The following is a 144,179-nucleotide window of genomic DNA, read 5'->3' on the forward strand; positions in this document are numbered from 1 at the left end:
TCTTCTTACAAATCCTCTTATTCACTCCTAAATAAAGAATTGAATATATTTTTTGTTATTATACTTTGTAAAGTATTAGAAAAATCAATAAGATAGAGTACACTTTTACTAAACTTGTAACAACTTTTTCTTTTTAATCTATTGGAATCAAATTTAGTATCAAATTATTTACAAAACTCACTTACCCACTCAACTAACTTAGTTAAGCTCTTTAACTACAGATAACATTTTATGAAATAAGTTTCCCACTCAACCAAGTGAGTTAAATTCCTTTACTACAGAAAGCGTTTTATGAAAGGAAAATCGATATAGCACTGCTGTTTATGAAATAGGTTTGGAAATATTTTTTTATGGTATCCCATATCTATCATCTTTTCAAGACATTTAATCCTGTTTGAGACGTTGTTGGACATTCAATGTAGATACCTCTTTTAATAAGAATTTGAACCATGATTCACTCTATTATAAGAGACTAAAATTTTACATTTACAAATGAAATATAAAATGGAGTATAATATATGAAAATGGTTACTGACCGAGTAGTAGGGTGAGGCACATACTACACTGATTGGTTCAGGTGCATCATTGGGGGAGAGCGCATAAAGAGCAGCCAGAAAGAGCTGAGAAGAACCTGTTCCAACAACAATGTGACGCCCTTCTGTGACTGCATTGCCAACCACTTTGTGCAACCTCACCACTTCCCTCGCAAACTCTGCCTCCAAAAACCAGCAAATGTTGCTCACATCAGAAAAATAACTCATTGACTGCCACCCTGGGATTATGATCGTGCTCTTGTCACCCGTTTGTCTCCAAAATCTCTCATATACTCTCGGGTCTCCACTGCAAAAATATATGACAATTTACCATGTTACAATCTTTAATTTAATGTAACGTATTATCCAAATCATGCATTGTCATGTCCAACCATGAACAAACATTTATTAACAACTATAAAATTCAAGGCTTCCATAATACCAAAAATATAAAATATATCATCTCTACTTGCTCTCCGCTATCCTTCCCAAGTAGACCATGATCTGAATTTCGAAACAAGGGGTCCTGTACTGCTTTTGCAATCAACAATCTTTAATGTTTTCTCTTTTTTCTAGTTCAAATACCTTTTAAGATTTATGTAATGAACACATTACTAACAAATAGTTCAACTGATGGTATTGAAATCGATTTTTTCGAGGAAGATTTCAAGTTCAAATATTTTGGATAGCAAAACATATTGATGAAGAAAATTTTCCTAAAGAGTACCAAGTTTTTTTAAGTAAAGATTAGTTGTCAACTAAGTTAGTTGATACTTCATACTTTATAACGTGATTATAAATACTATGATTGTAATCCAAAAAAAAAAAAAGATGGTCTAAATCTATCTAAATTTATTTTATTCAATAATTTATATTTTATATTAAATTTTAATGATTTAATCATTAAATTAAAAAAAATTATGTATAGCTTAACTTTGTAAATTTTAAAAAAATTAAAAAATTATTTGATAATTTATTTTATTAATTTAAATTAATAAATAATTATAAAAATATTTTATACGTTATTTAAATTAATGAAATAAAATATAAAATAATTTTTAATTTTTTTAAAAAAATTACAAATTTAATTTATATATTAAAAAAATTTAATTTAACAGATAAAATTTAATATAGAACATAAATTATTAAATAGAATAAATATAAAAAAAACTTATTCTTATAATAAGTGAGTCTCCTTATTTCAAAAAAAAAAAAAAAGAGTAAGTGGACCATCTCTTGTAAAAATAATGAAATAAGCATGGTTGATTGTAAGAACCTATATATACTATAAATGAAAATAATAAAAATCATGCTCTATTTTTTCTTAAAAAAATATTATGCTTTAAAATCTTAAATGGACTATAAAATATATTATGTTTAAATAAATCCTGAAAACCATGTTTTATCTTAAATGGACATTAAAGATAAATGATTTTTTTAATAAAAAAATAAACAATACTAAAAAAGTATAGATAAAATTTATAAAAAAAAAATAGAAGGTCAGAAACATTAAAGATTTAATAAAAGTTGATGGACATGGGCAGATACATTTAACCCTTCTGACAAGTAGACAAAACACAAAATCATGTAACTCTATTGGCGATTTTTTTTTGAGTAAACTAAGGCACAATTATTTAGTTCATAAATGGGTAAGATCTCCGCCAATTAGGTAAAGAAGGAGCAATGAAGAAACATGTTGAAGACAGGGCATTGAATTAACAAAGGGCTGCATCTGCATGTGTAAAGTCATGGGAAAGGTAATCATGGAACTGTATTAGCCAAAACAATGATTAGATAGGTTGAAAAATCAACGGTAGTCATGCATGAGTGAAGGGGACAAAATATGTTGGTGGTGGATTTTCAAATTGCGTGGGGCCCACAACAATGCAGTTGATATGCAGATCCAGATTGCACAGGGCCCTTTGGAAATCGAAAAAACGAAAAATGAAAAACAAAGGACATTTTGAAAGCTTATGCAATTGAGTGACTCACGATTGGGGCGGCCAAAAGTTCTAAAAATCTCATATCACTTCCATAATAGTTCTATGGACACTGCCGAAAGAGGCTCTTCATGCAGTGTGCACATAGGGCATGTGGCCCACCAACTTCTTCTCTATTCTATAGGTTTTTCTTTTTTTCTTTTACACTAAGCTTGCTTTTTAAATGTTTTAAGTTTTTTATTCTTATAAGATGAAAAAAAGAAATTGAATGTATATTTAATATCTTTCTTTGCTTTTGAATGATTAAAAACACATGCTATAAACACATGTAGGTTCTAATGTTATATTTTAAAGCTCAATTGAAACCGGTCTCCTCCTCCTTTAAAATGACTTTTAGTTTGCAATTATACAAGTGTCTTAAGAAACTAATAATTTGTAGAGCTTTTTATAAAAGTTTCTTTTTCAGATTTCAATAAAATTATCTGAACAAAGAACAAATCCAAGACGAAGTTAATGTACATAATGATTTTGGGATGGCAATGTCAATGGAATGGGACTGATGCAGTGGAGCTAAAGTTAGACTCCTACTAAGCTACTACCGTCGACCATGCTCTACCACAAATGAGACACTACTTTTCCCAACTAAATTTCGACCCTTCAACTTCGGAACAGAGACTACAAAAATAAACATGACTTTTTATTTTTGGTTACATTGAATGTGAAACACACTTAAGAAAATGACAGGCCCCAACATATAGCAATAAAATATGCTTAAAAGAATATACTCTTGATCTTAACAAAATGAGCAACTTCATAATGTAACTTAGAAGTTAAGGAACCATAAACTCATTCAATTCATGATATAATCGTGGTGATGAGGTAAGGGACTTCACTAAGAATAGCTAAGCAGAACATCAATAAAACCAATAAAAGAACTATCATATATCTATGGTCTCGTGTAATCCGAAGTAAATTAATAAAACTCAATTTCATGTTATGGAAATAAAACAATTGTATGTCTTCACATGATGACACGGTGTATTCAAACGATAGAATCAAACAAATTTTGAAACTGTATTCACTGATATATTCCTGACATTTTTGGGAAGAGGTGATGTTAGAGACGATGACTAGTCCCTGTCTTGTGAAGGAACAAGTGCAGGAAAAGGAAGCAAAGAACGGTAAAAGAAACAGAGGCACCATTGGCTCAAACAAAACAAAAATTTCAATAACTAACCGCCAAAGTTATCTCCCCCTCCCAGCAAATGTCTAGAAACATGCAGCAAGAATCTCCAAAGTTTGTGTGCTTTGTTTAACAACACAAATAGTAATAGAGCAAGTTAGAATCTGTGCTTACTGGTCGAGGTTGATGACTCTATTGGTGTCTGATGATGATGATGATGATATGAGAATCGGTGTGTCAAAATTAGTTGTTGTTGTTGTTGTTGCAAAGGGTTGTGTTTGGTGGTAGAGCATTAATCTGAGTATGAGGGTGACGTTGAAGGCGAGGGAGAGGATGAAGAAGTGCCTCAAAGAGAAGAGAGTGGGAATAGGAAGCTTAGCCATGTGGTGAAGGTGTCGATGTGTGCAAGAAAGTAGCAACTGCCACGAATATAAAGTGTGTTTGGTTTGGGGTGGACCTTTCAGTTTCAGAGTGAGAGCCACACTATAAACTACAATCCACTCTGCATTACGAACTTCCCTTCAACATCTTGCTAACCAATACAACCAAATCTCCCAATTTCCACTTTATTTTACTCTATCATATCATCAAAATGAAATTTGTAAATCTAAAAATAATATAGATTAAATTTCACTTTTAGTGTTTTTATTTTTGTTTATATGCAATTTGATCCATTTATTTAAAAGAGTTAATCACATATATACCGCGTGTAAAGTTCTTTTATACGGACAATTAATCATATTTTTTAATAGTGTCATGTCTTTTACTTATTTAATAAAATAAAAATAAAATAAAATAATTTAAAATATATGATTGGTTGTCCGTATAAAAAACTTTACACTGACAGTGTATGGATGATTAACTCTATTTAAAATACTTCTTCTATTTTTAAAAGTACAAAAAATTTAATTCTATCATCAATTTAATATTTATTGATCATTAAATTTTATTAGTTTTCGATAACTTGTCATTACTCTAAGTGATGTAATATTTTAGGATATAACATATATAAAGATCAAAATTAAAAAATAATATATAAAAATATTTGTTTTACATATATTTTAATGATTAATTTATATTTATTTTATTAATAAATTTTATTTATATATTTTATTTTTAGTTTTTTTATTCTAAATATCATGTTACTAATTATTAAATGTCACATCATTTAAGTATGAGTAAAAATTAAAATTTAACTATTAATAAATGTCAATTTGACTATAGGACTCAAATTTCATTTTTAAAATTAAAAAGATAAAATATCTTTATTTTAAAATAGAAAAATCAAAATTGTAAATTGATAAAAATAAAGAAATTAAAAATATAATTTAATCAATAAAATATTATTGATATCATATAATTAAAAGTAAAATATTATATATATTAAATGATTTTAATAAATTTTTCCATAAAAAATGTTGAATATATTTGAATAATGGAAGAATAGTTTGTCCTAGAAGTAGGGATGGCAACAGGGCGAGGTGGGGGCGGGTTTTACGTTCCCCGTCCTCGCCCCCGGTACTTGATGGGAGTAAAATCTAGGTACCTATCTCCGTCTCCGGCGGGGGGCGGGTTTTAAATATGAACAAATTTTTTTAAAAAATAAAAGAAAAGTAAAATAATACAAATTTTTACATATAAATATTTCTAATTTTGGTTTATATATATATAAAAATAATTTTTTAATTATATTATTAAGCGGGGCGGGGCAGTTATTAACATCCTCGTCCCCGCCCTCGATTTTATCAATCGGGAAAAATCCGAACCCAAACTCGAACCCGATAAACACGGGTTTTTCCCGTTTCAAATTGGTGCAGGTTCGGGCAAGTACCCACGGGATGGGTTAAATTATCATGCCTACCTAGAAGAAAAGATGAGAATATCCGCAAAACACGAGAGATAAGATAATTTAAATTAACTGCGAAATTTAGGAGAAGTTATGATCACAACTATTTATTATGAGCGCACAAAAAGGTCAAATCTTGTCACAATATATTTTGTTTTTAAATAAATAAATAAATGATAAAAGTAATTGAAAATAAAAATGAGATCCATTAATATTGGTATTTTGATTTGTGTATTTTATTTGTTAAATATTTATTATATATAACTAAATTTTATAATAAATTATACATATAAATAAATATTATTTAAATATAAAAATTATATTTAAAATTTATATATATAAGTATTAATAATTATGATAAATAAAAATTAAATTAATTAAAAAGTTAAAAAAAAATCCTTAAAAACATTTATATTAAAGAATAATTTCTAAAAACTTTCTCACCTAAAATAGCCCTTGACGTTTAATATAAAGGTTGATGAATGTAAGTGGTAATAAATAATTATAGAAATTGTTAAAAAAAATTATATATCAAAAAGACATATGATTTTTATTAATAGTATATATATATATATATATATATATATATATATAATAATAATAATAATAATAATAATAATAATAATAATAATAATAATAATAATGGTATCATATAAGTAAAGTAAATTAATATTAAATGATTTTGATAAAATTTAATAAATTTATTTATTAATTATTAAATATATTTAAATTAATTAAAGAATAGATTTTTACATTTGTCATCAAATAAAAGATAAAATGTGAAACCCTAAACCCCAAATGTAAAAGATAAGACAATTTAAATTAGATAAGAGTTGGAACCAATAGAGTTAGTTTAATGATTTGGAGAAATGGTTGGGATAGAAGGGTGAGGACCTAGGGTTCCATCTTCATTATTTTTTTTACAATCTTTTATATGAATAAAAAATAAATAAAAGTTAAAGGTTGTATTTGGATAAAAAAAATTTAAAATTTTAGAGAAGTTGAAATTCTTGAAATATGAATTTTTTTCATTTATTAAATAAATTAATTTAAATTTATTTAATTATAAATTCATATTTGAATAGGAAAATTCAATTTGAAAAAATTATATGAATTTAAATTTTAATATATACTTTATGAAAATAAAAATCAACTAATTTTAAAATATTTAATAATTTGAATTAATTCTAAATATTTAATAATTTAAAATAATTATACATTTTATCTCGAGATTTATGACATCTTTTTACTCCAAAATATTTATACAATTTCATAATGAAATAAGACAATTTATAATTAATAAAGATTGTTATCATGAATACAAGAATACATATTAAATGTTTCCCATATAAAACTCCATAATTAAATATCAAAATAAGTTTCAAAGTAAAAAAGATATTAGGCATCAAAATAGTCTTTACAAATTCCAAAACAAGGTTGTCACTATAAACTAAAATTAAGTTCAACAAGTAATAAGCAGAACAAACTAAGCACATATAATAAGTTATTACTCTAGATGTTGATGTCACACTTGCATATCAATCCTATCAAAATAAGAATGATAAAAGCCTATGTTATTCATCATCTGTAGGCTTGCTCTCCTAAACATGATAACACTTGAAAGTGGAGTTCAACCTAACCAAAGAAATAAAACATAACACAAAGATGTGAGAATATATCTTATGCATGTAGAGTGCACATATAAAAAAGACAGACGATATCTAATTAAAGAACTCAATACATATCATAAATCAACTGCAATTCTCATTCTTAGTTCAAAATATAAGACCCATGGACTTGTATGCTTTTATCTCTATATGCATGTTACACCATTTCACCTCACATAAAGCGCACATATATGATGTAGACTAGGAGCACATTAATAAGAAAATGATGTCCACACTATGGGCAATCAACACATGGTTCATTCTCACTAGAACGAAATCTATTAAGATCGTCAACTCAAGTACTAGAGATGTTCATGGTTGCCCCTCATCAAGGGGATTCCCACCATAGCACCCCTAGGACCAAGGTAGAAAGACATAGAGAACCTCCCACATAGACTTACATTCACCTCAAAATAAACTATGCATGAATGCATGAACTCTATCACAACACACAACACAATGCACATCACACATATTTTATGCTTTTCACATTGTTGGACGAGCCTAGACTTTCACTCGGCTGGACCATTGTTTAGACTTCACTAATGACCAAGCACAATCTTAGATTTCTCCTTGCTAAACAACTACTTAGACTTAGTTCACATCATACTCATAACTCATAACATGCATTTGACTCAAAACACAATTTCTCCTTATATAATATCCCAATCACATAACACTTTAAACTCTCATACTTTTCTCTAATTCATAATTAATCATAGCTAAGTAACCCAACCAATTCCCAAGGTTAGACACCACCTTGATAGGGAAATACCCATAAATCATATCAGGAAATTTGGTTGGGTCAAACTTCCCTTGCTTAGACGATTATCACACATTGGTTGAGCCAACTTCTCTCACTAAGCCAAACACCACTTAATGTCACACATTGGCTGAGCCAACTTCTCTCGCTAAGCCAAAAGTCAGAAATTGGCTTGCTTAGCCAAATTAAAATCACCATCTTACAAATTTCTTATGGAGACTTAAGTTCACTTAACCAAAATTAATGGTCAAGTAAACTTCTCAAAAAAAAAACACAGTGGCTAAAATTGACTTAGCCAAACAATTTGGCCATGCCATACTATGAACATTCCAAAACTCTAAAGGACCTTGAGTTGGCAAATTTCATTCACGTTAGCCAACAAAAAACCATTACTCAACCAATATTTTTTGCTTAACCAACACTCACTAGTTCATCATTTTGGCTCAACCAAAATCCCTTTGCTGAGCCAAAACCCAAAACTAGACCCATCAAGTTTGATTAACAAGACCTCCAATCTCCTTCAAATCCATTCTTTCCTAACACCAATAAATCACTTTCAACCAGCCAAATACTCCCAAATCAATCCTATAACACACGTATAACCTTAATTTCATTAATAAGTGTAATGTCTTAAATTTTTAGATAACAATATTCTCAATATTATTATTAAGTGTACTCTTCTTAAAATAGTAATTGAAATTTTTAGTTATTATAATATATATATATATATATATATATATAATAGAGAATAAGTATAGTATTTTCACAATATATATATATATCAAATTTTTATTAAAATAAAATTATAAAATATTTATTCCTAATTACATAATTATTATGATCTAATTAATAAAATAGAATCATCTAATATTTATAATTTTATTATTATTATTATTTTAAAACAAGCTCTTAAATTTTAGTTTGTATATTTAAAATGAATAGGTAAATACTAGTAGGCTATTTTTATTTATATTTAGTAAACTAAATATATATATATATATATATATATATATATATATATATATATATATATACACACACACGTGACTACCAATGCTATTTCAATACTATTTATATAACGGGAAAAAAATGTGCTACGATTGCAATTACTACCAAAATAATGTGCAGTTACGTGACTACCAATATAATGTGTTGTGCAAGTTCCGTAAGCATTTACGTGGCAAAGTTACGTGAGCATTTACGTGGCAAGTTACATGGAGGGAGTACGTGGGCATTACAATAAATGAAGTGCACAGAGATAAGGAATTTGCATAGAGATAAAGAATTTACAGTGAGCAGCACAGAGATAAGAATTACCTCATCTGATTACGTATATAGCGGATACATGTAAGATAAGCTGCAAGTACACTAAATTATTACGGAGATAAGAATGTTATCCCAAATCAGTGAATCCTATTGTAAATTTGTTTCAACCACTCATGTAAATATTATAATAGAAGTAGAAAAAAAAAAACTATGATGTGTAAATAGGCACGTATGGGAAATGTTTTCAATAATATGTAATATATATGTAATTTCTTAAGGTTGCAGAGTTCATATGAAATTAAGTAACAATTTATGTTGGTACTCAATGTAATGACGGAGAGTTTCTATGACATTTTAATCTTATTATATACAACATTTGAAAAATATAAAAGTCTATTTAATTTATTTTCTACATTATATAATGTTTCTACCACACACTAGTGCAAAAAATTGCCTCAGGTAACAGTGCATGACAAAAACATTCTCGATCGATTTCAAACTCTTAGTCTTTTAACAAGTGGATTTTTTTTTACAGCAATTTTAAAGTGTCAAATTCAATTTTGTGGTAGTCCTAGAGAACCTAAAGGTAATAGAATTACAAGACAATTGATGAAAAAATTAAAACATTAAAAAAATGTTCATATAATAGTGAGAAATACCAAAACTTTTGAAGTAGCAAGATTAAAATGATTGAAATTATGCAACAAGATTTGATGCATCATATACCCAAATGTTTTATATTTTAAGTGACAACATAAATTCTTATTTGTAGGCTATATCGTCTTAACTTACAAGTGCCTCTAAATCCTTTAACCTTGATACCCTTCCATTTAATTGAGTTAACAAAAATTGGTTGATGTAAAAAATTTAAAAGAAACATATAACCCACAAAATTAAAGGAGGAAGAAGAAAGGAAACATGTGTCTTAGTAGAGACCGAAACATTAAAAAAATTGTTCGTAGCAATAAATGATTTTTAAGTACGAAATTAAAAGGTATAATTTGTCAAATTATTAAGTTCGGATAACGAGATAAACCATTATGATATTAGTACTATCATTATGCATGTGTGTGAGAGAATACCAGCTTAAGAAATAAAAATAATTATACGTTTATTTGTGTAGAGAATATCTAATCGGTCTAAGCACTTCCTAAGTAAATCTAACTGAGATAGTTAAACATAGATTCCGTAATAATGAGTCCAAAGTCCAAACACTTGTTAATGAAACATAGCATGGTGATTGAGTTGTTGTAAATTTATTTGATTCAGACAAATTAAAGCACTTGATATGTTTTCCATGATTAAGTTAACTGAAGTACAGAATATTTTATAGTCAATAAATCAAAACTTAATAAACAAAGGTTGAGTTTGATTATGATATTTAGATCACCGCATTGCAATGTGCAAACACAATTACATAAATGCCTGAGACTTACCGGTAGAACAACACCGTGGTTGAGTCATTAATTGAGCAACAGATCTTGATATTATAATTAATAAATTAAAAATAAGAATGGCTGAGAAATTAACATGGTCATGGTCACCGACATGCATGCATGGCTAGCTGTCATGTCTCTGCAATCTGCATGAACGTAGGGTGCTCTAAAACCTGTGTTGGCATGAACGTGGAGTGGTCCTGGTCCAAGTCCAATGCCCCGGAAAGGTTATCAAAGACAAGTCTTCTCTATCATCTTCAACCCTAGTACTCTTTCAACCTACCGCAAACTCCAACTTAAAACTTATTAATTAATCTATCATTATAAAAATCAAGAGACAACTAATAGTATAATATATATATATATATATATATATATATATATATATATATAGTATTATAATAGTATAATAAACTATTAGTATATATATTATTATATTATTATTAATTTGCAATTGATTGTTCCATGTGAAAAGGTTAGCCAAATCAAATCCAGACGCTTTTATTTATTATAATATTTGCAATTTTAATTTATTCAATTGAAATGTTCTAAAAATATTTCTTTATTATTTTTTTACATTAAAGTCTTTGTTTTAATTTTCTCAACAACCAAAATATTTTTTTAAACATAGATAGGATATAATTGAATTTGAATTTGAATTTATATTTGTATTGTCCAAGTCTACATAAATATTATACTTAAAATTTTGTTCATTTAATACATTTGTCAAAAGCCTAACAATTGTCACATTACACAAGTGATGTAAGCCTAGTTATTATAGTTACACAGAAAAGCTTCTTAGCTAATCTTTTAAAAGAGCTAGTGTCAACATATAACACCAAAATTATTAAATAACTTGGTGAAGCAAAAAATGGTTTTGAAAAAAAAAATGAAAACACTACTACCAATAGGATGGTCATGGATTGAATTGAATTAAAATTGAGATATAATTTCATTTGACATCGATCAATTTTGATCGATTTGAATTATTTAATTTTTTCATTTGCCAATCTTCGATATAAATCAATTTAATCCAATTATATTCTATTTGATTTGAATCATATCATTGAATTTTATTATTAAAATAATAAAATAAAAAAGAATATTTCTTGTTAGTTATAACATTACTATCAATATGTGTTTTGTTATCAAACCTAACTAATGAAACATTCAATATTATAATTTTGTTTGTTGAAAATATAAAGTACATTTTTAATGTATTTTTTTAGTTTAGTTTAATTACTCTTTTGATCCTTAAAGATTCATATACTTCACATTTTAGTTTCTATAGTTAAAAATATTTATTTAGTCCCTATACATACCATTTTTGCTCTCTTTTTGTCTCCACCTTCTATTTTTGTTCTCATGAACATGTGAAAAAAAAATTGATGAAGACAAAAAAGATGGACGTGGTAGTCAACTCTTTTTACAAATAAGATCCATCAAATGTGAGATAGGTCATAACTCCCCTATTAGTCCTTTTTATGTCTTTTCATTATTGGATTTGAGCTTGTTGAGCCTCACTTGCTTAAGCAACCAAGATGGCTTGCTTAAGCAAGTTTTTTTTTGTCAATCTTCAAATACTCTCAATTAGACCTCCTCAAACAACTAGAGTGACATACTCAAAGGTTAACACTTTTGACTAATTTTTCTCTTCTCATGTTCTTCTCATGTTTAACAACACCAAAATCATCAAAATATCTAATAAAAAATAAAATACATTTAAAATAATCTATTATAGTTCTATTACTTATTCCAAGTAAAAAACAAGACCCCAAATCATGAAACATGATTGATAATTGTCTAATATTACTAAAAAGTATACACATATTTAACTATCTTCAGCAATTCATCACCATACTTTAACTACTATGATGTTGGAATTGTAAATAAAGTTTTCATTAAGATACATCATGGATTTTATAGGCCAAAGCCTTTCTCTCCCTTCTTTACTATCATTTTGGATACAAATTTTTTAATGATATAAATTAGGGAGGAGAGAAATATTAGCCACACATTATTTAATATACTATTTTTAACATAATATTTTATATTATTAATTAGATAAGATTTGTTGTAAATTATACTGGTAAAAGGTTATTTCAACTAACTAGTGATCTCAGGTTCAAGTTTTAGATATAGAGTTGTGTTAAATACTTGGAAAGAGAGTTTTGTTGTTCATAGTGATCTTACTTAACTCAAATAGGATTATCTTTAATAGAAAATATATGTAATTTAGATAAAAATAAAATAAAATAAAACTATGAAAGTCTTATTCTTTATTTAATAAATCTCATTCATAATTTGATGATTTTTTAATAATTTATAGACTTAATTTATATATTAAAAATCTTTAATTTAACGATTTAATGATTATAAAATGTGATATATATATATATATATATATATATATATATATATATATATATATATATATATATATATATATATATATATATATATATATATATATATATATATATATACGTTCCCCACCCACCCAATATAATTATGAAAATAGCAGCTTAATTGGAATTTTCTTTGAAGAAAGATGTGCGAATTGATGGGAGTGGTGTTAAATTAAGAAAAATATGGAAATCACTTGTGGAAAGAATTACTAAAAGAATTATAAATAACAAGTCTAATCATATTCCATTGACACTTTTATAGGAATTTGTATTCACGCTGATGAGTGGTTTTGGAAAATCATGCCCACCTTGAATTGTACACAATACACAAGTATTTTTAAATTTAAACCAAAAAAATTAAAAATTACTCCCTCCGTTCTTTTTTATTTTTTAGGTTTTTAATTAAAATTTATTTTTATTTACTTATTATTTTTAATTTTTAAAACAATATAAATTATTATATTATCAATTATATCCTTATATCAACTATTAATTAATTTATATATAACAATTAATATGTATTTATTATGATGTAAAAAAGGAATAAGATATAATAAAAAAATATTAAAATCATTATATGAAAAATAGAAAAAAAAATTATTACGTTTCTTAATTTATATAAAACAACCTAAAACAATTATTATAAAAACACGAATCTAGTAATAAATATTTTCATTATTAATCTACTTTTATATATAAATTAGAATATACGATTTAAAAAAAAAAACTCACTTTTTTACTTAATCTCAAATCAATTCACCATTAATGTTTTTCCTATTCTTTTATTCGAGTGTGACATTTATTCTTGATCAGTAAGAATATATATTTTTTCTCTTACTCTGTTTAACTCCACTTGACATTTTTATAACAAAAATTTAAATTATAAAAATTTAATATTTTTTTTACACCATAATAAAAATTATTAAAAAGTAGAAAAGTTATTTACCAATACAAATTAAAATTTAAATATATCATTATATAATATTATCTGTCATTTTTTATTTATTTAAAATATTTATCTTATCAAATGCTATTCACATGAGTTTTCATTTTATTTTAAATTATAATTAAAAATAATTAATCAATAAATCATTAATGTAGTTTATCAAATTATAAATTAAAAATTAAATTTAAATTAATGTTGATTAAAATTGTAGTAATCTTAAATCTTAATTTATGTAAAAGAAATATTTTCTTAACTTCTTTGACATAATATACGAAGATCTAAAATTTAAGTCAAATTAAATTCAAAAACAATATTTAAAAATTAAATTAAAAATAGATACTCAATGAAGTAGTTAGGTGATCTAACAAAATGAAAATAACTATAAAAACACTAGTTTAGAGAAAGAGTACTATGATTTAAAATTTAGAAATTTAAAATATCATAAGAGTAGATTATTTTTTAGCAGTACGAGAATTGAAATTACCAAATGCCGCTAATCTCTTACAACATGACAAGTTAAGATTTAAAATCAAATTTTAAGCAGAAGTTTGCAAGCCCAGCCTATTCGATGAGAAGAAGAATTATATCAAAAACACATAATACTATATATTCTCTTTTGTTTGTTTAAAAAGAAAAGGTTGACTTTTAGAAACAATATTCAAATTTATTTTCCTTTCGATATAAATTTCAAATTTTTCTTTCACTTCTCTTCCAATATAATCAACTAATCATAGGGTTAGATTAGATTGAATGGAAACACATACTAATGCTACCGAAAAAAGAGTTTGAATCTAATACTTAATTCGGTGTCAAATAAGATTATCTCTCCAAGATAATACAAGTGAAAACTAAAAATATAGACAGATATTGCTTTATAAAAATGATTAAAAAAAAAAAAGAAACAAATGAACTCGACTCTTGTTACTTAAAAACATAGAATCCAACATTAAAGATCCCAAATTCACCTTGCTAGGGATTAAAACAAAAACTCAAGCATTGACAATTTTGAAGAACTAGGCCATGGAACTTGCACCCTCACCATCTTATCCTCGTAATCAAATTTCACAGCCACCCCATCAATTGTGCAACTAAGTGGCTTCTCTGAAGCAAACACCCTCATCTCCCCACAACCCCTCACCCCAATTTTGACCAAATCCGTGTGGTCATCAAACTCCAGGGACTGAATGGCACCACCCGAGTTAAGCATGTTCACTAGTCCAATTGGAGCAAACTGAATTAACCTTTTTGGTAACACTGTCACTGGAGACACTGTCAAAAGCTCAAAACTAAATGGCTCCAGTGAAACCTCCAAGTTCTCCGAAGACTTCATGAGCTTTAGTTTGTTGTCCTTGAGCAAATATAGAGCAAACACTTCCACTTCTTTTATGTCTATTGGACTTTTCCCGTTGCTCCATTCAATATCCCCAGGACTCGCTAAGCATGTCACAGTGCGTGAAAATTCAGAGGCACTCTTGTTTCGCCGAGTCACAGGGCACCACCCACCTCCTTGGCAATTAAATACTCCCAAAACACCTGTATACTGTAAGAAAACACAAAATAAAAGGTTCACTAATGATTGAGTAAATTCTTAATAATTTCAATGTTGCTACGGATAAAATATCCTAAAGCCAGAACTGCACAAATCGGCAAATGATTGAAGCATTGTGCAGACTACCGTTATGGAAAAGTCTTCGATAACCAATATCTGTTGACATGTGGATATACACACCGATTTGGTCACATAGGAGCTGACTTAGTCATGCCTAAGTTGATCTATTTATGCTTAAGCTCACTTAATCACATTTAGACTGATTTATTTGCATTCAGGCCAACTTAATCCCAATTAGGCTAAGCAACTCACACGTGATGTAGTAAGTTTTGTAACAAATTATTTACATAGAATAACAATTTTTTCTCTAGCTCTTACCTTTGGCTCTGGTAGTTATAGAGAGGGACTCAAGTCACATGTATGGTTATGTTTTTCATACACTCATATTGTTACTATGCTAATCTTTCAACCACTTTGATACAATCATTACTCTATGTAACTTCGATAGTATTTTTTTTCTTATGCAGCAAAATTAAACTTGATACCAAGAGGATTTACATTAACTCATGCATTAGATCCCTTATAATTACCCACAGTGCATTTAATCAACTGAACTAGACCCTTTATAGTGTGTAAATAATTGATGGGGGGGAAGAAAATTAAAAAGTGGGTGGCTTACTTTGTTGAGATTCCAAATTTTGAGCATTGTTTTGCCATCATGTAATGGATCTTCAAATAAAGAGTCTCGTGTGGGAAGTGCATAATGTTGACAACGCAAGATGGAGCCATCAGGCAAAGCGAGGGTCTTGAGCAACTTGAAGTTGTGCTTTCCAACACAGTCGCTAACGTAAATGGGTCCACCAGATATGGCCCTAGAGGCAGCATGGAATTCGGCACAAGGGTGAGTGGACTGGAACATGTCCCAATCCGGCTGAATGAAATTTCCCATCCACAAGCTGTTGTAGGCACAGTGCACCATGTGACATCCTTGGAGCCAATACGTACCATTTGGATCCCCAGACGGATCAGTGCACCAAAAATCATCTCCTGTATTAGCTATTATGCGTCAGAACTCAGAAATATATACTCAAGTTTCGTTTTCTTGTCACCCAAATTTTTAATTTGTATATTTTGTCACGACTTTAAAATTTCGCACATAATCATATCACTCATCAGTCAACCGTTTTATGTGACACATTACTGATATAATACATTGATCATTGGTATAACACATTTGTCATGTCATCAATTCATATCATTAAGTCATTTAACATATTGACAAAATGTGTGAATATTTTTAAGTTAAGTAACAAATGTGTAAAGTAAAAAAATATTGAAATACAAACAAGTCTCACATCGATAAAATAAAATAAGAAATAACAATTTATAAAATATACACATACTCTAATGTTAGAAAAGTCTTTTGGGTGATAACTAAAAGTAAAATCGTGAAGACTAAGGCTCAAAGCGGACAATATTTCATCACATCATTGTGGAGTATGTGTAATAACCTTATAAAAACAACCCTCATAAAATATTTCCTCAGACAAATACTATAAAATAACCCTAAAAAAAAACGTGTGTTCGGCAAGATATGCAGATAAGCTTTGAAATTTTTATATTGTGAATTTGAAATCATCTTACATCTATGGAGGGTTGGAATTTGGAATGGTTATTACCTACGCGCCCAAGGGATATGGCTTCGGTGCCAAGGAGAAAGAAGTCATTACAATGCTCCATGCTGGCAATGACTCCGTTGCCTTTGAAATGCTTCTTCACCGAAGCAGTAAGTGCTTTGTAATAAGCTTTGGCTAACTCAACACGCCCACCGTATTCCTCCGCTAGCATCTCAAGCAACTGCAAAGCGCAAATCGTGCAATATTAGACTTCAAATTCATCTATAATCATCGACATCTATGTTTGGATCAATGTTTCGCTTTCATTAAAAAAATAAAAATAAAATAAAATAAAATATAAATATAATTTCTTATATTTGGTTAATATTGTTTCTGATCAAAATTAAAATTTTATTTCAATAATATATTCTTGCAAAATATATTTTTTATTAATATATATTTATGTATATTATAAAATAAAACTCTAACCATGATCGGATAATAATATTCATCAAAGTTAAAGAATTTTTACATAAATTTTGTTCCAATAAAAAAATTATCCGCTGGAGACAGGGCAAACACGTAAAACTAGCATTATAGAATTTTGGGTTTGATAGTCATTACTGATCGAACTTAAGTCCCACCCACGTCATCAATATTAAAAAATGACATTTTTAGTAAAATGATACATCCAAGTATGAAACGAAGTTGGAAACCTCGTTGATACTAATTTTGGCAAGGTCCTCGTATACTCACCGGATGAGGTCCTATGAAGGGTACAAGTGCCACGGGAAAGAGACACTTCTCAATCTCATAATAAACCATTTCTAGTTGAGACAATTTGGCTCAAGTTTCAAGTTTCAACCCTGCAATGACGACAACTGTAGTGTTTGTACATCGTTGGTCCTATTAGACTAACACGTAAATACAAAAATACTATTGAACGTCCAAAATGTTACATTATAAAAATCATTGTATTGCGAATATTTGCCTAGTGAGGACATTTGATATGTAACCATTTACAACGAAGTCAAATGATTATGAAGTGATCAAAGTCAAATCACCACTAACTTATATTTTTTCTTTTATCTTTTTTCTTAATCTAAATAATATGATCTACAAATAATAATAATAATAATAAAGGAGATAACAAATTTTTGTTTTCATTTTTTATCAAATTATTCTCTAACTGTACAGTGTACACTTTCATTTCATAAACTTAACTGTATACTTTTATTTTCTTATCCATATTTATTTTTCTCTATTATTTATTTATTTATTTAAAAAATAGAAAGAAATATACCGAATGTCTTATTCTTTTTTTCCGGTAACAATAATATTTATTTATTTGTATAATATTATTTTTCATGTCTATTTTTTTCTTCTTGTCACTTCATATTATTTATTAGTCACCTTTCACTTTATTTTAATTTGTTTTATCTCTTTTTTTTCTGTATTAAGAATAAGAAATAAATTCATATCTATAAAATTTGAACGAGATACAAATAATATTCAATTTATTAAATTAGAGACGACAACATTGATCAGCATGGATATATGCTTATTCAAAAAGTACCATGTTAAAATTAAAATTAGTAACTTTCATCTCCAAATAAATTAAAAAATGGTTTTTGTTTTGTATGTAGAAATAACAAAATAAACGTACGTACTCATCCGTATTTAAGCCATAACTTTTCACATTTTTAATTTGACACCAGACTTATACTCAAAATGTGACAAAAGAAATAAATTTATATACAATAAAAATGAAGAATTTAATAATTTATTTTTAACGCTAAACGAAAAAAGAATACAAATGGAGGTATTAAAGTAGTAAAAAACGAAAGGAAAGAATATGGGCGCAGACTTACGTGTATAACGTCAAGCTTGACGCCGTCAATTCCGGCGGATTCCAAACGCGAGTGAATCCCCTGGAACAAGCGGTGAGCGAGGTGAGGTGGCACTAGTCCCACGCCGTTATTCACAATCTTATCCACCGCCAAATCCTCCATTGTCATTCCCAACCCTTTGGACAGCTTCGGAGTTATCACCTTAGCTTCGGGCATGCCCGGAGCCTGAGGCCTGACACCACCCCAGTACCCACAGAGCGCGTGCCAAACGTACACCTGCTCCACGCTCCCAAACCGCTCCTTCAAATCCCTAACAAACGCCCCCATCCCATACCCATTCCTCCCTCCACTCCTGTAATTCCTGAACTTGTCATTCTCCTCCAACCTCACGAGCCTGCAAGGCATTTGGTCCCCAGCTGAGGTTCGGTCCACAGCCTCTTCTTCCTCCTCGTCGTGACTAACCGATTGCCACCCGTCGTCGATGAGGACCATCCCCGGCGGACACCCTCCCTCCACCAACCCCTTCACCCCTTCCCATACTCCCTCCGGATGCACCTTCAAGTAAAATGCGTCCCACGTGCACCAACCGAACTTGTCCACAATCACTGCAAAATAACATCATCGTTTTTCTCTAATTCATTTTTCTACGCATAAAGTATATATTATTACATTTTAAAAAATGAACAAACCTGGTGGGGTTTTTTCTTCCAGAAGCTTGAAAGTCCCCAGATGCATTCTAACCACTTTGGTTGCTTCTTTGACAAGCCTGTAGGGGTCGTCGCCCACGTGGATGTACAAGCAGCTCCTGAAGCTGGAGCTGGTGACACGTGTGGACCCGCTCTCCACGCAGACGTCCACGTAGTCATCGAAGCCGGGTTGGAGCGAGGCTCGGAAGGAGCCTTCAAGGATGGGGAGAAGCAACACGTAGGGGCGCCCCAGTGCATGGTTTTTGTCAAGCAAGAGCATTTGGGTTTCGTGCTCCATCTCGTGCCCGTTGCTTCCGGCCCAGTGGGTGGTCCACCACACCTTGAAGCGGAATAGGCTCATGAACTTGATGCCCCTCAGTTTGCCCACCGCTGCCACGTGTCGGCTTCTGGGGCGGTCGGCGTCGAAGCCCACCAAGCAGCCCACGGGGGTGGTGTTGGGCTTGGAACCGAGAGAGGGCGCAGGGCTGGCTACTATGTTGGCCGGAACTTGGGTGAGAAAAGGGTGAGCGTTAGCCACAAAGTTCGATCCTTCTAAGGTTATGGAGAAGGGTGAATCGGCATGGACCACAGAAAGTGCGTGTTGTTCCGAGGTTTTGCTTAAGCTGGGGGCCATGCTAAGTGTAACAAAAAGCTTATTGCATGTGGGAATTCAAGGGTTTATAATTATATAGAAAGGGGAATTTGATTTGGCATGAGGTGCTTCGTTTCAATCCTGCTTATAGCGCATTCTAGTTACAACCAGAGCAAGAGATAGTGTCCGTGCCTAGTGGGGGTATATGGGTCACACTACCATATCATGCGAATTTTTTACCTAAATATTATTTTTTTAAAAAAAAAATACCCAAATAACCACTGTGCAGGTTTATTTACACAGATAGAACTATTCACTGTTCAAGCTCAAAATTCGGTTCCCGGGGAACCGAATTCTGAGCACCAAAATGTATTTTTTTTTTATTTTTCAACTCAGAATTCGGTTCCCGGGGAACCGAATTCTGAGTTGCTTTTATATTTTTTTTTTTTTTTCGTGTTTGCAGGGGAGACGTGGGCTGACGTTGGAAGCGGAACGGCCCGTTCCGAAATCAGAACGGGCCGTTCTGCTTAAAGAAACAGAGTGGCATTTGTTAACGTGAAACGGGACAAGAACGGGCCGTTCCGACGTTAAGAATTAACGTTAAAATAGATGTTGGAAGCGGCCCGTTTTAAACAAATTGTTGTGGCCATTTTTTTAACGTGGAACGGGCCGTTTTTGTTTTAGAACAGCCCGTTCCAAGATAGAAATTTACACATTTTTTTTACTCCTGGAACGGCTTAGGAACGGCCCGTTCCAGGAGCTGTTTTTACAAAGGTTTTTTGATTTGGAACGGGCCGTTCTGGTTTTGGAACGGCCCGTTCTAGGTAAACAGTAAAAACTTGCGTTTTTCTATAAATAGACCCTCTCCCCTTCATTTTTTTCACACAATTTCAGATTAGCTTATCTCCTTTATTCCTTCCGTGTACCCCTTTTGAATCAGTTTCTTAGAATCACGTTAATTTCCTTTAAACCTTTCATAAAATGGCTTCTTCAATGTACGTTATTGTTCATTCTGATGGTTCCATTAACCAATGTCCGAATGAAGGAATCACCTTCTCTTCTCCATCTGCAAAATTAGTTCGTATCAACAGAGGAATTACTCTAGAAAGGCTTCAAAGAGTCATCCACAGAAAGCTACATCGACAAGATTCTGAGAGGGTGGCTAGCATACATTTTCGGTACCCTATTAGACTTGGCCCAGGGGTTAGTAACTATACCTGTGTTGAGTTGACGGATGATGAAGACGTTGAGGCAATTTTCAATGTTCACGATTCTAATCAACTTCAATCAGGTATTGAATTATATGCTACATTTACTACAGTTGAATCACATGCACCACAAGTTTCACCTTCATGTTCACCTTACGAAGTTTATCAAAGTTACCAGTACACTAACCCATCTGGCCCTTCTTATGATATCCCCTCCAACTACAACATTGAGTCATACACACAGCTTTTAAGTGGTCCAATCATGGACCTTAATCAAATACCTTCTCAGCCATTTGAGCAAGCTAGACCTTCTGCTTCTCAACCCAATGTTGAAACCAACATTGAAGATGATGTTGTTGTTGGTCTCCCAACAGAAAATGTCTTTGATCCTTTTAGCGAGGACGAAGACGAAATTCTCTCTGCACATGAACATGATGATGAAGAAACCCTCCCAATTCCAAATAATCCACCACTACAACCACAACCAGTAGCCATATACAACCCACCTCCACACTTTTTAGAGTTTCCCAATGAAATCCAACAAGACAGTGAGTATAGCCATTTGTTGGAGCGTGATATGGTTGTGTATCCACCTGGAACACTATTTGTTGGCCAACGCTTCCAAACAAAAGAACAAATGCAGGATGCCATAAATAGATTTCACATTGTCAACCATTGCAGTTACAAGGTTAAAAATTCAAGCAGTAGTAGGCTTGTTATGGAATGCGTTCACCACGACTGTGCCTGGAGATGTCGTGGTATATTGCGAACCAGGGAACAACATTGGGAAATCATGATCCTTGAGGGCCCCCACACATGTGTTTCCCCACTTATCTCCCAAGATCATAATAAATTGGGATCACAAATGATTGCTCAAAGCATTGGTGAAATTATTGAGGTTGATCCATCGACATCCATTTCAACCATCATAGCCCACATCAAGTCCACCATGGGTTATACAATTAGTTACAGAAAGGGATGGTTAGCCAAGCAACATGCCATTGAGAATATCTTTGGAAACTGGGAGGAGTCGTACAACAAATTACCAGGTATGTTGCAAGCAATGCAAATGTATGTTCCAGGTTTTATTTGGAAATTAAATACGCAACCGGCTTACCAAGGTGAATTATTGGACGAGGGGAGTGTTATCTTCAAAAGGTTATTTTGGACCTTTAAACCATGCATTGATGGTTTTGCCTTCTGCAAACCAATTGTACAAGTGGATGGTACATTTTTATATGGGAGATATAAAGGTACACTATTGGTCGCAGTTGCGCAAGATGGTCGCAACAACATAATTCCTATTGCATTTGCTGTTGTTGAAGGTGAAACTAGTGATGCATGGTTTTTTTTTTCTGAAGAACTTGAGGCGGTATGTAACACCACAAGATGGGTTGTGCCTTATTTCTGATCGTCATGAAGCTATTCGAAGTGCATACTCAAGAAATGGAAGTGGCTGGACGGAAAATAATTCTGTTCATGTCTATTGTATTCGACATATTGCACAAAATTTCATGCGACGGTTCAAAAATGCAGCACTAAAGAAGGATGTCGTCAATATGGGTAAGTTTATCATTACTTTTTTTAAAGCATTTGATTATTACTTTTAATTATTTAATAATTTCATTATTTTGCAGCCTACGGGATGACTGAACCTAGATTCTTTTACTATTACAGCATAGTAAGAGATACTAATGTTGAAGCAGCTCAAGGGTTAGACAACATTCCTAGGGAAAAATGGACACTAGCATGGGACAATGGACGACGTTGGGGACACATGACAACAAACCTAGCTGAGTCAATTAATTCCGTATTGAAGAAAACACGAAATTTGCCAATTTGTTCCATGGTAATGGCCACATACACTCGTTGCAACAAGTTTTTCGTTCAAAGAGGTACGGAAGTGGGCGCAATGATTAATGCAGGACATGTCTACTCGGAAATTGCAAATAAAACTATTCAAGATGCACAGTCTAAGGCAAATACTCATAGAGTTATCAGCTTTGACAGATCAAGCAGTAGATTTCTAGTGGAAGAAACGCAACATTCGAGAGAAGTTCGACCAGCTGGGAGATTTGCGGTAAGGCTTGATGAATTGTGGTGTGATTGTGGCAAGTTCCAAAAAGTTTGGAGAGCTTCGACATGAAGATTATTGGCCTACTTACACTGGTCCAACTTTGTGGCCAAATCCAGAACTGAAGAGAACTTCGAAGGGTCGACCAAAGTCCACCAGGATTAAAACAGAGATGGATATTAGAGAACAACATACTCATGTCAAAAATTGTTCTTATTGTCACACTCCTGGTCACACTAGGAAGACATGTCCGAATATTAGTCATGGATGTAGTTCCCGCCACCAATGATCATTATTGTTGTAATCAGTTGTAATAAATTTATTTAGTTATGTAATATTAAAGTTAATTACTTTGTGTTAGTATCGGATAGTACGTTGTGTTTGTGTTAAAATCGTATATTGTGTTAAAATCGTATATTGTGTTGAAATCGTATATTGTGTTGAAATCGTATATTGTGTTGAAATCGTATATTGTGTTGAAATCGTATATTGTGTTGAAATCGTATATTATGTTCGCAACAATACTTATAATTATAATAGTTTATAACCTTCTTAGTCTAGATCGCATGTAAAAATGCATAATATTAAAATTCATATTACATTGATAAAGACACATAGTACATTAGAATAAAAAAACAATAACATTAACATAGAGTGATTTATATACATTTTTCAATCTCCGTAATGGTGTCCAGTTCCACAACGAGGGCGACGTCTATTACGGCCTGGATTACGCCGTGGAGGTTGTTGCTCAGAAGGATTTGCTTCATCATCAACCACCGGATGTTGAAATGGTGCTGAAGAACTTCCAGGTTCATTACCGAATTGTGGACGGTAAAGAGATTGCATGTATGATTGTGCTGAAGATGGAGTTCTAAAATCTACTCCAAATAAATTTGTAAAAAAATCCTCTGAAGTTGTTGCAAATGAATGTCGTCTGTCAATTATGTTTTGTTCAGGAGTGACGTACTGAGGATTTGATACATGTTGACCAGTCTCTTCATGCGATCGCATGGAAGTTCGACCAGTCTCAAATGTTGTGGAAGTCCTTCGTTGTTGATGAGTCCTTGGATCTTGTAGTAGTCGTGGCACAGATAAAAAATAGATGGAATTGGCCATGTACCATTCCATGTATTCTCGTGTGTGAAACAGTGGGCCTTGCATTGGATGACCCATCAATGTGTGCTCACGTCTATTGTTCCATATGTCGATCCACTGAGCATGTCTTGTAACCCAATTTTCATCTTGTCTTCCCCTCATGTCAATGTTGTGCAGGTTATCCAAATTATTCGGTGGACAAGGGAGATCCTGGAAGAGACGAAATTGCAATTTCACTCTATCAGATTGGTGCCATTCAACAATTGCAAAACAAATAATGGAGGTGCATGATGTCCATAGCAGAGCATCTCTATATGCTTGCATCGGTATTGCTGTTTGTAATACTCCATATGGCGCCCATAAAAACTACAAAAAAAATTAAACTTCTTTAGTTAACATATTATGCTAAACAAAAGAAAAAAAAAATAAAACTTTGATTTTAAAGAGTTACCTGATCATTCTGAATGTGATCAAACCTTGATCTATATCCAACAACATCATTATGAGGTACATTTTGAAAGTTTAAAACTCTGCCCCCGCTCCATTTACAGACTAGTGGGAATGATGCTGGTAACCTGGAAATAGGCGCAATATATGGCATGCGATGCCATGCCCAAGATTGTAACAGAGATGCACAACCACCCATTGTTTTGCTACTAACATTTGTAGCTCTACACATTTCCCTATATAACATAGCTAAACAAGCCGACCCCCAACTATATCGTCTTGTTCTTCTAAGATTTATTAATAAAGATAAATACATAAGATGTACCTTATTGCCTGTTTTGTCAGGCATCAAAACACCTCCTATTAACCCTAATATATATGATCTACAATGTGCATCAAGTTGTTCTTGAGATGGCTCCTCTGGTAATTCTAACATATTATCTCTTAACCACTTTAACTTAATCATAGAGCCAATTAGTGACTCACCTTTAACTGGCATGATTCCGAGATAGGTGGAGCACATTTCCTCCCAGTCATATAATGTTGGGCCAATGACTGGTAAACCATCAACTCTTAAGCCAAGTTGAAGTGCAACATCCTCCAGTTTTATGGTGCACTCTCCAGTTGGAAAATGGAATGTATGAGTCTCAGGTCTCCATCTTTCAACCAAAGCTGTGATTAATGCGTGATCCACTTTTAGATGTCTGAGCTTTGCAACCCCAGAAAAACCCACTTCCTCTAGTATAGGAACAATTAGAGGGTGAGGTTCTGGCATTGAATGACAGTAAGAACAAATAATATTCTCAGTCTCCTGCAATAATAATTACCAAAATTAGTACTAATTTGTTACAAGTTAATTGAAATTTAAAGTATATAACGAAAGTGCTGAACTTACAGTTCTACCAATGAAAGCAGACCTATGCTCATTTTGCTTCCACAACAACATTTTTGATATAGTTAATAAAAATTGAAGAAAAAAAAAAATTTCTTACTATCAAGGTGAATCAGAAGCAGTACAAATCGCATCAAAAAATGAAGGGGAGGGGGACTATTTATAGAAAAACGCAAGTTTTTACTGTTTACCTAGAACGGGCCGTTCCAAAACCAGAACGGCCCGTTCCAAATCAAAAAACCTTTGTAAAAACAGCTCCTGGAACGGGCCGTTCCTAAGCCGTTCCAGGAGTTAAAAAAATGTGTAAATATCTATCTTGGAACGGGCTGTTCTAAAACAAAAACGGCCCGTTCCACGTTAAAAAAATTGCCACAACAATTTGTTTAAAACGGGCCGCTTCCAACATCTATTTCAACGTTAATTCTTAACGTCGGAACGGCCCGTTCTTGTCCCGTTTCACGTTAACAAATGCCACTCTGTTTCTTTAAGCAGAACAGCCCGTTCTGATTTCGGAACGGGCCGTTCCGCTTCCAACGTCAGCCCACATCTCTCCTGCAAACACGAAAAAAAAAAATATAAAAGCAACTCAGAATTCAGTTCCCCGGGAACCGAATTCTGAGTTGAAAAATAAAATAAAAAATACATTTTGGTGCTCAGAATTCGGTTCCCCGGGAACCGAATTCTGAGCTTGAACAGTGAATAGTTCTATCTGTGTAAATAAACCTGCACAGTAGTTATTTGGGTATTTTTTTTAAAAAAAATAATATTTAGGTAAAAAATTCCATATCATGCACACATTGCACAACCATCTTTAAAATTAATAAAATTTTAGAGTACTAAATATATATTTTTATCTCACTTTTACATTTTTTTAAGAGTTTCACGTCTACCGTTAGTGGTTACTCTCTGCAAGCAAATAGTTCTTTAATTTTATTTTTCCCATGGAACCTAAAATTTGTTTTCTTCTTACAACGGACAAGCTTAGCTTGTGCAGTTGTGCGCATAAGGCACCGTTTGTCGCTTATCGAGATCGTAAATATGCGCGTTGCTCCATTTTTTTTTGTTGACAACTGACATACGATTGTTCAGAACTGATTCGGTGTGTATATAGAAATTTTCTTTTTGGTTCACGAATGTTCACAGGAGATAATATTGTTATGAGTATGGATACACACTCCGAATTTTTTTCTGATTCATCCTCCGAAGAATTAAAATAATAATTTTTTTAAATAATTTTTTTTATAAAATAATTATTTTATAATAAATTTATTTAAAAATATTATTATTTTAATTGTTCGGATAAAAATTTGGATTAACGATTCGGAGGTTGAATCATTAGTATACATTATTGTTCATCTTCAATCATCTGTCATAAAAAAAAATAACTGGCATAATTATAAATATAAATAACTTGGTACATGTAATAATGTTATTTCTAACGAATATTTCGCATGATATGTGAACCTTCCAAACATAATTTCTTTTCAAAAATAATTGTGATAATGGAACTGTACCTGTCTCAAGAGTACATTAGTAATCTTCTCGTATTTTAAGGGTTGAACGAGAGTTCCGATCGAATATTTCGGTGAGGGAGAGGTACCTGTAAAAGACACTCCGACGCTCGAGTCAAGACAAGTGCAGATATCGATAATAATTAATGAACAGTGACGTTATTTCGTGACATGAGCTATTTATACTGACACTGATGGGCCCAGACTCCCATGGACCCTGCAACAGGACTACCATTTTAGGTAATACGGCTCTAATCGGCTTATTGGTGCGATTAACTCTTAACCCTTGATTAGGGATAATCCTTAATTCTTGATTAGGAGGGATCTGCACCTATAGGTCATTAGGTGGCCGATCAGCAGTCGGGTTCCTGGTTCAGGTATCAGCCACGTGGAGGCCGAACAGTCTTACTAGTACAGGAACTAAGAAATTTTATTAGTGAAAAATGATAAAAAAAAAAAAAAAAAAAGTGTAAAGAGGTACATATTTTAAAAATACTTAAAATACTTGATGAATAATTGTTTCGTACAATTTTCTAGAACCAATCAAGCCAAGAGAATAAAGTAAAAATTATTTTTAAATGATCAAATTAAAACATAAAATATAATGAGATTTGATCTTAGAGATTAAATTCAAAAAATTAAATTAATTAAAATATTATCTACTAAAAATTAACTTTTAATTTTAAAAATATATTAATCATTTTAAAATATCCACTCAAAATATACTAATTCTTCATTTGGTATATATATAGAAATATTGAGAATAGGAAGAAGTACAGATTTTTCGACTTCGTAAATATTATATGAAAATAATAATAATAATATATAATACATGAATTTTATTTTAAAAAAATAAAGTATCAAATTATTTTAGATTAATATAAAAAATTATATATATAATTTAAGAGTAAAATTTTTTTAATTTAATGGTTCAATTTATAAAATTTATATTTAATATAAAGTTGTTGAGTGATATAATAATTAGTAAAAGTTACACCAATATTATTTAAATTTTTCTATATATATATATATTAATAAATTATTAATTTAAATAATATTAAATTTGATCTATTTTAAATTTGATTTTTACATTTAAAGAAAAATAACTGAAAGAGAATTTAATATAAAATAATCAATCAAATTTTTTTAATAAAAATTAGTTAAAAAAACTAGTGAATGTTGGATATAATAACATAAGTTAAAAAAATGCTCCACAATTTTCAATAACTATAATAATACTCGTCTTTTAGTTGTTTAAAAAATAGAATAGTAAGTAGTAAGTAGGTTGAAATGAAATGTTAGAGATGGTTCTGGAAGGAGGAATGTACAACCAGAAAGAAAATTGTAAAGTGTGGGTCCCACTAAGCTCTTGCAGTTGCAGTAATATATATTAGTTGTTTAATGTTTACTTTTTTTCTTTTTGTTACAAAAGTTTAATGTTAACTAATGCTTGCTTTTCAAAACCAGAACTCTCGTCGCTATTCTAGATGTTTCCACGAGCTTGTTTTCTCACTCTTTTATTTTATATTTTTCTTTTTTCTTCTTTACCAACAAGTTCTTTTTTTTATTTATTTAACATTTTTCCTTTGTTATTTTTTATTGTTTCATTTGTCTTTTTCACATGTGAAGTGCTCGTCCGTGAATCCAGCTGCTTCCTTTTTATTTATCGATTTATTCAATTTTTTTTGTAGTTCACTATTAATTTCCTTTTAGTCATTAATCAAATTGGTCTTTTGAGATTGTAATCAAGCTTTAATTTTTTTAACATTTACATTGGCATTTTTATAGAGAGGTATAAAGTAGTGCAATTTTGAATAAGTGAAAATATTAAAAACATTGTTGTAAAAGTATCGATGTAGCGAAAGAAAATAATAATAATAATAAATTGTTGAAATTACCTGAGATCATCATTTATCACCATTAACACATTATTCCAGAGATCATGAGAGTATGAATACAATATATTTTAAATTAACAAGATTTATTTATTTTAAGAATAAATTTAAGTTTTGGTGGAGTTATTTTATTTAATAATTCATAATTTATGTTAAATTTTAATGATTTAATTATTAAATTAAATATTCTTAATAAATTAATCAATTTTGCAAAATTTGAAAACTATTCAATATTTAAATTCAAATTAACATATGATACATTTTTGTGAATAATTATTAATTTAAATTAATGTAACGAAATATTAAATATTTTAAAAAAATTTAAAAAACTTATAGGTGATTTGATCTATTTACTAAAAACTTTTAATTTAACTATTAAATTGTTGAGTTTCAATGTAAATTATGAGTTATCGAATGGAGTAACTCTACCAAAATTTATTCATGAAATAAATAAATCTTTCACATCTTAAATAATTAAAATATATATTGTAATTTGCACAATAAGTTAATACTAATTTGGATATAGTAATAACTATGTATTTTTTTTAATTTATGTCAAAAAATATATATTGTATTTAATATAAGCTTAGGAATTTTTTAAAATATTTAATTAGTTCTTCAATTAAAATAATTATAATGAGATATTTTTGATATTTTTGTATTTTAGTTCTTAATTATTATTCATGTTTGTTAGATCAAAAGGTAATTATGAATTCCTTAAAATATAATTTTAATGATAATAAACATAGATGTTTTTCCAAGAGATTTTGTTTTTCAAGTTATATTATAAGACGAATTGTGATAAAAAATAATTGATTATATTGACATTAAGTCTCTTAGACGAACTATTTTGTTTGTAAGGGAATGTTTTTTAATATATATCATTTATGATGTTTGATAACCAAAATCATATTTTGTGTATGTTATTTCTTAACAGACCGAAAGGAATAAAAAGCTTATTTGGTACTCACATTACAAAAAGGAATACAAACATGCTTTGCATCAGAAAAAGGACGACCAAATCTTTTGAAGCAAACAAAGTTTAAAAAAAAAAGTCATTTTTAATTAACAAATGTAATAATTCATGTTGTTTAATACCTTAAAGGTAATAAGTAGTTTCCTTAATCAGATAAGAAGTAACAATTTAGTGAACCGTATTTAATGCTCACATTTAATGCACCAATGTGTACTTCTCTCTACAAGGAACGAAGATGAAGACAAACAAAGTAAGTTCGTGAGACGCTCAATAATTTACAATGGTCATCTTCATGAAATACACATAAAAAGAAACTTGAAGATTCAAAAAGAGAGTGATCATCGATTATAAAAAATTTATACTCATCCTTTCTGTAAAAGCTTTGTGCTTAATCTGGTTGTATCATGTCTTGCTAATAAGATGAAAACACAAAGTAATTTATCAATTTTAACTTTGTGTTATTGCTTTGAGCCTGAAAATGATTAATTATGAAAGAATACTTTATCATTGAGGCCTACAAAAACTTTTTCTTCAAAAAATACTTGGATAGTTGCTTGAAGAGGCAAATCAAAGAACACTTAGGTTGAATCAGAAATGGCTTGCAAAAATAATACTTGTATCTTTGTAAAAGATAGTAGAACTTGATCAAAATGATTAAGAATTGGAGATAGTCTCGGTGGTTGAGACAAACCAGTATAAAACATTGTATGTTCTTTTATCTTAACTCTTCGTCTACATTCGTTAGGTTTGTAACTACTTCACTATTTCAAAAAAGTTGAGTTTTTTTTATTAACACTATTTAGCCCCCTTCTAGTATCTTTCTTTTCTCCACGTTTTGGTATCAAAATTCAGCCTTTAACGAGGTTGAGCATCTAACAATAAAAAGGAAAAAGATCTTAAGTTAGGAAGTAATGAAGGTCAATACTTGCCTGAAGGGACTTCTATTATAAGGCCACCGACCTTTAATGAAGAAGGCTACCCATATTCGAAGGACAAAATAAAAATGTTCATCAAGTTCACCTAGTATCATCTCTAGAAGATCATCACCAGTGGTGATGTTGTATTAACCAAGGCAGAAAAATGAGTACACACAAGATGACTATAACACCCTGCAACTCAATACAAAAGCAAGATACATCTTGACTTGCTTTTTGTCAATAATGGAATAAAACAAGTTTTGCAGCTGCAAAGGTGCTAAAGAAATGTTGGAAGCCATTAGGGTAACTAATGGCACTAAAGATGTTAGGCTCAAACAAGTTGCTATTCTTCAGAGACATTGAACGTTGCTAATTGTGAAGGAGAATGAACCATTGATGAGATGTTTGGAAGATTTCAAACTATTCCCAATGGGCTAAAATCTTGGGAATTAAGTTCTCTAAGCTTAGAATAATCTCAAGATCTTGAATAGTCTTCCAAAGATCTAGAAACCTAAGGCCACTATTATATCAGAAGTTGATGTCTTTAAAACTCCTACACTGGATGAACACTTACGAGGAGCACATTAGTGATGGAGTGCCCCACGATAGAGATTTGGAGATCCTGAATGGGGATGTTGCAAAGATAGAAATAACAAAAATGGACTTCATTAGTCGGATAAGCGTGATTTATAATATCATGTGTGAGGGAATAAAACAACAATGTCTTCTTTTACCCCTATAAAAGAATTTTAGCTACAATAATAGTAGTAGAAAATTTTGATTGACACAACCTATTTGTATTCATGGTTATTACTGTTGGAGTTTCATGGATAGCTTTCAAAAAAAATATAATAAAAAAAATTCATGCGCTAAATAACCCCTTCCCATGAATCGCACATCACCAAGAACCATACTATGCATTTTGAGATTTTACTCTTTAAATGTGCTTTATGTCATTCTTGGAGAATCCTCATTGTTGATTAAAAGGATGAACACCTTCCTCCTTATCACTAAGCACCAAAGATTATGGTACCTTTACTTAGTCCACATGAGCAACATAGAAGTGAGGTTTTGGTGCTAGCCACAAGTGTACTGGATTAGGGTTTTGTATATTTTATAAAAATCCCAAAGAATCTTTTTCTATTTTTCTTTATTAGAAAGATGCATAGACATGACTAGGTTAACGTGTCTATTTATAGACAGTTGTTTACTTTCTTTGTCTCTTTGTTGGATTTGTTCAATAAAAGCTTAATATTATATTCATTTAACTAAATCATATTTAATTAACTATTTTTATATATTTTTTCTTCTATATTTCTCTTAAATCAAACAATTAAATTTATACTTTATTTATTATTATTTTCAGTTACATATTGCACTATTTTTTTTTATTTTCTTCCACTCTATTTTTCACATATATCTTTTCACTTTACCGGATGAACCCAATATTTTATTCTTTTGTATATTTTTTCTCACCTCTTAATGTAAAAAAGTGACTTCACTTTATTTTACTAACTATTTTCCCCCTCTTGCACAATTGAATTCCTCTTCAAATTTCAAACCAAGTCAAAACAATACAAGAAATCTTTGTGCCTTTTCAGATTGCAAAAGACAGAAGAAAATGGTGGAAGTTTCAACATAAGATGTAAAGATGAACCACGGTGCCAAACTCCTCCATGAATTTCTACATCTCTCTTTTTTCTTTGATCTCTCTTCACATTCTCTTGCATCTCTCCATTCTTTTTTCTCTCTCCCCCTTCCCTTGTTTCTTCTTTCTCTTCCTCCCTCCCTTTTCTTCCTTGTCCTCTCTTTCTCTCTCTCTCTCTCTCTCTCGCTACTTTCTCTCTCTCTATATATTCTTTCCCCTCTCTATGCTATTTCTTTTATTCTTTTTCTCTTTTTTCTCCCTCCCTTCTTTTTTCTCACATAACCTGCTATTTTTTTCCTGTCTTCTTTTTCTTATTTTTCTTCTCTTATCAATATTAACATAAAAATGTATTCATAATTTATAAATTATTAAATATTTAAAATTGTTTAAGTTTATTTTTGTAAAATTTAATATTAAAATTTCAAAATATATATACATATATTTTAAAAATCAATTTTATAAATATTAAAAATTAAATTATCTAAACCAAATCAAAATTTAAAAATTTTAATTAATTTATTTAAGTATAATATTTAATAAATAAATAAAATTAAAATAATTTAAATTTTAAAAATTTTAAAATATTCCAAACGCAACCTTGGGAATTTGAAAAAGGAAAGTATTGGGCTGGGCCGAGAAGGATGATGGAGCTCGTCTCGTGTGGGTGTCTGTATTCAACAGTGTGAAAAATACAATTTAATTTGCTTCAAAACAAGAGAGGGAGAGAGAGAGAGATTCAGCAATTGAATTGAAGTGTAGAACCTATGGACTCAGATTCCCAACATCATCAAAATACTGATTCTACCTTTCTTTGGGATGAGAAATCGCAACTATATTATCACGCCAGGTTTCCATTTCCCCCCTATTTCCAACAACATGCAATTTCATGGATAAGTGAATGAATCACTATTCTTTTTGTTCTTAATCCTTAACTCAACGGTGGTTTAATTTTAATTATTGATTCAGCGTGTACTTCACGAAGCCATCTTTATTTATTCATTCGATTTAATTTCTAGCAATTCACATCCTGAAATTCAATGACCTATCATGTTATTGAAATAAGCGTTTTTTTTTTCCTATTTTGTTTCCGTACCGTATGGATTGATGTAGATAGAATGGGGATGGAATGTTCACATCTTTCCCTTCTGTTTGACATGAGTATGGTTGTGCATGGAATGATTACTCTACATTCCTTCATTCTTGTGTATGGTGTGTTAGAATTGATCAAAAGAAAATATGATGGAAAATGATTTCTGGTTCTTTTGGATGAAAATAAATGGGATTGGGAATGAGCTTTTTCTTTTCCAAAAGCACTTATAAGAGAAAAAATAAGAAGAAAAATTGAAATAAATTTCTTTATAAATTAAAACTAACTTACGCATAAACTAAAATAAGATTTTGGGAAAGTTAATAGAAGAGAGTTTTACTAATTAGTTCATGTTTAAGCTAATTTTAGCTTATAGAAAAACTTATTTTATTTTTTCTTTCTAAAAGTATTTCTAGAAAAGTTTACCCAAACCGGTCCCTTAACCAACATGCGAATGGCTTATTTGATTCCACACCCTCCAATCAAACGGATACTTCCCTTTGGTTCGCATGTGATAGTCTGTAGATTGCATGTAAATCATGAATGTAACAAGCTGCTTCTGTTATTATTATTATTATTATTATTTTTTTGTAAAAATGTGTAGTAGTTAACTTTTTCCTCTCTTCATTGGTTGGGGGCAAATGTATTGAACTTTGTGCAGTAGTGGATTTTACCACGACCCTAATGCTGGCTGGTACTATAGCAGCAGAGATAGTGCTTATTACAAATTTGAGGATGGGAATTATGTACTTTTAGATTCCAATAAGGTAGGTTTGGACTTCTAATTAATCTACAGCGTTGATTTTTTCTGAGCTAAACTCTTAAATCACTATCATTTTATGTTGGAAATTTTATTATATGTTATATCAGGATGATAGTACTGTAGAATCATATGTGTGCAAGGAAACTACAACAGAAAATCCTCCACAAATATATGATGGTAACAACAATGAGGGTTGTCCTTCCTTCCTTGAAAGTAAATTTGAAGCTAACCAACAGACAGGAACCCTGGCTGATGAAGCAGCTGCGGGTAAGTAATATTAACCTGCCAACTGTATTTCTGTATTTGCGTTAAGTCCCATAATCATACTATCGAAAATATTCCTCTCAACAATATTGTACAATATTGTGATGAATTGATGATGGGAAACAGGGTCTGCAGTAGCCAGGGACAGGGGGGTTGCTGCTAAGTGCCACCTTGTCATGTCCCCGATATTTGCACTTTGTTTGTATTAATGTAATAGACTATTTGCTTTTCCACTACACTTCGAGCATCAACATTTTGGTGTTTCAGACATGCAGCAGTTGTTAATATGAGTAACGTCAGTTATCTAAGTAGCTGTCTTTGTAATAGATGCCACAAATTCCGTGAGTAGTCCAACTTGCGAAAACCCTCCCCCACCACCATCAGAATGGTATCCACCTTACACATCCTTATTCCATTGACGATTTTTACCTTCAAACGTTTCCCATATAAATTAGTCATTTTGCTAATTAACAGGTTAGAGGACACACTTATTGACCTTTACTTATCTGGGTACAAGAACACAGCTGTTGGTGAAGCTGATGCAGTGACAGTGCCATTGGAAGTGGATGATAGATATAACTCGTTAGCAGCTGATGGTTTGTACAAAACTATAGATTTTGATTTCGATGTGAGAATTAACACAGCTCATAAATGAATTTATTGTTTCATGAATGTATAGTTTATAGCAAAACTTATGAAGTGGAAGGTGCGTGGATGCCAGACCCAGTGGATGAAAATGGCTTAGCTGATAATAAAAGTACTGTAGATGAAGGTATGGCTTACAGCAACACTGATGAACTGGAAGAAGGTGAGTGGGTTCCAGACATGGAAGACGAATATGGCATAGCTGATAGAAGTACCAGTACCATAGATGAAGGTATTACCATTGATTTGCATGCTTGTCTACCTCATGTATAATCATTTGAAAAGCAACAATATTTATTGTATTAATTGGAGAGCCTTGTGTCTGTAAATAACTATTTCAGTCTATACTCTATACACTTTGAAATAAAATTTGTATTTTTGTAGAAATATCATTATGATGCACACCTTAGGTGTAGTGCAGGAATCAGTGTGGTGTTTCCTTAAAAGTCTAAATAATCTAATATGGGCTTGTTTCCGTGTCTGTTTTAGTTCTGCTACTAGTTTGTTTAAGTTTCCCGTCAAATGTTTTTCTTTGGCTAAAGCCCTAATTTGGTCCTTTATAATATTAAAAAATTTTAATTTGGTCTCACGTTAATTTTTTGTTTCAATTTAGTCCTAATTTATTTTAAAATACTCAAATGTGAGACTTCCGTCCAAATTTCACAAACGGTGTTAAAGGTCCGTGAGAATCACGCCCGTGATTCCAAATCACAACCGTGATTCTCACGCTTGGTGTTAAATCTTGGTGGGAGAGGGCTTTCTTCGTTCTTTGTTCTCCAGTCACCACCTCTGCTCCCGCCGCCGCCTCTTCCTCTCCCCACTCCCCTCCGAAGATGTCGACGTGGCGAACGACGTTGCTGTGGACCACCGCAGCAATGCCTTTGTGACGAACTCCGGCGGAAACTTCATTTGGAAGGTATCTGTCGACGGATCCACGTCGATCTTCTCTCGATCTCTGATGTACACAGAGGCGACGACAAGGTGGAGGTGCAGACGACATCGCGGTGAGGAAGGATGGCATGGCGGCGGTGGTTTCACCGATGAAGGTGTTGTGGTTGATGAAGAGCGATGATAACTGGGCAGAGGGAGCGGTGTACGACAAGGTGGAGGATTGGAGGTGAGCGTGCGACAGTTTCTGACGTCGGTGGTGATCGGAGAACGAAGAACAACGAAGAAATTCCTCTCCCACCAAGATTTAACACCAGGCGTGAGAATCACGGTCGTGATTCTCACGGATCTTTAACACCATTTGTGAAATTTGGATGGAAATCCCACATTGAAGTATTTTAAAATTAATTGAGACTAAATTGAAACAAAAAATTAAAGTGAGATCAAATTGAAATTTTTTAATATTATAAGGGACCAAATTAGGGTTTTAGCCTTTTTCTTTTTGTGCATGGACGTTATAGTATAGCTTCCATACCATGTGTGAAATTGCATCCTACTTTTGTTCATATATTTGATGACTACCGTTACAGGTATCTTGCTTGATGAAGAGAAGTGGCGAGCTCAATATGGTCAAGTTACCGAATCAGGGAAAGATCTGGTTTCAGAGGTTCCAATTTTGGACTTGTGGGACTGGGAAATGGTTACTGGATCCAAAAGAGATGGAAAAGATAAGGTGGCAAGGTTGGTTGGAAGACTGGTGAAACCATCTGCAAAACAACATCCATCTATCCCTTCTGGTGGAGGGAAATTAAGATCTGCTCCCATCTGTGAAGCACATCTGGATCTGGTACGAGTTAAAACAGGTTTGCATTTTACTCTTGTATTTGTTAGTAAGTATCTTTCTCCATTTCATGGAGTGTAACTATTTTGAAGTGACACCAGAGAGATGTAATCATATGTAATTTTAAAAAAATCATGTTTGTTTATCTTTTCTATAGAGTCTGTTTAAGTTTTAACATCATGGATAAGTAGGTTTTAAGATGAAGCGGCATTGGGATTCAGTAAAATAGTAGTGCTAGAAGTACTTCCTGGACTAAATATGGCTTCTTGTCATGTTCTTTTATCAGGACAAGTGTACAGATTGCGAAATCCTAGTGCAAAATATGTGGCTTCATTATCAACTTATGATTCTTCCAATCCAACACAGCATTGGGATTTTCCCCGGTTATCATCAAGTAAAAAAATCACTCAGCTCTCCAAATCTGGTGAAAGCTCTGCTTCAGCTTCAGATGAAATCCCTATGGAGGAAGATTTGTCTGCGTTGCCTAGTCAGCTCTCTGCCTCTAAGGTGTGTGGTCTGATTTAGAAATCAAATAAGTAGCTCATTTTCTTCTTTTATAATAAATGGCTGTTCAACCTCCTTGAGAAAGCACATAGCATGATAGGAGTAGTAGGCATATAACAAAATGACTGTTAAGGCTCGTAAAATTTTCCTTAATCATAAGTCATAACTGCGTGGAAAGTGATTACTTCTATAAGAGTTGTGGGTAAGGGAAGCTGAAGGTTCAAAGAGGGAAGAGAGATTACAACAACATGGAGAAAGGGTTCTAAGCTTGAATTTATCTTCTCCCATGGTCACCCTTTTTATAGAATAATTGAGACTACATATAAGGATATCTCCAGAATCTGTTAGCCTTCAACTCATATTCTGTTTGCTTGGCAGCAAATAAAATATCAATACAGAGATAGGGCAGCTGAAAGAAGAATATTGCATGGTGGCTTCGGCATGGGTCCAGGACAGAAGAATGTTCCAGACATTGATAATGGGCCATCTTCACCTGTTGCTGGTTGTCCACAAGAAGCCGCATCAGAGGCCTTGGAGATGTCATTTGGAGCAGGTAGTTATGCCAGAAAACTTCTAAAAAGCATGGGTTGGAAGGAGGTATCTTCTTAGTTCTTATCAAAATATTGCTTTTTTACTTTACTTAAAATTCTTAAGAATTTTTAGTATAATTTCTCCTTGAAAACTACACCACTGCCATAAGTTTAGAGTAAATAATGTACGTATTAACTGTATGAAGGAATTTTACATTTCCATTCAATTATGCAAAATAATATTATTCACTATTATAATAACTATCTTAATAACCATTGCAGTGATAATTTCTGATTGGTGATTCAAACTCTTTAATTAGATGATGTAAAAAGGGAAGTATTGGAGTTGACATGGTGGTAGTTAGAGTAAAAAGATCAAATCTGAGAATTGTCATTGTAATTGTTATGGATAAAAAAAAATGATGTAAAAAGAAAAATTATATTGTTAATGCATTATTATATAACTAAAACTAAATTCATAGAATAATTACATGTACTTTTAGCATCGTTTCTCTTCAGACCTCACAACATTCTAGTTTTATGGACATTTAATATTATAGGAAATATAGTTATAACCGTTTTGTATCGTTGTGCAGGGGGAAGGGCTTGGGAGTTCTACCAAGGGCTTGGTAGAACCTATTCAACCAGTTGGAAACGTTGGCACTGCGGGATTGGGATGGACTCGTTGAACTGGCTATCATGCCAATCCATTCTACGACACTGTTGTATATCGTCAATTTAGATTTTAGAAAGCTTACGTTTTGATTTTTTTTTTCCTAACTCCCTTGTGACCGGTTGTTAATGCCATGGATAAAGTATAAAAGAAAATAGCACCATCTGCGACTAAGAGGACTATATTTCCATTCAGAGCAGAAGCATAATCATTCCTCCAACAACATTCACAGTTTCGCAAAAAAATATTAAATTGTTATAATATACAACAATAAAAGGGACTATAAAAAGAGAAAAAAAAATGAACAAATTGTTCCCTACAAAAATTTTAATCTCAAACTAGTTTGCAGCCTCCCCGTCTATAGTCTCATTATCGTCATTTCTGTTGAATGCAGCATCTGCCCTTCCATCTTCCAAGTTTTTCTGTTGAATCTCATGTTTTAGTCTATGGATCTCCCGATTCTTGTCTTCTAATTTATCTTGTAACATAAGAACCTGAAATCAAATAAAATAAATTTTAAGTTGGGTTATATTAATTTGCGTTTCTATGCAAAGAATACCGTACTGACTATTCTTGGTTAAAAAATTTAATATAAATAGTTCGGATAATTAATGCCAAAATTTTAACGCAAGAATCCCGCTACCGACCAAGCTCTTTGGGACAAGATAAGTTTCAGGAAATGGGAAGTTGATACGCAGGTATCAGAGACTAACGTCACCGCAAGATTCATAAATGTATATCATGTGTTAATATTTGTCAAATGTAAGCCACTCAATTTCCTAAAAAAAATGTCGGTAAAATTATCCATGAACAATACAAAAAAAATAATAATTGAAATGTTAGTCTGAGCTGAAAAATATAAATAAATTACACGTACAGATACTGACAGTACTAAATTGGTACGTAACCAAAATAATAACGGCCATGGAATACATTTTCCTGAATGGGATATAAACAGATCCCAAGAATACAAAAAAGCTTCCATTTCAAAACATCAACTCTATTTTCTATCAAAGGACCTACATGGCATAATTTTGTTTTGACAAATGTTAATTTATCTTTTTTTTGTTTACATACTGATTAAAATCATCCTCTCAAACTTTCATATTCAAAATTTTCTGCATTTGAGGGAATTATATTGTCAGTTACTAAAACTTGTAGATTTTTTTTTAAAATATATACAAGAGTTTATTTAATTGCATCAGCTTTTTTTCCGACACTAAATTTGAGTTCCTTGAATGTTTTCACCCTAATTGCCGGATCCACAAACAACAAAATTCACCATTTGTTCACATTGTTTCTCAGGAACCAATGAGGCATTTTTATAACACAGCATGCTTTGAAACTTCTAAATAACAAAAAAAAATAGAAAAGGAGAAAGAAGTGAAAACCATTTCATTGGATCTTTCCACATCATTTGTCAGTCCTTCCATGTGCTTCTTCAACCCTGTAGACAATGTCAACGACTAATGTTTACATAAATTGTAAGTGTATATAGGTCTATAGATCAAGATAAATCTACAGGTAGACAACTTTTAATCTGTAAGTCTCCGATTTTATAAACAAGTAAACAACATAAAGCAACAAATATCCCTACTCCCAACAAACATAAAATGTTAAAAATATCCCAAGATCAGAGCACATTTATAACAATATTTCTAGCATACTACATACTTTCAAATGATTAATATTATAGTAACACAAACAATATTATATGCACTATATCAGTTTGTAATAAAAATTAACACAATTATAGATGCACTTGTATGAATCGACAAGAAAGATGAGACAGCAGTTACTTGGTAGCTTCTGTAAGACAAAGGATTAAAGAGCCATTTTGAAAGAAATGCTGAAACCGTGAACAGAGTCTATTTTATAGAGACTTGATGCAGCAATTACAAATAAATACAGCAGATAATATCCCTACTTACAAGATACAATAGACCTATAATTACAAAGATCCCAATCAAATAAAGATACAAATAATAAAGTAGAAAATAAAAACATTTCCCAAAAGATCATCTAGGATACTCTAAAATAGTCTAATAGTGTTTTTGGATAGGAAATTTAAATCGAGTAATTCATTTATTTGAAGAATTTCAAATTCTTTGAGGTGAAATACCTTGTTTGGATGAAGAATTTATAAGAAATTTGAAATTTAAGCATTTGTGAAATTCCTTAAAATAGTAGAATTTCAAATTCTCCCAAAAGGAGTAAGAATTTGATATTCCTCATATTTTTTTCCTTCTTATTTCACTTATATATTTTATCTTATCTCTTATCTCTTCATGTTTTTAATTATTGAATATTCAAAAATATATTTAAAATTATAAAATATTATCTAATATTAATTTTTAAAATTATTAAATATTTAAAAATTAGCTAATATTTATTTTTATAAAATTTAATTTAAAAATATCAACATATAAATATGTTTTTTAAATCAATTTTATCATGGTGGAATCAAATTATCATATCCAACCTAACAATTTAAAATTTGAGAAATTTGAATTGACTTATCCAAACAAAATAATTTAAGAATGATAGAAATTGAAATCAAAGTAATTCAAATACCAAGAATTTGTAAAATTTTTCATCCAAACACATTATAAAGATATAGAAAAGATATTATCGGATATCTCAGATTTTCTAACAAGCTAGAACAACATTGAATGAATTCCATTCAATTTCAAGTTAAACAACAAACCTTCAAATTGACTTCTAAGTTGTGCATTCTGGGACTTCTGCAATGCAAGTTTCAACCCTAATTCATGCATCTGCGCCAAGAGGAAAAAAAGGGTCCGGGGGGAAGACAATAAAAGCATCAATTCAGTTACAATGAATATCTTTGTAGTAGGGCAATGAATGCAAGTTTAATATACATCCTGTTACCAAGTGTAATACAACACAAATGGGGAAAAAGTGACAATTAGATGCATAAAACAAAGATCGCAGCACCTTCCCCTCAGAAGCTTGATTTCCAATCTCCTCATTTTCCTCTTGCAGGGTTCTACATTTAGCCATCAGCATCTTCCCCATCTTGCTTTGTGGAGTAAAACTTACAGCAGCAATGTTATCTTGCAACTCCTTTACTTTTTTATCCTTCTCCTCGACTAAATTCTATTATCAGATGAGATATCTTGTAAGAACTACTAAAAGGGGGTAATGATGAATGCAAATAATGTCTCATAACAACTAAAAGAAATTGTTAATATATTTAGAAAATGAGGACATGTGATGAATATGAAAAAAAAAACATGTAACTAAAACAACTATCTCAAGTCATAAGAAAAAACAACTAAAGGCATGGGCTCTAAAGCATCTATATAATGTCCAAGAACCAAACACATCGTAGAAGGAAGCTGACTCTGGGTTAACCCCTGAAATTTGCCTATTCTAATATGCCATGTGAAAACCACATTTACACATTTATAACTGCTCTCTACCATAGAAGTTAACCCCCTTTACCTCCTAGGTTTCAGGCACTGACTGCATCACACCCCTAAAGTACAAAGCTTGACTATACTCGTTCATCTTGTGTTAATTCTGTTCTATTTCATTTCGTGCCAAAATACAACAGTCTCTTATTACATCAGTGAACAAGGGATACAACTTCTATTATGTGACAACACTGTTCCTCGTAGACAGTAACAAGATGTTTCTTCACTATATCTCTCGTTGAAAAAACACGAGTAGATAACTTTGACTAACCTTTTTCCTATTGCAACATTAGTTATTACAATCAATTTTTCTCACCTCCCTGTATCTGACACTGACAGAGAGATCAACAAAACTTTATTCAAAAGAATTCAGCATCAAGTTGAATAACAAACCTTTAAACGCGTAAACTCTTCATGAACAGCAGGATCTAGTAACAACCTCCTGGCCTGAAAATTATATTCAAAAGGATATCAAGGGCGTTAACATTTTGAGAACAAAAAGAAGAAAAATTGAATACACATACAATCAACTTGATGTGGAAGTTACACAGCAGGATAAACTTTCAACTAATATGTGAGATAATAAAAACAAAGAAACCAGAAACATAAAATAGCACCCAACCATGTTGTAAAAGTACAGCAGAACCACTATAAGAACAAATTCAATATCACTCCTTATTTGTCACAGCTAAAGTTCTCAGTAAGTTTAGTGAAGAAGGAAAACATATAAGGCAACCCAAGACCACCAGTGATCCGACATTGATAGCCATCAAATATGATGATGCAAAATTTAAAAATTGAAACAAGTCACTTATATACTGAGTGAATCATTGATGGTCCAAAACTCAAGTGGACCACCCTATATTGACCCAAAGGATTAATTCCCAAAATCTTCTATTCCCCAGAGTCAATGTGTAGGTACACGTCACAATACATAAATTACAGTAAAATGAAAAGACTAGTAAGTTCAAAGTTGTAAATGGTGTGGTATGACACGTTGGCTCAGGGCAACAAGACAAGAACCCCCCCCCCCCCCCATTGTGTTGTAAGGTGGGTGTTTGTTGTCACCGTAAGCACACACAACATGTGCCATTCTCTGCTGTGTGCAGTGTATGACACAGAAAACATGTAAAATGCAGAAATCATGTTTCTATAGGTTTATTGTTTGAAGCATCATATCAACATACACACTGGATACATACCTGCTCGTTATCTATATATAAAATTGGAAGGCATTTTAAAAATATGTAGTTTTTCATTTCTTCCAGTGAAGGAACTTAAGTCGCTATAACATATAGCAAAGTGGCAGACCTACATATAAGTGAAGATGGGCAAATGAACCCTCTCAACTGATAGGACCCCCTAAAATAACTAAAGTTTATGTAAGGAAAAAAAAAAGAGGTACAATGTAAATGATAGGTACCAGAGAGATAGCAAAAACAATTGAATGGAAATGTTCTGTATAATTGCAAATATCAGATCTGTATCAAGATAATATCAAATTCTGAAACCTTGAAAAAGAGGAAGAAGGAAAACAAGAAGAAAGGAAGACTGGTTGCTTGGTCTCTCCAATATTCCAGCCCAAAACCAGCCTAGTCTCCCGTAACCCACTCTCCTAATCCTTATACTCCCCTTACACTGGAATCCCACTCTGATTATATTAGTTACATTGTGGGAACATGTCCACTTTCTCTCTCCTGGTCATGATCCTCTACTATTAGGACCCCTAAAATAACTGAAGTTTAGGTAAGGAGGAACTTAAGTGGTCATAATATGTAGCAAAGTGGCAGACCTACATATAATTGAGGGTGGGCAAATGCACTCCCTCAACATGGGAAAAATTACAAGATAGGTATTGTATGAGGATAATTATAATGTTTACGATTGTATGGTATGAAATTTATTTGATTATATATTAAAAAATATTATTTTGATATTTATACATTTATCTTCATATTATTATAATTATTATCAATTTCAATTTTTTTATTAAATTTTCCCCTACTAATCTAGGGTCCTAGATCTGCCACTAGATATACATATGGACATTTTGAATTGATTTTCTATTTATTATATATTATAAAAGACACTAAAATAATACATTTAGCCTAACTGGAGGTGAATTTATTGTGAAGTCATCATTGTTGGTAAGGGAGAAACAAATACAACCTTTTTCTTTCATAAACTGAAATTTTAAATAACTCAAATTAGCTTATAAACCATTTGCAAATAATCAAATAAATGATGCAGTAGTTCATTATCTATGCTCTTTAGTACTGAAATACATGTACTAATGTTACATGAATATAATATATATTACAAGCTAGATGCAACATGACGCAGAACCAAAAGCAAGGAATATAGAGAAATTTCTACAATGCCTCAAAAGAAGCTGGAAAACCAATGGGGTTCTAAGATAAATTCATAAAAAAGAATCATCCGCAAGCAAATTGATTCCATAGATCCATTTAAACATTCATGTTATAGAATTACCTGCATTGATGGTGGCTTGAGTTGCACTTTCAGATCCCGCACAGCAGACTGGCGAAGTTTTCAGACAACCATAAACATGAAGAAAAACAAATAAGAACAAAAAGCAAAGGAACAGCAGCCAACAACAACAAAAACAATAGGATAGCAAGTATTTCCAACTTTAGTGCTGGAGCAGCCAACAACATATTGATAGGATGGACACTAAGTTGAAAATTATTAGGTAACCATTCCAGAATCCAGACCATTTATCAAGCGTATCCAGACAATGAAGCATTATTAAACTGGGGAAAAAAAAAAAAGAGAGTAAAATTTCTACTGAATTGTCCAATTTGTCCACTACAAATGTTTTCAAACTCCCAACTAGGTCAATAAGAAACAATGAAATATAACATTCAAGACTACAAAACTTACAGTACCTTCATTTAAAGAGCATTGCAGATGTCGAGCAGAATACAGTGAAACCTCTTACAGACAATTATATGTTCTTTATTATTAGATTTATACATAGATGATAAAGGGTGAGAAAAAGAAAAACTACACATCTAATTTCTTCCTACTCCCTTCATAATATACTTTATTGAAGAAAATAGGTGGAATTTACTCAGGTGGTCTTGGTTGATACCAAAAAGAAATGCACACATGTACATAATCATGCCAATTGCAATAACATACAAGAACCGAATTTTAAGATAATTACCTTCAACTCTGCTATCTCTTGTTCTCGTTTTGCAAATGTTACAATGAATGCAGCTTCCTTTTTCTTTGCCTTTTCAAGCTGGTATCCAATAGGACAATGATAAAAGATCAACAGATGGTGGATTATTTTGAAGGGAAAAAATGGGAAATTAGATTCTAAACCTGATCTCTTAAAGACTCTTCAGAGGATTTCAAGGTCTTGAGATAATTAATCAACATCTTGGGCTCTAGACAGAAGGAAGATTAAATAATTGTTCAGGTATGCATTTGGAACACAGAAATAATAAAAGATTTAATACATGAACAATTAATACAAGTATATTTCACTTGTAAAACACAGTACAAACAAACCTGGAGTGATCCCAGCAAGTACAGAAGGCTCATTTTTAAGTGTAGAATGCCAACTCTGAATCTCAGATTTCGCAGCCTCAAGTTCATTCTGGAAAATGGCAATGATCTGGTCAATGATTCTAAGCAAGAAAGCTCAACCTATGTCTATGATATGAGAATACAACTATCATATGTCAAAATTTGTACAAACAGCAAAACAACCCTCAACTCTCACAAACTAGAGTCTGATATGGAAATGAAGGATTGAAGGGAATGGTGCAAGCACATTCAGTTCCAAATTATTACCATCCAAACATTATACACAAAAGATTGAAGCCTTTTTACTGTGAATCAATCACAAGTCACAAATCCAAGTCTTAATCATATCCAGTATAACTTTAGTTTGCTTCTCTCAAAAACAAAAGTCCAACTTCTTTCGTGCATAAAAACTGTAAAAATGAAAAAAAGACACCAGCTCACAGAAGAAGGGAGCAAAGAATGTGAATTCTTTAAAGAAAAACATACTTGGCATGTAGCAAGTGTATCCTTGCAGCTCTGAAGACTGCAAAATACAGAGTTCAAAATAACAAACATTTTAGGCCCACATAATTTACTGCAATTTTGGCAAAGTACAGTATATCTCACACCATCTATACTGTGAAATAAAATACCTCTCACGAAGTGACAAGATCATTCCTGTTGCTACACCAGAGGCTTCTTCGGCTTTTGATTTAGCCTGCATAACAAATCATCCTTCAACTTTTTTTTATATATTATTATATAATTATATTATATACATATATAAAGCAAATCATTAATCATTAATAAGCTATATAATCAGAATAATCTCCTTCACCCATGCCAACTTCCACTGCTCCCTCAACATTCACGAACAAGTAAAAATCCCCAATCAAACGGATATCATCAATGCGCACCAAAAGATGAAGTGAGTAAAACTTGTAAAACTGAACCAACAATCTCGTAAAAAAAATTGTCAAAACTAAATCATCAACATCTTTCAAGCCATCTCACTTTCCTCAATCTAATTATCTAGCCAAAGAAAAATAAAAATAAAGGAAAACAAAAACACATTCCACCACAACCCGCACCTAAGCGCTAACACTGCACAACAGGTTAACGCAATCCGTTACCTTCTTCGGCGCAAACGGATCGTTATCGTAATCTTCATCGTCGTAATCAGGAGACGGCCTCTTATGACCTAGATTTCGGGGCAATGAAACAAGGAAACTCAACAAGACGAGACGTAAAACGGAAAGAGCGTTCGGTGAGAAAATCAAAACCTGAATGCCTTCCGCTAAATCCGCCTCCGAAATCGAATTCCTGCGCGAAGGTGAGGTTAAATAGAATGGCGAGAGCGAGGGAAGAGAAATGGCGAGGGATGTTGGCACTTACATCGTCGAAATGAGAAGGGGAAGCCATGAAGTTGAAGAAACCCTAGAGCTGGATGGAGCCAAGAGAAAGAAGCGCGATGAAGTGATCAGTGGTGAAGGGAGGTGCACCGACTCCGAGTATGCGTTTTCTTGTACCGCGCTTACTCATTCCTCCTCTTGCTCTTATGATGAAATATAATAACGGAATGTATGTGACTCGCTTAGCTACAAGTTATAAGATGGTGGAAAATGATGTGTTCGATTATGCATGATAATCTTTAGCAATAGATTTTTTTATAAAAGAAAATTAATGTTTTGAATATGATTAGCATGTTAACAAAATATTTCGGGTTAGGACTCTATATTTAAACGAGAATTTAACTAGATCTTTATTAAAAAAAATTATAATAAACATTATCGATAATTTTGGATAAACATAAAAGAATGGTTAGTGTAACGAATTACATAATTACAAATAATCGAATAATTGGTGTACTTATAATTATATTTGACTCCAAATTGTTTGTCCTCGGGAAGTAATGATAATGGGAGTACTTACAAAAAGTATTTCAACACTTAATTTAAGAAGGACACAAAAATCTAAGTGCGTAATAAATTAATAATAATTTTATTTTAATTTGTATAACTATTTATACGACTATAATAAGTCTAGGTTTGGTGGGCTTTGCTTCCTAATTATCAATTATTATCAATTAGGTATACGATCACTTAATTATAGGATAGTGTTTAATCTTATTTTACATCTTTAATTAAAGATGTAACAATTTCCAAGGTGTTTAGGACACTTCGGTTGTTTCTACAATTGAAGACACCAAGGCATATCTTTAATTGTGTATGAATCTCCAAGGCATCTAGGTTACTTTAGCCTTATCAATAGTTGGAGACACTGAGGTGTATTCTTGTCTTGATGGACATATTCTTGATAATAGTTGAGATTGTCGATGTGTTGCTTACGTATATGAATTGGGTTTGGCTTCTTCGATTGTCGACAGCGTCGAGACACCTTATGGAGTTTAGTTTAAGTTATAATTGTAAGCACCTTGACTTCATTGTTCGGGATACTCTCACCCTTGGTCTCCACATTTTTCATTCTAATCGACCTCTTTAGGGCTATTTATGAGGACCCAATTACTTGTCTCGGTCCTTTACTGGTATAATTAGTTCATGGTGAAGAAATACAATAAAATTTTTAATAAAACGTAAGTTAAGTTACACTTTTTGTCCTCCTATAATATTAAATTTGTAATTTTTGTTTTTCTATTATTAATTTCACAATTTTAATCCCTCAATTTTATAAAATTTACAGTTTTAGTTCTTTTATTGAATTTTCATGTTGATATTTTAAAAAAAATTGTAACATTAGTAACATTTAAGAGATGACATGACCATTGGAGTTCTTTTTGTAGATATCCTCACACATTTCAAACAAAATCGAGAGTTGTCTAATTCAATATCAGAAGACAATCAAAGAAGAAGATTTTATAAGAATGATACTCAAATTTGAATATATTTGGGTAATAACATTTTGGAGTCAACCATGGGGTTGAAGTAAATTTTCCTTCGACCACCTATGGTTTCAACCTAAAACCACACTAAAAAGTTTTACGAGAGTAGTGGAGCAAGAAGGACTTGCTATGGAAGACAATGTAACATTGCAAATATTAATAGATAAGATCGAGACCATGTGACAACAAAATTTTGATGCAATGAAAATAATGTGTCACCAACATGAGGCTAATGTCCAAGTGTTACATGCTAAAATTGTTAATCGCAGAAATGTAACGTAAAGAAATATTGAAGGAAAATCTGTATCTTATTCAATGGAATGAAAGTGGCTTATATAAGCCTACATGAAACAGAAATGAAATAGAAATGACACGTACTGACCCACGTACATGAAACGGAAATGACACGTACTAACCCACGTGGTAACAATCAATGCTTCATGATAACAAACCGAAAATAAAGAAAACTGGTTCTAGAAACTAGGACTTTATTCAAAATGCCTTAAACAAAACTTTGACTAATGATTTCAACTGACATTCCCTCCCTTAAGCTAGATACATTTGCAGCATCTAGCTTACTTCAATGACTTTCATTACTCCAAGCATGCTTCGAAGCTTTTCAAATCTCTCAAGCTTTAATGGTTTTGTCATTATATCCGCAACTTGGTTCTCAGAACTGCAATACCTTAGTCTCACAACCTCGTCTTTTACCAAATCTCTAAGAAAATGAAATCTTACTGCAATATGTTTGCTTCTGCCATGAAAGCTGGATTCTTGGACAATTGAATGGTAGAATTATTGTCACATAATATCATTGTGCCAATTGCTTCCTTCTCTTTAGCTCCAAGTTGATCTAGAATTCCTCTAATCCAAATACATTGAAAAGCACAGGACGCTGCAGTAATGTATCCTGCCTCAGTGGTAGACGAACTTACAATGGGTTGCTTCTTCGAGGCCCATGACACGGCTCCAGATCCCATCACAAGTACTAAGCCAGAAGTGATTCTACGATCATCCAAGTCTCCTGCATAGTTGTTGTCAGTATAAGCTATAAGGCTTGTGCTTCTTCCTTCAATTTTGTAGAAAATTTTGTGCTCTGTAGTTCCTTTCACATATCGTAGAAGCCTTTTTGTTGCTGCCCAGTGTGATTCTTTTGGATCGGCCATGAACCTACTGATCAGACTGACCCCAAACATTAAGTCAGGGCAAGTTACGGTTAGATACATGAGACAACCTACTACTTGTCTGAATTTCATAGCGTCAACTCTAGAGCCATCCTCATCCTTTGACAAGTTGGTACCTGGAACAATTGGATTCCTTACTGGATTACAATCTGTCATGTTGAACCGTGCCAGTATTTCTTGAGCATATCTTCGCTGACAAATGAAAATCCCAGCATCACTTTGAATTACTTATATTCCGAGGAAATGTCTCATCCTTCCCAAGTCAAACATATCAAATTCTAGCATCATTGAACCTTTAAATTGTTCACACATCCTTTTATTATTTCCAATGAAAATCAGATCATCACATAAAGGCTAACTATCAGAATGTTGCCTTCATTTTTCTTGGTAAACAAAGTGTGTTCACTAGGACACTTTTCAAAATTCTCTTTGGCAAAGTATGTCTCAATTTTGTTGTACCAAGCTCTAGGAGCTTGTTTAAGGCCATATAATGCCTTTTTTAATCTGTAGACTTTATCTTCTTTGCCTTTTTTGACAAAACCTTCAGGCTGTTGTACGTACACTTCTTCCTTGAGCTCACCATGAAGAAAGGCACTCTTCACGTCAAGTTGGAACACCTCCCATCTATGTTGAGCTGCTAAAGCTAACAGTACTCACACAGTGTCAAGTCATGCTACTGGGGCAAATACTTCGGTGTAATCCACGACATACTATTGTGAATACCTTTTTGCCACCAACCGTGCCTTATGCTTCTCAACATTCCCACGTTCATTGAGCTTGGTTTTAAACACCCATTTAACTCCAATAGGTGTGACTCCTTTTAGAGCGTCAGTTAGTTCCCACGTTTTGTTTCTTTCAATTGCTTGGATCTCCATATTCATTGCTTCTCTCCATTTCATGTTTTGGGATGCTTCCTCGTACGAGTGAGGGTCACTCCCGTTTTCAGCCATCATCAATGCCATTAGGCTTGCTTCTTCAATAGAGAAGTGTGTATAATCTGTCATCCAAGTTGGTTTTCTTCTATGCCTTATTGCCCTCCCTTCAACTGGGCAGTCGTGTTCATCGTCATCTGCTAGCGGTCTGATCCTATTTGGTCTGAGCTCTCTTGGGCGACTTGAGGAAGCACCAAGAGTGACGCCATCGTTGTTTGCTTTTTCATGTTGTGTAGATCCTTGGTCTTCACTTCCAGTTTCAGTTATTTGTTCTTCCCAGTCCAGTGCATCAGTTTTGCGTCCTTCTTCAGTTCCTTGCCAATCCCAACTCTTGTCTTCTTCAAAGATTACATCTCGGCTCACAATGACTTTCTTTTTTATAGGATCAAATAATCTGTAAGCTTTAGATTCATCACTCACTCCTAGGAAGACACGTCGTTTGCTTTTGTCGTCGAGCTTGCTTCTCTTTTGATCTGGTATGTGAGCATGAGCTATACATCCAAAGACCCGAAAATGATCCACTTTTGGCTTGTCTCCACTCCACGCTTCCTTTGGGGTTTTTTGTTCGATTGCTGAAGTTGGGCTTCGATTTTGCACGTGTACACACCATCTAACTGCTTCAGGCCAAAAAGCTTTGGGAACTTGTCTATCATTTAGTGTTGCTTTTAGTGCATTCATAACTAGGGATGGCAACGGGGCGGGTTTGGTACGGGTTTCATGATACTCGTCCTCGTCCCCGCGAGTTCAACCCATCCCCGTCCCCGTCCCCATACCCGTCGGGTATAGATTTTCATCCTCATCCCTGTCCCCGTCAGGTATCGGGTATACCCGTACCCGTACCCGTACCCGTCAATTTTTTTATTTTTTATTTTTTGTAAAAAAAATGATATTTTTAAATTATTTTTTATATTATATTATAATTATAATTAAGTTATTTCTTTATCTCATATTATAATAAGTAATCGCACATAAAAAAATATTAAATTTTTTTAATATAATTAAATTGAAAGTGAGTATTAAATTAAAAATGAGAACGGGGACGGATACAGGTACGGGTACGGGACGAGTAAGTACATACTCGTACCCGTACCCGGTCAAACCGGGTATTCCCCGTCAAAGTCGGGAAGGGTTCAGGTATTACCTGCGGGTATGGGTATATTTGCCATCCCTATTCATAAGTGTTTTGTTTCTCCGTTTGGTGACTCCATTTTGTTGAGGCGTATAAGCAGTTGTTAATTGTCTAGAGATTCCTTGATCCTTGCAAAAATCTTCAAACTCTGTTGACGTAAATTCACCTCCTTGATCGATCCTTAGACAAGTGATGCATGCACCAGCTTCCTTTTCAACGCAAGCTTTGAATCTTTTGAACATAGTAAATGCTTCTGATTTCTCTTGCAAAAACTAGATCCAGGTTTTACGAGAAAAATCATCAATGAAGCTTAATATGTACCTCTTGTTGTTTGAGGATGGTGTGATGGGACCACAAATATCAACATGGATTAGCTGAAGTTGCTTTGAGGCCCTCCACAAGCTTTTCCTTGGTATTGACTTTCGTTGTTGCTTGCCAATGAGACAAGTAACGCAAATTCTTTTTAGGAACTTCAGTGGTGGAAGTCCAATGACCATCTCCTTACAAGCCAGTGTGTTTAGCCCTTTGTAGTTATGGTGGCCAAAACGACAATGCCACAGATGGGTTTCCTGGTCTAAGGTGGTGTGAGCTTGCATACACATGGGATCTTTAGGTGTTGTAGAGGCTGTAACATAAAACATTCTGTTTCCCCTCATATTGGTGTGCATGATTAAACCTTTCTCCGGATGAAGCACTTTGTAGTTGCCATTTTGGATTAAGATGGATAACCCCTTTTCTTGGAGTTGGCCTAAGCTTAGTAAATTGTTCTTAAGCTCAGGGACAAAGTAAACATCGGATATTACCTGAGTAATGCCATTGATTTGCACACGAATGCTCCCTTTACCTACAACTGTCATCGTGGTATTATTTCCAAGTTTCACAGTTCTACATAATCCCTTTTCCATTTTTGAAAATCATTCCTTGTTTCCTGTCATGTGATTGCTGCAGCCAGAGTCTAGGAACCATACTTCCTCAAGTATGGTTTGATGCAGCTCTTCGTATGCCACTAGTAAGAGGTCTTCGTCCTCTTCTTCAAGCTCCGCATAATTGGCCTTCTTCTCCCAATCTGGGCACTCATATTGAAAGGGACCCATCTTGTGACACTTAAAGCACTCAATGATTGCTTTATTGAGTGGTTGTCTGCCTTTTCCTCCTTTGTTGCATCCCCCTCTGAATGAACCTTTGCCTCCTCTACCCCTAGTAGGTCTATCGTCATTGGTTATCTTCAAGACATGTTCTTCTGTTTGGAAACCTTGCATGCGTTGCTCATGCACGAAAAGGCTGCCATGTAGTTCATCAATGCTCAAGATACCCAAATCATTTGACTCCTCTATTGAACATACAACATAGTTGAACTTGGATGTCAAAGATCTTAGTAGTTTGCTAACAACCGTACTTTCCTCCATTGCCTCACCATTTGATTTCATTTTGTTGACCACATGGAGAATCCTGCCCATGTAGTTGTCCACCGTCTCCCCTTCTTTCATAGCAAGCAATTCAAACTCTCTTCTCAGTGCCTGAAGTTGTGCTTGTTTCACCTTTGTGGACCCTTGATACTTTCTCTGCATGGAGCTCCATATTGCCTTTGATGTTCCTTTGTCAAGAATAGTTTCAAGAATTTCTCTGTCAATGGCTTGAAATAAGAAATTCTTGACTTTCAAGTCTTTGAGCTTGGCCTCTTCTATACTCTTTCGTTGTGCCTCAGTTGGTGTTGCTCCAGGTGTAGGGGTTGGTATACCTTCTTCTATAAGGTGCCACATTTCTTTACTTCGTAGGAAGTTTTCCATTGTCATTGACCAAAATTCATAGTGGCCATCGAACTTCGGAATGGCTGGCTGAACAAATTTTTTAGACGCAGACATGGTGAACTTTTGAAATATTTTCTTTTCCTCACTCTCACTATTTCTCAATGTTTCTTTCCTCACACTGTACCAGGCCCCTTACGGAGCTCTGATACCAATTGTTAATCGCAGAAATGTAACGTAAAGAAATATTGAAGGAAAATCTGTATCTTATTCAATGGAATGAAAGTGGCTTATATAAGCCTACATGAAACAGAAATGAAACATAAATGACACGTACTGACCCACGTACATGAAACGGAAATGACACATACTAACCCACGTGGTAACAATCCACGCTTCATGATAACAAACCGAAAATAAAGAAAACTGGTTCTAGAAACTAGGACTTTATTCAAAATGCCTTAAACAAAACTTTGACTAATGATTTCAACTGACAAAAATAACACCATTTGATCTTAATTGCGACATCAACAATCACAAAAATGAATCCAATCATGGGCATACTTAAGAAGAAGAATATCATTCTCCTCCTCCAACTCATACATACCAATCTGAACATGAAGTTACTCACAATCAATCTCATCATTTATAAGGTCATTATATAGTTTAAAGACATCCTTTTGTTGATGGAATAATGGAAAACCCCCTTCCTATAGGGTGGAAGACATTAAACATCAAACGATATGATAACACATCGATCCTAACGAGCATATTGATGCTTACATTACTCATATGAATCTCCACACAAACGAATATGTTATCATGTGTCTTGTTTTCCCAACTTCATTAAAAGGATAAGCATTGAGTTTATATACTTAATTACCCTCGAGATCTATAGATAACTTTGACACTCTTGTACAATGCTTTACAACACAATATGACACTACTCAACCTCATCATATTACTTTAGGTGCTCTTGCAAATTTGAGACAAGGAGATGAAAAATCATTAAGGAAGAGAATCGATTTGTATTGAGAAACTTTGCAATCTCAATCTTGAAGTTGTCGTACATTCTATGCTCATGTCCCTTAAACGAAGACCTTTTGTTGACAGATTATGTTGTAGACAACCGATTAATATGGACAAACTTTGCATAAGAGCCACTGGATTTACAAATGGAAAAACATACTAAATTCCAAAATGCATCCAACAAGAATGAATTAAGTGGTAGAGAAAAATTGAAGGTAGTAAAGAAAAATGGAAGAGCACGCTAAATTCCTATGGAAGCAAGGGAACTAACTCAAAAGGCTAGCTTTTCATCGAGTTCAAAACGAAGAAGTGCATAATGATATTGACCTCTTTGATAAGGTTAGAGAAAATGCTCAGATAAAGGAAAAAGTTTGCAAACTACACACCTCACAATGATACAATTCTAAACTCAAAACAAGAAGTTTCTATGAAGGAGAATTACTATGGAGAATAACAGGAAAGCAAGGGAAGATTCTTCAGCAAGGATGTTTGTCGCAAATTGGAAAAGGCATTACCATATATTAGAAAGTTTACAAAATGGTGCATATAGACTAATAGAGTTGAGAAGCAAGGTTCTACCAAGAACTTGGAATACTACTCATTTGAAGTCCTACTTTAGTTAAAATGTATCCTTAGGTGACGTACTTTTTTTCCTACCCTGGTCTTTTTTCCTTATGTAAAAAACATAAGAATTTTGATTGAGGAGGTTTTAATGATGTACACCTTAAGTAAATAAAGTAAAAAGTTGTGCAAAAATGATTGTTATCTAAAGTAAAGAAAAATTCCTTTTATTTTGAGATATTTGCATCATTTAATTTATCTTGTATCTCTATTTATTCTTTATATATTCTTTTACATGTTTAAATAAAACTTAAATGGTCGAATTCGAAGCCATAATGCTTAATAAAATTGTCAAATTCAAAGCCATAATACAGTAATTGAGTTCAAAGGTTTAATACTTATTGAATTAATTAAAATTGGCAAAACTCATAGAACAGTAATTTGAGTATCAAATTTTGCTAATATAAAGAAATTTTATATAAAAAAAGTCATAACACTTAATATTATTGATATAATATTACAATGAAAAATATTGGAATAACTAACAAACTCAATCTTTACAAAAATTACTATGATAAAAAACTATTCATTCATATTCAATCATAATTTCTTTTTTTCTCTTTCATTCCTTCTTTGTTATTATCATCAAGAAGATCATCTTCATCAACAAACTTTTCATCAAAAACATCTTTATTAATATGAACTTGATTAAGATCAATACCTAAAGAAATTTAACTTGGCGAATAGCTTAAACAAAATCTCTTCTATGTTCAACCACAATTTAACATTGTACATTGATAAGTTCTTTATCCAAGTTTCCATTAGTTAACTTAGACAACTCTAATCCTTTCTTTAGGTGGGTAATTTTCTTCCCATTTGCAACTATGACACTTTGGCAAACCTTTATTATTTTCTCTAGACATTTTAACTTTTTCTTGAAGAATTTTAGCCTTATTTTCATGCTCCTTAATCTAATCTTCAAATTCTTTAGTAACTCTTTCTTCAAAAGTCTTAATCTTAACCTCTATTTCACTTTCAACAACCTTCAACTTGTCCAATAAATTTCCAACTTTTATAGAGTAAGATTGGTTAGCCTTAACTATAATAGTGAATGATTTAGTTGTTTTTACTAGATTTTTTCAGTCTCATTTAACTCAGTATTTAATGTCTAGATTTGAGCATTCTCTACTTTCATCTTATCCATTTGTACCAAATTCTTCTTCCATTTTTCTACCAATGATCCACAACAACAATGTACAGAATATGACCCTTCAAGTGGACTAATATTCTCAATAATTGCTTTATTAGTAATGTAGGTTGGATCCTCCTCATAAAATGCTTTTACAATGAGGTTAATATTCCTTAATAAAGTGACATCAAGGGACATACTCATGTGATTTGACCTTGCCAAAGGGCAATTGGTATCATACCTTTGATAAACACATCTTAGTCGATTCATTGGTTCGACTTGAGAACTAGATGGTTGAACAGATGGCTCAACTAAAAGAAGTGATGTCCTAGTAGAAGTCTCAATCACATTTCCAACTTCAAGAGTTTTTTATATCTCCCTACTATCATTCATTAACTTAGTATTTTCATTCAACCTCTCAACAACTAAATTCATTGATATTGTTACTTCCTTAAAGGTGACATTGCTAATATAATTCTTTAAAAAATTCTTTTGAATTGAAGTATTAACTTCTTTCTCGGTACTTTCTTCATTATTGACTAAATTTTTGGTATTTTTCTCTTTCCTTAAAGGTTACTTTGATTTTCATGATCATTTGAGATGTCCTTTTCTCCCAAGTTAAACTTAGTTTTTAATTTAAGTCATTTACTTCGGCCCATGATATTTGTAAATGGAGAAAAACACATATTAGAAAGTAAGAATAACAACAACCACAACAATAAAAAGAAAACTTATAATTACAAGTACACACTTTCTAAATCATTGAGAAAATTATCCAAGTTAGAAAGTTACAAAATAGTTTTACTTTCCAAATAGTGAGGTAACAAATGCAGTTTACTAATGCCTTATTCCTCAAATGGAGTTAGAACAATACCCTCAAATCCAATGAACTTAAGGGGTTGGGATTGCCAATAAAAGATGAATTTAGGTTTCCTGTTCACATTGGAAAACAACATCTAACTTAGGATCACTATAAATATGTCAAGTTTTAAAAAATAATTAATAAACTCTCTAAAATAATAAATTTGTCCGGTCCCGACTTGGGCCAATGTAAAAAATTGAAAAACTCGATAAAATAATAAGATAATAATTTTTCGGGAGATCCCTTTATAATTTTCGATCCCAAGAAAATCATAAATTAATAACTCATAGAAACCGAAAAAAAAATATATTACATTCTATTGAAATATGATTCAATAGTCATTACGTATTAATTTTCAATGCATATGTACTTCAAAAATTACTAATTTATGTTAAGTCTCAAGATTCGCTGCAACGTAATTCTAAAAGACATAAACTAATTTATCTTTTTATTTGATATGTACAATATAATTACTTAAAAACTCTTTAAATTAATAATTATTAATTTATCAATAAATTAATAACTCTCTAAATTAATAAATTTCTTCGGTCCTGACATTATTAATTTAAAAAGTTTCTACTATATTTGGATGTAATTAAGTTGGAGCTACATTGATTCTATATTTAGAAACTCACATTCAAAAGGAGAAAAAGGAATTGAAAGCCTAAGATCTTTAAAAAGACATTGATACACATATTTATCATTATGTGAGCCTTATAATTCTAAAATGAGTGATGTTTCGAACAATATCTAAGGACGATCTTAAAACTCATTAAAACTTGTATCTTAAAACTTTTTTAGAACTTTGTATCTCTTAATCGAATTTTTATATCTTTTTAGAACTTTGTATCTCTTAATCGAATTTTTATATCTTTTTAGAACTTTGTATCTCTTAATCGAATTTTTATATCTCCAATTACGTGAGTTATCTATACATAGTTTCTTGTGATCTTGTGAAAACCTGAAAAGACTTGTAAATAATACTTTGTTGGAAAATATCAATGTTGAGATTATTAAATAGTTTCTTATTTACAGCGTTATTTCATTTAAAAATTTATACAAAAAATATTGAAAGCGTTTTTGTCCTCCTTATTTTCTATGCAAATTTTAGAAATATGTCTCAAATTTTTAACTTTGGCTTTCATTTCATTGATTCCAATATTATTCAAACTATTTATAACATGTATTTCGAAATTTAAACAACCAAATTATAACATTAATTAAAAATAACCATTTAACAAACACTAAACAAAAGTCTTAAAAAAAGTCATCCTCAAATAATATTTGCTTTGAAAAGTGTAAAAAATCAACTCTACAAAAGCACAAAGATGGTGCTAAACAGTGGTGAAGCCTCAGTCAGCCAGAAATTCACATCAATTGTGTTCAGACGGTAATTCCAATTCAAATTAATCCTCATCGGCTTCACTAACTACCAAACACACAGACAATAACATAAAAACAAAACGTGAAATTGTTTCATAGAACAAAAGAAATGTAATCGCATAAATCGGCTCCGCAGATCATAATTTCATGAGATCCGCAGGTTCCTATCAGGATGCGAAACGAATGAATTTCACTCTTTCTTTTGGTCCAATCATAGCATCGCTGGTCAATGCTCACTTGTGGCTACCAGCGACGTGGCATCGGACACAAAAAAAATTCAAAATTAAAGTTTAAAAAAAAAAAAAACCCTCAGAGACCCGTTTCAAATCACACACACAGCACCGAAAAGAACGTTCTCGACCAATGGCAACAAGAGCTACAATTGGTGGATGAGAACGTTCTTTGAATCGGCACTGCGTTTAGAGTGTCATACGGCACTTCCTATCAATTATGGGAGATCTTTCCTCATAGGGAGTTTTCACTTTTCCATCGTCAACGCAAAAACATAACAATTGAAATTGAAATCAAAATAGTGATGAACATAATCGGAATTCATACAATACTGCAACTACTACCATAGAATGAATCAACGAAAACAGTAATATGGAGCATACCACCGAGCGGTGCAATGAACCCTAACCGGCCAACAGAAGCATATGGTGGAAGAATGAAAGAATAGGGTTTTAGAGGTGATATTTATAGGTGTGTTTATTTATCGTGGGCCGTTAGGGTTAGGGTTTGGGTGCTGCATTTGAATGTGGATTTTATTGGGTTTTCGGTTAGTAAAACCCGATAAGGCCCAAATAAAGAAGCAAAAAGATGGAGTATTCAGATTTTGGGCCTACAGTAAACCAAAAAAAATAAGAGAAGCCCAATTATGAAGGGGCTCCAATATAGGATCTAATAAGTGACCAAAAATCTTAAGGCCCAATTTTTCCAAGAAAAGAGAGTAAGGGAGAGTGAATTCACTCTATGTTGGGCCCAAAAATACTAAAATGTCACCAAGCTCAATTTTTTCTCAGAAGAAAAGACAGTGAGCAAGCAAACAAAAAAAGTAGTCCCTCCATTTTTTTTCTTGTCACGAGCATTTTCGTTCATTGCGTCTAATACTAATCTTGCTCATATTACTCAATGATTTGATGATTTTTCGTACGTGATGAGAATTAAATACGAGTTTTTGCTAATTAGATCATCCCAAAATGAGTACAAAATGTATAACTACTATATTAACTTGCTGAGTTATAGTCCATCCAATTTGTCAACATAACAAAAAAACTTGCTCGCTAAAAATATAAAACACAAAGCAAATATGTTAAGGAAAATGTTATTATTTATTGTCCACACATAAAAAAGTATATATATAAAGTCAAAGAAAATGTTAGTATCTTTGTCAACACTCCGCACAAAAATAAATTAAAAGCAGAAATATGAAAGGACAAAGGAAAATGTTATTTGATTTGGCTAATTTATAAGTTTGTTTGATCAAAATAAAATTATTTATCTGCTTTTCATTTCTTATTCTTATTACTTTATTTTGAATTGCACTGTTACTTCAAATAAAAACAATATACTTATTTTATTTTATTTGTACGAGTTAACTTATTAACTAATCTAGTATATATTTTTTCAACGAAAAAAAAAGAAGATGAACACTCCAGCTCAAAAAGTATCGATTAGAAGAAAATTGAGTATAAATCCCAATTGTGATTCACATATGTAGCCTCTACTCCATGTTGCTTGCTTTATACACTGTCCACAGTATAACCCACTCCCCCAACAATGGCAAACACATAATAATAATAAGTGTCTTTGAATAATTTTGTTCTCTATTTTAGTGTCTCCTTGCCCACCACTCTCAGTGTTTTGAAGGGACAACTCACGTAATCACCATTTCAAAGAACAATATCTTAATCTATAATTGTCATTATTTTATTGTGGTGTTGCTGAGGGGGAGGGATGCATGCCCATCATCCTTAATCCTAGCTATCACACATGAACCATTAGATTTTCGACCTTGGATTATGCACACAAATCTTTTTGGTTACATTGAGATGAAGACAAACAACCTTTTCTTCAAATCTTCTTGTACAATGGCCCCAACTAAAGAAAAGTAATAGCTAGCTACGATTCTCTCGTCATTGCTTAATCTAGATTATCTACTCTAAAGATAATAATATACTATGGTTAATGGCATGTGTGAAGGTATAATTAAAGGAGGGGAAAATTAGCATTGGATGTGCGCCACTTCCACTTCTTCCGTGATTGGCTCGTTTAGTTTCTACTTTCTATTTTTTGAGGCCATGTGTCACCATGTTATTGGTATGTGGCACGTGGGTCAAGGACAAATCAAAATCATAGGCTTTTATTATTATTATTATTATTATTATTATTATTATTATTATTATTATTATTATTATTATTTTTAGTGATGTTTTGTTAGTGCCAGGGATAATACAAATTAAGCTAGATGATTGTTCCGAAGAAAGAAATTAGGGGTTGTGGATTAGATTTTAGTCCCTTTGAATGCATCAATTCAGCTACTAAATTTTGACTAATATTGGAGGGGACATAGTTATGACAATAGGGCCCCAAAGGTTCGTTCAGGGCCTTTTGTTTTTTGTTATTCCAGTCAAAGGCAAAACTGCACATCACTTGTAAGCTTTATCATTATTCATTATTAATATAAAAAAAAAAAGACAGTTAATTTGGAGATGCATTATCTATTTTTCTCTTATTATTACAAGCTAGAAAAAGGGCACTATTTCCTCTATTTAAAAAAAAATAGCAGTTATCTTCGATGGAGTAGTTAGTTAATTTATTGTGCATATTTTTCTTTTAATTCCTATTTTATCTTTAAGAACTGGTGGAAAAAGATTGAAAAATGATAGTGAGATATAAAAATATTGAAAGAATTGGACACAAATAAAGTTATTCCCTTTTATATATGTTATTAGTGAAAGAAAAAGAACTTGATATCTATGTATTTTCAAAATAAAAATAAAAAGATAAAAATAATAGAGTAGCTGGTTTCTAAGAGAAAGAAGTCTAAAGAGAAAATTTTATGGTGAAATAGAAGATAAAATAAAATAAAATAAAAAATAGTGAGAGAGAAAGTGTTGTTTAAAGATAGTTAAAGAGATAAAACAATAAAAAAAAATGTATGTCAAATAGATATATTATCTTTATTATAGTTATAGATTAGTATAGAAGTACAAACTATATATTCCAACAATTGTTATTTAAATAGGACTATTTATAAATATCGTAACAAATAAATACTAATTAATCCAAATTAAGATTAATATTTTGGCTCAATTTTATTATTATTTGAGTGGAACTGTACCCAAATTATTCAATTTGGTTCTTTTATCAATCTAACGATTCAATTTGTGAATAAATATATTTTTAGTCTATAAAATTTTGTTATTTTTTCTTTTATTTCTTAAATATATATATATATATATATATATATATATATATATTATTTTAATCACTAAAAATTCTTTCATAAACCAAAAAAATATTGATATTAAGGACCGAAAATATTTATAGAAAAAAATGTTTAAGACTAAAAATAAAAATCAAAAAAATTCAAGGACTAAATGTAATACTATTATTTGTCATATGTATGTTATTGTTTGATTATATGATTTATTTTATGTTGTATGTTGAGTTGTCATTGTTTATAGGAGGTATAGGGATGAGTGGATCTAGAGTTAAATTATAAAGTCATGGTTTAAGAAGAGGTTGAAGTTGGTTATGAAAAGGGTTGATATATAAATAGAAAATTGAAAATTGGAATAAGTTTCATTCTCCAAATTTTAGAAAAAAAATTTCTCGAAACCAGAAAGACCTTTTATTCATCTGAACCATTTAGGAGTTCTAATTTCGCCCATAAAGTATATATATCAAGTTGAGTTATTTGATTGAGGATCTAAAAAGCTCGAATTTGAGGTGGAAAAGCTTAAGTTGAGAGTTCTGGAAACTCCCCCCACCCCCCTCACAATTATTGCTTCTATGAAATAATTTGAGGTTAGGTTTTTTATTTTTTTTGAGGTTGTAATATGATGAATGAGGTGATTATGAGCCAGATCCAGGGTTGTATGTTGTGATTCATTGTACTTTTTGTGGTGTTTAGCCTAGTAAAAATCAATTAAATAACTATAATATAGGTTATTTTTTTAATATATAATATTTTGGCATATTGGATATAATAAAGTATATGTCACATCAATCAATAATTTGACATTTATAATTTTTTGGAGTAGTTTATTATATACTTTTAATTTTAAAAAGTTGTAGATTTCGAAAACTCATAATTAACGGGGGTAAACGATAGTAATTAGAAAGTGCAACAGTACCAATGTTCATTGAATTCTGCATGGAATTTCATTAACATTTTGACAATTATGCTTTTCTAACTAATGAGAATGTTGGGTAGGTTGTGAATCGATTTCTAAGCTAATTATGTTGCGAATCTACCAACACCTTTGTAGATGACATGGTTAATTTTAAAGGCTTGCTTTGCGATCAAGCCATAGTTGATCAAATTTAATCTATAGGAACTGAATTTATAATCAGTATTATTTCACTAGTTAACATTGTTATTTTCTATTTTATTTATTACTCAGTGTAACATCATGATGTTTGATTGAATTGATCAGGTGGCAATAACTTGAAATTTGAGAAGACCAACTCGAGCTACTCATTTTTACGTACGAAGTCATTGAAATACATATTATATAAGACCCTTTTTCGAAATTTATATTATAATTAATACTCTTTTCACTCAATTTTTTACTAGTCTTTTTTATAATATTTTTTATAATTATCAGTTGTATTAATTATTTTTCTCTAAAACACCTCATTTAATTAATAATTTTTAAGATAAAAAAATAATAAATATTTGAAATTAATTAGATAAAAATTGTCTCTCTTTTATTATGAATGGAGAAAATAAATAGATACATAAATATCTCTCTCTTTCAAACATTACTTAATTAGATGAAAAAGGATTAAGTAAAAAGATAAAATGTTAATTTAAGAGATTAATATTAAAAATAATTTTATAAAAACAGTTTAAATTATTGATAAATTCAATATTCTTAACTAAATTAACTAATTTTCTTAAAAAATGTAATTTAATTGAAATTTGAAAAAGTCTTATAATTAGGAATGAAATTAAATAGTATTACTTTTTAATATTTTATTCTCAACATGGGTAAATATATATTACTTTTAACTATATAAGAATTAAGTAATTCAGAAAGTGAACAAATTAATTTGAAAAACACCTTCATTGTACATACATGGCTTAAAAAATTTACAAAAAAAGAAGGTAATACAAAAGTTTACAAACAACACAAATAAGTTAAAGTAATTAATTATCTCACATTAGAATTTTCGCATAAAAAATCTACCAAAAACATTTTATGATTACACAAGAATAATTTTATGAATTGTCCCGACACTAAGTAGAATAGCTTTAGGTATTGTTCCCACCCCAAGTTTATGAGTATAGTTAATATGGACGTATTTGAATTATTGTCAACTATTTTTAGATTTGTTAAATTGTAATGATTTTATTATTCAAAGAGTTTTAATAAATTAAAGAAAGATATTGTTTATAAACTATTCGATTTTTATATGATATAAAATTTTAGGTATATCAAAACAAATTATCTAATCAAGATTAAATAATAACAAGAGTTGTCCGAGACACAAATATTTCGACAGTAAGATCACTATATCCAAAATATTATTTGCTTTGGTGCTTATTAAAATTGACAATCAAGTAGAGTAGAAATTGGAAAGAAATATGTATATTTATTAATCTTTACTATCCAATATAATAACCAATTCTGTTTCGACATAAGGAATAACTAGTTTCTAAAAAAAAAAAAGACATATATAATTAATACAATCAGAATTACACCCATAATCCAAGTTAGTTTATGAATTTTTTTAAACTATCTATGAGATACACAAGAAATTAAGACCATCACATTTGCTGAAAGTTATAATAATAATAATAATAATAATAATAATAATAATAATAATAATAATAATATCAAAAAATAAATATAAATAAAAATGAAAATAAAAATAAATAAAAAAACTTGATTTTAATTCTTAGCTGATTAAGCAAATGAAAAGAAATAAAGGAAGAATTTCGCTCCTTAAATGGTTCTACCTAATTGATTTTACTCGAATTGGTTTAAAGTGACTTCTAAATATTAAAAGCTTTAAAAAAAAAAAAAGACATTACTTTTTTTTTACATAAAAAAATTACTTTTACTCTTTTGCACTTCCACGCAAAACATAATGATCAATGTTTGAATTATTTAATATATATGTATCTTTAATATGCATAAAAAAAAATATATGCCTTTTTAATTGCCAAAAAGTTCGTTCCACGACGATATAATGCAGTTTAATTTATATTTCAATGTTTTTCATTGATTTTGTATGTACAATAGTGACAACAAAATTATAACTTAATTCATATTACACAAACCTTTACCATCAAGTCAATTCTAATATTTCAACTTTTTTCATTATTTAGTCACATATGTTTCAATCTCATGCATGTATATATAGCTAGAAATCAGTCTGACTTTTTTATAAAAATCTGTGACCGACAAAATCAATAAATATTTTGTATTAATTAATTATATAATTGATTGGTACCAAATATTTATTAATCGTGGAATCCAGAGTGATTTCTAGTAAGATTTCATCTCCCAACAACCACACATGCACCAATTTACTTGGCTAAAACAAGAAGTTACGTACAGGTCATAATTGTCAGCTTATTAGCTCTTTTTAGGGTAGAGGGTGTGAGAGTGCAAACCCACTTTAGCTTTTGAATGATGGGAATTGAAGGAGATTAGTGTCCTTGAAGCATATATATCTAGTTCCGGATATGCATGTAGTATATGATCATGCCATATTATATATGCACACATATGAATATATATTAAAAGTTTAACCTAACACGTACACTTTTTCTCTGGGGACTAGCCATGATGCACATGAAGAATGAAGAAGGTGCCACATGTGAAAGAACAAGAGTATGAGTAGTGTTTGTAAGAGGTGTGGCAGGTTGATGAGATGGTGTTGGTGAGTTGGGAAACACAATGGGACCCTACACACAACCCATACTTGCTATTTCACCACTTCCCTTGTTCAAAGGTCAACCTCAGTGCCTATCTTTTAACCCTACATTGGATGGCTGAACAAAAATATTGGACAAAAGAGAAGTGAGTGGCACGCAGCAAAAGCATCTTTGTCTGCAACTCCTATGTGTCTCTCTGTCTCTCTATGCTTTCATGATTCCTTTCTCATTTGTGGTAACAATTTGAATTATCAAAAACTTACATTGCATGCTACATGATATCATTGGTTTTTCTAGATGCACACGTGTTAGGACAACATTCATATGCCTGCATATATATCAGTGCATGCATGCATCATCATGAAATTACAAAGCAGGGGTCACTTTTAACCAAAGGTTTTTTATATTTTGACTATATATTATTAGTAGAAATGCTCAAAGTCACATACGTACTAGCTAGGATCAGAACATGTATGTACACATACAAATTAATTTTGAGTTCTTGTGTATTATATAGATACTACAATAAAATGTGTTTTTAACGATATTAAAAAAAATATTGTTAAATTATGAATAAATATTATTAATATTTTTTAAGATAAAGTTATTAAAGATTTTTAACAACATTTCATATATTAATAACAATATTTTTAAAAATATTATCAAAGTGATATTCTATAATATTTTAATAATGTTGTTAAATTTTTGTAAATTTTATAAAATAATAATTTGATTGTATTATTGCTTATATTTTATAATTTTTGTTTACTAAGTCCTTTAAAATTTAGAACATTATAAGTTTTTCTTTTTAACAAAAAAAGATATCATAATAGTCATTATAAAATTTATATCACATAGCAAAATTCATTTATCTTAAGTTTCACTATATGAGTATATATATTTTTCATGTATTATTCTTTTACTTGCTGTTAAACTTCAATTTAAAAAAATAATAAATGTAGGAAAAATATATTTTTTTTTATATGCTATTCTTTTACTTGGTGTAAGATTAAATTTTGAAAGCCAATTATAAAGAACAACATTGAGATAAAAAAAATGTTATTCTATCTATAATAATATTTTTTTAAAAAATGTTGCAATAACTTATTAATTTAATCTATAATAACATTTTAATAAATGTAAGTAGATAAATGTTGTTAAAGATGTTAAATTTAGTAGTGAGAACATATTAGAATCACAATAAAATGTATACTCTTTTGTGGCAATATACACATATAATCAAATTTGTTATCATAAGTACAATTAGTATTTGTGTTGGAGAATGAAAATTTGATTTCTAACTTGAATATGGAGTTATGATTAGAATATCATCATATTTTTATAATAACGATCATTCTTGTGTGAAGAAATTATACATTATTATTAAACAAAAAATATATACACACATAAAAATACATATATATATATATATATATATATATATATATATATATATTACCATTCCTATTTAGCTCTCTTAATTTTTTTGTGAGAGGACCATTCCTATTTAGCTGAAGTTTAAAATTAATAACAATTATATACCATTATTGGAGGAAAATGTGAGTGGATATGAAAATGCATTTTTATTTTGTTGATTATAAAAAAAATAAAAAATAAAAAATTAAACGTCAAACGGCCTTTGAACAAGAAGTTAGGCAAAGCCATGGCTAGAGAATCTTGTCTATTTATGTTTGCCCTTTCAGTTATGTCAAAAAACAGCGTTTTCAGTCATTTCTTCATTATGTTTGAAAGTAGTCTCATAGGTGGTCGCTTTTATTATTCTCAAATTTCAATTGATATACGTAAGCTGTTTATTTTCCCATAGGATATGTTTTGTTTAAAATAACGGAGACTTTTCTTCCTCTTGCTTTGTCTTTTCAACCAATAATTATGGCTAAAGGTTCTTAGAGATGACTTTAATTTCTGTCACTAAGATAACAACCCATTTTCTGGTGGTGATATGATTTCACAACTACATTTGTTACTGGGATATAACTTAACTCCAGCCCCCTTTTTGAAAATTGTGATCTAGCCACAACTTTGAACATGTTTTTTTTCTTTTCTTTTCTCTAAACTTGAGGTTTGCAACATTTATTTGGATCTTTTCTTCTTCTTGGTTTTTTTTCCTTCTCTTTTTTAAGTAATAGGCTTGCAACATTTATCTTGATTTTTCATAATGATTATATACTTTTTATCTTATTTTATAAAATAAATCATATGTATTCTTTATCAAAGACAATTATATTCAAATCAAATAAAACTATAATAAAATAATAATATATTTTTAAATATTTAACATAATTATATATCTAAAATTTAAATTCAAGATCACTGATTAAGTTAAAATAATCCATATCATGATTAATTAATTTGTGTCTATTAATTTTAAATGAATACATTTTAGGGACACATGACTTGCAATATAATTATTTGATAATTAAACCTTTGTCATTTGAGTTTTGTTTTCCTAAATCGCCAACTTTTATCTAGGTCTGCTCACAGTAATTCAAGTATTAATTATTTGGATGGGTCTTTCTCACTCACAAGTTAAGATAATATTTGTTTGGGTGGGTCTTCCTCACTAAGTTTTTCTTTTCCCCTTTAGGTCTTGAATTTATCAAGTGGTTCATGAATTTTTGAATTGTGGTGGACTAAGTGATCTGCTTTTAGTGGGATTGCGTTTGAGTTGCTTCTTTGTCCCCAAATCTAAGACAATTAAACTTTGGCACTCAAGCTTTTCTTCTCCTTACATTTCTTGTTTAACTAGTGTGAGAATTTCTGTTAGTTCCAACACCCCCTCTCTCTAACTTCAAAAAAAAAAAAAAATCTTACCGTCAAATATATGGAAAGATGACAGAGGGATAAGGTCAGAAACTTGACTTCAATTCTTTGAAAAGATGACAAGGTGATAGGATGATGTTTTAAAATGAAATTACAAAGTACAGCAAATTGGATCCACACAAATTGATTACCACAAAAAAAAGGTGAAAAAAGAGAGGGGCATTTAGTTTTATAACTTCAGTGGTAATCTTCAAATAATGATTTATGGTTACCTTAATTAAGTATTATTATGCACTTTTTTCTTGGTAAAGAAGCATAATTATGCTCTCAAATTCTATAAGAAAAATATCAAATCAGTGACCGCATACAACTGAAATATGCAAGTCATATAGTAATAAGGACAAACATCAATTATATCAGAAAAGAAAAAAAAATGAAAAGCTAAAAATAAAAAGGAAATAATAATATTGATATGGTAAACCGATTTAATAGGTTTTAATCACGTAGTTTGTGGACCATCGCGTATAGGTGTAATTGTCTCAACCAATGATTTCACTAAACATAGTTGCAAGGTTCCAATCTTCTGAGAGACAACTTATTAGGTAGCTAGGTTGGTATATACATGAATATAACTAACTATATATAAAAAGCTGCTGCATGTGTTTGCAGTCTCACCTTCAAAAGCCATTTGAATGTCCTTGCAACATTCTAAAGCAAACTCATGAAAGCAACACTAAGATACTTAGCAGGAATGGCTGGCCCTAGTGGCTTTGGCTCAAATTCAACCGCTGAACAAGTTACTGATGAAAGTTCTCGCTTCCTTCCTCCTGGTCTAACTGCTCTCATCACTGGTAAGTCTCAAGATATAGCTTCTAAAGGTTAGCTAGGGAGTAAAACCAACCATGAAAACCAAGCTTAATTATCACCCTCCACTTCCTCTGATATTATTTTTGATTAAAAATATGTTTGAATACAAACTTGACTACTCTTAAGTTCTAAGAGTTTCTCTATCAAAAAAATGTTCTTTATTCAAAAGAGAAGTTCTTAAAAACTTATCTAAACCTGAACTCAAACAGACTCCGAAATTGTCATCTACATATTACTACTAACCAAGGTTGTCCTTTTTCTATTTTAGTTTTTCACTAATTTCTTTTTTTAGTGAATGTGTTTCTCTTGAAAGGGATTCATGAGTATGCATATATATGGCTGTGCTGCTAGGTTTTGGTGATTCTTGAAGCACCATATATATATATTGTTCACACTTTCCTATTTTATATATTCATTTCAACTTAATTAATTCTTAGTTCTCCCTATTTTTGTCTTTTTCAAAGAGAGTAACACAGATTTTAATTTAATCTTCATCCAAAATTTTATAGCAATTGTACGGTGGTTAATTAATTTCCTTATGATTGATTTTTGCTTTTTGGCATTGAGGAAGGTGAGGGATTAAGTTTCAAACCTTCACATCACATGAACATTCATATACACTACATACTCCATAAACTCATAATCTAGATCATATCTCCTTTTTCACATGCAAAAAAGATACCCTCGTTTTATAATTTACCCTCATCTAAGAATGACAAAATCTTAACTCTTTATATTATATTCGTCAACTAGAGCACGTGATGTTTAATGATATTGAATTTATAATTGAAGGAGCGAGTTCAGGTATTGGAGCTGAAACGGCTAGGGTGCTAGCAAAGAGAGGAGTGAGAGTTGTGATTGCGGCGAGGGACTTGAAGAAGGCCAGAGAAGTGAAAAAGAACATACAAAAGGAAAATCCAAACGCTGAGATTGTTCTGTTGGAGATTGATCTTAGCTCTTTTGGTTCTGTACAGAGATTTTGCTCCGAGTTCTTAGCTTTAGAACTTCCCCTTAACATTCTCATGTAAGTTTTATCGATCATCATGTTGTTCCACCTTTTCATTTTATAGTCATCATGGTTATCATTGTGAAACAAAAGAACTAGAACAAAGCCATTCATATTTTACATGGTATATTGACTAATATATAGAATAAATTAATTTTACAGAAACAATGCAGGGATATTTTCTCAAAACTTGGAGTTCTCTGAAGATAAAATTGAGATGACATTTGCTACAAATTACTTGGGTACGTACTTTTCTGATTCTTGCTCTTTTCTTAGTGTTTACAATAATGTTGAAATCACTGTTAAATCTTTGAATGTGGATGCTGCTCGTTTTCTGAGTTCCTTAATATAAGACACAGTCACACAAACTATGAAAAACATTTAATATTAGAAGACGGTGTTGATTCAGAAGGATAAAACAATAAAATATTCCAAAATAATTTTAAATTGTCGTCACTATTTCATTATTATTAAGCTATCGTGTTACTCATATAATCCACCATCTTAAAATTGTATAGGTTGGTTTTATTTTTGTTTTAACATAAAAAAGTTCAAGTGAGGTAACCTAAACTTGGTTAAAATATTGAACGAGGTGCTTTTCACTGTAATCTGCACCAGAGACAGATCCTTGTCATTGTTTTTACTTTAACATTCTTCTTTTAATTGCAGATAAAAAGTTTGCATCATCACATATAAAAGAAGTTGGTTCGTTTAAGGTCCCCCACCAAAAACTTAAAATATACAATCGTCAATACTTTTAGGCTCCGTTAGGGTCCACGACCATAACATGGATAAAGGTCATACAGCACTTTAGGGCCTCATTTTGGTCCACAAACACTGAGCACTAGGCATGCGTTATTCTTTATGGGCTCAACGTCCAAAGCCCCTAGTGGCCCGTTTCTAAAGTGCAATGCTTTTCATTTTGGAATCAAATTGACTGTTTCCATTTTTTCCTTCCATTGTATATCTATAAATTAATGAAAATTTCATTTTTTTGGTAGGTATTTAACTAAAAATATTGTTTTACTGTTTTAAAAAAATAAAATTACTATTTTTTTTTAGTATAGAACACAGGTATCTCCATTGGGAAACAATCAAGAATTTATCACTGGAACTAGTTATTTATTTATTTTTTTGTGCTGAGAGAAGAAAGGAGGTTTAATGATTTGAATCTGTTACTTTTCTTGACTTCTTATTGGTAGAAATTACAAAAACGAAAACAAAGTTTTTTTTTTTGAAAAAGGATTTGAACGTAAGATCACATCCATACCATTCAACTCTTACAACCATTCTTATCCTTGAGAAATTGTTGCCGTAATTATAATTCTAACTAATTAGTAAAATTGAACGAAATAATTAAGATATTTAAAAATAAAGAAATCATTAGGATCGATTTAGTGGTGGTAGAGTTGAGATAATATACATTAGAACTTTGATGTGGTTATTGTAATTGCAATGAATAAAAAAATAAAGAGTAGTTTATTAAATTTTAATGTTTTTTCTTTCCTATTGCAGGTCATTTCTTGTTAACAGAAATCTTATTAGACAAAATGATAGAGACGGCAGAGAAGACAGGTATTCAAGGAAGGATAATAAATGTTTCTTCTGTGATTCATAGCTGGGTGAAGAAAGATGGTTTTCGTTTCAACGACATACTCAGTGGAAAAAGGTACAACTTTCTTGTTCTCTGCAAAATTACAACGATTATGATTGCCTTACGATTTGGATACACCATTGTATTCCTCTCTGATATCCATCGCAGATACAATGGCACACGCGCTTATGCTCAGTCAAAATTGGCAAATATTTTGCATGCGAAGGAAATAGCCAAGCAACTCAAGGTTAGAATGAGAAACAACCCAAAACTTTATTGCACTTATTATCTCTTGTTAAAGGCGATTATCATGTTTTTGTATGACCCACTTAAAAATTCACAAAATTGTAATGTAATTACAGGCAAGAAATGCAAGAGTAACTATAAATGCAGTACATCCAGGCATTGTGAAGACAGGAATTATTAGAGCTCATAAGGGCTTAATAACGGGTAGGTAAAATGCCAAATTGCCAATATCATTTAGTCAAAGATTCCATCTACTAAGAATTCGTAAAATTTCCACGCAGATTCCTTATTTTTTATCGCATCAAAGTTACTCAAAACGACATCACAGGTGTGTAAACAAACGCGTTAGGTTCAATACACTTTATTATGGATATCAAATCAAATAACGTGATTTGTAGAATTGTAAACTAGTAATGAAATATTTTCCATTACGAAGGGTATAATTATGTCAATGCGTGTCCGCAGGGAGCATCAACTACGTGCTATGTTGCTCTGAGCCCAAAAACACGAGGGATCAGTGGAAAATACTTTGCTGACTGCAATGAGAGTCACTGCTCAAGACTGGCAAAAGACGAATCGGAAGCACAAAAGCTATGGAACAACACCCATGCATTGCTTCAGAAACGACTACGTCAAGCAACAATCTGAAGCATTTCTTCTCCATTTCAAGACTCCGTGTATAATTAGGTTATTCTTTAACGTTAAGCTGCAGGCTCAACTCAAGATTTGAGTCTTAAAAGGCACCTAAAACGACATCATAATCGTGGGGCTTTACTATTAGTAACCCCATTTCCTGTCCTGTGTAACTCCAATTTTGATAATATGTTTAAATAAAAGAGCAATAAAACATAAAATCTCCAAGAATTAACAAAGCGATAGTTGATCTGCTCTATAAAGCCAATGAAAGCCAAGACAGTAATCAGTAACTGTCTAACTCTCAACTTAGGCTGATCCACCATTGGAGGATAATTATTAAAACTAATTATGTGAAATTTTTACTTAAATAATATTTTTTTTTAAAAAAAATTACAAAAGTATCAACTGTGCAAGTTTATTTACCAATGTAGAACTGTTTACTGTTCATGCTCAGAATTCGGTTCCCTTCAGTTCCCGGGGAACCGAATTCTGAGCTTCAAAATCTTATTTTTTTTTGTTTTTTCAACTCAGAATTCGGTTTCCGGGGAACCGAATTCTGAGTTACTTTAAATTTTTTTTTTTCGTGTTTCTGGCCCATTTTGGGCAAATTTTGGAAGTGGAACGGGCCGTTCTGCTTAAAGACACACAGGCCTTTTTTTTTAAATTAAAATGGGCCCAGAACGGCCCGTTCCAGAGGCAAAATTTTAACATGTTTTTGAATCTGGAACGTCCATGGAACGGCCCGTTCCGGAGGACGTTTTCAGGAAGTAAACCTTGGTTTGGAACGGGCCGTTCTGGTTTTGGAACGGCCCGTTCTGAGCAAACAGTAAAAAAAGATTAAATTTTTTATTTTTTATTTAAAAATAATAATAATAAAGTTAACAAAAATTATAATAATATCAATTAATCAGAATTCAATTTGATAGTGAAATGTGATAATTTGACCTTAATTTTTTAAATTTAATTTATAACAAAATATATTATTTTAATAAAATTGATTGAATAGTTAAAATTTTATCCGATAATTATATTGTTGGCGATAATATATTCCCTATAGTTCAGGGATAATTGTACGTTTTAAGCGCAAGATATTATCTTAAGTGATTGTTTAAATATATTATTTTAATAAAATTGATTGAATAGTTAAAATTTTATCCGATAATTATATTGTCGGAGAGAATATATTCCCTATAGTTCAGGGATAATTGTACGTTTTAAACACAAGATATTATCTTAAGTGATTGTTTAAATATATTATTTTAATAAAATTGATTGAATAGTTAAAATTTTATCCGATAATTATAGTCGGTGAGAATATATTCCCTATAGTTTAGGGATAATTGTACGTTTTAAACGCAAGATATTATCTTAAGCAGTGTTTTAAAACCCGGACCGACCCGGCCGGTCGGACCGGTTGGACCGGTTGGACCGGGAACCGGTGGTCCAGCCGGTCCGAATCTGAAGTTGGATCGATTATGCAATCGACCCGTTTCAAACCGGATTGAACCGGTCAATTTTCCGGTTCAACCACTTTTTTTATTTAATTTTTTTAAGGAATCATAAATCACAAAAATAATAATGAAAATTGAATCTCTTAATGAAAAAGCAAGGAGTCTTATTAAATATAACAATGACTACTTGTTCTAATATATTTGTTTGCAATATATACAACTTAAATAACTTTTATAGTATATTATTAATTTTAAATTATATATTTAATAATGCAATATCTATGTAAATATTACATATATTATTTTCTGATATTAATTGCAAGCATATTATATATGTACATATTATTTATATTTTTAATTTGTATTAATATACCGTTTAACATGTAATTTTTTATGTATCTTTTTACAAAATAAAAATAAAAATAATTTTAAATAAGATAGAAAAATTGAAATTTAAAATAAGATATGAATTTATTAAAATTTATAAGTATAAAATATATTTAATATGAATACTTTTTAATAAAAATAAATAAAATTGAGTCATGCGGTTCAACTAGTGACCCACCGGTTCAACCTTTGACCCACTGATCCAGTACCTTAACCGGTTCGATGACCGGTCCGATTTTTAAAACTATGATATTAAGTGATTGTCTAAATATATTATTTTAATAAAATTGATTGAATAGTTAAAATTTTATCCGATAATTATAGTCGGAGAGAATATATTCCTTATAGTTCAGGGATAATTGTACGTTTTACACGCAAGATATTATCTTAAGTGATTGTCTAAATATATTATTTTAATAAAATTGATTGAATAGTTAAAATTTTATCCGATAATTATAGTCGGAGAGAATATATTTCCTATAGTTCAGGGATAATTGTACGTTTTAAACGCAAGATATTATCTTAAGTGATTGTCTAAATATATTATTTTAATAAAATTGATTGAATAGTTAAAATTTTATCCGATAATTATAGTCGGAGAGAATATATTCCCTATAATTCAGGGATAATTGTACGTTTTAAACGACAGATATTATCTTAAGTGATTGTCTAAATATATTATTTATAGCTGATATTAAATGTTTCTTAACTTCTAAACATTAATATTAAATATTATTTCATGAATCCTGATTAATTGATATTATTATAATTTTTATGTTAATTTTATTATTTTTATTTTAAAAAAAATAAAAAATTTAATCTTCTTTTTACTTTTTGCCCAGAACGGGCCGTTCCAAAACCAGAACGGCCCGTTCCAAACCAAGGTCTACTTCCTGAAAACGTCCACCGGAACGGGCCGTTGCATGGCCGTTCCAGATTCAAAAACATGTTAAAATTTTTACTCTGGAACGGGCCGTTCTGGGCCCGTTTTAATTTAAAAAAAAGGCCTCTGTGTCTTTAAGCAAAACGTCCCGTTCTGCTTCCGGAACGGGCCGTTCCACTTCCAAAATTTGCCCAAAATGGGCCAGAAACACGAAAAAAAAAAAAATTTAAAGTAACTCAGAATTCGGTTCCCCGGGAACCGAATTCTGAGTTGAAAAAACAAAAAAAATAAGATTTTGAAGCTCAGAATTCGGTTCCCCGGGAACCGAATTCTGAGCATGAACAGTAAACAGTTCTAAGTTGGTAAATAAACCTGCACAGTTGATATTTTTGTAATTTTTTTTAAAAAAAATATTATTTAAGTAAAAATTTCCTAATTATGTAAATGGGGTTGTTCTGAAACTATTTACGTCTTTTAGACAGTGTCGCTATGAGTCATATATAGCGACACTAATGCCACGTGTATTTTTTCTTTTTTTTAGAAGCTATGAAAGTCACGGTATAAAAGTCGCCACAGCCGGTAGCGCTTCAACTAAAGTCGTTATAACTACTAACGACACACAATGACTTCGGTTGAGAATTTTAAAAAAAAAAAATTTAATAAAGTTGTTACAAACTATAATGACGCCAATTAATTATTTTTTAATAAAATAATTTATTTAAAATTTTAGTATATAATATTTTTTTTTAAAAATTAATTAATTTAATTATTTTTTAATAACATATAAATTTTTTTATAAATAAATGCAGTCGCTATAATATGTAACGATACCAATTATTTATTATTTTTTAAAATTAGTTTATTTAAATTTTTAACATATAACATTTTTATGTTAAAAAAAATAAGATGGCCGGCACAAAAGCAACAATATAGGAATCATAGAAGCTCAAGCCCTCAACTCGAATAATTTTTAAAACTATCATATATTGTTAAAAAATAAAGAAAAAATAAATTTATCTTTTAATTGAATTATTTAATGTAAGAAATATAATTATTAATATATATATATATATATATATAAAGGTGAATAAAGTTTTTTCTTAGTAGCAAACTAATTTTTTTTTAAATTATTAAATAATAAATTTATTTTTAAAATATTAATTAAATATAATACCGTAGCTATAATGCCAAAAAAAATTTCTTAAAAAATAAATTTAAATAAAGTCGCTATAAATTACAGCAACTTCAATTAATAAATTTTTTAATAAAATTAATTTATTTAAATACTTAGCATATAAAGTTTTTTAAAAAATTAAATTTATTTAATTAAAACTAACGTAAATCGTTAAAAAATGAAGAAAGAATAAATTAATTTTTAAATTGAATTATTTAATATAAGAAATATAATTATAATATATATATATATATATATATATATATATTATTGTATATATAAATATAATAAAATAACAATTTTTTTCCTAGCAATAAAATATAAAATTTTCATATATTATTAAATAAAAAAATTATTTTATAAATATTAATTAAAAATATGAAATGTAATGTTGCTATGCTCCGTAGCGATCTATTTGTTTTTTAAAATTTTATTTATATAATATGTAAATCTATTAATGTTTTTAAAATATTAATTTATATTTTAAAAAATGAAGGTAATATAATTCGAAAAAAGAAATAAATATAATTTTAAAAAAGGCTAAGTGTTTAATTTGGTTCCTCACAATAATTAAAATTTTCAATTTGGTCTCACTTTATTTTTTGTTTCAATTTAGTCTCGAATAATTTAAAACTATGTCAATATGAGACTTCTATCTAAATTCCACAAATGGTGCTAAATGTGCATGACGTGGATGTCACGTACAAGGTTTCCTCCTCCTTCTTTAATGCATCTAGAACGGCTCGTTCTTAAACCATCTGGAACGGCCCGTTCCAAATGCACAATTATCACACAACGAGTGCAAGTAGAACGGGTCGTTCTAGTTTGAGAACGGGTCGTTCCAGATGCAAAATTAACACATGACATACGTATGGGACCATTAACGAAGAAGAAGAAGAAAACCTTGTCACCTATGCATCTACGTGGCATTCACGTCGTCCACATTTAACACCGTTTGTGAAATTTGGACGGAAGTCCCACATTGATGTGTTTTTAAATTATTAGAAACTAAATTGAAACCAAAAAATAAAGTGGGATCAAATTAAAATTTTTAATTATTATGAGGGACCAAATTAGGTATTTAGCCTTTAAAAATGAAGGTAATATAATTTGAAAAAATAATATGTAAAAATATTAATGTTTTTAAATTATTTTATGGTAAGTTTTTTTTACTGTTACGATGTCCCATGTCAAATTTTTATTGGGTGTTTTTTGCGATAAGAATGACACCATAGCAACCTCAATTTTTTTTATAAAATTTTTTCATTTTTTTTGGACTACCTAGAGTCGCTATGGCTCATAACGAGCTCAATTTTTTTTTTTCCAAATTTTTCATTTTTTTGGGTCATTGGGTTTTTTTTCTCTACAAATTTATTTTACCAATTTTTTTTAAAATTATTTTGTAATTCATTATTTTTCTTTTGCATTTTTTTACATTTTTTCCCACTTATTTTTTTCTTTTATATTTTTTTTTCTTCTCTAGATGTATTTTAACAATATTTGTTTAATGCTTTTAAAATTTTGTAAATTTTTCTTTTTCATTTTGTTTTTCTTCTATGGCTCATCTTTTTTTTTTCTCTTCTTTTTTTTAGCACCTTTTTTTTCATAGTTTTTTTTCTTCATTTTTTAAAAAAACTTTTCTTTATAAACAGAGTTTTTTCTAATCTCAATTATTTTTATTTAAAGTTATCTTAAAATATACTATTAATTTATTTTTAATTGATTGGACTATTCTGGGTTATTTTTAAAAAATCTTATTTTTTTGTTAAATTATTAAAAAAATTTAAAAGTTCAACTCTTAAAATAAATATATTTTTTTATTTTTATGAGAAAAAAAATTATTTTTTATAAAATTGAGTCATTTTAAATGTTGAAACAACTAATAACTACACTATTAAAGTCGTTACAACGGGTAACGACTTATACATGACTAAATTCAAGTCGTCCTAATAAAAAAAAAACATACACGTGACACTAGTATCGTTATTGCTCATAGCGACCCTGTAATAAACTATCTCAAAGGTATAAATAGTTTCAAAACAACCTCATTTACATAATTAATTTTAAAAAATATCCTATAATTGTCAATCAGCCCTCAACTTAAAGGAAAATTATTATATTTACTGCTTGCAAAAGCATCTATGACTGATCAAAACTGGCGTATAGGTGGACATCATTCCAGCAACTTGTTTTTTCTTTTTAAGTCAGGTGCTTCCCAGTGATCAGGATTTTAGATATTAACAGGCTAGTAGCCAAGTCAACACGACAGAAACGAGAAAAAAAATCCACCAGCTAAATGGGTATGCCATTCCTGCACTTCAGACTTCATCCACGTGATCGAAATGCAAATTTAGAAACCGAGAGAAGATAAAATAAATTAAAGGATCGTACAGATCCATTTCCCAAATACCAATATAATACTTCATTTACAATGCCAAAAATAAGATATCAGCGAAATAATGACTGGATGTTTAGTATATCAACAATGGGGGAAAAAATAAATACACACAAATATCACACGGACCACACATGAAAAATGTAGGGATCTTCTGGTCTATTATATATAGGTTCAGACATCCAGAACCTGGGTATGTCTTAATTTACATGTCAATTTGCTAGCAATCAAAATCTGGGTCTGTCTTAACTTACATGTCAATTTGTTAGCAATCAGAGTCATGAGTAATGCCCCACATGAATTAGCATGTCTCATCAAAATGAGGTGACAAGCATCATCCACACCGCTTCATTTCCTGGCCTGCCATACATTAAACCTCGGCATAACTGATCTTACATACACATTACATATATATATATATATATATATATATATATGAAGTAATTACATACAATTTTCTGTGATTACATCATCTAGAAATTCTGCCACACAAGTTCTTAAACAAATAAATGATGGTGATCCTGCATCTGATGCACTGTCTGCAGTACACAAGAATGCAAGGACCAAACCTCAAACAAACTGTGGTCATGCAATACAATCTTACCAATATCTAAAATACTGACTTATCAAGCCCAGCTGATATGCTGTCAGAGTATTTACATTCTGCAACTGCAGAATGTTTTGTTTTTTTGGCACTCAGAATCCTTTCAATCAAAACTTGAAAAGGATGAGTAGCATTAAGGACACAATGGACATAAAGTTTATTAAGTCTCTTCCTGTAAATGATCTGCCTCCAAAATCATATTCCCAGAATGATAATTGTATGATTTGTATCAAATCTGGAACAGATCCAAAAACTAACATAATATAGGTGGCACAACAAATCAGGTGATGCACGATCAAATGTAGATCAAAAAGGAAAGCTAAGCAATATATCAAAGGTGCTAAAATTATCCTTGTCCCTTACAGCACAAACCAAGTCACTAGCATCAAGTGAGTGCCTTGGAAACACAAAACTGGTTAAAACCTATGAAGCAGAGACAACTCTCGTTTGAAGTGTCATGACATCAAAACTGTTTCCAACACCAATACCTCCTCAACACTGTCAGACAATAGGTGTTGGCTTGGACACTTAAGCCGACACATCCATACAACTCAAGTATTTGAGTTGACACGTCCTTATGAATAAATGCACACTAATATTATTTTTTTTAACTTTTAGAAAGGTTAACCTTAATATAAATATTTTTAAAATAATGCCTCACTTTTTTTCTGTGTGAGAATTGGTCGCATAAGAGAATGGCGAATTTACAACAAATAGCGTCATGTGATCCATATAGCTGGCCTCACCTAGTGGGGTAAACAGTAAAGCTTTTGTCATTGTCTACATATATTCCCAGTATCATATATTTTAGACATCAGCCAGGTTAGAGTGTCCACCTTGTAATATATTTAGTTTGGTTTTTTTATCATGTTTAATATTAAGCATTATTTTGAATTTTGGTCTTCAAATTTCAGACAAAATGAAAAGAGGGGGAGAAAGAGGGAAACTTTTAATTCAAATAGAAATATCAACTGGTTAGTTTAAAACCAACATTTTATTGGATTTCTTCAAAACCAGATGAGACTTTAAGCAAATCACACAAAAACTATTTTTTCAATCTTTCAGTGTTTACCACCAAATAAGATTTTAATATCAGTCCTACCGTACCGACTTGTATAGTTTCTTAAGGTTGGCAAATACACTCCTTAGAGTTTTATTTCATCAGAATGCCCTCTTTACACTATACTACAAGTTATAGGAAAATCCATCCTTAGCATAAGCTCGTGAAGTCAAAGCACCTAATTAAAGCTGTAGTGTTTCTATTTGATATAATTAGTTGTGTTCAAGACTTCAAACATAAAATCAATTTGCCAAGAAGACAACCAAGTTAGCCGTTATGTATCTCTATATTGTTTGTTACTTCTTTAACCCCAATTCAGGTTCACTTAAATGAAAGCAAAAGCCAAAGTCAAGCAATTGCCGTAACCATAACCATCTTTCTCTAGGCTTAATAGCCAAGTCTGTCACATCAAAAGAATATTAAAAAAAAGGCGATAAGGAACTTCACAATCAAACATACATGTTGAAAGAATAATAGACAAGTAGACGACACAGCAACTGAACAAAATATTCTCATAAGGAGAATCCTGCTATTGTGGTAACACCTTGTACTGAAACATAAATTTAAATTCAATAAATACAAGACCAATATGATTCATACCTTCAAACGAGGAGATTGACGGACAGATGATGCAGAATCAGGAGATAGAATTGCTGATTTTACCCTTCTCCAATTGACTTGTTTTTGAAGACGTGCATTAACTTTGGTGGGTTCACCTTGATGCTCATTTCTTTCAGTTGGAGAATAACTTCTAATGGTTGATTCTGATAAAACTGGAGCAGATGCAGAAATAAAGGAAGATTCTTGATGTTCATTTGTTATCATAGATAGACTGCCTGTTCAGTAGTAATTCAGAAATTGACATTAATTATAAGCCCCACTTAAGTGTTTCAAAACTAGAGGGTCATCAACCCAAAGAAGGGATACAATACAAGCTCAGTCAGGGTCCAGGTTTGAATATATTTTTATATAAATAAAATACATAAAAAATAACCAATGATGAAGAAATATGGAAGGTTACCAAAACATTATTAAAAGGGTGATCACAAATCATGATAATAACTTCAAAGCATGTATTTTTTTTCTAATTAGTTTTTGAAAAGAAAAAGTATTATGTGATTTCAGAAGCTAATAATAAAGGAAATAAACTTTTTTAACTATCATAATATGGCACTACCACAGGTGCCATAAGGCTTAGTGGTAGCCAGTAGCCACAACTTATAGCCATGAATAAGAGCCAGGTTGAATCCTTTCCCTGACATGTTCTGCTACTCTGCAGCATTACCAACTTCAACCTGAATGAATCTGCTTAATGGGAAATAGTTTACCAGATTGACAAAAACGAGCTGATTCAGCCCTGGTTTTCAGTAGTCACAGCTTCAGCCTTCAAATAATAATTGGACAGAACAAAGGTCCAGTTCCCCCACCCCACCCCTATCCCATCTCATGAATGGAATCATTAGAAAGAGCTAAAGCTGTACCTTGTGCCACTGCTTCTTGAAACTTTTTCCTCATTGTTCTGACAAATTTAAATAGACCATTTGTCTTGTTTAATTCATGGATCAACTCATCGATATCTTTGAGAGATGGTTCACAATTTAGCACTGAAATATAAACAGAATAAATTCAGATTTGATGAAACAAATTAGTCTACTTTTAAGATTATAAACCAAACCATGTATGATGCTTACATGTATACGTGTCATCTTCATGACGGATGGTAAAAAAGTACTCCTCATTTGGGTTGTCTACATTAATATTCTTGAAGGTGAATTTTACCCCTAACAAGAAGATCTTATAAGAATATCAAATTTGGAAAGAACATTTCTATGACAAAAGGGATTGATTTTAATTACCATGTCCACCTTCAACATGAAAACCAAGAACCCTATTGTACCAAGATATGGCCTCCTGGACTTCATCTTGTTCAATGCTTTCATTTGATTTCTGTTCAGATGCTGCCAAAACTTTTTATGAAAGAAAAAAGAAGAGGGGAAAGAAGCTTAGAAAAGTTCATAGTGTTTCTCATAACGCAAAATTTCAAATATTGTAAGCACAGAAATGAAAATAAAGGAAAAAGAGCCAGAAACAGATGTCCAAAATATTCCTTCATAAAAACAAGTGCAAAAAATGATATACAGATAAAATGTTCAGGCCACGTTAATCCCTCTCCTGGAAGAAGTTCTTTTTTTAATTCACAAGAAAGGAAAACTCAACATGAACTATGATTTAAAGCTATTAACAGTAATTTCCATGATTGAACTGGACCAACCGACCAAGTGTTTTAGCCTTGAGTAAATGCAATCTTCATCAGATTCTAGTTATCAAGAATAAGCTATATTTCAATGTTCCGCAAAAACAAACGATCATGGACAACTCATTAGCCTATATATTGTGTGCATATCAAAATATCTAATTAAATATGAAAGCAGGCATAATAAAATACACAACTCGATAACAAATCCATATCAGTTTGGTCCCTTTTTTCAAAAAAAAAAAAAAAAAACAGTTCAGTTTAATATTTTTTATACAAATGGTTCCGTTTTTATAATTCATTTTGGTTCTCAATTCTCAAATAGTTCGTTTAATTTTTTAACATCCTTCCATAGCTCAACAGTTGTTAGAGTTTGGCTAATTCAGTTAGAAACTAATTAGACTAGTTTTGCAATGTTGATCAATAAATGAATAAACAAATTAACAAGCATTGCAGAAACTGATACGGAACAATAATTACGGTACACAGCTACAAATAATTGCAATTGCAAGGTTACCAAGACGGTGTTGCGAAACAACCGTGGCACACTCTTCCTGTTCGGTTCTCCGCTTCTGAATACTTGTCTTCAGATCTTCAACTCTTCCCCTCGCAGAATCAATAGCATCTTTCAGAGCCATTCGCTTCGCCTCTCTCCGAGTCTTAACTGCACGAAAACCAAAGCGCACCGCTAAAAAAACTCAAAAAAACAAAAAATCGAGTCGAAGCGAGAAAAAGAGAGACATAGAAGAAGAGTACCTGCGAGTGCCTTTACCAATTCATCCTCAGCCTCCCTCAGTTTCGCTTTAATCTCCGCAAGTTCAGCTGCAAAAGAAGAAAGAGAGAGAGATTAAGAAAAGCGCAAACCCTAAGTTAGTGAAGTGGAAAACGTTACATTGAGATCGAGCGGTTTCGAGTGCGGTGGCTCGGAGTGATTGAAGGGAGTTTCTGTGAGAAGCGGCGAAAGCGTCCAAGCTCTGTAGCCGAAGATGGATATCGGCGTCGCGAATTGATGCCATCTTTGTTGGATTCGTTCGCAGTGCACTGTGTTTTGCTTCGGCTTCGCTGCTGAAGAGAGAACGAGGAAAGCAAAGGTTTCGCTTTAGCTTAATTGAAGCATCGATTGTTTTGGGGATTTATTAATTTGATTTTGTAGGAGCGGGAGAAAAGTGATTTTTCGATTCTAAAATGGAGCAACGGCATTAACTCAAAGTCCAAATCAGCAACGCTCCATGCTTGAAAGTATTCTTTTTATAACTATTACTTTATTCTACATCCATATATATTAAATATAAATTTTTATAAAAATATTTTACAAAAAATTTCTTTAACTAGAAAGTTTGTAAATTATTTTTAATATTTTAAATTAATTTTTATATATTAAATACTAATCAATATCATGGTGAAAGTATTTTTATGAATTTTTCTTTAATGATAGAATTTATAAAGATTTTTTTTATTTTTTATATAATATAGTGTTTATTTATCATAATTATTAATGATTTAAATATTAATATTTTAAAATAAATTATTATTATAAATAATTTATATGTTTAAAAATATTTATGAATACATATTTTAAATATAATTTATAAATTCAAATATAATATTTATATATATAATTTATTATAACTTTTTATTATATTATATAAATATTCAATATATATATATATATATATATATATATATATATATATTGTATATGCTGAAAGACTAATAATTATATGGATTGTGAACAATTATCTAGAAGTTTAAGATAATATGTACATATTTTATGTTCAAATAATGTGTTTCATAGGGATAAAAAAAATAATTTATGGATTAAATTGTACTTTTAACTTTTTATAATTCAACCCATAATTTTGATTTTTCAAATTTTAATTCTATAATTTTAGTTTCACAATTTTATAAAATTGACAATTTTGATATCCTCATTAAATATTAATTCGTTAATAGTTAAATTTGTAACAATAGTCATGATCTAACATTGAATAAATAATATAATAATATTTATATTAATTTATACTTTTAATCTTTATCTTTGTGTATTTTTATAAAATAAAAACAGAAAAACTTAACCTAACTATTATTAGATATTATTTTTTTATGTTATTTATTTAGTGTCATATCACAACTAATGTTACAATTTTAATATTCAATGAATAGATTTTCGTAAGGTGATAAAAAATAAAAAATTTATAAAATTAAGATGCTAAAATTGTGAAATTATAAATTTAAAGATCAAATTTGCATGTCAAATATTATAAAGGGGATGAAAGTGCAATCTAGTTTTATTTATTTTATAGGTTTAAATAAATGGTTTAGTCTCTCAAGTAGAACAAAAGTGCAATGATTTATAACTATTTTTCGTTGTCATTTTTTTTATAAATGATTTTATTTTTAAATATTTAAATAATAAAAATAAAAATTAATAATCTATGAAATCACTCAAATAAATTAATTATAAAATCTTCAAAATCTTAAATAACTTTATTACTTAACCTCATTTAAAAAAAATTAAATAAATATATAAAGGTCACTAGTTATAAATTAAAGGAACGTTAAGAAATAACAACTAATGTCTCATATACATATACATGACTGATAATGTAATATAATATTTTATACAAAATGACTGGCAACCTACAAAAATATTATTACAACAAAAGTCTCAGCTTTCCTACTAAGTCTCATTAGAATCTGCTAACCCATCACAGCACCCCCTAATCCTATCTACTCGCATACAATGTATGGTCATGACAGTCTCAATTCTCAAGGGAAAACATGTTAGGGTAAGCTTACAACAATAATCATCATAAAATAGTATCGATATATAATAAACAACAATAGAATTCAACATTCAACTTTATATCTTTCAACTTTAAAACAACAACACAAACAACAATAGATATACAACATCAACTAATGCGTCGTTACGCATATACAACTAAGAGATCTCCAACAACTGAGATTAAGCAGTCTATGTAATATAAACCCTACCAAATCCAACATTAGACCTATCTCAGTTAGGTCAAGTATAGAGCATCTTAGGAATTTTGAAGAGAACCAAGTATAGACAACAATAGTTGATTGTTTGGGTGTGCCACAGATTCAGAGGTCTAGTACTACTGTTAGGATAGAAAGGTTTGGGTATGGGTCCACCACGACCTTGGCTTACATCATCAATTCACATATAGAGTTAGCCCACCTATTGTCCTCCTAGTGTCACGCACCCTCCAGTATATAGTCAAAGACTACATCTCTAACTAGATACCTTACTCAATTTGATCATTTAACCATGACATGAATCGACTACTTCCATGCCGCCCACACAATACTAAGGGATTCAACTTAAAAAAAATAACTTTTAACTGATCACCTTAGTACTATGTATCTCAACATATGACATATATCTTCACTATATGTCCCCAACTTTACAACAATAGATATCTTTATACAACTTTACAACGATAGACATCATAATATCAACTTGAATAAACAACTTGAGCAACTATATTCATCATAATATCAAATTTAATGACTTCACAACTATAAACATCATTCATGCAACTTTACAACAATGATTATATTGACAACTTTAAAACAACTTAATGCAACTTTAAATCAACTTTCATATAGATTTCAACTTAATCAAATTGACAACTAAAAATAACTTACACAACATAAACAACACAAATCAACTTAAACACCCATAACAACTTTCAACTTAACCAAATCACTTATTGTGAAATGACATCCTTGACATAAAACAACATATATGAAGTTATACTACACCTATCATGCTCATCCTTGTCTCACATGAAAGACAATAAGAATTCCTACAAATCTCATGAAGACATCACGTCCTAATTCCATCATTTACCTTGTTAAAAGAAATGTAAAAACCATAACAACTAGCTTAAATCTTGACAGTTTGACCTTTGTTCACTAAAAAGGTTATAACTGAAGTTCTATACCTCATTTTTGGGTGAATCCAATGCCATTGGAAAGTTAACATCCAAAGCTACAACTTTTATGAAGACAACAAAGTCTAATTTGGAAAGCATCAAACTGCTCAACACCTCCCATAGCCCTTAGCGCTTTTCCTCTAGGGATCCTCCCTGTCACGCGGCCTCTAAAGGGCTTAAACCTTTCAAACAGCTCAGCCATTTCAAGAAGCGCTTAGTCGTTCACAACGGCTCAGCCCTTTGCCTCTAGGAATGCTCTCCTATCACGCAGTCCCTAAAGGGCTCAACCCTTTAAATAGCCTAGTCGTTTCAAAACTGCTCAGCTTTTTAAAACGATTTAGCCTTTTGATTCCAGAGATTTCCCTCTGTCATGCAGTCCCCAAAGGGCTCAACCCTTTCAAATGGCTCAGTCGTTGAAGATAGAGGGCACCCATGTTCTTCACCATTTTTGAACTACAACCTGCACTCAGAAAATTCCCAACACATGCAACCACCTACAAACACTTACAACTATATCAAATAGCTAAAAGCAACTCAGAACAACAACATGCAACTATAGGATCATCACAAATAATCATTTTCTATTTCAACCCAAAACCCATTTTAACTTCAATCCACACGGACCACACCCAACACCTCAACTATTTCAAGGAAAAACAAATGCATGAAGCTTCCCTAACCTGAAAATCAAAATCTTCGAAAATGAAGAAAAACACGAGGGAGAATAGAGTAATCTAGACTTTCGGGAAGGGGAGCTTCCTTCTTATAGCACCAACACATTACTCTTCAACCTTTGTAGAAGAAAAGAAGGGAAACTTAGAAGAATCAACAACAAGAAAGATTAGGGAGAATAAGAGTGTACCTGTTAGAGGGTACACTCGTAGTCTTCTAGGTGGTGAAGGGTCGAACGGATACTTCTGGTGGACACTTCAGAGGGGGGAGGTACCTGCAAAAGGCACTCCGACGCTCAAGTCAAGACAAGCACGATTTTCTAGGGTAAAGAATGAACAGTGACGTACCTCGTTACGTGTGACCTATTTATAATACCTGACATGGGCCTGAACATGGTGGACCTTTTCTGACACTTACCAAATTAGGTAATACGACGATAATTGGCTAATTACATCTTAATTATGCGCTTATCCTTGTTAACTATGATCAATATTATAATCCTTGCTTTATCCTTCGGCACGTCGCCGAGCCGACAGGTTAGGGCTCAGGGTGTTGAGCGTCTTCGGCTGTAGGCCGAGTCGATAAGTATTTGATCGGCTATTCTACTTGATCGACATTTGGCTGACCCAGTACGCTGTATATGGAGATGCATCATGGTTCCGTTCGGCTCGGCATTCAGCCGAGCCAATATTGCTAGCGGACTCCTCTCGGCCTTCGGCTGTATGCCGAGCCGATGCTAGCGTCAGGGTTTTAGGTATGGTTTTGGTTCGCGTGGGTGTCTGACGGAACGGCACGTGTTGGTCCACGTGACCGATAGGGTCCTCCCGGTACACAAGCCCCCCAGTCTTTAGGAGTGAAACGACGCAAAGGGTAAATATGGTATTTCGGTTGTTACCTTTTTTGAGGGAAGGCCAAGGGTTACAACTGCTAATGGGAAACGAAGGGTTGCAACCGTTGAACATTAACGACGCACGCGAGGAGTTATGACTGCTTATAGAAGACGAAGAGTTGTAACCGTTGTCGGAATACGAAGGGTTATAACCGTTGGGTACTAATGACGCACGCGAAGGGTTGTGCATCATGAACTGTTGGATTTAAGTGATCCAACGGTGTGTAGAGGGGTGTGGCGTTTGATATATTTGCCAGGAACGCCTATAAATAGGCGTGTGGGGAGGGTCCCCAAAGATACGCGTTTGTCACTTGCTCTGAGCCGAGATCAGCTGAGTTGCGGTGTTCGAGTATTCTTCAACAACGATTGGTCAAGTTAAACAATCAGGTACGCAATGGCAGATTTAAATGTTGTTCATATTGACTCCTCCGGGGACGTAGGTGATTCTGAGTTGAGAGCAATGCCGGACTGAGACGTCGTATCAGCCTCGGCTTCCAATGGGGAAGACCACGTAGAGTCCATTTCCAGGTCCAAACGGTCACAGACTGGGAGTGATTCTTCATTGGCGATAGCCTCTGATGATCATCCAAGCAGGGGTGGTGGATCTTCCAGGAGTTTTGCTCCCATATCGACCCCTGGGTACTCGTGGGTGCACGGGGAGGTTGGCAGCGTGTATTCTCGGTATACCGATAAGAAGTCTCTTATTAATTTCGTATCGGCCGTGAAATTCTTGACCTTTCCAGAGGAAGAGGAACCCTCTGCTATCTTTTTTCAGCCGTGCCGAGGCGATGGAGTGCCGAATCTGGATTTTGTGTACTTGAACCAAGGGTCGTGCAAGTACCAGTTCTTTTATGTATACGATTACATGTTCCGGGATTTGAAGATAACTCTCTCGTTTGATGAGTATTTTATGGGTATATTGCGGCTTCTGAATGTCGCGCCGAGTCAACTTTATCCAAACACTTGGGCAGCGATGCAAGGGTTTAGACAATTATGTTTGGCTCTCGGCCTCCAGCCCACTCCACACCTATTTCTTCACTTCTATTCGTCTCGGCCGACGAAGAAGATTAAGTGGTTGTCACTGGTTCGGCACAGTGATTGCTTGTTGCAGCCCTTCACCACTTCCTATAAGAACTTCAAAGTGGGATCTATGAAGGTCATGATTCGGCCGGAGATGGGAAATAAATACTTCTTCAACGTCGAAGGGAGATCACGATTTTCGTTGTACTGGACTCGGAAGCCGAGGAAGTACGACACGGTGTCCAAATCTCGAATGTCCCCGGAGGAGAGATCAAGCTTGAATTTTTTAGAGAAGCTGCCTCGGCCTTTACCATGCCGTCCTCTGGTCCAATTATCTGAATCGGCCGACGTAGTCGAAGAACTGATTGGTATAGTACCTTTCTTACTTATTTAAATTCTTGCGTTATCATTGATTTTGACTAATGATGTGCAGGTATCATGGCGGATCATGGAGAGGATGATCTAGACATCCGCACATTGATCCAGAACCAAGTGGCAGCGACCATTGGGAACAAGACCCCGGCTGGCGTGCGCGGGAATCAACCGACTGCCCAGGGTGGTGGGGCGGGACCAACGGTCAAACCGAGAAAGCCTACTCGGCCCCAGCCTGAAAAAAGAAGGCCTGATCCAAGGGCCGAGGAAGAGAGCCGTCGGGCTAAGCAGCGCCGCGTGGCTGGTCCAACTGTTCTAGAAGGCTTGGGCGGACCAAGTTTTTTGGCTGGTAATGTTAATGCTCAGGATTTTCTGAGCCAAGACTTGACCTCCGAATCGGGTCAAGGGATGTTGAGCCGCATGACCTTGGCTCAGAAGTGGAGCTATTTCTGTGAGTTCCAAGTGCGTGTTGTGGCCTTGGCTCAAAGTATTGTGATGGAGCCAAACGGCGAGGCCGATGGACTGCGTCGGCAACTTGCTGAGCAGGAGAAGTCTCTTCAAGAGACGCTGTCGGCGCTGACTGATGCCCAAACGGCCAATAGCAAGTTCCAGGCCGAGCTGGATCGCCGAGGGCGAACTGCTGATGACCTGGCTTTGAAGGTCCAACGTCTCGAGGTGGCCTTGAAGAATGAGACGGAGAAGTCTGCTATCTTAGCTAAAGAGTTGGACTCTGAGAAGCTGGCTTTCGGTACCTATAGGGAGAAGGCACGTAACAAGGTCCTCTCTCAGCATCAAGCTGGGTTTGCTCAGGCGGCTCGGCAGGCCTGTTACTTTGGCGACTTCCCCCCTAACTTTCACCTGGATATGAGAAAAGACTTTTTCCAGGGTAAGTTAGTGGATCTGGCCTCCATTCCTTCGGACCAGCAAGCCGACGAGGAAGCTCCGGCGCGGCCAACTAGGCCGATTGAAGAGGAAACGGCGTACGAAGAAATTGCGCCTGAAGACGCTCCGGTTCAGGGGGAACCGGAGGTGGGGTCTTGAACATTTCTTGTTGTTCTTATTTTTGTAATGATGGGCTGATAGTGCCCTTTTAATGTACTTGCTTGGGCCGATAGTGTCTTGTTTAATGAATTTGAATTTTACTTGTTGTCATATATTGGTGTAATATTTACCTTTTTCGTGATGAAAACGTAAGAATTGATGGAAGCCGTATCCTTGGCCGAGAGAGATCTCGGGAGGGAAGACTTGTAAAATAATTAAAGCCACATCCTTGGCCGAGAGAGATCTCGGGAGGGAAGACTTGTAAAATAATTAGAGGGAAGACTTGTAAAATAATTAACGTAAGCCACATCCTTGGCCGAGAGAGATCTCGGGAGGGAAGACTTGTAAAATAATTAACGTAAGCCACATCCTTGGCCGAGAGAGATCTCGGGAGTGATGGAGATAGGTGAGGAGATTGATGTTCCTCCACTTTGCTCCATGCTTAGGACCGAAGATGCTTTTGAGGTTATGACTCCAAAGACTCTTTGAAGCTCCTTGAAGTGTTCTTCAATGGAGGAGAAGCCTTGAAGTGATTCGGTGTTCCTTAGCTTGTATAGGTAGCTTGAGAAACCAAAACAAAGTTGAAGAACTTTGTTAGAAACCTAGAGTGAAAGCTCTCTACGGTTTTAGGAGAGGACTCTTGAGAGAGAATTCTGAAGTTCAATTCTCATTAATGTCAAAAGTGAGTACAAGTGTAGAGAAAACAAATATATAGGGTAGAGGTTGCTTCTAGGAGAAGCTAACCTTAACCATGGTTCACTAGGAACCATGGTAAGGTATACTTAACTCCTACGGTTTTAGTTAGCTTGTAGGAGAAGCTAACCTTGACCATGGTTCACTTAAGAACCATGGTAAGGTGAGCTAACCTTACAAAGGTTTAGAAGCTTGCAAGGCAAGCTTCAAACCTTTGAAGTGAGACAAGCAATTTTCGGCCAAAGGAGGAAGAACTAGCTAGGCGACCTTGGTGCATTTTGGCTCCATGATTTAATTTGAAAAACTTTGATTTGGTTTAGTTAGGTTCATCATATGATGATGAAACCTAGCTAAATCAAATTTATGAAAAATTAGGAGCAAAATGAGTCCAATATGCAAAATTTTGCCTAGGCCCAGTTCTGGCCCAATTACTAGTCACACTCCAAGCTTTGCTAAATGACACCCCCTTTTCCCTACTGAAAAAATACAAAATGAATGTATCAACTAGGGAGGTTAAATGGAGCTAAACTCTCCAAGTAGCCTACCTTAAAAACAATATACAATCACTAGGAAAAAGCAAGTAAAGTGCCTCACAAATACAAAGGCAAAATAACCTATACAAAAGACTATGCATAAACTGTACAATATAAACAAATAGAACTAAGGCCTTCTCTTCATGATAGAGCATTCCAAGTGAAGATTACCTTGGGCCTGACAAGCCCATTAGTCTTCTCAAGATCTAGCTCTTCCTGTATCCTCCTAGCCATAGCTCTGGTTACTGGGCCCTTGGCCCATGATCTATCAGGGAGGGAAGACTTGTAAAATGTTTAACGTAAGCCACATCCTTGGCCGAGAGAGAACTCGGGAGGGAAGACTTGTAAAATAATTAACGTAAGCCACATCCTTGGCCGAGAGACATCTCGGGAGGGAAGACTTGTAGAATTTTTAACGTAAGCCACATCCTTGGCCGAGAGACATCTCGGGAGGGAAGACTTGTAATATGAAATAAAATCGCAACAATGTAACACAAGTGATAGATAGTTGAACTGTATTGTTATTGATTGAGTGGATGCCTCGTTAAAAACCTTGCCGGCCAAAACCTCTTTTCACAATTTTTTAAGAGGAAAAAAGACCAGTTCAAGGAAAAGAGTGCATCATTATACATTTTCAAATGTACATGAGTTAAATTCTAACTGTAATAGGTCTTCAAATGAGTAGAATTCCATGTCTGAGGGATGACCTTGCCGGACAGTTCTTCTAACTTGTAAGCCCCATTGTGGAGGGTATGCCGTATCCGGAACAGTCCGTCCCAATTGGCTGCGAGCTTTCCCTCGGAAGAGTTGCGCCTTGTCGAACCGGTTGCTCTCCATACGAGATCTCCTTCGTGAAATGTCCTCGGCTTTAGGTTGGAATTAAAGCGTCGGGTCATGCGTTGTTTGCATGCTTCGGCCACTACCTGTGTTTTCTCTCGTACTTTGTCGAGAACATCGATTTCGGCTCAGAGGGAGCTGTCGTTAGACTCCTCATGGAAATGTTGTCGCCTGAAGGACGGTTCTCCCACCTCAATCGGGATCATCGCGTCCACGCCGTACGTTAGGTGAAAAGGCGTCTCTTTGGTAGTTGATTGTGGCGTGCATCGGTATGCCCAAAGGACTTCTGGTAGCTCTTCGGCCCATGCTCCCTTGGCCGAGCCGAGTCTCTTCTTGAGCTCGGTGAGTATAACCTTATTGGCTGCTTCGACCTGCCCGTTTGACTGAGGGTGCTCGACTGATGTAAACCGATGCCGAATGCCAAGGTTTTCGAGGAAAATGTTGAATTTCTTGTCGGTGAATTGAAGGCCATTGTCCGAAATAATGGCGTATGGGATGCCGAAGCGGGTAACCAGATTTTTCCAAACGAACTTTTGTACGTTGGCAGCGGAGATGCAGGCGAGCGGTTCGGCTTCTATCCATTTTGTAAAGTAATCCACCGCGACGAGAAGGAATTTAACTTGTCCCTTTGCTACCGGGAATGGTCCGAGCACGTCAATGTCCCATAAAGCAAACGGCCATGGGGAGCTGATGTTGTGCAATTCGACGGCCGAGGCATGGATGAGATTCTCATGCTTTTGACATTGAACGCATTTTTTGACGAACTCGGCGCAGTCCCCCTTCAGATTCGGCCAATAATAATCGGCTCGCAAAACTTTAGCTGCCAAAGTTCGCCCCCCGGAATGAGAACCACAAATACCTTCGTGGATTTCCCACATCACATAATCGGCTTGTAGGTTGTCAATGCATTTGAGTAGCGGGGTGGAGAATCCTCACCTGTACAGCTCGTCGGCTACTATGGAGTACCGAGCCGCTTGCGTTCGTGTCTTTTTAGCTTCCATCGGGTCGGTTGGCAATTCCCCTTGGACAATGTAGTTCCGAATGGTGGTCATCCAGGTCGGCGTTTCGGCGCCGGTTGTCATACACTCAGCTGTCACACTTGGGGAAGGAATCTCCAGGTGAATGGTTGTGCGCAATTGTCCTGGTTTCCGGCTGCTGGCGAGCCGAGCTAACTGATCGGCTCGTTCATTGTTGCTTCGTAGGACGTGTCATATTTGAACCTCTGTGAAGTCGTCCTTGAGTTTTTGGAAGAGGTGGTAGTATTGCAACAGATTGGAGTCTTTGACCTGAAAGTTATCATTGACCTGTTCGGCCACGATTTTCGAGTCGGTCCAGCATATGACTTTTTTCACGCCCATCTCGGTTGCTAACCGCATCCCGGCCAGCAAGGTTTCATATTCCGCTTGGTTGTTAGATGCTCGGAAGCCGAAGCGGAGGGATTGTTCTATGGTGATGGCTGAGGAACTAGCCAGAATTATACCTGCCCCACTTCCTTGGGCATTAGAGGATCCATCGACATGCATGGTCCATGGTTCGTCTTCAAAACGACCCGGAGGAGTGAGCTCGCTGACAAAGTCGGCTAAATGCTGTGACTTGATGGGGCCCCTCGGCTCGAAGGATACGTCGAACTCTGAAAGCTCGACCGGCCATGCCATCATCCGGCCATCAATCTCTGGTTTTCTTAGGACTTTTGCAATTGGACAATCAGTTCGGACAACTATCTTGTGACTTTGGAAGTACTGCCTGAGCCGGCGGGCGGTGTAGATGAGCCCTAAGGCTACTTTTTCTATCAACTTGTAGCGTCGTTCGACATCCTGTAGTGTCCGACTAATGAAATACACCGGTTGTTGTTCGTCTTGCTTCTCTTGAATCAAGACGGCACTGATTGAAGTGCCGGAGACGGCTAAATACACAATCATGTCGAGGTTGGCAATTAGTTTGGAAAGGATCGGAGGTGTACTAAGACGCTCCTTGAATTGTTGGAATGATGCTTCACATGCCGGGGTCCATTTGAACCGCTCCGTCTTCCTCAGTAAGAGAAGAATAGGTTTAGCTATCTCGGCTAGGCAAGGAAGGAACCGAGAGAGTGAGGTGAGTCAGCCTGCCAACTTCTGAACCTCTTTCAGAGTACCTGGACTTTTCATATCCAGAATGGTTTGACATTTGTCGGGGTTTGCTTCAATGCCCCGGTTGGACAACATGAACCACATAAATTTTCCACCTGAGACCCCGAACACGCATTTTTCAGGATTAAGTCTCATCTGATGTTGCCGAAGCGCTTGGAAGACATCAGCCAGGTCACGCACGTGCGTGGAGATGTCGCTTGATTTTACGACCATGTCATCAACATACACTTCCATACTTCGACCAATCTGTTCATGAAAAATTTTATTCATCAAACGCTGATACGTGGCTCCGGCATTTTTCAATCCGAACGGCATGACCCGATAACAGTAGTTGGCCGTTTCAGTAATGAATGCCGTTTTTTCTTCATCTTGGGGATGCATACGGATCTGGTTGTACCCCGAGTATGCATCTAAGAAAGATAAGAATTTGTGACCCGATGCTCCATCAACGAGTCGGTCAATATTCGGCAATGGGTAGGCGTCTTTCGGGCAAGCTTTGTTCAAGTTTGTGTAATCAGTACACATACGCCACTTTCCATTCGGTTTCCAAACCATGACAACGTTGGCTAGCCATGTCGTATAGTGCACTTCTCGGATGAACCGAACATCTAGAAGTTTTGATACTTCAACTTCGATCGCGGTTTTTCTCTCTTCTCCGGCCTTCCGACGCCGCTGTGCAATCGGCTTTGCCTCTTTGCTGATTGAAAGCTTGTGGCAAAGGAAATCTGGGTCAATGTCAGGCATGTCGGAGGGATGCCATGCAAACAAGTCTTTGTTGTCAAGAATTACTTGTCCGATAGCACTCTTTTCCTGTTCAGAGAGGACGGTCCCTAGGTAAGTAAGCTGGGAGTCTGAAGCTCCAACTTGAATCGATTGCTTATCTTCAATAGGTTCTACCCTCTCTTCTTGATCGATTTGAGGGTCGAGGTCCATGGCAGATTGTTGTGACACCGAGTGAACGCCTCTCGGTTCCTTAGACGCTTCGTCCTTCACTCTTGGTAATCGCAAGCTGGCAAAGTAGCATTCTCGCGCAGTCTTCTGATCAGCATGGACCGTGATGACTCGTCCTGACTCGGCCGGGAACTTCATGGCTAAATGAGGGGTGGATACAACCGCCCCAAGCCGATTCAGGGACGGTCGGCCGAGTAGAATATTATAAGATGTGCTGGCATGAACTACCACATATTTGACCGAGATGTCATGATATTCGGCTCCTTCAAACCCAAACCGGGTTGACAACTTGATATATCCCTTTGTCTTGACTCGTTCGCCTGAGAACCCAACCAGAGGTTCATCATAAGGAACTAGCTCGGATTCTGGAATATCCAACTGCTTGAACGTGTTCCAATACAGGATGTCGATGTCGGCTGAACTTCCCTGATCAACCAATGTTTTACATACAATACAGTTGTGAATTTCAACACTGATTACCATCGGATCATCTTGGTCCGGGTCGATGCCTTTGAAGTCAGCCTCGGTGAAAGTGATGGTAGGAAGGCGGCGACGAGCTGTTTCTACTGCATGCACGTGCCGAACGGCTCGCAGGTGTCTTCGTTGGGCCGATGAGGATGAGCCACCACCAGCGAATCCACCTGCTATGGTGTTGATGACTCACTGAGGCTGTGACGAAGGCTCCGCGTCTCTTCTTTCTCTGGACCGACTGCATTCCCTGTATGAGCGTGTTTTTGTTCTCCTTTGTTCGGGCTGATCATGCCGCCTCGACCGATCAGTGTGTCGGGATGAATTTGGGCGGTCCACGAAGCCTTGTAGCTGTCCCTGCTTAATTAGATCTTCAATTTTATCTTTTAAAGCCGCGCATTCTTCTGTTGAATGCCCTCGATTGCGATGGTACCTGCAAGACTTACTTGTATCGGCCCTGGGAGGGGTCGAAGCTCGTTTCGGGACGGCTAGCACTTCTGAGGCCAGTGCTTGCTCTAGTATGGCCGCTCTGCTAGTGTTAAGTGGCGTATACTGCGAGTACCTTGGCCCGCGAGGAGATTTCTCGCGAGGAATTAGCTCTTTTGGACGGCTTCAAAAATTACTTTCGGCCGGCTTGTCAGGTCTTGCTGATACCTCTGCTCGGGCTTGATTCCGAAACTCAGCTAACTCTTCCATCTGCATGTACTTGTTGGCTCGCCGACGCAAGTCATCCATGTCAGTGGGAGGTTTCTTGCAAATGCTATTGGCGAAGGGTCCAGGTTTCAAAGCGGTGGTAAGGTGGTGCAGAGCTACGACAAGGTTCATGTCTCGGATCTTGAGCGCCGCTTTGTTGAACCGGCTCATAAATGCCCGAAGGGACTCCTTTTTATCCTGACGGATACTAACCAATGCTAAAGAGGTCAATTGATGGGGTCGGCTTGTGGCGAATTGAATGGTGAACTGGGAAGCTAACGTGATGAACGAATCAATCGAGTTAGCAGGAAGCCGAGTAAACCAGCTCAACGCTCGCCCTTTCAATGACGTTGGGAAGATTCGGCACAAGGCGGCGTCATTAGTAGTGCTCAAAGTAACCTGAGTTAAGAACACATCTACATGCTCATCTGGGTCGGTTGTACCATCGTACTTGTCGAGTGGTAAGGATTTCCAATGGTCAAGAAGTGCAGACTGCATGATGTTTGGGGTAAAGGGGTGTCGGTGTGCTCCGGTCGGCGTCGATTGTATCGGCCGGCTGACCGAAGCATGGACAGCTGGGGCAGCGACAGAAGTATGAGGGATAGAGGTGTGATGGCCGTGCGAGTGGAACGACCCCTGAGTATGGGTTGTCTCAAAGGGTTTCCATGTGGGATCCCGGTACTGGTTCTTGAGGGCAGCGTTCTCTGCTCGCAACACAGCCATCTCGGCAGCATCTCTTTCCCGCTGCTGTTTCATGGCAGCCATTTCTTCCTTCATTTGGCGTACCATATCAGTCAAGTTTGTCTCCTCTACTGTCTCGGCATTGTCCGCCCTGGACCAGTGCTCATCTTCGGACTGGTGGTCTTCAACGTTGTTTCTTCTTGTCTTTGCCATAATGTCTTCAAAAAGTCTTCACAGCTATCGGTTCGTCCCCACGGTGGGCGCCAAAATGTACCTGTCAGAGGGTACACTCGTAGTCTTCTAGGTGGTGAAGGGCCGAACGGATACTTCTGGTGGACACTTCAGAGGGGGGAGGTACCTGCAAAAGGCACTCCGACGCTCAAGTCAGGACAAGCACGATTTTCTAGGGTAAAGAATGAACAGTGACGTACCTCGTTACGTGTGACCTATTTATAATACCTGACATGAGCCTGAACATGGTGGGCCTTTTCTGACACTTACCAAATTAGGTAATACAACGCTAATTGGCTAATTACATCTTAATCATGCGCTTATCCTTGTTAACTATGATCAATATTATAATCCTTGCTTTATCCTTTGGCACGTCGCCGAGCCGACAGGTTAGGGCTCGAGGTGTTGAGCGTCTTCGGCTGTAGGCCGAGTTGATAAGTATTTGATCGACTATTCTACTTTATTGGCATTTGGCTGAGCCAGTACGCTGTATATGGAGATGCATCATGGTTTCGTTCGGCTCGGCATTCAGCCGAGCCGATATTGCTAGCGGACTCCTCTCGGCCTTCGGCTGTATGCCGAGCCGATGCTAGCGCCAGGGTTTTAGGTATGGTTTTGGTTCGCGTGGGTGTCTGACGGAATGGCACGTGTTGGTCCACGTGACCGATAGGGTCTTCCCGGTACAAAGAGTATGGAAAAGAATCTGTACGGAACATTACAATAATAGTATAACTACTTCAAACTATTTAATTTTCAAATAAAAATCACTCATTCTCTAATTTTTTATTTTATATTTTAAATATATTTTTAAATAAATATATTAAGATATGGAATGTTTTTTTTCATAGTATATATAAAATGGTTAGTATTTTAACAAACATATCGTAATAACTAAATCTCTGTTACTATTACTAAGAAAAAAGTCATTTGATGTCTAAAAGAGAATAACATTTTTTTTAAGTCAATTAGTAAGTAATTTTTCTTATTTTTTAATCATGTATTTTCTATGGTAGTCAATTAAAGGATAAATTTGTAAAACAATTTGTAGACACTAAAAAGTGTTATAATTTTTTTAATCCATCGCGTTATTATTAGTATAAATAACTAAATTATATAATAAAAATATACATATAAATAAATATTTTTAAATATATAAATTATATTTTAAATTTATAATAAATAATTTATATTATGATACAAAATTACTTATAATTATTGATATTTGATTATAAAAATATTAATATTTAATTAAAAACAAATATGATAAATATAAATTGATATCTCAAACTTACAACCCCTGTGTTTAGGATAAATTCTCCCATTTCAACTATTTTTAGGAAAATAAAGTTGTTTTAAAAAAATTAAATGTTTGAAATAATAACTTCAATTTGTAAATTTTTTTTTTCGTGAAAAATAAGTTATTTTTAAGAGGTTGAAATTTGAAATTTGTGACTATTTTTCGACAGTTTTTTTTTCTTTTAAAGCTTATTTACTATATATAAAAACTGATTTTTTTTATTCAATCAAAATCAAACATCTTAAAATCGTTTACTACATATTACATTCATTCTTATTTATAGAAAAATGATAGATAGTCTAAAAGGATTATCCAAAAATCTTTCCGAATGTATAAAATATTAATTTAAATTATAAAATATTAAATTAAATAATTATTTTATAATAAATTTATTATAAAATATTAATATTTTAATATTTCAAATCATGTTTGGGACATTGAATTGGAGGATGTATCTTTCCTCTATTTATAAGACCCAACTTAAAATAATTATTTATTTTTTTATATAAGACTTTATTCCTCATATGTTAATTATTTTTAGATTAAATTATTTTTAATTAAGTGTATTCTCTTAATTTAATAAAATATATTAATTATAAATTATTTTAAAAATATACACCTTAATTGATTGAGAAAAAGATAAACATTTATTTTGTGTATGAGAAAAGTATTTATTTATCAACGTAGTAATATTTTTATTTAATTATAATCAGTGACAAATCCATAAATCTTAAATAGCGGAGACAATACTTATTCATATATTTGTAATATTAAAAATTTTACATATAACTTTTAAAAGCATAAATATATATCATAATTATTTTTTACAAATTTTTATATCTACGATTACAATTAAAGATAAAAATAAATTAGGACAGACTATATTTTATTATAATTTAATAGATTTGAATCTAACATTTATTTTAAAATATATATCTTAAGTATGACTTATTTATCTATCATAGACATTTTTTAAATGTTTGATTAGAATTATAATCCTAAAGACCTACTTTATAATAATTTAACACTATTAAAAATATAAAATTAAATATGTTAAAGTTTATAAAAATCAAATTTATGTTATTTATGATATAAACATATTTTTAATATCTAATATATATTTTTAGATAATAATTTATTTTAAAATATATTTTATAATAACAATTCTAAATAGAACATAGATCTTTTGATTTTTTTAATCAACGTATATAATTTTACTATTTTGATTTTTTCAACTAACGTATACAATAAATAAAAAACATAAAAGATAAACATGTATACTGCAAATTTTATTTTATCAAAAATTAATTTTTTAATATATTACATTATATATGTGAGTATCAAGATATATATATATATATATATATATATATATATATATATATAATTAAACTTTTTTTAAAAAATTGATTCATTATTAAAGAATATTCTTTATCGCATTAGAGGATTAATCTCCTTCAAAATTTTGACAGACATCAAATAAATAAACATCTTCTTCAAATATATATTTTATATATATGATAATTTAAATATATATTTATTTTATTAGAACATAATTTTTATTTTTTAAAATATATTATTCTTTTGATAAAAAAATATGTATGTATCAAATAGTAGTGGAGATAAATGCTGCCATTCTTCACATCGTGAATCCATCATTGATTATAATCGATAATAATAAATAATTAATTATTAAAATAATTGATTTTTCACACCTTTACTAAACGCTATGTATATTGAATGATTTTGATCTTAACAATTTAATAATAACTCTTTCCAAACATATTTTTTTAATAAATTATTTTCCCAATTCAGATCTCGAGTGAGAAGTACTTTTGGTAAGACCGACTAATTATAACTCCGTTTTTCATTTTTCTTAACACATACAAACAGTTTTTTTCTCTCTCCTTCATTCTATCCCCTTATTTAACAAGGATACCTACCATTCACTGCCTGATATGCATATTTTTTTATTTTTGAATCATAAAAAATGTCCAACAATAAAAACCATTTATTTTAAACGATACGATAATAATAATGTAAAATATCACTGAACCATATAAAAAAAAAAAAGATGATGGTTCAAGGAGCTTGGCAAACCCGGCATAATGGACTAGAAGGGCAGCGGCTTGTAATCCCTCCACTGTCAGGAGCCGGAAGTGTTCGCTGCTCTGTTAAGCCAGCCTCACGCTATGCCCTCCGGTTTAGGAGCAACGAAACCTGCGCCTTCGTCCAAGTTCCGTAACTCAACTCTTAACTTGGAGCGGGCAAGCCAGCACTGAGCCACAACCAAGCCCAACCGAGCATACCCGAGCCATGTCCCATCACCCTGATGCCCCCACTCGAGTTACAAGCTAGCGTTACTTAGCTCGGCGAGCTGACGCATGTGTCAGAGACTTATAAAGGATCATTTCTATAAGAACCTAGTCGATGTGGGAGTTGTCTGAGGTGAACTTTTTTTTAGTTTCCTTGAATCTAGTCGGAGGAGAACTAGAAAGAAAGACATGAAACCAAGATTCCAAAGTGCATTAAACTTGGTCCTAGCTCAAGATACACATCATTGTTCATGATGCGTGCTTGAAGAATGGGGGGAAATTAGCAACCTGAATATTTGCTGTGTCTGAGAAATGTGTGCTTGGCAGCTGCACACTTCTTGTCGCACATGCAAATGCGAAAACAAATGATGGACCCAAGTTCCAATTGTTTACTTAATCCTCACCAACTATATTCTCCATTTTACAACGTTTATATGTAATCCAAAAGTTGAATGTCGCTTAACATTATGGTTGGATTCCAAGTCTTTTTTGCATTTTTTTTCTCAGCCTCAAAGCACTAAGCATCTTCCCTAATACATGTGAGTATCCACTAGTTTCCTTAATGTCCATGTTTCTTCATTGAGGAGTTTGGAACAGTAAGCAGATCACTAACATTTTATACCAAGCACCACCTTACTAAATGTATGGCATAAGCAGCAATAGCTTCCTTCAAGTATTCTTCTGTGGCAAATACAATTCCTAAATCCCACTTGTAGTTGTAACCCTCCATTTTTCTTGGTTGCTCAGATAAAGGATTACTCTTTTTCTTCTCTTTTCAATCCTCAGATTCATACCCAAAGTCTGGTAGGCCTCTCATTCTCAAACTAGTAACACAATGAATATGACCATCCTCATCTATTCTACATTTTTCTGCAAAAGCAGGTTATTCCCCTTGCCTTTTCTTTTTGTTATTCGTAAAATTTGAATATATCAACAAAAGTTATATATTTCAATAAGTACGAAAAGTTTACTGCTGATATATATTTACGTATCTTATATATAAATTAAACTCGTTTTAAATCAACGACCTTTATATATATATATATATATATATATATATATATATTTATATTTACTTTACAAATCTCCTTACGTAGAATTTCCTAAGTAACTAATGTTGAGCAACACTGAGTTTATATATGAGATTATTTTAATTTCAATTTTAAATAATGCCATATTTTCAGGACAAAGAGACCATGTCAAAGATCCTAACATCAAATACTGCAAAATAGTGGTATTCAATTATTCATGACAAATGACAATTCCCACATGTCTTAAAATTATTAGTCTGGCTCAAATCCAAATTTAAATACCCCTTTATTTAAATCTCTCATTTTCATTTGTGCAATTTTCTCGCAGCTTTTTAAGTTTTCAAACCCATGAAAGGGCGATTTTAGACGTAAGCTACATAAACTACTGCACAGGCCAGGAACCCACTTTTCTTTCTCTGTAACATAGCACACAAAATAGAAAGAAAAGAATTATTACTAAATTATACAGTACTACTGTGTACTGATTGTTATGTTTCTTTAAAACAACAAAAACCTCTAGTTTAACTATTGTGCAGCAAATCAATAATTTAATACTCGCAGTATCCCACATGCCTCTTTTTTAAGTGAAAAGCGTTTTCTTTTTCTTTTATTGATAATGCTGGATGAGATTACTCAACTCAATAAATAGGGAAGATACTAATTGATGCATTAACACACCATATCCGAGATATTAGGGCTTAAATCCAAATAGGATTTGATCCAACCACATTCTTTTCATTAATAAGTCACCATCAACACTGTTTGTCCCATAGCCGAATGTGTGGTAGGCTGGTAGCAGAGAAAATCCAAGCGATCCTGCATACTTCTTTAGTTCGTCTAATCCATGTTAAGGCTTAATCATATGAAAATGAAAGTTTCATCTTATACAAAAGGCCTCATCAAAAGATTAACAACAGTTGATATTAAAATTTAACTTCTCTCTTAAAAAGGTAAAAAAAAACACGTGGCCTAGCTGTTTTGTGGATCTAGAGATTCTAGTATTTATAATTTGCATATAACTCATAATTTGTATTGTATTCCCAACAAAGCATGATTTGGTTCCTTCCTCTTGTTCCTCCCTAGGCACAAACCTTTCTCAGTGGTCTCTCACTGGGGTTCATATAACATAGCTGTAATGCCTGTGAATCCATGGACCCCCTTCTGCTTGTTCTTGTGCTTATCTCTTTTATTATACAATTCTTTTGTAGTTATAGCAGTGAACCAACAAGGCCAAGCTCTCCTTTCATGGAAGAGAACCTTAAACAGCTCCGAGGCTTTGAACAACTGGGAACCAATTCACGAAACACCATGCCAGTGGTTTGGAGTGAGTTGCAACAAGAGAAACGAAGTTGTGGAGTTAGATCTGAGGAATGTGGTTTTGCTTGGAGGACTTCCTTCTAACTTCAACTCACTCCCTTCATTGAATGTTCTCATATTAACTGGCACAAACCTCACTGGTTCAATTCCAAAGGAGATAGCTACCCTCACAGAACTCACCTACTTGGACTTAAGCCACAATGCGTTGAATGGTGAAATCCCAAATGAACTCTGCCACTTGAATAAGTTAAAGCAATTGCACCTGAACTCAAACAACCTGGTACGGTCCATTCCAGTTTCAATTGGTAATCTCAGTATGTTAGAGTGGTTAATCTTGTATGATAATTTGTTAAGTGGTGAAATTCCCAGCACCATAGGGAATCTGAGGAACCTAAAAGTGATAAGAGCTGGTGGGAACAAGAACCTACGTGGCCCTTTACCACAAGAAATTGGTAACTGTACTAATTTAATGATACTAGGCCTCGCTGAAACAACCATTTCAGGGTTTCTACCTTCAACATTGGGTGTGTTAAAGAAGCTACACACCATTGCACTCTACAGTACTTCCCTTTTATCTGGTCCAATTCCACATGAACTCGGAAACTGCACCGAACTACGAAACATTTACCTCTATGAAAACTATCTAACAGGTCCCATACCGGGCACGTTGGGTAACCTTGGCAAGCTGAAAACTTTGCTCCTGTGGCGGAACAACCTCGTTGGGAACATTCCAGCGGAGATAGGAAAGTGTAACGAACTAACGGTCGTTGACGTTTCGATGAACTCGCTAACGGGGAGCATTCCAAGGAGTGTGGGAAACTTGACGGCGTTAGAGGAACTGCAGCTCGGCGTTAACGGGATTTCGGGGGTGATTCCGCCGGAGATAGGAAAATGTGGTGAACTCACTCACGTGGTGCTTGACAACAATGAAATAACGGGAACGGTGCCGTCCGAATTGGGGAACCTGAAGAACCTAACGCTGTTATTCCTCTGGCACAACAAGCTCAACGGTTCTATACCGTCGACGCTTTCGAAATGCGAAAGCCTTGAAGCTTTGGATCTCTCGGTGAATAATTTCACGGGTTCTATACCCGAGGGAATATTCCGCCTCGGCAAACTGAACAAGCTTTTGCTTCTTTCAAACGCTCTTTCAGGAGAATTACCCTCCGAGATTGGTAATTGTTCTTCTCTGATTCGATTTAGAGCAAGTAATAATTTCATTACCGGGAATATTCCCTCACACATTGGGAATCTCGCGAATTTGACTTTCTTGGACCTCGGAAACAACCGCATCGCCGGAACTATCCCGGACGAGATCTCCAGCTGCCGGAATCTCACGTTTCTAGACTTGCGTTCGAATTTCATAACCGGAAACCTTCCGGCGAGTCTCGGTAAGCTTAATTCGCTTCAGTTTATTGATATCTCCGATAATAATCTACACGGCACGCTTAGTCCCAGCCTAGGGTTTCTTAATTCTCTGAATAAATTGGTTTTGAGGAAGAATAGTATTTCCGGTTCAATACCGAGTCAACTCGGTTTCTGCGCGAAGCTGCAGTTGCTGGACCTCAGCAGCAACCGAATCTCCGGGAATATTCCGGGGAGTCTAGGGAATATTCCGGCGATGGAGATAGCTCTGAATCTGAGCTTGAACCAACTTTCCGGTGAAATTCCAAGGGAGTTTTCGTCGTTATCGAAACTCGCCGTTTTGGATATTTCTCATAATCGTCTCAGTGGCGACCTTCGGCATCTCGCGGAATTGCAAAATCTCGTCGCGCTGAATGTCTCGTACAACGAATTCTCGGGGCGCGTTCCTGACACGCCTTTCTTCGCGAGGCTTCCGGTGAGCGCGCTCGAGGGGAACCCGGCGTTGCGCCTGTCTGGCGGCGACGGAGGATCGCGGCGGAGAGGTAAGGCGGCGCGCGCGGCATTCGCGGTTCTGCTATGCGTCGCCGCGTGCGCGTTACTCGTGGCGGCGCTGTGTGTCGTTGGCGCAGCGAAACGACGCGAGGAGAATGAAAACGGCGTTAGTGATAGGAGTGACGCTGACGTGGACATGGCCCCGCCTTGGATGGTGACGCTTTACCTGAAACTGGATCTGTCGATTGATGACGTGGCGAAATGCTTGACAGCTGGCAATGTCGTTGGGCGGGGACGAACCGGCGTCGTTTATAGAGTGGAAACACCGACGGGGTTGACCGTGGCGGTGAAGAGGTTTAGGTTAAGGGAGAAATTCTCGGCGGCGGCGTTCGCGGCGGAGATTGCGACGCTGGCGCGGATCCGACACCGGAATATTGTGCGGCTGTTGGGTTGGGCGGAGAACCGGAGAACGAAGCTGCTATTCTATGATTACCTTGTTGGTGGGAACTTACACGCCCTGCTGCACGAGGGGTGCGCAGGATTAGTGGAGTGGGAGACACGGCTCAAGATAGCAGTGGGCGTGGCCGAGGGTCTGGCCTACTTGCACCACGATTGCGTCCCTGCTATCTTGCACCGGGACGTGAAGGCGCACAATATTTTACTTGGAGATAGATATGAACCGTGTTTGGCTGATTTCGGATTCGCTCGGTTGGTAGAAGACGAAGAACACTGTTCTTTTTCCATGAACCCCCAATTCGCGGGTTCTTACGGCTACATTGCTCCGGGTATGTCATGTCTATTCTAGTTTTTCCGTTGTTTTGTTTGGTCCTTGCTTTTGGATTTAGTGTTTGTAAATTACTTGACTGAATAATAACTACATATAAAGTTACCGCTTTGGACAATAACAAGTTAACAACTCACTAGAATATGATGATAGTCTCAGAATAAAAGCCAAATTATGCTGAATCATGTTAATAAATTATGTGTTTGTAGTTTGTGGGTGTGTACTAGAGTTGATGTGTTAGGTTGGAACTGTGGATGCAGAGTATGCCTGCATGCTTAAAATCACAGAGAAGAGTGATGTGTATAGTTATGGGGTGGTCCTACTAGAGATGGTGACGGGGAAGAGGGCGGTGGATGCATCATTTCCGGAGGGACAGCAACATGTTGTGGAATGGGTCCGAGAGAAGCTGAAGAGGAAGAAGGACCCGGTTGAGGTTATGGACCCCAGGCTTCAGGGGCTTCCAGACACGCAGATACAAGAGATGCTGCAAGCTCTTGGTATCTGTCTCTTGTGCACGAATACTCGCGCGGAGGATCGTCCCACAATGAACCACGTGGCTGCATTATTGAGGGGAATTCGACATGACCCTCCAGCAGGGTCTCAGCCCCACAAAACCACCCATGCTTCCTCTTTTTCGTCCTCTTCGGTGACCCCGGCAGCTCACTTGTTGCTTCTACAATCATCTTCTCGGTCCTCATCATTCGCTTATTCATCTTCTTCAGCTGTAGCCTACCCCCAACACGGAATCAGCCATGAGTTTTGAGGGGGAAAATATGTACTATTTTGGAGAGGACTTAGATATCGTGTTAGATATTTTGAATGGTGAGCTACAAGTACAACTGGGCATTGTAAGCAGGGTATTCATTTCCACATGATAAAACAAAAATGACGGAGTGTACAGTACAGCAACTTATTTATTATTGTTTATCTTATCTACCAAGAAATGGAGATGGTGGTTCCTTCGGGTGTCTTAATTACAATTACGTTTTGATGATTGACTGTGTCCGTTTGTGTAGCTACCATTAATTCTTCAAAAGAGGGCAATAGTGACTGATATTACTAGGGATGCTAGAATCAATATGGTACTTGTCTGATTGAATAGCTGGAGAGTGGGCAATCATTTGGTACTTTGTAAATTGTGAGCTCTCTTTCTTTCTCTTTTCAAACAAATACGGACTTTAAAGCGTCAAAGGAATCCACAAAGTAAGGATTGCAAATACTATCAATTTTCAAATAAGTGTTTGGCATAAACAAGGGTTAACAACTTAATCGAAAGTCAATTCATACACCCATAAAATTTATATTATTTGGCATCTAACAGTCTTCATCGATAGAACAAATATTAGTCCAAAACTTCCATTTCCGCTAGGGACTCCTTTATTATTTTATTGAGAATAGATCATAAGAGAGTCAAATTATATACACCCAAAACATACAGGTTTGACAACGTTACATATATAGGTCTTGACACGCCAAAAGAGCATTATAGTTTGTTTAACATGAAACAGTAACATTGAGACTCAAGGAAACCAAAACTATCATGATATTTGCTATTTTGTGGCCAAGGATTATGGCCACTCTAACATGCTAGATGATGATACCAAGGGAATTAAGGGGAAAGCTACCTACTGTGTTTGCAAAAATGGAGAATCAATGAAAACCATGAGGAGGCTTGTTGCAGGAGTCATAGTGTCATACTTGAAAGCTTACTTGCATGATGATAATGGGACTTATTGGCCGTAAGAGACAAGCATGTGAGTCCACCGGTCGAGGTCAAATTTTATTTTTTGGTGTAAAAATCAGAGAACATAGGCAGCATATATTTCTGTTATCTCATGAGTCATGATACTATTTAAAAGAAGGAAATAGTAGCCTAAAATGTTAAAAACCATGTGGTGATTTTGTTGCTCTGCACAGAATGAATGTAAGTACTATTGAGCATAAAATTCAAACAAGAGTTCATTCCACGTACAAGTCAATGGCATGTGGGGTGTCATCATTGGAAGACTTGTTAGTTGTTACTGCAATCTATGATGTTGCATTTTGCTACATTCGGGTTACCAAGAAAAAGGGACACTCTTACTAATCTAGATCTTCTCTAGTTACTTCAATCTCTTTGTTCTTTTGATTTTTTTCTTTCTTACAATTTCTTAAGAAAGTGAGTTAAACAACATAATTTAATATTATAAAATCAATATGTAAATACTATTATAATCTTATTTTTAGTCAACGTGGAAAAAGATCCTAACACAATTAGAGTGGGATGTAAATAGTGAATAATATTGGAATATACATCGACTAAAATGCAACAGAAGGTGTTATTGTTTTTCCTGTTGTTATAGATGACAATAAAAGCCCTTGAAGCAGTGATAAATCTAGAAAATTTGTTAAGTGAGGGTAATAAAATATTCTATATCATTTTTAATAAAAAAATATAATAATTTTTTAGAAAATATACTTTTATGGTAAAAAATTTAAAATATCTTAATTTTATAAATTACAATTATCTTATAAATAAAGTGATAATTTTTCACTTTATAAATTTTTGTAACTTATTTAAGATTAGAGGAGTAAAATGATAAAAATTAATAGGATAAAAATAATATAATTATTAATTTGTTTTCTTTTAGTGTCTTCTAAATTTCTACACTTATTTAAAATAAAAATATTTTATGAGTGCATTATCCATTTTTTTATAAGAGTAAATTTTTGTGTTTAAATATATTTAAGTTAAAAAAATTGTATGACAATTACTTTGATTCCTCTTTATGTGGTTCCTTTTCTACCAACACAAAATATGCATATACACGATCAAAAGGTAAGAAATAAAATAAAATTTGAAAAGCAACCTACATTAATAAACTAAATTATGATATCTTTAATGAGTAAAGAAGTGATAAATTTTTTAGCTAAAAATACAGTATATTATAATAACAAAAATGAGGAAGGATCTACTTATTCCAAGAGTAAATTTTGATAAACTTATTTCATCCAATAATTCATGTTCTACATCAAGTATTCAACCATTTAATTAAAATTTTTTAATGTATAGATCAAATTTATAAAATTTTAAAAAGATTGAAAATTAGTTAATACTCTATTTCATTAATTAAATCGATGGATAATAAAAAAATATATTTTATATGTTATTCTGAATCTATCTAACAAAATATTATATAATTTTTAATTTTTTTTAAAAATGTGTAAACTTGATCTATATATTAAATTTTTTAAAAATAGAATAAAAATTACATAAATATTAAGTAAATTTTAAAAAAAGTAAATTAAGTACCTAAAATTTTTAAACAGGCACAAGTACAAGACAAATAAAGACAAATAAGTATATATTCATCCTGTCTCCATACCCGATTTAATAAATTAGATATTATATATATTCGTATCTAATCAAATAAGATATTTTTTTTATCAAAATCGATTACTCATAAATATGGATTTAATTGTCCTTCTAATAAAAAAATGAAGAAGGAATAAAAAAGGAATAGTAATAAACAGAAACGAGGAAAGATAAAAAAAAAAAACAATGGAAGGAAGAGAATTTTTTAAATGTTTTTAGCTTTTTTAAAATATTTTTTTGAATTTTTTTTAAAAGACAAAGTTTATGAAATTACATAACTAAAAGGCAATTAATTATTTTTTAATTAGATCCATGTAATTCTATATTGGATAAACACGAAGGAGAGTTTGCCAATAAGGCACTTAACATGCCACTGACGGAGGCTTATGGGTGGACGTAAGTTAGTGCAACATGTAATTTTGAGGACTAGTATTATTTCAGTCTCAGATACTAAAACAAACGGGTTACACTTTTAGGGGCTAAAATAGCACTTTACTCATTTATCAAAACTTGCAAAGGACTGGTAGCCTCAAATTATATGGTAAAAAAAAATTAATAAGAAGAAACGCAATTTCTACTTGTTTTTTCTATTTTAAAAATAATAAAAAAAAATGGTATTTTAATTTGCGAAATTTGAGGGTAAAATTTGAAAAAAAAAACAAAAGAAAAAAAAAAATTGGAAAGCAAAAGGCAATTAAGCCACGGAAAAGTTGTCTATGCGTCGTCCACTTAATCAAAGATCACCTTATCACTTGAAGGCTTCCAGGCTTTTAGTTTTCCAAATTCCATATAGATACACTGAGCACGAAGAGACCTTGTTAATGATAATAATTAAGTGGTGATTTCCGATGACTAGGCACAGATATGCATTCATTTTATGGAATCACAAGATGCATACACGTAGTACGAATTTTAGCTTAAGTTCAAATTTCACACATAAAAATTAATCCTCAACCGTTATTATGTCTTTCAAAGCCTGAATTCAACCGTCACATTTCACTCTTAGTCCCCTGATAGAACATGGCCAAAGAAGAACAGAAATTTGCAGTAGGCATCGACCTTGGTACAACGTATTCTTGCGTTGCAGTGTGGCAGGAGCAACATAGTAGAGTAAACATAATACACAACGAGCAAGGCAACAGAACCACACCTTCCTTTGTTGCTTTCACAGATAATCAGAGGTTGATTGGTGATGCTGCTAAAAACCAGGCTGTCACCAACCCAGAAAACACCGTCTTTGGTATATTTTTAACCATTACTCATATCCTTTTTATGTTTTGTTTCCCTGTAGATTTCGCTACGAGATTTTTGATAACTTTTGCAGATGCTAAAAGGTTAATTGGTAGGAAATATAGTGATTCCATTATTCAGAAAGAGAAAATGTTGTGGCCATTCAAAGTCGTTGCTGGTGTGAGTGACAAACCCATGATCGTGGTCAAGTATAAGGGTCAAGAGAAACATCTCTGTGCTGAAGAAGTATCGTCTATGATCCTCACAAAGATGCGGGGGATTGCGGAGGCCTACTTGGAAGCACATGTAAATGATGTTGTTGTTACTGTTCCTGCTTATTTCAATGATTCTCAGCGAAAAGCCACAAAAGATGCATGTGTTATTGCTGGCCTAAGTGTTATGCGGATAATCAATGAACCCACTGCTGCAGCTATTGCATATGGCCTTGACAAGAGGAATAATTGTGTTGGAGAGCGAAACATTTTCATTTTTGACCTTGGTGGTGGTACTTTTGATGTATCTCTCCTCACAATCAAAGATAAGGTCTTCCATGTCAAGGCTACTGCCGGAAACACTCATCTCGGCGGAGAGGACTTTGACAACAGAATGGTGAACTACTTTGTAGAGGAGTTTAAAAAGAAGGAGAAAGTGGACATTAGTGGGAACGCAAGAGCCCTAAGGAGGTTGAGAACTGCATGTGAGAGGGCAAAAAGGACACTATCGTATGAGGTTTCTACCAACATTGAGTTAGATGTTTTATTTAAGGGCATTGACTTCTGCTCTTCAATCACTCGTGGAAAGTTTGAGCGAATCAATATGGGGCTCTTTGAAGAGTGTATGGAGACAGTAGATAAGTGTCTCACTTATGCTAAGATGGACAAGAGAAGGGTGCATGATGTTGTCCTTGTTGGTGGTTCGTCAAGGATTCCCAAAGTGCAGGAGCTATTGCAGGAATTTTTTGACGGAAAGGATCTCTGCACTAGCATCAACCCTGACGAGGCTGTTGCTTATGGTGCAGCCATTCAGGCTGCTTTGTTGAGTGAAGGCATTAAGAATGTTCCAAACTTGGTGCTTTTGGATTGCACATCACTATCCCTTGGTATATCCACAAATGTAGGTGTCATGAGTGTAGTGATTCCTAGGAACACTACCATTCCTGTAAGGAAGACCGTAGAATACTATACAACAAAAGATAACCAACATGAAGTCCCAATTAATATTTATGAGGGCGAGAGAACAAGAGCAAAGGATAACAATTTGCTAGGTTCTTTTGTTCTTTCTGGTTTTCCTCCTGCTCTTCGTGGCCATCCTATGGATATTTGTTTCTCTGTAGATGCAAATGGTATCCTAACCGTTTCTGCCGAGGAAAAAACCACCGGCAACAAGAATGAGATTACCATAATTAATGACAAAGAAAGGCTGTCAACTGAAGAAGTAGGAAGATTGATTCAAGAAGCTGAGAAGTACTTGGCTGAGGATAAGAAGTTCCTTAGAAAGGCCAATGCAATGAATTCTCTGGATGATTATGTTTATAAGATGCAGAAGGCTCTAAAGAAGAAAGTTATCAATTCAAAGCTTTGCTTACAAGAAAAAAATAAGATTAGTTCTGCAATTACTAAGGCCACAAGTTTGCTAGATGATGATAGCAATGAAATTGAGGTGTTGGAGAATTGTCTAAAGGAGCTTACCAGCCTCTTTGAAACCTTCATGAACAAGATTAGTTAATTTATTTCTAGTTAAGATTTTTGATGGTGCTGAGTTGTTATTTTGTATGTGACAAAAGCTAACCGTTCTTATGGACATTATCTTAGCATAGCTTAATTGCTTAAGTTCAATATATATTGAAAAGGACATGTATAAATTGCTAACGTGCTTGACTTGGCAGCCACCATAAATATGCTGAATTGATCCTTGGACTAGGTCCCTGTTTACCATTAGCTAAAATTTTAGTAACGATTTGTCTTGGATAATGTGTGCCGTACAATATGTCTACATCTTCCATATACTGGTGATTTTAGTGTTCGTGGTTTTTGGTTCAATGTGTCTTGTACCAATGCTTATAAGCCGAAGAAAAAGGTTTTAAAATTCTTTTGTTAAACAATTTATAATTTATAATTAATTTTAACGTTAAAGAATAAAAAATGACAAACAATTTTTATTTTTCTTTTTTCATTTTTAACATTTGAATGCTTTTAAGAAGAAATTCACTCTATTTTTCCTTCTCTTAAAAGTATTTATGGATAAGATTATCCAAACAAACAAATCTACTGTCATTAGTAGAAAGGAATGACGATGCAGTAGGGACCAAGCAAACTCTTCTGGTATCAGAATGAAAGAGAGGGGACTTCCATAAAAAAAAAATATAGTGTTTATAGAATGAATAGATGCTGATACAAACAAGACCTATATGCATTCATCAAAGCTAAGTACCCACATGCAAAAATAAAGGAATGGAAGCCAAGGTGTGCAGTAAGAGAGTAAATCACTGAAGAATTTCATTCCAAACTAACAATCTAACAACAAGCCTGTTTGGCTGGCATTGCCACACATTGGTCATAGTTTAGCTCAATACCTGGCCAAGGGCGGTGAATATAATTAATTATCTTGTACGTGTACGGGAGAAGCATCCACACCCATCTTGTTTGAGCATTACACTTCCATCTCATTTTTTGTTATTTACAATGGAACAAAGAAAAACCCACAAAAAAAAAGGGAAAAAAGGCTGTTAACTAGATTCTCAAATAAGGACTTTAAAATGTAAAAACAATCTACAAATTATTAGCAAATAATAGGAGTATTGGGCATAATAAGCGTTTTACATCATCAAAAATCAATTCATACACCCATAGACATGATTCTATTTGGCATCTAACCTACTACATTGATTGAACAAATTATTAGTCCACAGCCTCCACTGTTACCAAACACTAAGGATTCATTTACTTTTTTTTTCATTGAGATTAGATCAGACGGGTCAAATTGTATACGCACAAATTCAGGTTTGACTATATTATATATATATATATCAGTCTTAACTCGCCAAAAAGATCAACCACATTGGACCTCAACGAAACCAAAACTATCATGATATTTGCTACAAGTCATGGCAGAAATAGTGAAAATCAACCACATTACCCAACTTACATCACTATTCACTACTAACTGTATAAATCATCATCTCCCTCGGCTGTAGCAGATGAGAAAGGGTCTGAGGTACCTGTTGCAGTGCTCTCATTTCGCTCTGGAAACCGAAACTCAGATCCAAATCCCCGAGACTGTTGCAAGGTCTGAGCAAAGAGTTGGTATTTCCTGATGTCAGCATCACTGACACTCCGGCGAGCAAACTTCATAGACTCCTCAAAGTGGGCAGGCTTTATCTCCGGGACCTCATCATTGTCATCTTCTTCCATGGCTTCAGGATTTTCTCTTCTTCTTCTCTCCTTCTCAATACCCTGTTATTTTCAGGGATCAAGTATGCATATCAATTAAACAAATGAGTCTCAAACTCTTACAAAAAATTAAAGACAAAATTTAAAAAAGAAAAATATTATATATGCCAACAACACATAAAAAGTCACTACAAAATATTACATCAAAGTATATATGTAAATTTGACAAATGAAACTTTCTTTTACAATAGTTACAGAAAATGGAAAAAAAAAAAAAACAAAATCATTTCCAGACATGTTTTAGAAAAAATACTCAGAAAATGACAAAGGACAAGAAATTATTAATGGTTTAGTTTAGTGTCAGAAAATTTATGACTTAAACTTCAGAAAACTTTACAGAGAATAATTATGAATTTATGATCCATGACATACACCAGGCAAAATAAGTTACAACTGACAACAAAGTATTAGCACCCATATCTGCACCCATCATACCTTTTCAATATCTTCCCTAATGGCATATTTGCACGCTCGTTGACAAATTTCTGTAATATCTGCACCACTGAATCCATGAGTATAACGAGCAAGAGCTGCTAGATCAACATCCTTTGAGATTGGTGACTTCCTCAAGCATGCTTTGAAGATCTGAAGACGTGAACTTTCATCCGGCAAAGGGATATAAATCAATTGATCCAGACGTCCAGGCCTGAGCAATGCAGGGTCTATAATGTCTGGTCTGTTTGTTGCCCCAATTATAAAAACTGTTTTCTTAGCTGTCATACCATCCATTTCTGTTAACAGTTGGTTCAACACCCTATCTGCAGCACCACCTGCATCCCCTACAGAACTGCCTCTCTGAAGATTGAATATGTTCAAAGAATTAAAAAATAATCAACGTTATCATACTCTTTTATTGTTTTATTTTCCAAAAAGTCAATTAGCTTTTTTAAAAAATGGACCAACAATAAAGAATGTGTTTCTACTTTCTAGCACCTCTCCTAGAAAATTAACAATGAGCAACGAGTTATGAACAATTTAACCATACAAGTTCCATACCTGGGTTGCAATAGAGTCAAGTTCGTCAAAGAAAAGCACACAAGGAGCTGACTGCCGTGCCTTGTCAAATATCTCGCGAACGTTTGCCTCACTTTCACCAAACCACATTGTCAGCAACTCAGGTCCCTTAACACTTATAAAGTTGGCTTGACATTCATTAGCAATTGCTTTAGCTAGCAGGGTTTTACCACAGCCAGGAGGTCCATAAAAGAGAACACCTTTGGAAGGTGACATGCCAAATTTCTCAAACTTCTCAGGATGTTCCACTGGGTATTGAACAGTCTACAGGCAGCAAAAGATTTCTTATATTGGTTTGTAAATGTGAAAATTTACTAAATTAAAATGTACATGTATAATATATTTAAGATGCAGAATATCAAAAGCAAGTTTGGACCTCCTGAAGCTCCCTTTTGACATTCTCTAAGCCTCCAATATCATCCCAGGAAACATTTGGAACCTCCACAACCTGGCAACAGAAATAACTCATGTAATGGTTCTTGTGAACAATTAATTGTTTTAGGAAGGTTAAAATAATTTTTATTGAATATATCCATTAAGATTTGTTATTGAAATAATTGCATGAGCTTTCTGAACACATGGGCATGGGATAAGTTAAGGGGATCCATGTGTTCATATGTAAAACTATGCCTTTTTTTCTTCTTAAAGCCTATGAAACCCAATGAGATCAATCAAGTTCTGAATCTTATTGGTTAATAGTAAAGAGCCAAACTCACTGTTTCACGCAGGGCAGATGGGTTTGAAGAACTTAAAGCAGTTTGAAAGTGTTCATTAGTCACAGCCATGGAATTCAACACCTCAGCATCAATTGTTTCATCCTCTAAGTCGATCACATCCATTTTCTCCCTGATACACTGTAGTGCAGCCTCTGTGCAAAGAGCAGCAAGATCTGCTCCAACATAACCATGGGTATCTCTGGCAACTTTTTCAAGATCAACCTGAAATACACCATAAAATTGGAATCAGAAAGTGCAAGATATATTGCCTTCAAGAAAATGAATAAAATCTTACATTGTCTGAAAGTTTCATGTTCTTTGTATGAATTCTAAGAACCTCCAACCTTCCAATTTCATCCGGTACACCAATGTCAATCTCCCTATCAAACCTTCCAAACCTTCTCAGAGCAGGGTCAATACTATTAGGCCTATTTGTGGCTCCAATAACGATAACATGTGATCGGGTCTTGAGGCCATCCATAAGAGTCAAAAGTTGTGAAACAATTCGCCTCTCCACTTCACCATGTGTCTTTTCCCTCTTTGGAGCAATCGAGTCTAATTCATCAATAAAAATGATAGAAGGGGAATTCTTTTCAGCTTCTTCAAATGCCTTCCTCAGATTGCTTTCACTCTCACCGGCCAGCTTTGACATGATTTCTGGTCCATTAATCAAAAAGAAGAATGCACCAGTCTCATTAGCAACTGCTCTTGCAATCAGAGTCTTTCCAGAACCCGGTGGTCCATAAAGCAAGATTCCTTTTGGAGGCTTAACACCAATTGATTTGAAAAGCTGAGGATGTCTGAGTGGAAGTTCTACCAGCTCACGAATTTGAGCCATTTGTTTCCTAACACCACCAACATCATCATAGCCAACTTCATTTAGTCTCTCTTCATCTTCCCGTTTGATTGGTTCTCCCTCACAGAAGATCTCAGTATCAGGTGCCACAACGCAGTATTCACCAGGATCGGTCTCTATTACCTTGAATTCAACACTGCGCATTCCACCCCTAACAAGGAACAAGTCCCCTTTCCTCACAGGACGATACGACTCCAGAAAGTATGCTATGAAACCAGAACACAAGTCTCATTTTATTAGAAAATCAACAAGGAAGGTGATGCTATTGAACAATAACAGCATGTTTGGAAACCATTTTAAACACGGTGTGACATAAACTTTTAGAAGCAAGTATCTTTAGCTTCTGCATCAATCTTACAAATTGTCAATTGATGTGAAAAATTAAAGAATATGCACACTCAAACGGTATTCCCAAACACACATTTAATAAACTTACGCTTCAGATATGCATCAAACAAGTTGCCAGTTACACCCTCAATGGTGTCATCAATTGGAAGGATGTGAACTCGTTTCCCATACTTCACATCAGGACATTGATGAACAGAGACAACATCTCCAAGCCGTACTCTAAGATTAGCCCGAACAACCTTGTTCATCCTTATTTTTGGCTCATCACACTGGTCATCAGCAAGAACAATGCAAATTGTGTCCCTTCGTTTCTTTCCCTGTGTCATAAAAAATATTCTTAGAATTGCACTCTACTTGCATTAACATAAACATAGAAGATTGAAGATTCTAGGTACCTTTATCAGAACAGTGTCACCCCGGAAAAACTGAAGCTTCTCCATTGTATCAGGGTGTAAAGTAACCACAGAATTATCATCATTAACTGCTTCGTCAACAACAAGTCGGTTAGGAGACTTCTTCCGTTCTAATATTGCTGTGGAATAATCCTTCTTATTACCTTTCCTGCACCAAACATACATTTTCAACAGCATAGTGAATACCATTGGTTGTTACCACTTGAAAATTATCAAATGTAGTTTTAAACCAAATCAACATTACTTTTTGACAACAATACATTACACTTACTATATTGATGTGCATAACTAGCATGCTTATAAACGATAATCACATGAAAAAGTGCTTCTGAACTACCAAATCGTCTACCATCAGAATAATATCAATGATAGATATCTTAAATATAAAACAGTAAGTCTATGGCATATGCTTTCAGAATCTCTCGTTTAAAACTATATAATCCTGAGTTCTAATTTTTGGACACTCGTACAGTGCACAGAAACTCTTCATTTCTCTCAGTCTCTCTCTTATTATATCATATTTATCACATTTACATTTCTCTACTAGAATGAGGTGTCCATTAAACATTTTTCTACAATCCTTGTCCATGAGATACCACCAGGCACCACCATAATATTTGATTGTTTCAGAGGAATATATCGGCTGGGAAAACACACATGCACACAAAAGGCAAAAACCAGAAAACAAACCCAAAAAAACACCATTTGGCCAGAAAGAGGAGTGTTAGCGAGTACTAACTAGTGACTACTCATAATTGACTCTCAATTATTAACTAAAATTTATTAGAAATTACAACAATTTTGTAATTTTCAATAAATTTCGACTTGTGATAAAGAGAATTTAAAATAATGTGTCAAACTGAGAATTCATATTATTTTTTCGGCTATAATAACTGCAGAAACTTCATGCAGTGGGATCATAGAAAGTTCTTACTATTTCTTTGCCGTGTGACTCAACAGAAGTCGAGAAATATTCAATTGTTTTCAGTCGAAAATGGAATTAGGTGCTATAATTCAAATCTTGATAAGAAAATTAAACACTAAATAGGATGTCATAAATACTGCAAAATACATAAGTACAACTTCATCTTCTTAGCAAAAACACAAGCTATATTTAACAAAAAAAAAAAAAAAAAGGGTAATATAACTAAGAGTAAGATAGAAACGCACGGGTCCGGAGAGGATTGACCCTTATGAGGATTAGATGAGGTTGGATCCGCCATGGTTCAGTGAAAGCTTAAGGTGGTTCTTTTAGTTTCTGTGTGCGCCCTTCTAGTATGTCTAAAGGGAAGTGTTGTAATCTTAGCTTAGCTTTACGACATAAATGAAAAAATTAAGAAATAGTCGAGAGAGCACAGACATGACATGATGTTGGCAACTCCATGCCAATGATGTGCTTCCGAGTGTCCATTAAGATTATTGTGAGTAGCCACGCACTCATTGCTCTGTCGTAACACTCTTTTTGTTATGCTTTCGTGTAACGCTTTCGTAGTTCCTATTATCAGCACCTCATGCAGTGCACTTGCTATATGTCTCATACGAAAAGGATGCATTAATAAGTTAAATTTCAGAATTAAGATAACCTGATATATTAGTAAGTTGGATAAATGTTTGTTTTATATAGTTCAAATTTATAATAAATAAATACTTTTAATATGTATAATATATTTTTATTTTTAATAAGTAATTTATAATATAATATAATATAATTAATATAATACTATTTTCATAATTAATATTTTATTTTTAAAATTTAATTTAATTTAAAATAAAGATAAATTATATAATAAAATAAATGAGAATTTAATTTTTTTTCTAAAATATTTTTGTTGAACAAAAATTTATAGTTTCTTTTTGCTAGAAAGCAATTTTTAAAAATACTCTTATTAAAAATCTTTTTATATATACAAATTAAGACAATTGTTTTTAATATATGCAATGGACAAGATAAATATTTATTTTATATAATTTTTTAAATAAATAAATACTTCTGAATATATAAATTATATTATAATTAAAATTTGTAATAAATAAATATTTTTTAAACTTATATTGATAATTATTAAAAAAATATTTAATTTAATTTAAAACTTAAAATTTAAAAGATAAATTGAAAGAGGTGAGAGATCCATAAAATTTTCTAAAATCTAATTTTCATAGTATAGATATTGTATTTATTATTTGTGTTTAATATTAATTTATGATTAAATAATTTGATAACTTTTATGAATTGAACAGTTTGTTAAATAAAATATTCATATGAATTTATTTAATTTAGTTAATTTTAGTGTATAATTTTTATTCGTTTCAAATAACTTTAATAGTTGAATAACTCATGAATAAAATATGAGACAAAAATATTATACAAACGGAAATAAGTCAACATACTCATTATATAATACAACTACAATGAAAATCTTTTAAATATGTGTGAATCCTTCTTTTCCTTTGATGCGTACAATATGTTGTAATGTTTGTCTATGTGAGTCTTATTGAGTCTTGCATGTAGATCTAAACATCATTGACTTTCGTAACCATCTTTTGATAAAATATAGTCTCAAGTATCTCGAAAAACCTATCAAATAATTTCTAAAAAAAAGAATTTAACATAAATAAGTACTCTGAAGTTGTGATTGTCATTCAATACATAACAAATACACACACATACTTTTACCACACAAGCATGAGACATTCAAATTAGACTCTGTCAGACTATCTTTAGGGAGATACACAAGTGTTATTGGATGATCTCTTACAATACATCCTCTCATGCAAGATTGATGCATGGAGGAGAGATGAATTGAAACCAAAAGTATACATCATTCACTTTATTAGATTAGTTGCACGTACATGCACTCCTCTAGAATCAACATAAAAAATTGTGATCGAAATACTAAATAAACTTCTTACTTAGACATTAACAATATACATGCTCTATAATAATATATGGTAAATGAAGAATTATATATGTTTTAATTATCTTAACACCTTCTTTGTTAGATATCATGCATTAATGGTCTAAATTCAAGGAATCTTGAGAAGTATGAGATATTCTTAAAAAAAAAAAAAACTACTCTTATTTGTGAGTTCAATAAGATGTTCAATAAGATGTTCAAATCATGTCACAAAAGCCTTAAATAATCTCTCACTCACATGTATAAAAAGACTAATCTTTATATCTTTTGACCAATTAATGAGAGCCAATGATCAAAAAGTGTTAGAAGATTTTAAAGATTCCTAATATCATTCTAGGCCATATGATATTAACACCCTTTTTTAATATTTCCAACTCCACATTTTTTTCTATTTTTTTAATAAAATTATATTAGGTGAAAACTAATTGAGCTTATTAGTTATGTACCAACCATGTAAAATACTTTTGCATTGTTAATAAATTACAATTCATTAGTTATTGGTATGAATTCTTGTTATTTATTGTAAAATCAGTAAAATCACGCTATTCATGGTAATTTGTGATTGTTTGATATGCATAACCTATTTTTACAAATTAATTTTTTTTGTGTATTTTGACAAAGCGAAATTGGGGACACACAAAAAAGAGATAAGTGTAAAGAGTGTTTAAAGTTGTGTTGATCTTAACATTTCATGAGTCTTAAAAAAAATGATAAATATGAGACTTTATATATACATATATATTCAAATAAACTTTATATTATTTGGTCCCAAATTTTGTTTTAGAAAATCTTAATTAGGTCCCTAAACTAAAAAAAAATTGTAGTCAAGTCTTTTATCTTTTTATAATTTAAATTTTGAGATTAGAGGTTTATTTATTATCCATGAAATTTGACAAAATATTTTTAATATCCTCATACACTCAAACAACCATATTATTATATGTCATCTTCCATATGTATTAGATTTTAAACTCTACTTATTAATTTTTTTTTACTATTCCATAATTTTTATGATTAAGGAGATTACATATATAATTTTTACTAACAAATTAAAACATGTTATATATGAGATAGATAAAATAGTAATATGTTATGGCTATGTATGTGTAATATAAAAAATATTATGTCATGTTTCATTATTTGTAAATAAAATTTTAACCTTATGAACTAAATTACAAAAGTATAAAAAAGTTAAAGGACTTAATTACAATTTTTTTAATTTAGGGACGCAATAAAAGATTCCTAAACAGTTTAGAGTTCAAATGATGAATTAAACTTTTAATTAAAAATTACATATTTTGTTACCTTAAAAAAATAATACTAACAAATCTTGAAAGGATATACTATATTTTTCATTCAATTTATTTCTATACTATTATTTATTATAAAGTGCTATATAAATAATTTTGAAGATCAAAAAGTTATGTATTTCCCAATTAGAAGGATCAATATTTTTGAGAGACTAAACTCAAATATTAAAAAAATTTATAGAGACAAAAAATATATTTTATTTTTTTATTAATGTAATACACAGAAAATAAACTAACAATAAAAATAATAAGACTTTATAATCATATGACATTTTCATATTTAAACATAAAAAATAATAATTTTAATTTATTATTAACATGATATAAAATTGTTATAATTATATATGTTTTAAAAAAATTAGACCACTCCCCTAAAAAAAAAAATTAGACCACTCTTACATATGAATTCAAAATGGTTGCAACTCTAAATTAGGGGTAAAAAATAGGTCAGGTTGACCCGTCAATGGCCTGCCAAAAATGGATTGAGTTGTCATTAAAAAATGGGTTGAGAATGTTGGTCTACCCTGCCTAAAGGCGGGCTGGCGAGCCGACAAACCAGCCCATATATCACTAAAAAAATTGTAAAAAAATATATCTTATGTTCAAATGAAAAACTACTACAAATAAATAAATATAACTACATGAAATTGAAAATACATATACATATTATGCATAATATATATTTAACAAAAATAAATTACAAACTTACAACAAAATCAAATAAAAATTAGTTCACTTATAATAAAATCAAAATCAAATTATAAATTCATAAATTACTATTTTTTTTAACAAGAATCTCAAATACGGGCTAACGGATTACAACACGTCAACCCGCAATTTAACCCTACGAATTGACGAACTTGACAAGTTAAAATCATAAGTTTGACTTGTCAATTTTTTACGGGCTGTGAATCACGACCCATTTTGCCAAGGGTGGAGAAGAGGATGAGGGGTGTGAAGAGAAAGATAGAATACGAATTTGGCAGATAATAAACATACCTCCACTCTCGTATAAACACACCCCTTTTTAAAAAAATATATATATAATGTCTAAATTACCCTTTTAAAAAAAATGAAATTCCTAAATTTACACCTCCCTTCCCCGCACCTCCCTTTCCCGCACCCCCTTATCCTGTATCTGCATGTAAACTTTAGTCTGGAACGGCACCAGAACGGCCTGTACTGCTTCCAGAACGGCCCGTTCTGCTTTCAGAACGACCCGTTCTGCAAGAAGTACGTCCCGTTCTGCAAGCAGTACAGGTCGTTCTGCTTGTAGTACGGGATGTACTGAAAGCAGTACAGGCCGTTCTTCTTGCAGAACGGGGCGTTCTGGGGCCGTTCTGTTGCTGTACAGGCCACCGCGTCACTTTTAAAATGGCTACCTTATGACTGATTTTAAAACTCCGATTTTAAAAGTCATTTTTGTACTAGTATTTCTTTCCATAGAACAAGTAAGAGTCTTTCTCTTACAAGATCACCTGCTGACATTGCGCACCCCTCTTCTTTCTCTTTCTAGCACTCTTCTTTTTTTTTTTTCCCGCACCTCGCACACCCCTCTTCTTTCTCTTTCTGTCACTCCTCTTCTTCTTCTTACTGTTACGGAAAGTTCTTTCCGGAATTATATAAAAATATTCCGGAAAATACTTTCCATAATATTAAATTCTTATTCCGGAAAGTATTTTCCGGAAATGTTTTGTTACATAATTCCGGAAAGTACTTTCCATAATATTAAAGTTACTATTACGGAAAGTTCTTTCCGGAATTATATGAACAATAATTTTACTATTCCGGAAAGTACTTTCCGGAATGCTAATGACTGTAAAAGTACTTTCCGGAATGCTAATGATTGTAAAAGAGCCTTTCTTATGCTGGTTATGGTGGTACTAGTCCTTTTTTTTCTATTCAGAATGACTGTAAAAATATATTGCTTAATGACATTGAGCGGAAAGAGACTTTGAGAAGAAGAGGGGTGTGGAGTGTGGGGTGCAGGGAAGGGGGGTGCGGGGAAGGGAGGTGTAAATTTAGGATTTTTTTTTTAAAAGGATAATTTAGACATTTTATATATATTTTTTTAAAAAAGGGATGTGTTTATATGAGAGTGGAGGTGTGTTTATCATCGGCCTACGAATTTTGAAAGAGATTAAAAAAAATATTGTTGATATCATGGGCCAAGCCACATTGTGTAGGCCTAGTTCTGGTTTCAGCCCAGTAACAGAAGCGAGGCCCAGTGTTATGTAAGATCCTGAAGTTCTTCCTCTTCTTCTTCTTTCTTCCTGGTTCTCGTGGAGACAGAAGCATGTTGTGAACCGTGCGAGGGCACGAGTATGGGTATCAATGTAAAGGGGCAAATAGAGAGGGTGAATGGGAAGGAACTGAGTTACACTGAATTTGTGGAGAGATATATGGAGAAGAACCAGCCCGTGGTTCTCACTGGGCTAATGGACCCTCATCATTGGAGAGCTTCCACTGACTGGGTCACACTTCAGGGCCAACCCAACTTCCATTTTTTCTCCACTCATTTTGGGCCTTCTAAAGTTCAGGTATTTAATTTAAGTTGCGATGTTAATATGTTATGAATACTACTCTTTATTCTGGAATGTCATAGTTGATACTTCTATGGTTTGATAGTGCTTATGAGGGATTATTGTAAAGGGAAATGATTGCTTTAGTTCCTGATTAAAATTTTGTCGAAGGAAGGTTGCTGATTGTGACACCAGAGAATTCACTGATCAGAAAAGAGAGGAGATGTTGGTTTCAGATTTTATAGGACGTTGCCTTCAACTTGAGGCTTCTGCTGCTCAATGTAATGATGAAAATGGAGCAAGTGGTGGTTCCTCTGAATCTGTACCGTATTTAAAGGATTGGCATTTTGTAAAGGTGTGTCTTTTAGCTTTTCATCGCTTCTATATTGATTAATGTAGCTCATATCCTATCTTTTCAGAGTGTAAGTAATCTTTGAAGGGTCAATTTGGTGTTCCTGGACAAAAAACTCATTTTTCCTGCATTCCCACATTCAACTAGTTGGACTCGTTGAATAAAAAAAACTCTCGAAAAATCTAACTTAAAATATTTTCTAACATGGGAACTGTCTGATTTTCATCCAATTCATGAATGCGTGAATGTGTTAATGCAGGGAATTTGTTTCCATTTATAAGGGGTAAGCAAACTTGGTGTAAAAGTTGCGTTCTGTTTTTTCTAAATGTCATCATTCACATTATGAATCTGAATGATGCTTAGACTTGGGAAGCAGGGGTGGTTGTGCATTGTAAATAACAAAAGTTGATCACTCAACACTCCCATTCACTTTTGCTTCTTAAAGGCCTTTGTGCAGGTGATTTTCTATTGGTATTGTAGCTTTACCTGAAATCTAATTGTTAATAGAATTTTTACTTTTTTAGGTGTTCATTTTGCTATTTGTTGCTTGTGCAAGCTCTCTGTGTAATCAATTTGTGAGGTTGTGGATCGCATAGCATTAGGAAGAGTAAATGGAATTTAATAAATAATTAGGATGTTTGGTCCTGTTAGCATTGAGCATCCTTGTTATGCCAAATGTTTTATATTCTTGCTAGTATGGATGATGTTTTGCTTAATCCTTTTTTCTCACTCTGGCAGGAATATCCTGAATATGTAGCGTATATCACTCCAATGTTCTTTTGTGATGACTGGCTCAACCTGTATCTTGATAACTTCAGAATTCATATTGATTCTGACACAAACCATCAAAATGAGGAAATATGTTGCTCTGACTATCGATTTGTTTACATGGGGGTGAAAGGTGTGATTATATTTGTAATAAATTCTTCTAGTAGCGATGCACATCGGATTATATTGCACTTCCCTTTACAGCGAGATGAAAACCCCATCAGTAACCTATTGCTTTCTTATTCTGGCAGGATCTTGGACTCCTCTTCATGCTGATGTTTTCAGGTCCTATAGCTGGTCAGCAAATGTCTGTGGAAAGAAGAGATGGCTTTTTCTAGATCCTTCCCAGTGTCATCTTGTATTTGACAGGCATGAATGCATTGTAAATAAAAATTAATTGTATTTTTTTTCTGAATAGGAATTTGGACACTGATAAAAAAAAAAATCTATTTAGATCTATCAATACCTGGTCTTTTCTCAAATTACTGATCAGCTATGATTTACTATTGATCTCCATGTTCACCAAACTACTTTTTATTCTTGGAAGATGAAAATCCTTCATTCCTCTCACTTTCTTTCTTTCTTTTGGTTCACTCTGTATAAAAAGAATAATTCTTTCTTTTTCGTGTGTGCTTTTCATGGGAGGTGGGGTTTGATGTCTTGTTTGTTTTGCTTAGTTGTCAAAACTAAGTTCATTTCAACTTTGATTCAGGAATATGAAAAATTGTGTATATAATATCTTTGATGAAGTATCAAACTCAAAATTTCCTTGTTTTAACAAGGTAAATTTCTAGTTTGCATTTTGTCATAAATTTTATTGTTTTCAATTACACTTTTCTGCTTCAGCCTTCAGTGGGTGTCTGTGTATGCAGGCTATCTGGTTAGAATGCACACAAGATGCAGGTGAAATTATATTTGTTCCCAGCGGATGGTATCATCAAGTTCATAATTTGGTATGTTCTGGTTCATTATCTAAATTGCCGTCATATTCCTGCTTGATTTTGAAAGGCTGTCCTACAGTCCCTTTAAACAAGGAACATTTTGATATTTGAAATAAGTTACAATTTTGTTTAATACTTACATTCACATTTCGTTTGGCCCCAAAAAATGCATTGATACTGTTTGCTTCGTAGGTTGTGCAGACTGATTTATCCTCAGATGATTTTGTCCATGATATTTTATATGATCTAATCATTTGATGGTGTATCTTATGCTATCAGGAGGATACTATATCTATAAACCACAATTGGTTCAATGGCTATAACCTTTCTTGGGTGGTAAATTGAGAATGCAATCAAAAACATATTTGAGAGTCAAGCTCAAGGATAATTTAACAAAGTTAATCTGATGAGTTCTCATATTATGGCAGTGGAATTTACTTTTAAGGGACTACAATGAGGCCAAGGAATACATAGAAGACATCAAGGATATATGTGATGATTTTGAAGGTCTCTGCCAGCGCAATCTTGCTGCTAACACAGGTGCAGTATATGCTGGCTTGATTGCTTTTTCCTACCATGTATTATGAATTTTCATATGCTGTTGGGGCAAACTAATGTGATTGTGGACATCTTAAATTCAAGATCTAACTAAATAATTAAATTAAAATAAAAATCAATGGTCATCATAGGTTGATTTGTCCATTGTTAGAGGATTTTCTAACGATCAATTTTGAAACAAGGTGTTTTTTTTTTAATATTAATTTCACTAGTTTGTTTAGCCACAAGACAAATTTTATACCAAGTTTGTTTGAAACTACATTTGAATATCGAGAATGTCATAGCTGGTTATAAGTTAAACTGATTTTATTCTTAAAAACAGGGATGAATTTTTATGACTTCTTTACTTTCATGTCATACTTCGCCTTGGCCAACTTGGTTATACTGCGTTATATAAATAGAAGATACGGAAGTACCACCGGAAGTTCATCAACAATTGCTCAGCATTTATCCATGAATCTTGGGTGCTTAAGGAAGATTGCATCAGAGATGAAACACATGCATGCTCTAGAAGGAAATCAAGATTGTGTTGTGGATGTGATCAAAGCATTTTTAGATCCCAGGTTTTCCAAATTATGCATGCATGTAGGAAGAACATATACTATGATACATGAGCAATCTCACTTGTCCTCTGATTTTGAGAGCACTTCAATGAGTGATTTGGTGGACCTCAATGATATGAAAGCATACACATCTCAGATCAACACACCTGAAGATCTCATTAAATTTATAGACAATGGTGTTGCAGAACTGAGTGACTGTTCCATTGAGCCATCTGTACCCAATGTTGCTTGAATGTCCTTTTGAAATTCATGTTTGACAACTGATGGCACTTGAAGTTAGAACCAACTACTGCAGTCTTGCAATTCTAAACTCTTTCTGTCTGATCTTATGAGACAAGAATGTTATCACCCAACTGGCACTTGTCCTTGTTTAAGTAAGCTTTACTCCCCACTCCTTTATTTTGCTCCATTTAATTTTTAACAACTTATCTCTTTGAATCCATAGAGGGCAAGCCTTTCCACACTGATAATGTGGCTATCTTGTAGATGAGATCAAGGCTTCAAATTCTGAAAATTGTCCCTCCTCTCAACCGGGTAAGGTTGTGTAAATCTATCCTCTCCAGACCTTAATTAGTGGGAGTCTTGTGCATTAGGTTGCCCTTTTTAGTATATCTGTGCTTCCATTTTTTTTTTCCCATTCATAGGGACGAGGATAGAGTTCGGATATAAGACTCTGTACATACTACTTCAACTCTTGAACCTAAGACCGTTTTTTGTATATCTGTGCTTCCATTGTTTTATGTGTTCCTTGCTTTCTTCTCTTGGCCCTTCTGGCTATTCAGAAACCAGTGCCACTTTTAATTTCAACCTTTCATTTTAATTGTGCCTACAAATATACCGACTTTTGTCTATGACCAAATTTTTTAGCAGTAGATGATATCACACCGTTTAAACTTTAATCAAGTGCATTACTGAGCGAGGTTTGGTTCGTTTATCGGTGAAAACTCTGAGTTGCAGGTATCACATTGAATCATTGTGATCAATTGTCTCCTTTTGCAATGTGTCTCCATTGTAGTTGTGTGAGGTGGTGATACACTAGGTCTTTTCTCACATTATTGCGTGTTGCGTTGTATTTGTTAGTTTTCTGTGTGTAATTTAATTGGAATATGCAGACACTATAAAGGTTTCCTACATTGTCATTCAATTATGAATTGTTATTTAATTGAAAATTGTTGACTTTAGAATAATTATTTTAAAAATCACATTTAAGATGATTTCTAATCGACAGTGTATAAAAAATGAAACTCAGTGATGTGTCTACTGCCAACCTTGTTAAATTTGTACGGCTTAAATATGTTTATTCCCATGAAAAATTACACATTTCTTTCTTATTTTAGTTTTTATAAAAAAAAAATTATTTGGTAACTAATTATATTAAACTACATATTTTTAGCTATTGCTAATGCGCCGTAAAAAACTTGATTGCAGAGTTTAAAATGGAGAAATTTTTTAATTAAATATGCATACTATGGTCGAATTATACTTTTTTTTATAAAAAAAAAAGATTGTAGTGTATATTGTGAATTATATTTTTGATATTTGATATACTTTTTTGGAATGTTGGAATTAAACTTAATTCAAAAAGGGTAAAAAGGAATACGGTAAAAGAAAATGAACTTTAGAAGGATCAATGGGAAAAATAAATAAAGTGGACAATTTGGTAACAAAAAATGTTTACCGGAGAGTTCATTAGAAAAATATAATAAAAATGAGAGCACAGATAAGAATTTTTATTAACTAATTAATAAATACTTTAGTTTTATTTTGGTATAATAATTGGCACAGAAAATGATTATAATATTATATTGTTTTAAACTTTAACATGTATCAAGCTTCTACTTGATTGGATACTACTATATTGCAGAAGTGTTATTAATTAGTACTTCCAGTAATTTGTACAAGAAATAAGCGAGTGTATTTTTTTAAATTATATAAATAGGCTTTTTTAAATATATTATTTGTCAAAATTTCTTTATATTTTTTAACTTATTATAAAATCTATTTACAAGACGAGACACTGGCTCATTTTTTTTTTTTTTTTTTATATATATAAGTAGATGCTAATATGCTATATAGTTTAAATTAAATTTGATTTGCAATCATTTTGACTTTTCAAAACTCGCTGTATTTATTGGTAAAAAAAACGAGTAATGTCATTAAATTAAAAATATATATATATATCTTAAATCATTTAATTTTGTATTTTTAAGAGTGAAATTTAAATTTATGTCATTATTAATAATACTAATTAATTTAACTATTCTTTTTTTATGAAACTAATGCTTTAGTTATTTATTTTATACAAAATACCAAAAGTAGTGAGTAAAACGAAATGACACCATTATCGAGAATTATTTTACTAAGGAGCATCCCATCCCTACTATCTTTTTTACTATGGATAAAAAATCATTGTGAGAGATAAGTAGCGTTTTATAGATACACGCAATTTTTCTATTAAGAAAAAAGTGTTAGTCCTTGTTTTTTCCACTATTTGATTTTAGTTTTTTTTTCAAAAAACAAATCTACACTATTTAATAATTATGTTTTCATCTAAAATCTATTAAATTTTGTATATTATTTTCAGAAAAAATGTTTGAAAATAAAAAATAGAAATATATTCATAATTTCAAAAACTAAAACAAAATTTAAAAATAGAAATCAAACACACCTTTATTATATGATTTATATCACTTTATAACCCAATCATGTTATTAAAGTCATCCTTTGTACATTTATCTCAATATAATTCCCTATGACTAGGGGTGGAAGACTAAGTTAAACTTTGGTAAGTTTAAGCCTAATTTGGCTCAAAATTACAAAGCTTGAGACCATCTTTTAATTTGTTATAGGTCAATTTTTAAGATCTATCTTGACATGTTTGAAGGAATGACCTGACCTAAAAACTTGCATATGTGATGTTTTATGTAAAGCTTATAAATAAGGCAATATAAATATGTTAACGAGCCTTTAAAACCATTGTTATAATTTTATGTTTTTATATTATTATTATTAGGTGAAATTATAGTGTATATATATGCATGAGTATAAAGAGTGAGTTTTTGTGAGAACACTTATGCAAGAACTAATAAACTTCTACGTTTAATTTTGATCAAAAAGATTGTTGTGTTTGTGTAAAAGATTAATGGGAGACACTACACAACACAGAGAGGGTCATCGAATGTAACACCAAGTCCAATGATTATTATCCTAGCCCGTTAAAATATTATTATTCATTTTTGTTTTGTTTGTTTTTGGGGTTGAAATTCCAAAAACAAAGCATAGAAGGTTCAGTAGCAAGTCTGTTAAGAAAAATAATTCAAAACTTTAAATTCAAATATCTAAAATATTATTTAGATTTTAAAAGATATTATTCTTTTAGAATATTGTTTAGAATTGAAATATATTATATTTATTTTAGATATTTATTTCTTTTTTTAAGATTGTGATGTTAGGTCAATAAATAGAGACTCTTGAGATAAGAAGAATTACCTGACTTATAGAGGGGATCACCACTTTAAATGTGAGAGGAGGTCATATGAAGGAGAGTTTCCAAGTTTTGTCAGAAAATTTGTGAATGAAGGTTTTCAAGTTTTGTCAGAAAATTTATGAGGAAGGGGTTTCCAAGTTTCACTCATAAAACTTGTGAGAAATGAATTTTTAAGTTTAATCCACAAAACTTGAAAGAAGGATTTTCAGATATATGCATTATATTTTGAGATAAATAATGATTATCCTTGTGGATGTAGATATGAGAGACTGAATCAGGTTAAATAAATTTATGTAATCTTTTCCTATTTTACTTATGATATTATTTTAACATGTTTTTCATCATCATTAGTGTGTAAAAGAAAAGAAAAAAATTTTGTTCCCAACAAAGTCTTGGAGATTTGTTTACACCAGCTTAGCATGCTTGTTTCTTCCCCCTCACATGCAATGCCACAAATGATGGATACCCACACTAAAATACGCATCGGGTTTTGTTTCAGAAGAAAGGAAAATTGATATTGCATGCACCAATGCTAGGCCCATTGGTCACAGTCAACTTCGTCATTCACAATGTTTAACATCTTTTCGAATTTCACAAGGGAAAGAAACATGGAGAGTAAGAGACACTCACCCCCTCGTATCATCCCAAAAATCAAAGTAAGCTTAATTATCCTTTTGAATTCTAAATTGATTTTTTCAGGCACCTTAAATGTTACTGAACATGTCGTGTGAGAGGATAAAAAAATATTAATATAATAGGTGACATTAATATTAAGATAAGAAAAAAATAATGAGAAGTATGATGAGATATTTAAAAATATTGAGTATTTAAAGATCATAACTCTTTTGAATTTAAAGATAGTAAGATACTGCACCGCTTCTTAGATTTACATCATCCCTACGCGAAAGTCAAAGTAAACTCTCTAATTTCTTAGTGAAAAATAAAATATTTATGGCGAAAAACATGTTATATAAGCAAAGCACGTGGAGCCTGTAAATAAAGTAAAACCCCTGAAATAAAATATTTTTTTTACAGGAATTTTTTTTTATTCATATAGTTATCTACTTATTCATACTTTACGGTTTTGGTCGTATAAAATATGTACAAATTGTAAGTTTTGTTTTTTAAAGAATCAATTTAACATATTTTGGTCTCTAATACTATTACTAACATTGTTATTAAGAGTACCGCTAAAAGTTTTTTGACATGTTAAATTGTAGAAAAATTTTTTTAGCAACAATAATATTACAAGAAAATTTTATATAAAGTGATATATAAAAAAATATTATTATAGATATAATATATGTATATATGTGAATCTATTTAATATATATATATATATATATATATATATATATATATAATTTTAGTTTTCATTTTGAATTAGATTCCATAATATATATTGTGTATCACTGTAGTTTATATTTACACCTTTTAACTATTTATCAACATATATTATATTTATAATATAAATAAAAAATATTATTTAATAAAAAATATTGTGTCACGTTTATGTTGGTATCAGATAATTTTTTTTAATAAAAATATAATTATCAACCGTAACTAAAATGCATTAAATTTATGTAATTAGAGATTAAAACCTACCATTTTTATGAATAAGATCAAAATAATAAAGTACATTTGTCTCAATTTAATCTTTAGTAAAAATAATTATTAGCTAGACATTACTTACCTAAAAAAATCCAACTGAACCAAATAATCTAAGACAAAACTTTAGCAGTGCCAAATAAAAACAAAATTAAGTACATGTACCAAATTAATAATTAACCTAAAAAAATTGTAAGAAAGAAGACATACATGTAACAAAGAAATTAAGCCTCTATAATCTATATTAGGTGGTATTTAAAATTCTTCAAGGGCATTTAACATTCCTTCCAGGCCCTCCATAGTAAAAGTAAGTTCCCCAAACAGTGTTGGTGCCCTGCCTTATGTTATAGCAATTGGAATGGTCAGCCAAGTGGTGAATGTTTCTAAGAGGGATCAAGTTATTGTCCCAATCAACCACTTGCAAGTTTCTAAAATATGCTGCTTTTCTGAACCCTTCTTCAGCAAAATGGCCACTCCCCATTTGGGTGCCAGTGTGGTAACCCCTTGAACGACTGTTCACAATTTCTCCTCCAAATTGCACCATACTTGCATGGCTCCTCAAGTGGCTGAACATGTTTGCTGGCCAGTACCCTACCAGTAGACCTGACCCAAATTCCAGCCACCAGTGTCCATGCTTTGGATCCTATTTACATGCAAACAATTTCAACCTAGTGTCATTGAAAGACAAAACTTGTGTCTAATGTTCACTAATGAGTTACCATGTTTGCAAAATAACATCACAAATAAAATTCAAACAGTTAAATACTCTTTTAATCTCTCTGTTTACTTAATTGGTTCAATTAGGTCATTTTGTTTTATTAATGATGTAATGTTGTCTTTTAATGAAAAATATAGTTGGAAGGAGAGATTATACTAAAAGTAATTCACCAAGTTTTTCGATAGAAATTAGTTATCAACAAAATAAATGTACTTAAAAAAATTGGTTTTATAATATTATTTATTTATATTAAATTTTATTATTCCTATTATATTTTTCATAAATTGTCTTTATTATAAATGTAAAAAAAAATGAACTGAAAGGTTATGCATTTAAAGAAAAATATTTTATAAAAAGTATTATTAAATGAGACAAAAATAGTTAAAATTTACTTATATTTAAAAATTAAAAAACAACATAGCGAGAAGATTAGTCACTACTATCAGCAGTGGATACTCCAAAGACGAAAAAAAAAACTTAAAAAAAGTTTTTATTTATTTTTTTACTTATAAGAGAATACTTTACATCAATAATATAGTTATTCAAAAAGATTAGTAACACGATTTTTTTTTACATATGATTATATGTATATTTTTTTATTATATCACGTGTATAAAAAATTAATATTGGTATAAATTAGAAAAAATGCTAAGATTACATTATTTTAAAAAAAATTAAGAGTAGTTTAGTAGGAAAAAGAACAGAAATCTTAAGTAACCAACTCCCATGGCGGAAGAGTGTAACTGGACCTCCCAACCAGTGTTACTTCGGGATTCTTGCACCATGGATAGTGCCAACAATATCTTTGTCGGGTAGCTAAACTATAAAACAAATGAAAGTCTTATTAAAGAAAAGTGAGAAAATGTTTTATTTTAATTATAAAAATATTATTTATTTTATTTCTTACTTTAAAAGTTTGTATACAAATTAGTAAAAAAAAAAAAAAACTTATTTTAATTGAAATCTTTTTCAAATTTTCGAGTATTTTACATTCATTGATCCATCCTTAACATTCAAGTTAGAACACATAACATGAACATATTCATCCTAGTTATTACAGAAAGACCTTTAGCTTTAAGTAACCAATCGTGCTTCCCCAAGTGCGACCCATTCACTAATACCCAGATCAGACCACACACGCTACGTGGAGTAGCAACCACGATTCAAGTAGAAAATTGAAGTGCTTAATTGATTAATACTAATAGTGATGGGTTAAACTTCTTGTTTATCATTATTATTGGACACAGGCAGAAACAAGAAAAAGAAGCATCATGGTCAAGTGTAGCTTTCTTAGGTTTTTGGTAAGACTAGAATAAAAGCAAATTAAGCGTGAACTATTGCTTTATAAAAAAGTAAAAGACACAGATAAAGTCGACCCCATCAAGGTAGCAAACGGAATCTTCCATTTTAAAAAATAATAACAATAACATGTGGAAAAACTCAAAAAAAGGGGAAGAAAAAAAAAAACCAATTAAATTATTGTTTGACCATATTCTAGATCCTAGTAGGATATGTTAAAGCTTCCTATGACACATGCATATAACTAAAATCAAGTACTATAACATAAAGTTCAAATTACGAAACCAACTTTCAAACTAAAAATTAATTAAACCTTGTAAGTGAAGAAAAGAGATGATTGTTTCTTTTGTCTTTTAATTGTTGAATTCAATAGAAAAATAAATACACACTCACCTTCCAAACCATTAAGCCAATATCAAACTGTCTTCTGTTGTAAGTGGATCTTGGGGAGATTGCTGCACCTATTGCTATCCTATTGTTAGTTTGGATAAATCCTGAACAGAGTAAGTTGTAGCACCCAGTTGTTTGATATGCATCAGTCTGTGAAAATAATATATATATATATCAATCAGTAAGAGTAAGATGCATAAAACAAGAGAAGCAAAAGGAAGCATGCAAATTAAATTACTCACAGTCCAATAAGTGAAGAACCTTGGATAATTGTCTCCATAAAGTTGTGGACTGACCTGAAGGAAAATTTACATGTTCATTACTTATTACCCAAAAGTTAAGGAAATAAGAAAGAAACAAATGCATTTGCCACTATTGATACTTATAACTCAAAAGAAGAAGAAAAAAGATTGAAAATTAATAAAATAAGAAAGGATAAAGTGAACTTTTTTTTTAATTATTACATGATATTTATTAACTTAATCAACGACTAATTTCTACTAGAAAATTTGTCTTACTATTTTTTAAGTAGAATCTCATTTTTAATTATATCTTTTTCATGCAAAAGACTCACATTTAAAATCTTGGTTAAAGGGACTGATTCTAATATTATTTGGGGCAGCGATTCATTGGGATGAAGTGAGATATGTGCAAGTTGGATAAATATTTAAGAAAGTAGGGACATGCCTGCCAACCAGCTTCTATGGTGTTGAGATCTTTACCAAAGGAGCCAGCAATAACCCATATCTGTGACAAGCTGAATTCAAACTCATCTGTTACACTAGGTGCCCACACGTTTATGCCTGCTTTTGCTCCATAATATTGATCTCCATTCACAAAAACAACTGCATGCTGCAATAGGGTTAATTAAGACACATGTCAATAAACAAGTACTTCAATTCAGTAATCATATATAAATTATTTTTTAATTTAATATGCTTGGTATCCACTAAGGAACATAGATACAAGAAGAGCCTCCTCATCTAAGCATGATTTAGATTTTACTTTTTGGAGCAAACAAAGGGCAAACTTTTATGAGTGGTGTCCCTTCACTGTCTGTTCCTGCTGTTTTTGGAACTCATGTTACACATACGGAAAAGCAGTGTCTCTCTTTTTCTTTATGGTGTGGAAAATAGCGGGAAATGGGTGAAGGAAGGCACCATGAAATAAGAGAAAAAGAAAAAGATTCCTTTGGAAGAAAATGGAAAAGTCAATTTTTTTTTGGTCAAATCACAAACCTCATGGCCACTGCCAGATGAGTCTCTCCGTACATGTCTTGGTTTTCTTCCAAATCTTCGGATAGAACTTGCTCTGAGAATATCCTCCTCTGTTGTTCTTCTGATTGGAACAGTTCCCTCGGGGCATTCTTCACCAGAATCACTCCAGAGCTGAAAGCTCTCACTTACCCTTTTGGTTTCACCAATTGTGTGGTTTCCCTTTGGCCTCTCTGGTGGATCCTGTCAAATCCAATGCCAAATTTAAACCCTTTAGTCCTTTATTTAGACCATATTAAAAAACAATAGCCTAGAGACATATAGGAATACCATAATGTTAGCTCAAACTCAGTCAACACCAACAACAAAAGAACAAAAAAATGTGAACATGTAAAACTTCAAATCAAGCAAGACCATTTTGTTTGTGGCATGAATGAGTTGCTTCAAATTACCAATGGTTTCTGCCCTCTAAGGTCAGGATGGTCAAAAGCTGGCTGTTGATGAGATAAAACACAATCTATCAAATCACCATCTGGACTCTGCAACAAAATAACAAAACCCCAATATCACAACAAATTCAACAATAGCAACAACATCAACAAAAGTCTTATTCAACTAAGTGAGAATAAAAATGTGCCAAAACTCATCTAGTCAACAATAGTCAGAGTATGAGTAAAACTAGTAATTAGTCTCTGATTGAGGGAGTTGGGAACACTCTTGATTACAAGAAGAAAAATGAAAAAATAAAAAAGTGTCAGTATGCCTGAATTGTCTTGACAGCAGGCTTGTTGATCTTCTTCAAGTGAGCTCTAACTCTCTTCAACTTGAGCAACTCGTGGACTGGCCTAAAAGTGTTGTTACCCTGAAGGGTGTGGCACAATGCTGCTGGGGTAATTGAAGAAAGAAGGAGCAGCAAGGCAACAAAAGCAGGTAGCAGTAGCACAGGTGGAGCATTTTGGGAAGTGAAAGAAGCCAATTTTGGAGAATGGTTCTGTTGTGCACATGTGGCAACATGATTGTTTGGTTGTTTGCATTGGTGTTGTCTTGTTCTGTGGTGAGATGCAAAAAATGGATCATTGGTGTGTTTTGAGTGTCTTCTCATGCCCATTATGGTAAACAGAATTGTGACTGGAGAGGAACCACTGAGTGAGAAGAACTCGAAGTTTGTTCACTGCCTTCCAGTTTTCAAATTGTCAACAACTTCCACAGCTGGTCCTGCTTAGAGAGAGAGAGAGTGTGTGTGTGTGTGTGGTGGTGTGAATTTATGGTTCCAAGCCCACACCTTGAACATTCAGAACCCGGATTATAAAATAGATTCCTATGGTGGGGTTGTACTTCCATGTTTGTTGTTCTCTTCCAACAACTTGTGCTATGCACACCATAGATATAGAATTACATGAAGTACAATGTAGATTAATATTAAATCAACTAAACAATAGGTTAACCACAAATTAACCGAAAATAACAAAATATTCATTGATACCAGATAAAGGTCTTAAGTAAAATTGTGAATTCAGTCTTTTTTTGACATGAAAGAAAACATAGATAAGAATGAGAAATTTAATAAAAGTCATCGGCAAAAATTCTTGGATAAATTAGTTATTAATAAAGTTGATAAATACTTCATATTAATATTATAAGTATAAAAAATAATTAGTCAATAATTTATCAATATAAGTAGAATTTCATTCTAAACTCTTAAATAATATATCTTGATTGAATTTTGTAAATGAAAAAAAAAATCATAATTAAACGACGTAAACTTGCTAAAGTTGATAGATTAAAATATATATATTTTACGCCAATAACACCTTTAAAAATAATAATAATATATATCATGACTTCAATGCAACAAAATCGAGATTCAGTTTTTTTCCTTCTTCTTTTAATTAACAACACATCAAATTCGAACCTCATAAAAAAAATGCTCACTAGAAATAGTTTTACTTTTTCCATGTTATGCATGTTCTCGATTGGAATACAAGGCCTTGTGGTCTTACAGCAAAACACCGAACTTTTCAACATATTTAGTATACACATGACAATAAAACAAAAATGAAAACAAATTATCTTTAATATCATGGTAATTAAAAATACTGATTATTTATTTTCTAAAGTCTAGATTTATGATCTATTTAATGAATTATTAAAGTTGAGTATTGCATCACGTTCATTTCGTTAACAGCGGGATTAAAAGAATAAATAACATATAATGTATTTTAAAGTAAAAACTCTGTTTAATTTTCTAAAGATTAGAGTGTTAAAGTTTTTTTACATTAAATTATATCTTCAAAATGTTAGTATCTCATTACATTAGTCTTTAAATTTGTTATCACCAAATATATTTTTCAAAAATTTAAGCATCATTATATTGACCTTTATGGAGAACAGAAATAGTGACAGAAAGAATAAATTTGGAATGTTTTATACTTTTAAAGGGTTGATTTTTTTTTTGATAAGCCAAGAATTTATTAATTCCAAGAAAATTGTGCACAAGAAGTGCAAGTCATAATTAAAAACAAGATGACCTAAAAATAAGAAGAAAAAAAATTTAAGGGACACTTGCACAGGACAATGGGTTCATCAACCATTCTGGAAAAGAAGAAGACACCATTCTAGCAGCCGTACACCATTCCCACGATCTCAACTGTGCCATGAACACGATCTCTTCCACCTTAAAGAGTTTGTCTTTGAAAATGTTCTCATTTCGAGCCTTCCATAACTGTCATATACCTGCAAACCAAACAAAGGACCAAACTCGCTTAATACCCTTACTGCCACTCACCAATCCCATATATTGATGACAAAAACTCCTAAGTTCGTTGATAAGCACCCCTGACACTCCCCACCAAGCGTATAATCTGACCCAAACAGCATAAGCCTTTGGGCACAAGAGGAACAAATGCTTGCTGGACTCCGAGCCTTCTTCGCAAAAAACACAACCATTTTGTCCTTCTAGATTAACCCCTCTCAAAAGGAGGTTATCCCGGGTAGGTAACCTGTCCGCTTCCAACTGCCACACTAAAACTTGAACCTTAGGAGGGATACCTTTGGCCCATATCGTATCATAAAAAGTGTCCACTTGAACATGGTTTGACTTTGCTAAAATCTTATAAGCAGATGCCACCGAATATTTCCCTGACCTTTCGGCTAACCAACGCCATTCATCTGGGTGAGCCTCTGTCAAAACTACCGAGGCCAACCTATTAGCCAACTCAACCAACTTTTCCTCTTCCCATGCAAAAAGTGGGCGACTTTTAAAGGGTTGATTGATGTAAACAATCATTGAAAAAAATATAAAGACGTTCTATTGTTTTGAAAGGCAAATAAAAGACTTAAGAGTGTGTTGGAAAACATTTTTCAGCTAGTTGAAAATTTTGTTAAAGAAAAATAAATTTGTTTGATAAAGTAATTTATATTAATAGCTTGTAGCGAAGTTTTAAATACTACCCAAAATACTCTCCTAACTTTTCAACTCTAGTGTTTTTTCATCTCTCTTGATTATCTATTTACTTTTAAAAGTTCAATTATTTTTTTTAATGTTTCCGTAGATAAAGCTTACATCAACTAAAAATGATGCTTATAACACTAATTTTTAGTGCTCTCTTTCTAACATTTATCTCATGAGTAGTCGAAAACGTTATAAATTTTGATTGTTGTATCATTCAATTATAAGATACCTATTAAATAAGATGTGATAGTTGTCAAAATTTATAATTTTTAACAAATTATGGTGAATAATATAAAAAATGGGTTAGAAAAAGTGTCCTAACATTTATCAATTCTAATAAATTGTGATTAATAATAAAAAAATATTTAAAAGTAAAAAAAAAAACATGTCATTAGCATTTTTTCTATAAACTATTATACGATACATTCATTTTAAGTTAACTCTGTAACAATTTACCCACTTTTAATAATTAAAACATATACAGGGAATAGTTAATGCAATATATTTCAATATTCATAACATTTTTTTAATTGTTATGAATGAATATTTTAAGTTTTTATTTATTTATATATATATTTGTGGTTCCATAGTTTAATATGTTGTCTAGAAGTATTTTCTCTAAACTTCTAAAAAATATTGTATTAAATAGGGGTATTTATGATCTGATTTAATTTTTATCTTAAAAATTATCTGAACCAAACATGATTCAATTTAGTTCAGTTTGAATAAATTATGAAATCTGAATCAAACGAAACCAATCTTTTACGGTCTAGTTTGATTTGATTTTTACAATTTTAAAACTTGTCATTTGAAAATCAATTAAAAATATGAAATATTGTATTAATTATTTAAGATTGCATCAAAAATAAAATTAAAGGTATATAAATACTAAAATATTTTAATCATTTAATATATTTAACAACAATACTTATCTTATTATTTTAGTAAAAATGTTTTTTTAATATAATTTTAGTTATTATATTAAATATTTTTTCTCATACATATAGTTTGTCACTTAACATTTTTTTTTCTTTCTGAATGTTATAAATTAATAATTCATAATTTTTCATTCTATAATTCAATTTAATAGTTTACTATTTTATAAAACACATTTTAAATATTATATTATATATTTAAAGAGAATAACCTTTTTTAGTAACTTACAATTTTATAAAATACATTTTATGTTATGTGTCAATTTTGTGTGTATATATATATATACTATGCATTTGAAAAAAAAAAATATCTTATGAATAAGTTGATTTAGTTTAATTTGGAGTGGTTTCATATTCCAATCCGAAAATCGATCGAATTGAACAATAGTTTTGAAAGTTTAAAAAACGAATCAAACTACAAGTTTACAATTTTCTATCAATTTTTTATTTATGGATCGGTTTATAATTTTCATTTGAATTGGTTTAATTTTGAACACTCCAAATATTAATTAGTGTCAAATGAAACCAAGTAATTTAGATGAAAAATTTTGTTTTTAAAGAAAAGTAAATTATCATTGATTATTAAATATCACATGATTTTACATTTGACTTGAATAATTTTTTTAATCATATCAATGATATAAAATATTTATTAATTTTATCGTAGATTAATCTTAAAAAGAAAAATTTAATTAGATTTTATCTCAAAAGTATCAATCACGCTTTACATTTGTCTTAAATAGGTCATTCGCTATTTCATTTAAATTTCAGGGTATAAGTATCTTGTACTTACACACACCGAAGTGTAAATAAATAATGTTGGAAATCCCAAACGTGTGGTTCAGTGGTATAGGTTGATCCACGCTGAAGCAAGGTCAAGGATTCGAATCCTGCTTTGTGTATGCAGCCGCGTTAAGTTTTGGGGTCAACTATCTCACCTTTTGAGGTGCTTCTAACGTAACAAGGATATTAATCACAGCTATCGGTAGTGGATACTCCAGGGACAAAAACAAAATAATGTTAGAATTTAATTTCAGATTCTTACAATAAACTATAAAGAAAGCTTTACCAAATTAAAAAAGTGGCACCTTATTGACACTAAATGCATCAAAGTTAATACTGTATAATGTGTACACATACAGTAGAATTACGAATCAATGTGTGTGTGCAAAGGTTGTTAATATGATTATATCAACATAAAGTGTGAAATAATTTTGTTGAACTTGATATCTCTCAATGGGTCCATAAATTGAACCCTTTGTCTGAGTCATCAATTCATTTTGTGCTGTCATCCTATTCAGGCTCGCGGAATGTTGTTGTCTCGGTCTCGCCTGCTTATATCAGCTTTTGCTTTTTGTTCTGTTCAAATTATTAATTGCAGAATACGGCCCAACAATTTTTTCACATACCGAACAAATGTTATGGGCCATGCCTCATAATTATATCCACTATGCCATGATCATGATTCATGACCAAACATATAGATTAATATTAACACTGTTTTCTACTATTTATATTTTGTGTCCAAGAGTTTTACAACAGTTATGAAAGACGATAGTATCACCGAATGTCTGTATCAACCAGCGTTGGTTATGTCATCTATGGTTATGTCATCTAAACGGGACCTTCAAGTTTGTGGTTTTGGGTATAATATTCCTATTCAATTCGAATACAACTCTATCTAGTGAAAAATATATGCAGTGTAAAATAAACTATAAAAGATAATTACTAAAAAAAATTAATCTTACAAATAAATAAATAATTAAACTTTTAAATAAATTACTATTGCACTTGCAGTGAAATAAACTTACAAAATCCTCTTGAGTTATTTGTATTACCTACAATGACACTTTTACATTTAAATTATGGGATTATTAGACATGGTAGATGATGGTGACTTGAATCTCTTGATGATAGTGTAGGAAGGGTATATTTATACTAATAAAATACATTACCATATCTTAAAATTGAATGAATATATTTTGTTGTTTTGCTTAATGTATGTATGAGTTGAACATTACTTTTATAACTAATTTTGTTGTAATATCAAACTCAACATTAGAAATGAAGCTCCTTGACTTTGGAAGGTGAGTTCATCCATAAGGAATCGAGACTTTTTTTAATACAATATTGGTTGACATAAATGGTAGTAATTTGTATCTCTTAACTAAATTATTTAAGGTTTAAATATTGGTATTAAATATAATTATGTTGGAAAGAGAATACTTATTCTATATATGCCCACAATCTCTAGTTAAGATTAGTTACTGTTTTTAATGGTAAATACTTTATATAAATATTATATTTAAAAAAAGTTGTATGTTTCTTGATGTTAAGAACACAAACTAATTTGAATTTCTAAGTCACAATACACTGTCCTAAAAAGTTTATTGGATCTTCTAGTATTATACAGAAGATATAAAACTGACAAACCAAAAAAAAGATAACAGAAAAGAGAGTACTCAATACTTTTGATGGTTAACCATTGTAACTATAATTAATAACGA

General features: G+C 32.7%; 14 protein-coding genes, 1 long non-coding RNA gene and 3 other non-coding genes across 22 annotated transcripts in view; 5 read left to right on the forward strand and 13 right to left on the reverse strand.

Annotated features, from left to right (window-relative positions):
* Positions 1–4,180, reverse strand: part of LOC109807609 (tryptophan aminotransferase-related protein 2) — a 14,088-nt gene extending 9,908 nt beyond the window's left edge. The window contains exons 1-2 of the mRNA XM_020370164.3: positions 3,831–4,180; positions 537–840 (exon numbers count right to left, since the gene is read on the reverse strand). Of these exons, the coding sequence (XP_020225753.2) occupies positions 537–840; positions 3,831–4,039 (513 nt within the window). The 5' untranslated portion in view covers positions 4,040–4,180. The remainder of the gene's footprint in view (positions 1–536; positions 841–3,830) is intronic.
* Positions 4,181–14,874: 10,694 nt separating this feature from the next.
* LOC109807502 (galactinol--sucrose galactosyltransferase) lies at positions 14,875–20,450 on the reverse strand. The gene is made up of 5 exons (XM_020370038.3): positions 19,693–20,450; positions 19,025–19,608; positions 17,217–17,394; positions 16,217–16,584; positions 14,875–15,528 (listed from the first exon to the last, which is right to left on the reverse strand). The coding sequence occupies exons 1-5, from the start codon at positions 20,321–20,323 to the stop codon at positions 14,965–14,967; spliced, it is 2,325 nt and encodes a 774-aa protein (XP_020225627.1). The 5' UTR covers positions 20,324–20,450; the 3' UTR covers positions 14,875–14,964.
* A 3,785-nt stretch (positions 20,451–24,235) lies between these two features.
* On the reverse strand, positions 24,236–26,054 carry LOC145958526 (serine/threonine-protein phosphatase 7 long form homolog). The gene is made up of 3 exons (XM_083076023.1): positions 26,004–26,054; positions 25,113–25,919; positions 24,236–25,027 (listed from the first exon to the last, which is right to left on the reverse strand). Exons 1-3 carry the CDS (start codon positions 26,052–26,054, stop codon positions 24,236–24,238), a joined length of 1,650 nt encoding a protein of 549 aa, XP_082932149.1.
* A 7,566-nt stretch (positions 26,055–33,620) lies between these two features.
* LOC109807645 (D111/G-patch domain-containing protein) lies at positions 33,621–39,336 on the forward strand. Of its 2 annotated transcripts, none has more exons than XM_083076637.1 (10): positions 33,621–33,794; positions 34,696–34,801; positions 34,905–35,064; positions 35,389–35,449; positions 35,536–35,657; positions 35,741–35,938; positions 37,185–37,457; positions 37,722–37,942; positions 38,318–38,492; positions 39,066–39,336. In XM_083076637.1, the coding sequence occupies exons 1-10, from the start codon at positions 33,712–33,714 to the stop codon at positions 39,209–39,211; spliced, it is 1,545 nt and encodes a 514-aa protein (XP_082932763.1). In that variant the 5' UTR covers positions 33,621–33,711; the 3' UTR covers positions 39,212–39,336. The 2 variants fall into 2 exon arrangements, with proteins under 2 accessions (XP_082932763.1, XP_020225805.1); XM_020370216.3 differs by having other exon boundaries at positions 33,622–33,794; positions 38,318–38,536.
* LOC109807646 (FKBP12-interacting protein of 37 kDa) lies at positions 39,308–47,710 on the reverse strand. The gene is made up of 14 exons (XM_020370217.3): positions 47,515–47,710; positions 47,403–47,442; positions 47,253–47,320; positions 46,773–46,837; positions 46,627–46,663; positions 46,123–46,210; positions 45,934–45,998; positions 45,773–45,850; positions 45,076–45,123; positions 42,976–43,029; positions 42,101–42,262; positions 41,850–41,919; positions 40,534–40,589; positions 39,308–39,636 (listed from the first exon to the last, which is right to left on the reverse strand). The coding sequence occupies exons 1-14, from the start codon at positions 47,539–47,541 to the stop codon at positions 39,481–39,483; spliced, it is 1,014 nt and encodes a 337-aa protein (XP_020225806.1). The 5' UTR covers positions 47,542–47,710; the 3' UTR covers positions 39,308–39,480.
* A 9,785-nt stretch (positions 47,711–57,495) lies between these two features.
* On the reverse strand, positions 57,496–60,356 carry LOC145958925 (uncharacterized). Its single transcript, XR_014434502.1, has 2 exons — positions 59,647–60,356; positions 57,496–57,720 (listed from the first exon to the last, which is right to left on the reverse strand). It is a non-coding gene; the product is annotated as an uncharacterized LOC145958925 (long non-coding RNA).
* Positions 58,994–59,072, reverse strand: LOC114916594 (small nucleolar RNA snoR77Y). Its single transcript, XR_003805151.1, has one exon. It is a non-coding gene; the product is annotated as a small nucleolar RNA snoR77Y (small nucleolar RNA).
* Positions 59,140–59,299, reverse strand: LOC114916602 (small nucleolar RNA snoR2/U65). Its single transcript, XR_003805159.1, has one exon. It is a non-coding gene; the product is annotated as a small nucleolar RNA snoR2/U65 (small nucleolar RNA).
* LOC114916587 (small nucleolar RNA Z112) lies at positions 59,337–59,507 on the reverse strand. Its single transcript, XR_003805144.1, has one exon. It is a non-coding gene; the product is annotated as a small nucleolar RNA Z112 (small nucleolar RNA).
* Positions 60,357–69,491: 9,135 nt separating the features above from the next.
* Positions 69,492–73,442, forward strand: LOC109809382 (short-chain dehydrogenase TIC 32 B, chloroplastic). Its single transcript, XM_020372676.3, has 8 exons — positions 69,492–69,781; positions 70,590–70,821; positions 70,966–71,045; positions 72,319–72,472; positions 72,566–72,644; positions 72,760–72,847; positions 72,925–72,971; positions 73,109–73,442. Exons 1-8 carry the CDS (start codon positions 69,652–69,654, stop codon positions 73,289–73,291), a joined length of 993 nt encoding a protein of 330 aa, XP_020228265.2. The 5' UTR covers positions 69,492–69,651; the 3' UTR covers positions 73,292–73,442.
* Positions 73,443–79,547: 6,105 nt separating this feature from the next.
* On the reverse strand, positions 79,548–84,686 carry LOC109807650 (kinetochore protein). Its single transcript, XM_020370225.3, has 8 exons — positions 84,380–84,686; positions 84,244–84,309; positions 84,005–84,151; positions 83,090–83,200; positions 82,925–83,014; positions 82,715–82,837; positions 81,834–82,069; positions 79,548–79,929 (listed from the first exon to the last, which is right to left on the reverse strand). Exons 1-8 carry the CDS (start codon positions 84,501–84,503, stop codon positions 79,918–79,920), a joined length of 909 nt encoding a protein of 302 aa, XP_020225814.1. The 5' UTR covers positions 84,504–84,686; the 3' UTR covers positions 79,548–79,917.
* Positions 84,687–94,717: 10,031 nt separating this feature from the next.
* Positions 94,718–95,428, reverse strand: LOC145958527 (uncharacterized). The gene has a single exon (XM_083076025.1). It carries the CDS (start codon positions 95,426–95,428, stop codon positions 94,718–94,720), a length of 711 nt encoding a protein of 236 aa, XP_082932151.1.
* Positions 95,429–104,347: 8,919 nt separating this feature from the next.
* Positions 104,348–108,218, forward strand: LOC109807629 (uncharacterized). Its single transcript, XM_020370194.3, has 2 exons — positions 104,348–107,261; positions 107,521–108,218. The coding sequence occupies exons 1-2, from the start codon at positions 104,438–104,440 to the stop codon at positions 108,021–108,023; spliced, it is 3,327 nt and encodes a 1,108-aa protein (XP_020225783.2). The 5' UTR covers positions 104,348–104,437; the 3' UTR covers positions 108,024–108,218.
* Positions 108,219–110,688: 2,470 nt separating this feature from the next.
* Positions 110,689–113,764, forward strand: LOC109807442 (heat shock 70 kDa protein 4). Its single transcript, XM_020369957.3, has 2 exons — positions 110,689–111,855; positions 111,940–113,764. The coding sequence occupies exons 1-2, from the start codon at positions 111,636–111,638 to the stop codon at positions 113,568–113,570; spliced, it is 1,851 nt and encodes a 616-aa protein (XP_020225546.1). The 5' UTR covers positions 110,689–111,635; the 3' UTR covers positions 113,571–113,764.
* An 837-nt stretch (positions 113,765–114,601) lies between these two features.
* Positions 114,602–120,001, reverse strand: LOC109808141 (cell division cycle protein 48 homolog). The gene is made up of 9 exons (XM_020371006.3): positions 119,812–120,001; positions 118,624–118,789; positions 118,317–118,545; positions 117,320–118,086; positions 117,025–117,246; positions 116,685–116,756; positions 116,291–116,572; positions 115,730–116,089; positions 114,602–115,297 (listed from the first exon to the last, which is right to left on the reverse strand). Exons 1-9 carry the CDS (start codon positions 119,862–119,864, stop codon positions 115,004–115,006), a joined length of 2,445 nt encoding a protein of 814 aa, XP_020226595.1. The 5' UTR covers positions 119,865–120,001; the 3' UTR covers positions 114,602–115,003.
* Positions 120,002–125,089: 5,088 nt separating this feature from the next.
* On the forward strand, positions 125,090–129,714 carry LOC109809111 (2-oxoglutarate (2OG) and Fe(II)-dependent oxygenase superfamily protein). 4 transcript variants are annotated; one of them, XR_002240650.3, is made up of 10 exons: positions 125,090–125,406; positions 125,564–125,743; positions 126,479–126,641; positions 126,760–126,877; positions 127,221–127,290; positions 127,381–127,461; positions 127,729–127,785; positions 127,878–127,989; positions 128,330–128,944; positions 129,057–129,714. XR_002240650.3 is itself a non-coding variant. In XM_020372340.3 (9 exons), exons 1-9 carry the CDS (start codon positions 125,191–125,193, stop codon positions 128,800–128,802), a joined length of 1,470 nt encoding a protein of 489 aa, XP_020227929.1. In that variant the 5' UTR covers positions 125,090–125,190; the 3' UTR covers positions 128,803–129,714. The 4 variants fall into 4 exon arrangements, 3 of the variants coding, with proteins under 3 accessions (XP_020227929.1, XP_020227930.1, XP_082932764.1); XM_020372340.3 differs by having other exon boundaries at positions 128,330–129,714; XM_083076638.1 differs by having other exon boundaries at positions 125,266–125,406; positions 125,495–125,743; positions 128,330–129,714.
* A 4,032-nt stretch (positions 129,715–133,746) lies between these two features.
* On the reverse strand, positions 133,747–138,641 carry LOC109808517 (protein neprosin). The gene is made up of 7 exons (XM_020371553.3): positions 138,050–138,641; positions 137,739–137,825; positions 137,311–137,529; positions 136,760–136,924; positions 136,315–136,368; positions 136,076–136,222; positions 133,747–134,308 (listed from the first exon to the last, which is right to left on the reverse strand). Exons 1-7 carry the CDS (start codon positions 138,392–138,394, stop codon positions 133,931–133,933), a joined length of 1,395 nt encoding a protein of 464 aa, XP_020227142.1. The 5' UTR covers positions 138,395–138,641; the 3' UTR covers positions 133,747–133,930.
* Positions 138,642–140,011: 1,370 nt separating this feature from the next.
* On the reverse strand, positions 140,012–140,572 carry LOC145958528 (uncharacterized). Its single transcript, XM_083076026.1, has one exon. It carries the CDS (start codon positions 140,570–140,572, stop codon positions 140,012–140,014), a length of 561 nt encoding a protein of 186 aa, XP_082932152.1.
* Positions 140,573–144,179: the final 3,607 nt, after the last annotated feature.

Source organism: Cajanus cajan, chromosome 6 (genome assembly GCF_000230855.2).
Source record: "Cajanus cajan strain Asha chromosome 6, NIPB_CcT2T_4, whole genome shotgun sequence".
Classification (NCBI taxonomy): Eukaryota; Viridiplantae; Streptophyta; class Magnoliopsida; order Fabales; family Fabaceae; genus Cajanus; species Cajanus cajan.

Excerpts from the sequence above, each read along its gene's own strand:
- LOC109807646 (XM_020370217.3), bottom strand. The coding sequence starts at position 47,541 with ATGGCTTCCCCTTCTCATTTCGACGAT. Across the intron at positions 46,664-46,772 it reads ATCTTGTCACTTCGTGAGAG|TCTTCAGAGCTGCAAGGATA; the intron begins GTATTTTATTTC and ends TGTATTTTGCAG. Across the intron at positions 39,637-40,533 it reads TGGAAAGATCCAATGAAATG|GTTCTTATGTTACAAGATAA; the intron begins GTTTTCACTTCT and ends ATTTGATTTCAG.
- LOC109807629 (XM_020370194.3), top strand. The coding sequence starts at position 104,438 with ATGCCTGTGAATCCATGGACCCCCTTCTGCTTGTTCTTGTGCTTATCT. Across the intron at positions 107,262-107,520 it reads TTACGGCTACATTGCTCCGG|AGTATGCCTGCATGCTTAAA; the intron begins GTATGTCATGTC and ends CTGTGGATGCAG.
- LOC145958528 (XM_083076026.1), bottom strand. The coding sequence starts at position 140,572 with ATGATTGTTTACATCAATCAACCCTTTAAAAGTCGCCCACTTTTTGCA.
- LOC145958527 (XM_083076025.1), bottom strand. The coding sequence starts at position 95,428 with ATGATTGTGTATTTAGCCGTCTCCGGCACTTCAATCAGTGCCGTCTTG.
- LOC109807442 (XM_020369957.3), top strand. The coding sequence starts at position 111,636 with ATGGCCAAAGAAGAACAGAAATTTGCAGTAGGCATCGACCTTGGTACA. Across the intron at positions 111,856-111,939 it reads CCCAGAAAACACCGTCTTTG|ATGCTAAAAGGTTAATTGGT; the intron begins GTATATTTTTAA and ends TAACTTTTGCAG.
- LOC109809111 (XM_020372340.3), top strand. The coding sequence starts at position 125,191 with ATGGGTATCAATGTAAAGGGGCAAATAGAGAGGGTGAATGGGAAGGAA. Across the intron at positions 127,462-127,728 it reads ATCATCAAGTTCATAATTTG|GAGGATACTATATCTATAAA; the intron begins GTATGTTCTGGT and ends TTATGCTATCAG. Across the intron at positions 127,786-127,877 it reads GCTATAACCTTTCTTGGGTG|TGGAATTTACTTTTAAGGGA; the intron begins GTAAATTGAGAA and ends ATATTATGGCAG.
- LOC109808517 (XM_020371553.3), bottom strand. The coding sequence starts at position 138,394 with ATGGGCATGAGAAGACACTCAAAACACACCAATGATCCATTTTTTGCA. Across the intron at positions 136,369-136,759 it reads CCATAGAAGCTGGTTGGCAG|GTCAGTCCACAACTTTATGG; the intron begins GCATGTCCCTAC and ends ATTTTCCTTCAG. Across the intron at positions 136,223-136,314 it reads GGTTCTTCACTTATTGGACT|ACTGATGCATATCAAACAAC; the intron begins GTGAGTAATTTA and ends TTATTTTCACAG.
- LOC109807645 (XM_083076637.1), top strand. The coding sequence starts at position 33,712 with ATGGACTCAGATTCCCAACATCATCAAAATACTGATTCTACCTTTCTT. Across the intron at positions 35,065-35,388 it reads GGCTGATGAAGCAGCTGCGG|ATGCCACAAATTCCGTGAGT; the intron begins GTAAGTAATATT and ends TCTTTGTAATAG. Across the intron at positions 35,658-35,740 it reads TAACTCGTTAGCAGCTGATG|TTTATAGCAAAACTTATGAA; the intron begins GTTTGTACAAAA and ends ATGAATGTATAG.
- LOC109808141 (XM_020371006.3), bottom strand. The coding sequence starts at position 119,864 with ATGGCGGATCCAACCTCATCTAATCCTCATAAGGGTCAATCCTCTCCG. Across the intron at positions 118,790-119,811 it reads GGTCAATCCTCTCCGGACCC|GAAAGGTAATAAGAAGGATT; the intron begins GTGCGTTTCTAT and ends TGTTTGGTGCAG. Across the intron at positions 115,298-115,729 it reads TTAGGGAAGATATTGAAAAG|GGTATTGAGAAGGAGAGAAG; the intron begins GTATGATGGGTG and ends TGAAAATAACAG.
- LOC109807502 (XM_020370038.3), bottom strand. The coding sequence starts at position 20,323 with ATGGCCCCCAGCTTAAGCAAAACCTCGGAACAACACGCACTTTCTGTG. Across the intron at positions 19,609-19,692 it reads GGAAGAAAAAACCCCACCAG|TGATTGTGGACAAGTTCGGT; the intron begins GTTTGTTCATTT and ends GTTATTTTGCAG. Across the intron at positions 15,529-16,216 it reads AAATTTGGAATCTCAACAAA|TATACAGGTGTTTTGGGAGT; the intron begins GTAAGCCACCCA and ends GTTTTCTTACAG.
- LOC109807650 (XM_020370225.3), bottom strand. The coding sequence starts at position 84,503 with ATGGCATCAATTCGCGACGCCGATATCCATCTTCGGCTACAGAGCTTG. Across the intron at positions 83,201-84,004 it reads TGTTTCGCAACACCGTCTTG|TTTTGGCAGCATCTGAACAG; the intron begins GTAACCTTGCAA and ends TTTCATAAAAAG. Across the intron at positions 82,838-82,924 it reads TGAAGATGACACGTATACAT|TGCTAAATTGTGAACCATCT; the intron begins GTAAGCATCATA and ends TTTATATTTCAG.
- LOC145958526 (XM_083076023.1), bottom strand. The coding sequence starts at position 26,054 with ATGTTGTTGTGGAAGCAAAATGAGCATAGGTCTGCTTTCATTGGTAGA. Across the intron at positions 25,920-26,003 it reads CTGCTTTCATTGGTAGAACT|GAGACTGAGAATATTATTTG; the intron begins GTAAGTTCAGCA and ends TTATTATTGCAG. Across the intron at positions 25,028-25,112 it reads ATCACATTCAGAATGATCAG|TTTTTATGGGCGCCATATGG; the intron begins GTAACTCTTTAA and ends TTTTTTTTGTAG.
- LOC109809382 (XM_020372676.3), top strand. The coding sequence starts at position 69,652 with ATGAAAGCAACACTAAGATACTTAGCAGGAATGGCTGGCCCTAGTGGC. Across the intron at positions 70,822-70,965 it reads CTTCCCCTTAACATTCTCAT|AAACAATGCAGGGATATTTT; the intron begins GTAAGTTTTATC and ends TTAATTTTACAG. Across the intron at positions 72,645-72,759 it reads AAATAGCCAAGCAACTCAAG|GCAAGAAATGCAAGAGTAAC; the intron begins GTTAGAATGAGA and ends ATGTAATTACAG.